The 142,600-nt window shown below is 39.9% G+C and overlaps 7 protein-coding genes and 1 long non-coding RNA gene across 9 annotated transcripts; 5 read left to right on the top strand and 3 right to left on the bottom strand.

Annotated features, from left to right (window-relative positions):
* The first annotated feature begins 1,757 nt into the window (after nucleotides 1-1,757).
* LOC116326105 (G-protein coupled receptor 4-like) lies at nucleotides 1,758-3,076 on the top strand. The gene has a single exon (XM_031747224.2). The coding sequence runs from the start codon at nucleotides 1,769-1,771 to the stop codon at nucleotides 2,708-2,710; it is 942 nt and encodes a 313-aa protein (XP_031603084.2). The 5' UTR covers nucleotides 1,758-1,768; the 3' UTR covers nucleotides 2,711-3,076.
* A 1,495-nt stretch (nucleotides 3,077-4,571) lies between these two features.
* On the top strand, nucleotides 4,572-5,519 carry LOC120434991 (psychosine receptor-like). Its single transcript, XM_039603672.1, has one exon. It carries the CDS (start codon nucleotides 4,572-4,574, stop codon nucleotides 5,517-5,519), a length of 948 nt encoding a protein of 315 aa, XP_039459606.1.
* A 13,846-nt stretch (nucleotides 5,520-19,365) lies between these two features.
* On the bottom strand, nucleotides 19,366-33,275 carry kcnk10b (potassium channel, subfamily K, member 10b). The gene is made up of 6 exons (XM_031747160.2): nucleotides 32,770-33,275; nucleotides 25,419-25,536; nucleotides 23,594-23,754; nucleotides 23,161-23,353; nucleotides 22,923-23,065; nucleotides 19,366-21,171 (listed from the first exon to the last, which is right to left on the bottom strand). Exons 1-6 carry the CDS (start codon nucleotides 33,136-33,138, stop codon nucleotides 20,524-20,526), a joined length of 1,632 nt encoding a protein of 543 aa, XP_031603020.2. The 5' UTR covers nucleotides 33,139-33,275; the 3' UTR covers nucleotides 19,366-20,523.
* An 8,816-nt stretch (nucleotides 33,276-42,091) lies between these two features.
* Nucleotides 42,092-47,915, top strand: spata7 (spermatogenesis associated 7). Its single transcript, XM_031747140.2, has 12 exons — nucleotides 42,092-42,319; nucleotides 43,095-43,157; nucleotides 43,246-43,335; nucleotides 44,697-44,744; nucleotides 44,998-45,095; nucleotides 45,249-45,703; nucleotides 45,816-45,861; nucleotides 46,084-46,202; nucleotides 46,299-46,349; nucleotides 46,446-46,523; nucleotides 46,705-46,762; nucleotides 46,864-47,915. The coding sequence occupies exons 1-12, from the start codon at nucleotides 42,304-42,306 to the stop codon at nucleotides 47,470-47,472; spliced, it is 1,731 nt and encodes a 576-aa protein (XP_031603000.1). The 5' UTR covers nucleotides 42,092-42,303; the 3' UTR covers nucleotides 47,473-47,915.
* Nucleotides 47,916-48,565: 650 nt separating this feature from the next.
* Nucleotides 48,566-66,115, top strand: ptpn21 (protein tyrosine phosphatase non-receptor type 21). Of its 2 annotated transcripts, XM_039603353.1 has the most exons (20): nucleotides 48,566-48,868; nucleotides 49,555-49,856; nucleotides 51,419-51,588; nucleotides 51,955-52,052; nucleotides 53,549-53,616; nucleotides 53,706-53,776; nucleotides 54,694-54,781; nucleotides 54,864-54,952; nucleotides 55,425-55,512; nucleotides 55,742-55,821; nucleotides 55,947-56,054; nucleotides 56,803-56,863; nucleotides 57,207-57,288; nucleotides 57,381-58,903; nucleotides 61,596-61,736; nucleotides 63,185-63,400; nucleotides 63,517-63,645; nucleotides 63,736-63,970; nucleotides 64,093-64,253; nucleotides 64,362-66,115. In XM_039603353.1, the coding sequence occupies exons 2-20, from the start codon at nucleotides 49,677-49,679 to the stop codon at nucleotides 64,488-64,490; spliced, it is 3,717 nt and encodes a 1,238-aa protein (XP_039459287.1). In that variant the 5' UTR covers nucleotides 48,566-48,868; nucleotides 49,555-49,676; the 3' UTR covers nucleotides 64,491-66,115. The 2 variants fall into 2 exon arrangements, with proteins under 2 accessions (XP_039459287.1, XP_031603006.1); XM_031747146.2 differs by lacking the exon at nucleotides 55,947-56,054 and having other exon boundaries at nucleotides 48,568-48,868.
* A 90-nt stretch (nucleotides 66,116-66,205) lies between these two features.
* On the bottom strand, nucleotides 66,206-69,513 carry fam98b (family with sequence similarity 98 member B). The gene is made up of 8 exons (XM_031747229.2): nucleotides 69,356-69,513; nucleotides 69,063-69,211; nucleotides 68,848-68,970; nucleotides 68,591-68,763; nucleotides 67,923-68,003; nucleotides 67,710-67,826; nucleotides 67,436-67,603; nucleotides 66,206-67,349 (listed from the first exon to the last, which is right to left on the bottom strand). The coding sequence occupies exons 1-8, from the start codon at nucleotides 69,391-69,393 to the stop codon at nucleotides 67,044-67,046; spliced, it is 1,155 nt and encodes a 384-aa protein (XP_031603089.2). The 5' UTR covers nucleotides 69,394-69,513; the 3' UTR covers nucleotides 66,206-67,043.
* Nucleotides 69,514-69,822: 309 nt separating this feature from the next.
* Nucleotides 69,823-72,767, top strand: LOC120434859. The gene is made up of 2 exons (XR_005609397.1): nucleotides 69,823-70,113; nucleotides 71,892-72,767. It is a non-coding gene; the product is annotated as an uncharacterized LOC120434859 (long non-coding RNA).
* Nucleotides 72,768-73,562: 795 nt separating this feature from the next.
* spred1 (sprouty related EVH1 domain containing 1) lies at nucleotides 73,563-113,612 on the bottom strand. Its single transcript, XM_031747225.2, has 6 exons — nucleotides 112,517-113,612; nucleotides 97,817-98,081; nucleotides 87,197-87,365; nucleotides 83,414-83,460; nucleotides 78,171-78,326; nucleotides 73,563-78,027 (listed from the first exon to the last, which is right to left on the bottom strand). Exons 1-6 carry the CDS (start codon nucleotides 112,546-112,548, stop codon nucleotides 77,341-77,343), a joined length of 1,356 nt encoding a protein of 451 aa, XP_031603085.1. The 5' UTR covers nucleotides 112,549-113,612; the 3' UTR covers nucleotides 73,563-77,340.
* Between the last annotated feature and the right edge of the window lie 28,988 nt (nucleotides 113,613-142,600).

Genomic DNA, 142,600 nt, shown 5'->3' with positions numbered 1-142,600 from the left:
AGAACAAAATACTTTGCTGCTGTACTTAAGTGAAATTTTCCAGTGTCTGTACTTTACTTTTACTCCCTACATTTTTAAACAAAAATCTGTTCTTTCTACTTTTTACATTTTCACAACAGGCTTGTTGTTTTTGGTTTAACAGATTTGAAGGGTGTTATTTTTTACATCACTGCGGGCCCTAAACAGTCACACATGAAAGCAGTCCTGTTCGCCTATTAATCAACAGGGTATGTGGCACAAAAAGAAAGAAAGAAAAAAGGAGCACTGCGTGCCATAGTCAAGGGTTAAAGTGGCCTGGTGTTTTTATTTATTTATTTATTATATTTATTTTTTGGGCACAGTACCAGAACGATTGCAAACTGTTTGCACGCAGGTTGTCGCACTGTGTATCTGCTAGCTCCAGCTGGTCCAGCTGCCATATTTCACAGGAAACTGTGGTGAATTCACAGTAAAGCGCAGTGTGTGAGTGGTGCAAAGTGGCTGTGGTTTCATGGTCAGAGTTAGGTTACATCAAGTGTAGCAGAGATGAATTTGAAGTTAAGCTGATGATGCTTAGATTCAATCAATGAATTCCACCTTCATATCAACTTTATACCATCTAGAAAAAAGACAGCATAAACAGTCAGTGTACTGTCAGTGTAGAGGATGGAAATAATACAGGACAACTCACGAAACATCTGCTGACATCTTGTTGAATTCACTTGTGTACGTCCACAAAGAGCAGCAGGTCAGCTGATCGCAGCCTGTACACTAAGAAAATTTACTGGAGCCCACAATAGAAATTATTGTGAGCTGTGAATCTTTTTTCCACATTGAGCAAATCTGATTTTAGGGCCTGCTGAATCCCACAAACCTCTTCCCTACTCATTTTCCTGTTTATAAGTAAAGTCACACTCTACAATATAGGCAACAGAAAATAGAATTTTTTTCATGTTCTACTTTACTGATTCAAGCTGAGCACCTTTATTAAAATTAAAATTTAGACTTAAATAAACTCAATATTCCTATTTACTTTTTCACTTTTAGAAGTTGAATTAATCAATCAGAATCAGCATACTTTATTAATCCCTATGGAAGTTATGTGGGTTACAGTTGCTCCAAACAGACTAGACTATTTAACAATACAATATGTTACAGATTTAAGAAATTTTAGAAATAGCACAATATATACAAATCACTCAATAATAAATATCAAGGATGGACAGAGGTGATTATAAATAAATATCGAGAATGTTAAGAGGAATATTACAGAGTAGAAAAGATCGTGTGCAAAAAGGATGTAACTGTTGCAGTGAGTTTTACAGGGAGATGGCGACGGGCAGGAATGATTTCATGTGTCGTTCAGTGGTGCTTTTTAGTACTTTAATTAGTGTGGCAGAACGCCATCACATGCAAATATATGTTCCTGGAAAGTTATACAAATGTGTATAGAATGGGGACACTCTAATAAAGTAAATGCTACATTTTGGCACATTCAGAACAGTCCTGCGGTTTAAAAAACACAAATATTTACTTGTGAAGAGTTTTTTTATTCTGTTGCATTTGTGGGATTTTATATTCACCTGTGCTCAGACACGGAATTAAGAAACTTGATGATCTCATTTTGCTCAGTACTGTAAAAACAGGACAGCTTCCGTAATGAAATCATCAAACACTGTTTTTATTTTGAGCACAACAACATTTCCCCATTATTTGCATTTTCAGATCTTATCTCCTTTCACTGTGAGCATGAGCTTCTCATTCGGGCTTTAGTCACCGCTGTGTCAGGATGGACTCTGCGATCATCAACAGCACAAACTCATGCACGGCCAACTCCTCGGTGCAGAGCTACATGTATCCAACGGCGTACTCTCTTTTTTTTATTGTGGGCTTTCCAGCTAACTCCCTGTCTCTGTATGTGGCCTGGATACTGATGAAGAAGGGGAACAACATGGCAGTCTATCTTGTCACCCTGTGCATTTCTGACCTACTCTACACAGTCACTCTGCCTATTTGGATAGTACAGGCCACAGGGCAACACATAGGTGACGGACTTTGCAACCTCATGGCTGTAATCATGTACAACAGCTTTTTTGTTGGTTCTGGTCTCCTTTGCTGCATCTGTGCTGATCGCTATCTGGCAGTGGTCTACCCACTCCACTTTAACCGGGTCAGGGAGGTGAGGACAGCAGTGCTTGTGAGTATAGCTGTCTGGGCTTTGGAGATTGCCATCCACATTGTCTTACTTCACCACATGGGGGCACTGCAAGCTTCAAGATACTTGTGTGATCAGCAGATACCCATGACACAAGAAGATGCCACTGTTGCCCTTACAAGGTTCGCCTTGAGTTTCCTGGTTCCTACCTTCATCATGACTTTTTGCTATCATAACATCATGCTCTCTCTCAAACGGAACACCTCCATCCAAGTGGAAGAGCGCAGGAAAGTGGAATGGCTGTTGTTGCTACTCCTTCTAACCTACATAGTGTCTTTTATGCCCTACCAGTTGGTCATGCTGCTCAGGGCTATACTGGAGCCTGGGACCTGCGTCTGGGCAACTAAGCTCAAAAGTGCATTCATGGTGACAGTTGCCACCACAACGCTAAACAGTACACTGGATCCTATAATATACTGTCTAATCAATGAGAGCGCAAAGACAGAGATTAAGAAAACTGCACAAATCGTGAGGGGGTTTTTTATGCGTAGAAAGCACAGTGATAGCTCTGTTTGAATGATTTCTTTCCCCTTCTTTTAACATAAAATGTAAATATAATGAAAATCTAATTATTATTTGCGGCTGTGCAACCTACATGTAACCTACACGTGAACTAAGTTTAGGCATATTAATTATTGTTTGTATTTCTTCTGTATCTTTGTCTTTAAGGTGATGTTTAATTTTAACTGTAATTTGTGTAATATGAAATATTTGGCTTTGGTGTTAATGGTTTCATTTTGATCCAGTGTTCAGTATTATTGTGTATCACTGCACTTGAATATTTGAGTGTATTTTTGCACAAAGAGAAGCACACTGTGGAATTAACCTCTTGTATTTATAACACTTGACAGCTATTCATGCTTCCATGAGATACTAATAAATAAAAGCACCTGTTCTTTTAGAGCGTGCAGTCATTGAAACAAAACCATAAAGCCATATCTGCGCTGTTCAAACAACTAGCTGAAAAGACATCTATCACTTTATGGGACGATTATTGGAATCACCTCTACCTGAGTTCATGTCTGTTGACACGCCGAACAGAGACACACACTTTCATATGGGCTTAAATTAAAATCACCTGGTCCTGTAGTTTGTTTTGTCATATCCTGTCGCCCAGTAAATGATACAGTTGTTAAGGATAAAATGCAGCAACTGCTGACCCTTCCTCTTCTTTCTAGCAGATCGATTAAGCGGTGCAGACGAAGAAACAGAACACGTCAGCCTTTCATCTGTTTTATTGGTTTTATTCTAAGAATTTATAGAAATTTGAGTGGAAATACAACTTGATACAGAGTAAGTAGAACTTTGTTAATATGACTTTATGGTTTAAAGGAATACTATAAAGTTTTAGCCTTATGATATATGTTCAGCATTGGACCTTAATTTTTTAACTAGCCCCTGTCAAATAATTCCATTGCAATAAAAATGTGACTGTAGGATTTTCTATTATGTTGCAACTTCAACGAAATATAACTGAGAATTTAGAGTACTTAGGAAAAGTTGTATTTGCAACTTTTCACATTTTTTCGTGGTAGACAATATCAGGAAATGTAACTGTGAGGAAAAGTGAAACACACTGCCAGTGTAGCAAGCTTGTTCATTTTCATAATTTGCTGAAATAGCACACAACCAAAGCCTAAACGAATCTTGTAACACTGACAGGAAATTGTTTTACAGTAAGGTACTTGGTGAAACGTGATAACAGGGAAACAGATACAGATGAGTTTGTTACAGGGGAATTGACATAGGAGCCTTTAAAAAAAACCTCTAAAGCAGCCAGGAACTGAGAACAAGACTAAACAGGAAAATATATATAGAACAATATAAACAAAAAAAACTGGTAACTAAGGAAAAAGTGGGGTGGGGGCAAATAAGGCAAACTAAGAGCGAACAGAAAATATTCAAATTTAACCAAACTAAAAACTCCATGAACTCAAAACACTTGGTAAACAACCCAATGCTGCAAAAGCGAGGCTATTGTAGCAATTTAATTGCACTTGCATAACGTTGACTCACACTCATACTGAATGTCAAATCAATCCGCACAACTGAAACATTCTGCCTCTTAATCTTAAACAACCAAAACAAAAGGGCTTACACTCAACAGCATCTTTCAACTATTCTTTCTAAGTAGTAAATTTTCCTCTTTTTTTTTAAAGTGCACACGTAGAGTTCTCCATTTCCACTTACCATTGATAATTTGTAGTGCCCAGTGGTGTCAGACTTGATAACTTTAAAAAGTCCTTTCATGAGTTGAGATGTAGTCACGTGGCAGGTTTGTGAACTTGGTAGAGACTCTTACAGGTTAATGTATTTACATCCATTCATGCTTCCTTATTTTTCTACAAGGTGTAAGCATATGAACACAACGTCTACAATGGAAAACTCAACCTTGACCAGTAATCATTCAGAATGTAACCTGGTCGACGACGCAGCCAGGAGAAGGCCATTTCTGTTGTTCTACATGGCTGTCGTCGCCATCGCCATCCCTTCCAACACCTTCTTCCTCTACGTGTCCTGGCAGCACATTAGAAGGAGGAACGAGCTCGGTGTGTATCTGTTCAGTCTGGCTCTGAGTGACCTAACCTTCACTGTTTGTTTTATTCTCTGGTTGGACTTCCTGTGGCGAGGAGTTTGGATCCATGGACGTTATGTTTGTGTGCTGTCCATATACATTCTCTTCACCAACTTCTACACCAGCGAAGCTCTCCTCTGCTGCATTGCGGTTGACCGCTACTTAGCAGTGGTTCACCCATTAAAGTGCAGATGGTGGAGGAAAGTTAGCAGTGCAGCAGCAGTCACTGTTATCATATGGTTGCTGGTGGTCTGTTTCAACACCTGCACCATCACCTGGGAGGACTCATACCATGAAAAGAAAAACTTTTCAGTGTGCTTTGACATTTTTAGTCCGCTGTCAGCGACTCTCCTCCGGGCTAATGTAATGCGCTTCTTTCTGGGGTTTATTATTCCAGTTCTCCTAGTGTTCTTTTCCACCTGGAGGATTTGCACAGCTGTAAAATCCAATCAGGCCACTGACAAGCAGGAACAAAAGCGCATTTTAAAGCTATTAACATTGGTTCTTCTTGGTCTTTTGTTCTGCTTCGGACCTATTCATGTCATGATGCTTCTTCGCATACTGGTTAATGACTGCAGGAACATTGCATGGCTCCTCTATCCCTACAAGATCAGCGTTGCCCTTTCAAGCCTTAACTGTCTTGCCGACCCACTGCTTTACTGCTTCATTACTAGCACAGGACAGGCACGTGTCAGTCGGATTGTTCTCTTTTTGCAGGAAAAGAAGAGAGAAATTCTGTCACCTATTTAACCATAGGGATTGTGGCATTCGAAGCTTTTTGTCAGTAAGATTATGCAAAAAAATACCAAGCAGAATTTCACTGAACTTTGTGGATTGGTGGAGCATGGCCAAAAAATAACAAGAAAGGCATTCAGAGAGCACATCTTTTGCAAAGTTCAGTGCAGTTTTGCAGTTTAAGAAGAAGTGATCGGGAGCTGCATTTCAACTTGCATTCTATGGTAATATTATACCATAATATTATATTTCATAAAACTGATGAAATGTTTGCTCTTTACTTTAATAAAGCTCAGTGACTACTCAGTGCAAGTGGTTACATTGTTTTGATTACACCCTCTGATTTTCATTAAAATCATAAAAATCCTTAGCAGTGAGTTGGACAATGCAGATTTTTTTCTTTGTTGCAAACGGGTCATAAGAGCACGCCGTGAGTGGACAACAGGACTGGAAAAGAGATATTTAAATGCCCGTGCTTATTTGCAACTGCTGATCTGATTTTGGGTCTTATCAGCGTGTTACTGGTCGGAGTGGTTTCACTTCAGCTTTTAAGTCACGTTGTATGTATTTTCTGTCAGACAACTGTCTGGGTCAGGTGCCATGTGGAGAGAGCATTTGCATTTAACAAACCAAAATAAATTTGCTCTTTCCATCACCACGCACACAACATTATGATCTAAAATGATTATTTTTCAAATAATTTACTTATCTCAATTGTCAGAGTAAATGATATTCATTTTTGCATTCTTAAACTTTAACTGAAAGCGCTGTAAATAAAAGAACTTTGTGAAATATTTGTCAGTGTTTGTTCTCATTTAGCATCCTAGTCTCTGGCAGATTTTACTGGTATCCATATGGGAGTTGAGTCATCTTAATGTGAGCATGAAAACTTAGAAAGAAAAAAGAGAAAGTGCAGTTCCCCCAACTAACCGCTTGAGCTCTTAACCAACAGTGAGTCAGTATCCATGGACTCCCATTTTAAAAGATAAGCTTTGCAGCATTGTGCTTCTTGGAGATTTTGCACTGTAGTTATCTCACAAATAATTTGGCATGATATGCAGTTCATTGTCCTGACAGCTCATCCAAGAAGTCTATGCTCATGTGTTGGTGAGTGAAATTCTCCTACTTCACTTGTGTGTTACTAATTAGCATTTGTCTGTTCCTGGTCTACAGATACAAGATGTACTATCTGCCATCTGACTTCAGAAAAACAAGGTTGTGATTGTGATAATCCACATTTCCACAAACAAATCTTTTAAAAACAGACGGTAAGTGTTGTTCAAAAAAAGAAAAGAAAATTATAAAAATTCAAAGGCGCTCGATGGGAAGCCTTTGCTTTTTTTCCACATGTATTTAAAGTGACACACTCCTCAGGTTGCTGTTACACAACAACAAAGGCTGGAAAGTGCATGTGCTCCACCTGAGTGTTCTTTTTGCCTCTTTTTTTCCATCCAGACTATCAGATAAGCATCGCCTATCACTGAATAGCCTTCACCTTCAGTTCCCCTTGACTCTGTAACAGACTGGCATCTTTATAAGTAAAGTAAACACATCAGACAAGAGAAGTACCTCTGGATCAATAGGTTAGTGAAGCCCTACCTCTGCCTGGATGTTGGCAGCCTTTCAGCAGTGGCACGTGTCAGACAGCCTGCTCTCTCAGGAATGATGGATGAATGAGGCTGTAAATTGCACTGGTGGTCTGACTGTACAAAAATGTAACAGGATGAAGCAGTGCAAACTGAGATATGGTGCTGCAATGAAGACCGCTGACAGCTTGGCTTAAATTGCTCCCATTATGTGAGGGTCCACCTTATTGGCATTTGGAAAGCTAGCATTGAGTCAGTGTGTCGGGAAGCATAACTACATTTTGACCAATCCTAGTGCTGGAAGCTGTGGCTTGCAGGTGTTCTGTGGGAGTACTCAGGGTAATATATACATGTACATGCACTCTATCCTATTCTATTCAGAAATAGTCCCTTTTTTCATGGTTACTCTTTTTCTTGGTACTTTATTAGACCATTAATTAGTAAAATCAGTTACCCCTAATTAGTCTGCCTCCCTCAGACACATTTTCTCCAAAGCTACAGAAATAAAATTGAACTAAAACGAATTTTTCACTTAAAAATGTGACCTCACTCTCAGTTTGATATGAGCCCCCCTGACGTGACCTCACAGACTCTTTTTTTTTGGTTTCTGTTTTGTGCTTTCTAACAAATAAATCTCTGTACTGCTTGATTGATGTCAGCGGACATTATAGACGGTGACAGGAAAAAGAAAGAACTCATTACAGAGAAAGAGCCTGTGGCCACCTGACAAACCCTAGAGTTGTGTATTTTTTTTAGATATTTCTTTTGGCCCTTTGGGCTTTGACAGCTCACACAGTGTCACTTAAACCCATCATATAGACTCACCAGACACTTTATTAGGTACCCCTGTTCAATTGTTTATTAATCTAATCATCATTAATCTAAACAGCCAATCACATGGCAGCATCTCAGTGCATTTAAGCATTTAGACACGGTCAAGACAACCTGCTGAAGTTCAAACTGAGCATCTGGACAGTAGATCACATATATGGCTTTGAATGTGGTAAGGTTGTTGGTGTCAGGTGGGCTGATGTGAGGAATTCAAACCTCCTTATCTACTCTGATGACCCTCCACAACCATCTCTCAGGTTCACAGAAAATCTGTAAAAATAGAAAAGAAGCCAAGAAGCCATTTTCACCTAGAAATCTCTGCTTACTGGATAGTAAGCGATTTTCTAGGTGAAAATGGCTTTTTGCTGTCAAAGAACAGTCAAACAGCTTCTACCTGACCTAAAAATAACACCAACTCAAGTAACCACTTGTTACAACCAAACTATACAGAGGAGCATCTTTGAATGCACAGCCTATGGACCCTTGAAGCAGATGGGCTGCAGCAGCAGAAGACCACACCGGGTACCTCTCCTGTCAGCTAAGAACAAGAAACTGAGGCTTTCCAAAACTGGACATCAGAAGAGAGGCCAAATGTTGCTGGCTCTGATGAGTCTTGATGTCTGCTACAATGTTCAAATGATACTATCAAAATCTGGTGTGAACTAGAAGAAGGCATACATTGATCCTACCTAGGATCAGCTGCTCAGGCTGGCGGTGTTGGTGCAATGTTGTCAGATTTTGGCCCTCTTAATACGAGCTGAGCACCAATTATACCCCACAGCCTACCTGAGTATTGTTGCTGACCATGCCTATTCCTTTATTACCACAGTGTGCCCATCATGGGTACACTCATGTCACAATGTTCAGTTTATCTCAAACTGGTTTCTTGAATTGTCTCCACAGATCTTTGGAGCAAAATCTGAGGAATGATTCCATTACCTTGTTGAATCTATGCCATGAAGACAGAAGCTCTGAAGCCAAAGAAGGGTCCACCCCAGTACTAACAAGGTGTACCTAATGAAGTAACCACAGAGTGTAGATATCTCTGTGATATACCTTTTTTCCTTGACTTTTATAAATGACATCATATTACACTTTACTTCATTATCTCAGGTGTCAAGCAAGTCGTTATGCAGGTTTCACATCTCCCTCCTGTGATATTTTATGTCAAGCTTGCTCTGCTCCTCTAGGCCCTGTCTGGCACTCCCTCCAACATTTTTTCTGTGTCATCCTTCCTGTCACTTTTAGCACTTTCACACTTGTCTCTTCCTCACAAGTATTTGTTCTGAAAGTAACCCCACAAAGCCCAGAGGCAAGATATAATCACATGTTCAAGTAGGGGAAAGAACCTATGAGTACTGTAGTGGAGCCCTGTTTATTTATTAGTTTAATGTATTTGATGAAATTCTGTCACAGGTGACAGGTTTCTTTCCTTGAAGGGAAACTTTGTTTGTACGCACTACTATTTGATATATGAGAAATATATGAATTACGTATCAAATAGTAGTTTTTGTTTGGTTGGGATTTTTGTCTTGTATGAAAGCGTGTTAGAGGAAACAACCAGCAATTCAAATGTTAGAAAATTTGCAAATTCCTTTAGCTGCTATTGGTTACTCATTGTGATAAATTTAGCACTTTAAATTTGAATGAATGCTTTTGGGATTAAATTCTACATATCATTTTCAAGTCAAAAACCATGGCATTGTTTTGGACCATGATAGCTGCTTTCTATCACTTAAAAATATATCAAAAGTTAGAAAAGTCTTGTCTAATAGTAACTATGAGAAATTGTTCAGTGTATTTATATTAAGCAGGTTACACCACTGTAAAGGTCTATTTGCAGGATTATCCAAAACTTCAAAAAGTTCAGCATACTGCAGCCAGAATCATTACACATACACGGTAATTTCCACATATACTCCAGTATTGAAGTCATTTGATAGGCTCCCAGTTCAATACAGAATCTGGTCCCCAAATACATCTCTGACTCTCTCAGTGTCTATAACCAATCAGGCCTCTCAGGTCATCAGGTGCAGATCTTTTAACTGTTCCCAAATTTAAATTGTGCTGAGGGTGTGTGTGAATGTTCAGTAGTGGTTTACTTCTTTTTAAAGTTTTATTTCGCTGTTTTCACTTCCATTAAGCCTACATATTTTTTTATGTTTTTATCTTCTGGGTTAATCATATTGAGTTCATGTAAAATGAAATTTGCTTGTCAATGCAACATTTAAATTAGGAGACAGAGTGCACTAACACCAACATGGACTTCAGGATCCCTCTAGCTGGCATTTCAGTAAAATTCAGCCAGTTATTGTCACCTAATATCATTTCTGTAATCTTTAAACATTTTTATTTCATAACGTGGAGAGCATTATTATAGCGTCAGTATCAACTGACTCCCGTTTTAAAATCTTTGTAGCATTGTGCTTTTTGGAGAGTTTGTACTGCAGTTATCTTACAAATAATTTGGCATGATGTGCAGTTCATTGTCCTGACAGCTCATCCAGGAAGTCTGTGCTCGCGGTGGGTGAAATTCTCCTACTTCACTTGCGTGTTACTAATTAGCATTTATCTGTGCCTGTGCATTGCACCTGGTCTACAGATAATGTAGCACAAGATGTAGTACACTGCCATCTGGCCCAGTGTGGTGTTAATATTCTCACACATCACTATCGGGAATTTTTCTTTTTGCTAGACCAAATGTCAGACCAGAAATAGAAGGCTAAATACACTGTACTGAAAGCTTTTCTGAAAAGTTATTATTACAATTTAAGCTGTCTTAGCTATAGTAATGTGACATCTATGTCATGCACCTTTTTTCCCAGTGCTTTTTGTATCTTCTCACTCATACTGTTGGGAAATTACTAAAAATGTCATAGATATTCCGACCATTCTGAATTATGAACATGAGGCAGGCCTGTCGCTGAATTTTAAGTTGGAGAAAAGCTGCAGTCTAGACTGCAGATTTGCTTTGTATATGACTAAAGAAACATAAATAGGGAAAGTGTTGACCTCCACTGATGCTTTCATCATTTTAAACATGTGCAAATGGAAAGGAAACTGGGCAGATTTCTCCATTATAATCCATCTTTTTGATCTGTTTACAACAGTGTGTGAATTTATTTCAGAACCTCTATCCTCCCATTGATTACCCTTGCTAAGATAAGGATGTGTGCCCACGCATGTTACTGGCCGCTTTGAATGGGATACGCATGCTCTCATGGACATTCATACATGCTCTGTTGCTGATGGATGACATCAGTCACAGTCTCCTTAAATGTCATTGTGCATGAGGGGAAACTGAAGCCATAAGAAATGCTTTTGGCATGAGGGAAGGTTTAAAAGCTTGGATGTTCATTAGTCCCACTCATTAATGTTTGCAGCATCAAAAACAAACACATTTGTGCGTGCAAATTCAATTTAACCTTCAATGAATTTAACCCTGACTGCGCCATCTAGTGGACATTATAGGGGGTGCAGAACAGGAAATGAGGTGTAGTAGTTTACAAAGCCACAAGCTTCACAAAGGTATTCAGGGGTTGATGAGACACTAGTTTGCTTTACTGCTTTAAACCCAGTCAATGTTTAACCATGATATTTACTCTTAACTCTTAATTATGCAGCATCATGACTGTTTGACTCTGAGCGATAAAAATGACAAATCACATATCTGTTCAATATCCATCAAAGTCAAACATCCCCACAACCTTATTCTTACTTACCTTTAGGACCAGTTACAAAAAGGAGGCCTTTGGGTGAAGCCAGATTTAAGAATCCACTCATCACGATGCCCCCACTGCTAGATTTAGGAGTATACTGTCAGTAGATGTACACTGTAAAATGTAATTCTAGATGTTTGTTATTTCAACATATTATTCTATATCAGTTTGACGATAGATGACTGAAGTTGTGTCTACAAACCAGCATTATATTAGTTTTTATCGGATAGTCCTCCAGTGTGTTTATTTTTTGCTTTAATTCTATTGTGCAGTTATTTGTTACCCTGAAATGCTTTATGCTTAACAACAGCTCACTATTTTAACTTATTTTTGAACTCTTGTGATCAGTATGACTCCATACTAAAAGAGCTGTAGTGATAAAATAATCTACATCAGAGACACTGATTTTTGGCATGGTATACTGCAGAAGGTTTTTTGTTTTTGTTTTTTTTGCATAATTTACCTTTTAATTAAACTGCATTCCCTGTATTGTAACAAAACTAATATTGTTTATATGTCAGAAAATTAGCAAACATGAATAAATGGCGAAAACAATATAATTATAACATATATTTTTATTTTACTTATTTTAGATCTGTGAAGCCAAACTTGATGCTGGGGATTTATTTTTGTCAGTGGAGTCAAATGGTAAGTTACAATTTGTGCATTTTGTCATACACCACAGATTATATTGTAACTTAATAGCTCTGTAGAACAAATGATATAAAGATTGTAGTGTCAGGGTACTTCTTAAGAAGTAATATGGCACTATTGATGATCACATGCAGGTGGCATAAACTAAATATTCAGATGTGTTACCAACAAATGATTCATTAACAAAAGCAATGGAGCAGACTGTTTAGGTTCTTGTGGTTGTAATAACATCCATAACTGCAGGTTTGTCATTAATTTATTTTCACAGGTCTAGATGATCACATCTGTCTTTGTCATTTAAATGAGGTGGACTTGCAAACTTTGCGCTCTTTTGGGTAAATTGCTGTCCACTACATATACACAGAATCTGCACAGTATTTCAGCTCTAAAAAGGGAGTATGTAATGGACTTGCTGGCTTTAATGTAAAAAGCCTGTTGTGTAACTTTAATGAGGCAGTTGGACTAAAACAGTATTGCTCATCAAGGTAAACATCTGAGGAATAAGAAAACTGTTACTTGTCCTTTTACTCAGTGTTCTTTTAATCGCACGTTTACTAAAGTTTTACATCACATAAGTCATTTTCACAATCATTCTACTTTAAAAGATTTCAAGACAGAGCTTATTGTTCTCTGAACTTCCTTGTTTGCTGAACGGCAGGTAAAGTGCATCTTTTTGTTTGCTTTTGTGTGTTTGTGTTTTCTCTAATGGGCCTCAGATGACCGTTTGCTTAAATTTGGGTCTCAAAGAATCTTTTTTTTATTCTGCCTGTACTCTCCACCCCTCTTCTTCTGTTGCTCAGGTTGAAGCAGAATTTGCCCGTCTTACATCTGTTGACCTGAAAGGGTTCCTTTTTGCTGTGCTTGACCATTATGGAGAGGTTCCTTGAGCTGTACAAAATCAAGAGCGGCATAGAAGGGCTAACTAGGCTCATAAAATGCTTCAATGATGATGTAAGTGTTCAACTGCGAAATCTAATCCTTTGTTTAAGTTTTAGGTTATCCAGTTCAACTGATGAACTCATTGAAAGAAAGCTGATAAGTAAAGTCAGTCATCATATTTCACAACCGGACATTTAGTGTGGTAACTTTTACAGAATCTGTGTATATTGGTGGTAGGTTGGATATCATATTCTACTTGAATGTCCTGATAAGCCTGATTCAAAATCTCCAATGATAATCATATATTGATGGAATTATGTAGCAAAATGCTGTGAATTTGGAGCTGTCTACATGCTTCATAAACACTGTTTAAAAAGTGTTTTGGTTTTCTTTTTGACTTCTTTGACCAGAGCCCTACACAAAGGAAGAGGACAGAGGACCTCATTTTCTAAAGGAAGATCCCTCACACACTTTCAAGACTGTGAAGGTTAGCATTGTTTCTTTTAGTAAATTTAATAATGACAGCACCACAGTGGATTTTAAATGAAACATGTGGCATCTATGAAACAATAGATGCCACATGATAACATGTGTACTTTTTCCTCACCAAATGTATTATTACAAGATCTTTGACACTGGATTTGGTCTGGGTTTCAGAGAAACTAACTGGCAAGCTAGCATTGATATTATTAGTGTCTTGTGTTTATTCATGTCTTCACCAGGGTCTTTGACATTTCGCTGCTGTACTGTTCACTTCAGCTTTACGTTTGATTTCTCACATTGTATATTGTAATGGCAGAGATATTAGGATATTTAAGGGGCTGCAGTGGCTGCTACAGCTGTAGGGGGCAATACTTTGGTGAAATGTCCTGGACCCTGGAAAAGAGACTGTGTAGACTGGGTAAGCAATTAAAGGTTACTGGCCGAGAGTCATTGGGCAGCTGGGTAAAGGTGGATGTTGATATTCAGTGCCAATTATGCAACCTGTTCAGCCATGTCTATATGCTCTTTTTTCATGCTGTTAATATAGGGGGACAAAATAAACTTTAATCAATAAACTGATTGAAGAAGCATTGTCTATGGAGCCATAATCTGATCCTGTAGTGTAGCTGCAGTTTTCACATTTCATGTATTCTCAGCCAGATTTGGTTTAGAGCACAGCCAATATTTAGCATAAGTAGATTTAAATTCACACACTGGTGATGGCAAGCTACATTGTAGCCACAGCCGCCCTGGGGCGCACTGACAGAGGCGAGGCTGCTGGACACTGGCACCACCAGGCCCTCTGACCACCACCAGTAGGCAACGTTTGAAGTGTCTTGCCCAAGGACACAACGACTGAAACTGTCGGAGCCGGGGCTCGAACCGGCAACCTTCCAATTATAAGACGAACTGTCAACTCTTGAGTTTCAGTCATCCACCCATGTGTGTGAATGACTGAATGTGTAAAGCACTTTGGAGTCCTTAGGGGACTAGTAAAGCACTATACAAATACAGGCCATTTACCATTTAAATTGAAAATTTTGTTTGAATTCTGCAATTGAAGACATGCTCAGTTATTTATGAACATGGTCTTTGTTTAAAGCACGAAATGGATTTGTAACATGGGGGTGCATATATCATTCTGAAAAAAACTTTAACAACTAATAAGTGTTACCCAAAGCCAATCACCATCATCCAAAGCATCAGTATGGCTCTTCTTTGGAAAGACATGAATTCTTAAGCACAAGGGATATTGTGTAATTGTAATTGTGTAATTTTATTATTATTTTTTTGTCTTTTATAGCCGACAGGTATTGAAGACACGTTTTCTAAGAGGATGAAAGTTGGCATTGCGATGGTGAAAGAAGAAGACATCATCGATGTGTTGGTTGTCCTTGAGGCGGCAGTAATCCTGTCTAATCTGAGGGATGTCTCAAGTGCCATTTCCATGCTGATGGGCCTTCTTTTGCCCTCAACATAGACTATCCAAAGGAACTTAAGGACATCTTTGAAGTCATTCAGAACATCCTAATGAACATTGGTGGAAGGCAGTGCATCTCACTAGTGCATGGTCTAAGAAACAGACTCTTGCAGAAAGCCATGCAGAACTGTAATTGTATGCTCACAGCATACAATTGCCTTAGTGTTAAGGACAGTTTTTATTTTACTGTTTGTTTTTTTTATTCTTGCAAGTTCTCATTCTCACTTTTGTATGTCACTAAATGACTACACTTTACATTCCAGATTAGACAATTACTCATTTGTTCATGGTTTAAGAAACTTATGTGAACAACAATATAATGGTGGACTCTGCAGATGCTTATCTCATGCAAGTCAGTAGTTTTTCCTTTGTTTTGCAATTGAGCAGACTCAAACTGATGTTTCTGAAATATCCATATTATCAAATGTTTCAGAAGCATGCACTCATTTTCAGAGATATTGGTTCTGTGGAATTTGTTGCAATTGTAAACGAAGACAAATACAAGAGTTTGATGTCTTAGTTGTTATAAACTGATCTTTACTGTCACTTATCAAAGGTTTTGTACTATTTTAATATTTCACATTTTATGCTAACAGGTGTGACTGAGCACAATGAAGTTTAAAAATTTGCAAATGTAAAGAATAACTTTTCTAAAATAGCAAGTGTTCCGTTGATACATTACATTAATGCAGACTTTATGTTGTTACTTCACAAGAATCACTACTGCTCCTAGAGTATTGGTCAGAATTTAATCTTCACCCAAACTGGGCTCAAGACCAAGTTCAAATTTATTGTTTCACAGGGAGCAGCCTTTGAGTTTTGATGGATCGTGAGCCTGATGAGCTACGTCACTGATTTTTCTGTTTCTCAGATGACTAAGATGGCACAATAAATGGCGAATGTTGGGTGCTCATTAGTAATTGTCTTGTCATGTTCTTAAAACAAGCTTTCTGTATGAAATGATCAGATAGACTTTAATGGAATCTGTGGGTTTTTATTGTTTTTCTGTAAACAACAGAAAATTAATTTAAAGGAATGTAGATATTTAAACCTGAGATCTAAGATAAACCTAACAGGTAGTTTTGCTGAAATGGATGTTAGAAAGCTAAAAAAACAAAACAAAACTTAAGATGTTTAATACACATTTTTCTTTACATCCAGTCAATCAACTCTGATAATTAAAATGAAACTGATATACAAGTTCAAGGAGCTCAGTTAATTAATAAACTTAAATCAACTTAGCTAACAGATTATGTTAGTTAAGCTAAAATAGATTCCTAAGTTAAAAGAACAACTAAAGTATTTGAATTAACTAAAAAACCCAAGTCAACTGAACTAGGACAAGAGTTTAAACAACAGATTATTTTAATTTAGCTGAAAGGGTTTTCCCAAGTAAAAATGACAATTAAAGGAGTTGAACTGACTAACAAATCTCAGTCAACTAAACTAAGACAAAAGTTTAGACAACATGTAATTTTTCATTAAGATAACAATTGGTTGTGTTATAAGAACAAACTCTATTTCTTGACTTAACTTAAAATTTTAAGGCAGCCCTGTACCTGATATTTTTAAGTTGAAACAACAAGTTAGATTTTACAGTGTAAGCATCACGCTAAGAACTTTTACTTATTTATTTAATTTGGGGGGAAACTGTTTATTTGTTTGTTTGTTTTTTATTTTAGTTTAAAGCACTTTAGTTTTAGTTTAGCTTTAGAAATAAAATTTACTTTAAGGAAGTGACCTGATCCCTCCAAGAGTCAATGTAAAATTACTGTAAAGTTATTATGTACCAACTCTTGACAGTTATTTCCACTGTGTTTTGGTAATTGGTGTTTTATTCATCCATTTTTCTATGTGTGACTCTGCACAGTGACCTTAGGTTGTACATGTATACCATGCTGCCGTACCCACGTCAGATCCTCATTATATTTAACTGAGACACAAAGTTAAGAATTTATTAAAGATGTTATAATATTTAAAAGTGAGACAATATGAGGATCTTTTTCTTTGTTTTCTTTTCTTTTTTTAGTTTTATGTTGAGTTTGATGTTGTTTCTCTCATGTTGTAAGTATGTGTGGGGTTAAAGTATGCTGCATATTATTTTCTAGCATTTTTGCTGTGTCAGATTTTACATAGCAAACTTTATATGTTTGGTTTGTGAGTCTTACTTTAGGGCATTTTCATTACCAGCTCAATCACACACAGATGCGTCCATCAAATGAGTTCACCGTCCTCTACAATATAGACGACTCTGATTAATTGTTTGAACACACGAGTAAGTAGACTAATGAATGACACAGGGCAATAATATTCAAGAGTGAGATTAAAATCTGCTGGTGATTCATCATGTGTAGGAAAGCCATTGAGATAAGGGGACAGAGAGACAATGAAAGACAAAAGAGAGAACAAGGAGTGCAGCAGGATGAGGTCACATCACTACCTGAAAGAAAGCTCCACAGATAACACCAATTGTTAAATGCAGATAATTTCTCTTTCTGTACTGACCTGTCTCCATAGCATTTCTTTCTTTCTTTCTTTCTTTCTTTCTTAGGGCTGTCAGCTATTTTAAAGCAGGGTGCATGTGCATGAAGACCATGGGCTTCAGTTTTCTGCAACACATTTCTGAAATAGTGTTGTATTAAACCACCCATCATAAAAACAATATATACAAACATTTTAGAAATATCTCAAACACTAGTTTAAAACTAAAAGTTGTATTTTATTTATTAAGGCAAATAAAACTGAAACTAAACTAAAGCACAAAGGACGAAAAACTACATTTTCTGTTCTGTAAATAACTGTAATTTGACATCTTAATTTGAAAATAATGTGCTGTGCTTTACTATTGTTTATGCTATTTGTTAAACAGTAAATTAGAAAATTCATGGATAACAATAATAATTATATTTAGCATTAAAAATATCATTTGAATGAAAGAACTTGTGCACACTGATGGATTGACAATTACAGAAACAGAAAAACATGGTTTGGTTAATTACTAGTGCTGTTAATTAGGGCAGCTTTGGCATAAACCCCACATTAGATGGTGGTTAAATAAATTTGTTAAGCTCTGTGCATAATAATAACTGCAAAAAGCTTCACAGAGGAAGATTCACTATCATTACATATATTATTTAAACAATTATAATAAAAAGTTTAAATGTTGAATGGAAATAAGAATATGGAACTTATATATGTGCAGATATTAGATTTTAGACAAGAACTGTCTAAAAAAGAAAAGAAAAAGAGTAAATCAGCAGTGCTGATGAGGCTGTTGGTGTTCACACACTGCCATTTTCAGTCTTTATTTCTTATTCCAGTAAGCTAAAAAAAAAAAAAAAAAAAAAAAAAAGTCCTGCTTTGGTGTAGTTATCACAACAGTGCTTCTATTTCTTTGTTTTTATTGGTGCAAAACCTTTAAAGCAAGCTTTATTAACTGTAGAGGAGAAGAAGAACGACTGAATTATATGTTTATATGGCTACCTTTAATCCAGAGCCTGACCGATCTAGGATCTTTAAGACCAATACTGATATTTGTTGATGTGAAAATCTGATATCATCTAAACATATTTACTTGCTTACATCCAGCTCTGCTCGGATCACATGGTTGTTGCCTTCCAAACATGTTGCTTTGTCATAAGGGAAGTTACAGAGTGCCCTCTGGTGGACATATTACGCAATGTCAACACTCACGACATGGTTGAAGGGTGTTTCTCTGATCTTTTATTTCCTTTTTTTGAAAGGAAATAAAAGATGCCATTATATATTGTATATAATACTGGCCCATTAATAAATTGGTCAGGTTCTACTTATCTTAGTCCAAATTTTGTCGATACTGCATTCATTTTCTGTGAGTACTTACAGAATGAATATACCTCTTATGTTTTGTTCATTTATTCTGTTTAAAAAAGGCACTCACTACATTTAATGTGACAAAAATAAACTGTACACAACAAACAGCCGCTCAGTGTGTCACAGGTTAGGGTCATGGAAAGGTTAATGCTATCAGATAAGCAGGCTACTGGAACAATCAATGTGTGTGTGTGTGTGTGTGTGTGTGTGTGTGTGTGTGTGTGTGTGTGTGTGTGTGTGTGTGTGTGTGTGTGTGTAATGTTCACCTCGAGGAATGCATGCAAAGTACAACAGTTGTACATTTAATCCTGTAAAATTTAAAGCTGTTTTTGAGTGTCAGTAAATGTTTGCAAAATACAAATCAAGTGAAAATGGACTAACATTTTAAGAAATGCCCCCGTCCGCATACAGCAGTGTCAAGATGCTTTGTGAGTTGTGTTGTTAAAAAAGCAATACAAAAAAGAAACATGTTCAGTATATTTTACAGTTCAATGAAAAATACAACTTGGGTGATTAAAAAAAAGAAGTAAACATAGATGTAAACATGCTTGGTGAATACAAATTAACAGCATCACATTCATCAGTTAAAATGCATCCAAACACTCTCAACGTGTTTGTGATCATTTGAATGTCATTAAAAAAATGCAATTGTGTTTTACATTACCGACAGTCTGTGTTTGTGTATGTTTGTCTGTGTTGATTCACAATTCAGAAAATGGTAACAATCATTACCGAGACACATTTTTTCTCTGTTGAGAGAAGAGTAGTAATGAAAGAAGTGTATTTCGCTCATTATGATAGCTGCAGATTCAAGCTTTCCAGTTAGTTTATGCCAGCAATGAATGGTTATGGTTGGTACCATGCACTTCAGATTGTTTTTTCAAGCTCTTAACATATTGTAGTTTTTCGCATCAGGCTACATTTTCAAAGCCAAACATAATGTAGCAACAGTTCTACATGTCATCTAGGTAAATACGGCCTGTTGATCCAGCAAAAACACAACCTACTCTCCTCTGTTCAATAAATATTAAAGTCACTTTGTAGCATGCTGCTGGGCTAAAAATAGACCCTAGAGTATGAGATGACAACCCATAGATCAATAATATTACTGAGATGAATGGCATGAATCTAGCTCTCAAGCGGTCCTGCCCACATTGTTAAAAAAATAAGATTCAGCATGAACAGATGGAAGAAGAGCCTTGAGGGCTAAAAAAAAACGACAGAGCTGTTCAATACTGCTCCTGTAGAAATTAAAGTTCTTAAGTAGCCTATTTTACAGCAACATCTCAATGAGGTATTTCTACTACACCCTCTTCTGCACCTTTAGTTTTATTCATTTTTGGCAACACATTTTCTTCCCATAGCTATGGCATGATGACTGACTTCTTGGGAGCAGTTCCAATCTAAGCATAGGAAACAGAAAGGCACATTTCTTGACATCTCAAAGGACTGTGCACTCTCCCAGTCTGAGTATCTTTCACTCTTCCTGTCTCAACACTCCTTGTATGTAGATGAAGTGTTTGTGCATTCAATACTTAATTATTCTCACTGTCTTTGGCCAGTGCCGGTGTGAACCCATTCAATTTTGAGCGCTCCATTGTGTACTGTGAGAGGTTTGTCAGACTGGTGTTTCCCTCTTTTCTTTCTTTGTTTTCCTCATCTGGCTCACCATCTTCTTCTTCCTCCGTTCTCTCCTCCCCGAGCATGGCGCTACCATTGTTTATGCTTAAACTTGCCCGCCGAACATCTTCAGGTATGTTCCTCCGCAAGTCACGGTTCTTGTTGCGCCTGGCCAGCTTGCTGAGGGATCCGAATCGTAGGTTGAAGAGATTTTCCTCTGAAGATGATGCGGTCTCTTGCGTTTGCTCGTTTCCCTGATGATCGTACGGCTCGCATGCCCCCTTCAGCCTCAGGTTGTTCAGTTTGCTGTCGATGCTCTCTTGGGAGGACGTCTTGAAGCGGCTAGCATCCAGACTGGCGAACATAGCCCGTTTCTCTGGTGACAACATGTCAAGGGAGTGAGCTCGCTGCTCTAGGCCAAGCTGACGGCGCTCCATGCTACGGATGGTGGCTGCCCGCTGGAGCTTGTCATGGATCTCAACACTCAGACGCCGTCGAGTTTCACGAAACTCTGCTCGGACATTTGCCTTCCATTCAGCAGCATGAGCTTTAAACTCCCCAACCTATGAAATGTGAATATGGAAACAAAGCAACAATTAAAGGATAATATACAGATTAGCAATAGTATCCCATATATAACATTCAATATAGCACCATATAACATCTACTACTGATACAAAGAAAACGTAATTTCATAATTACAAAAGTGATCACAAAACAAATGTGCTCCCTGCCACTTTCAACTGTATTTGCTATTCTAAAGAGCCCCTATTATGCTATTCTTTATTTTCTGTCATATATATATACACCACTGCACTGCTGGATACTTATATTTAATGTGGCAAAAGTTCAGGTGAAATATTGATGCCATTTTTGATCAATTACACGATCCCTGAATCAGGGATTCTCAAAGTTTTGAGGAGTGTTTCATTCATTTCAGAGAGCCAGCATACTGTTGAGAGAGAACACGTACCCATCAAAATAATTCTAAAGCCAATAATTTATTGATTAAACATTAAGCTGTCCGGGAGCTTCACTGCTGAGCGTGAACTCTTCCAATATATCACAAAAGGTTCTTTCCTTACTAACTTGGCAATAGCCTGTTTTCGGTTTAACACAAAAGTTTAGTAATGTAATAAATGTACGCTCTAGCAAAAGTGTTTAACCCTCATCAGGTCTGTGATGTAGTAGTCATTAATTACTAAGTTTGTGTGTTGCTTTTACTTAATATTTGAAACCTGTGTTGTGCTAAGTTATAGCTTTGTAGCCATTAGTAAGGAGGATCTTACATTTACCAATACCAGCCTTGATTTGGAAATATTAAAGAAAAGCTACTGTCTAAAAGACTGCACTCATGAATGTTAGACTGAATTGAACTATGCCCCATTTTCATTGCCTTGCTTTAAATGCATCATTTCCAATTATTCTTTTTACTCTTACACCCAGCTGGTATCAGGGTAATATTGATTTGCTTAAATGTTCATGAAAAGACGAGATGCTTTTAAAGAGAAAGGTCACTAGGGAAACATGCATATCCACTTGTTGGTTGCTGGAGGTTGCTGGAAGTTGATAGAGTGAAAACATTTGCAAACAGCCAAACGATGCTGCATGGCAAACCACTTTGTGATTGCTTTGGTGACAAGTAGTTTGCTGAGTCATTTGCAAATACTTGTAAACTACTCGCCAAGCAGTGGTGAAACTGAAAAGTGGAAGACATACTGAAAAGAGAAAGCATCTGCCTTCAAAGTCTTTCTGAAATGTCTCTCTGAAATGTGTTGTTTTATATCTTTTTAACATTGAAGGCAAATAGTCTCTGTTTCCAGTGTCCATCACACTTTTACAGTCTCGCTACAGCTCAGAGAGTAAATGGCGAGGGTTTGCAAAATTACAGATGTTGGTGGAAATCTGAAATCAACCAAAGAAATCACAAGGTGGTGCAGCCCCCTCTTTGTAACAGATTTTAATTAGCGACACTCAGCAACCTCCAGCAAACATTACCAACCGCTTGGGGAAATACATATTTTTCCATAGTGAAACACTGCTATGCCAGGGGGATGCCACCTGGTCTCTAAGCCTGTGCGACTGAGGCCTTTAAGAGATGGAAGCACAAGACAATACAAGAAAAATAAGAATGCTTTTAATTCTGAATACTGCAGCACTGTAGTGAGATCCAAAAAATAAAAAAATTGAGACACAAACCACAGACCATTTTTAACTCACTATAGATATTTTAATAATTATAACATATAAGATGCTGCCTCTGAACCTTCAGATCCAGAGTAGAGTTGTAAAATAATACATATAGAAGACTTACCTCCTCTTTGGTCTTTTTAGACAGCACTCGAAGCCAGTCTCCGATCATGCTGAGGACGGCTGCAAAGTACGCTAAACCTATGAGGATCCAGAACCACACCAGAGGCTTGTACCACTTCATGTACTCGATCTTGCGATTTCCACCTGAAGAGGAAGGCAAATGTCGTTATGGTCAGAAATTAAGCCCAAAACTTCAACAGAACAGCTTACTGTGTCCGAATTTTGCAGCGTAGCTCTACCTGCCACGTAGTCTCCTATTCCCACTGTAGTGAGCGTGATCACGACAAAGTAGATGGCATCCAGTGTGGTCCAGCCCTCAATGTGTTTGAAGATGACAGCAGGGATGGTGACAAAGACAATGCAGCCAGCCAGGATGAACAGGATAACGGATGTGACCCTTATCTTCGTCTGGCTAATCTGCTTGTGTTTTTGCTGAAAAGAACAGGAGTTTAGAACCAATATAAGCAATTAAAAAGATGATGTAAGAGTGACAGTGTGAGCCACAAAAAGCAATGAAACATGGCTCACAAACAAAAAAGAAGACACAATTACATATATGCCATTAGGGTTAGAATCAAAATGCAGCTAAATGTTAGAATGATATCTGCATATTTGATTTTTTTACACAGCCAGTAAAGAAGAAAACATCACAATGTGTTACATGTATCTCACCCTGAATATCTTTTCAACTTTCAAGACGCTTTTTACAAAGATGGTCCCCAGCTGGTCTCCGATCCCCGCCAACAAGAAGCCAAAGAGAGGGATGCCAAATATGGCATAAAGGATGCAAAAGATTTTCCCGCCTTCCGTGCTCGGAGCTATGTTTCCGTAACCTGTTGAACAATTGAAAGCAGAACGAGGAGGAGGAGGGGAGAAGAAATGAAGAAACGGGACAGGAAGGTCAAAAAACAAAGCAGGGCTGAGAAGAGTGAATGGTAAGACGAGAAGCAGAAGACAATCAAGACCTCCTTATGCAACATAATCAATTGAAGCCCTTATGTAATACCTTTCAGTTCCAGGAGCAGGGCTTAAGGTAAGTAAGGCAATAATTAGATTCCCCTTAAAGAAAATTGAATTAATAATGACATACTACGATACAGGGAGGTAAAAGGAAGGAGCTTGAGGAGCGTTAGTGAGGCAGGAGACACAAATCACTATCTCCTGTTTTAACCTGCTGAAATGCAGAATATTAGCATGATACCTATATTCTTTGTGTAGAATATGTTATCTTTACTGAGAGAAGTAATATGTTTACACATGTTGGACAACATACAGTACTGTGCAAAAGTATTAAGCCACCTCTCATTGCTTTGTACTTCTAATTGTGGATATTGGATCAGAAAATATTGGTATATTAGTGAAAAAAAGTATATTGGTAAAAAAAAAAAATGGAGTCAATTCATCAGAAAAAGAAAGCATGTAAGGATCTACTTCAAATTTCAATCTCTTTAAGAGAAACACATTAACAGTATATATATTGCTCATGTAATTTTAAAATGAGTGTCTTCAATTTTTCGAGCCACTGGACATAATAGATAAAAGGAAAAAGATGGTGTCCTTAAGGAGGCTTCAATATTTTCCTGTTTTTCTGTAAAGTTAAAGCCTCCCTGTTTTTGTTTCTGTAGAATGTCTAATTAATGTTGATCGTATCCTGCTATCTTTGAAGGTCTTCTCAAATATTTTCTTTTTCTCTTAAATAAAAATACATATAATTTGCTTTTTTTTTTAAATGGAGGGGAGTTCTATGTGGTGATATTTGTGTTGATCTTCTATTTGTGCACTAGATTAAATGAAGCAAGCTACCAGGTTAATTAAATTTCTAGACTACACCATTAAGGAGGTCAGGGACATGCTGATAGAGGGAATACAAACAGTAGCGCCTCAGCTTTGATTTTGTGATTGTATATCAAAAGGTTCCATCTGATCAAAGCCAGGTACCCAAAGTCTCTTTACTTTCATTTTAAAAAGAATTTCAGTGAGTCACAACTTACTGTTTCTCTTTAAAAAGCAAGAAAGGGCAAAATGAGACAATTTAGAGAAAAAACTCAACAGTGTCTTCATCATACACTGAATAATGAGTCAGGTCTCATGTACATCTTCAATAAAATGACATCAGACTGAATTCTAATGAATGAGACTCCCTCTCTCTCATATATACTTAAGAATGGCAAGGCTTAACATTGATGCCATTTAGTCGTCCTCACTACTACAAACCTTTCCTTCTCGTACATCCTCTTACATCTGTTCGCGCTGTATAAATGAAGACTGTGCTTTTGAGAGTAGCTTGTGCTTGTATTTTTTATGAGATTTGAGGTTCGCCTCGGTCTACATTATTCTTAGATTGTTAAAATTCATTCTCCTAATATAAAGTTAATGAAGGATGGTGAGTTCAAAATTTTGATGGTTCACAGGTACAATGAAAATTGCATGGACTGTCAGCAATACCAGGTTCATCGTGTTTTAGGGTAATAAAAATAGCATTATCTAATAGCTTTACCGATAGTTGTAATGACAGTCCCAGCGAAGAAGAAGGCACTGCCCAGGTCCCAGTGACTGGAATTGTACAACGTGTCTCCAGTAGGCCTCACTCCTCCACTCACAGAATCTATAGCATGCTGGAAAGTAGGGAAATATAGAAAAGATATGGATTAAAAGTATTTAAACTTGCTTAAAACTGAAAAGTGTACTTTAACATAATTAGTGAAAGTCATGCCAAGATGCTTAATAGCAGCTGGCTCCTGTTTTGCCGCTGAGCTTTTACAAACTAAGCGAATCAAGGTTATGACTGTATGCCAGCTCAGCTGATGACAACACAACAAACACATGGCTGCTTTGATTTCACTATGCACAGCCCCAATGGTGTGAACAGAGTGAGTAACAACGTCCTACTATTGTTTCTGTTACAAGTGCCTTTATGTATTGCAATTGATTGCGTAACACTCGTGAGGAAACTGAGATTAGATCCAGTGCAATGATCTCCAACATCAGCCCAGAAGGTCACCACCTGAATACAAAGAAAAAAGGCTCCGAACAATAGAGGAAGGGAATGCAAGTTAAATGAGGTCTGAATCATTCTATATCCATGGCACGAGCAGGGGCGCTACCAAGGGGGGTCCGGGGGGGCACTATTGGTAATAATTTTAACAAATGTGAGCACAAGAGAGAGGAAGACACCCTACAATGAGCTGAAACATTAACTTTAATTTATTTATTCCTGCATATATGATTTTTGTCATTCATATTGTGTCACTTTATAGGTCCCTCACAATTTCTAGTCATCACCCCTCGCCTCCGCTGCACTCCTGCACTGTTTTGCTTTTGGTGTGCCACCACATGATTTTTGGTGGTGCCCATATGGCCACCCCTATGAAGAAATTCTGGAGACGTCCCTGGCCTTGAGGCTGTAGATTGAGTTACAGTTAATTAAATCAGCTGATCACTGTTGTAGTTCAGTTCAGACTCATATTGTGTTGAGCTACTGTTTTCTGACTGTTCTGAACTGTAATTGGAAACTCAATAATTAAGCATTGCAATAAACATGTATAATTGCTCTTTTTTTAATCTCCTCTTGATCATCTTTGGCTTGTGAGTTTAAAAAAGACTTGTTTGTTTTTTAAAATGAGAGAAAGGCAGTGAAAATTAAGTAAAAGCTCTTGTGAGCCTTTCGAATTACTAATCGTGTGCACATCAAGTTGATCCGACCACAGGATGCGTTTAAACTGTTCAGTGTCTGGCTTTCTTTGAGGAGCTGTTTCTCCACACACCCAGTTTCCATGTTTTCACAGTTCACATGGACCAAATCCACACAGACTCTCACTTGCAGCCCAAACACTGCTGTTTCCCTGTTGTTCGTTAACGTCAGCCTTTTTTCTGCGTTCCATCGACTAGTTTGTCTAGTGCAGGGAAAACATTTACTGCTTCATTATTTTCATTGATTGCCTTCTGTGCTCCAGTATGCTGCCATGAAAAGTTAATTGACTATCATTTGATCTTTCTACTTTTTCTGTTTATGGGCATGCTGTGTTCTCTACACAAGCATTTATAGTTCTTTATCTTTAGGCTCAAACTTCTGCTGACATGAAAGTCGCACAGAGCAGCCCCCATTTTATACAGTGAGATGTGAGATAACCTTTCAGAGAGTGCAGAGCGGTATAATAAAATATGTATGAACCTGCCGTGACACGCATTTTACAGCAGAGACTAAACACATCACTGCACATGCCTATTCAGAATCTTACATGTGATTACCTTAGCTCCATCAGTGCCCTCTCTCCCTAATGAGACAGATTTTTGTATCTATAATTAGGCAGTTTCAGTTATGTTACTTCATAGCTGCTTTATGGGGGCAATATCAAAGTGGTAATTATATAATAAACCCCAAATAACCTAATTCTGGAGTCAAGGGAGAGCTATAAATAGCCGCACAATGTATCTGAATACTGTATGAGGAGATCTATTTTTGGCACTTGCCTGTTTCTCAGCCATGTTCATGCTTCATGAGAGAAAAATCCTCCTTTTGCACATGCACTTTGGAGCCATGAGGATGGTGACTTGTGTTGTGTTGCAGCACATTGATTAGCAAGACAAATGGTGTTTTCGTTTCACGCCTCGTGCTCCTTTCTATTTTGATTTCACCGAAGAATCACTACAGAGTGCTCAGGAGTGCTCGTGGCTAATGTGTTTTCTGTTTCTTCAGTGCAGGATCATTACAGAGCAAACACACTCACTGCAGATTTTTATCCTTTCGGTGTGCCTTTCTACCCCACAGCGGGGGACAGCGGTGATCCTGCCAGCACGGTGCCTTGCTCTATCCTTCACCCAACCTCTTTGTGATACATTGCCAAGCACTGTCCTCTGCAGCACTTTCAACATTACTAATATCTAAAGCTTTAACCTAACCCCTTTGAAGACTTAATGCTTGTTGCAATGAAGGACACTGAGGTCCATCCTATACAATCATGGTAAAAAGAAAGTGCACGGTCTCTTCCTAAGGTTACGTATCAGGGTGTAATAATAATATAAAATCATCTGGTCCTTACCAGGTCCTAAAATTATTTTAGTTCAAGCTCAGATGAATAGCATCACATGATATATAATAACCATATTTTTTTAACAACTAAGCCGAAATACAGAAACAATGGATTTAAACTAATTACACGTAGTGATTCAGCAGGTTACAGAACCTTTAGTACCGGTAACTTGATTAATCCTTTTCAGTAATCATTATCAGTCTCGCACATCATTGTGGAGTAATTTTGGGATACATATACTTTGAACATTACTTCAGTTCATTGAAATTTGCAGGTGTGCCTTTATGCATAGCCCTCTTAAGGTCCCACCACAGCACTTCAGTCCATTGCAACACCTTGACTCTTTCTCTTTTTAGCAGTTCTGTTGTAGTTTTGTTGCTGTGCTTGTGATCAAATCTTGTTGCATGACCCAGTTTTGGCCAATCTTGACAGATGGCCTCACATTTGACTGTAGAATTGATATATGCAGGTTTGACTCACTGACTATAAGGTGCCCAGATCCTGTGGCTGCAAAACAAGTCCAAATCATCACGCCTCCACTACCGTGCTTAACAGTTGGCATGAGGTGTCCTGATTTGCTGTGTTTCGTTTTTGCCAAATGGGGCATTGTGCATGTCTGTTCAAAGCACATTGTTCCAAAATCATGTTGTTATTTTTTCAGATGCAACTTTGTAAATGTAAGCCAGTTTTAACATTTCACCTGCTAACTTCGGGCCTGTTGACTCATTGTTTAAACTTGTGAATTTGCTGTGATTTCCACTCCTCAGAAACTTTGGAACTATCCTGAAAGTTTTCCACCTATGAATAATCTTTGTCACTGTGGAATGATGGATGTCAGATTGTTTGGAAATGCCCGTGATGGGCAGTAACAATTGGTCTCTAAGATCATTGCTGATGTCTTTAATCCTGAATGCACACACATCAGAATGCACCACATAAGCAAAATACCAAAACCTCTGCTTTTATAGATGTGCTCACACTTTTTCACAATTAATTAATTTAAATGCACTTTTTTAGATTATGTTAAATGAATAATAGCATTGTGCAAAATATCATGTGATTTTCATTACGTCCTCACAGAATGGTCGTATATGGCTGGTTTTTATGATTGACTTTTGATGTGGAACAAGTGATCAGATTCAAATGAAAATAGCAATATAATACTGAAAAAAAAATTTAAAAGTTTATTATTTATGCTTAAAAGCCCAGTGTTAAGCTGTGGAGGTATTTTCAAGGAAAAACTGGAATGGAAATGAGTAGAAATGAATCTTTTTTGCCTTTCTTTTTCAGTGCAGCCATCAAAAGAGCTTAGCCTTCACTAGTCAGTGGAGCATTTTGATTTCGCATTTGATCAAGTATGTTGACGTTTTCCGGAAAAGCACAATTTGTGCTATATAAGATCATGACGGAGATGGCAGCATGTCCTGACGTAGATTCTACTGCAGGTAGCTCGGTGAATACAAAAGTTTATTTTAAATAAGTGACTCATCAATAAATGAGACCTGACTGGTGTCAGTAACAGCGCGGCTTCACATCGTGCCATAGTGTGAGTCATCAAAACAGCAACAGGAAAGCCAATTAGGTCTGCTGTCTTCGTGGGCGCACAGTGGGTGCGTGGACAACACAAATACTGAAGAAGACATGAGGAGGTCAACAGACGTGCACGGGCACACACTCACACACATTAAATCAACACACGCTGTGCCCTAACAAGAGCTTGCGACGTGATATACTGTCTGCTTCCATCTCAGGCATGCACATGCTTCCCAAGGTTGCCATTTTTCTGTCAACTCCTCCACCAAACAGTTTGACAACAGTGAGTCACCGCTGCTGTGTCCCCGTAGAAAGGCTTCGGCTGAGTGACAGGCTTGACATAGCACACGCAGGCCGATAATGGAAACTGTTAGAGGACCGGGCAGACTTTTTGATGGAGTACTTGTGAAGCAGCATGTCCTCCAGGCTTTTGCTTGAGACACCAGGAAAAAAAAGTGTTATTTGTTCATATGAGCTTCACACATGGCTTACACTTAGTATTGGAATCCCATAACAACTCAGCAGATCAACATTATATCTACTGATTTACAGAAATGTACAATTTATGTTTTGATCACTTATGAAGCTAGATAGAATGGAGAGCAGAAGCAGTAAAAAGCTCATAATTATACATATAAGTGCACAAACTGAGCATGACTAATTTGCCACTGTTCTTAATTAACTATATCAGATCAATGACTTGACATGCCATTAAACATTTTCTTATCTATCTGAATTAGATGATTTGTGTAGAAGAATCTCATGTCTATGATTCCAGCACTTTTACTTTGAGCAGCAGGAGGTGTGTGTGCCTGCTGGCCTGTGTAATGAATAATTGATTCCCTCCGGACCCCAGGCACTCCATGCTAAAGGTTCTAATTTCCACACACTCCTCCTTAGGACATACTGTTATTGATTTTTGCAAGCTCTTGATAGAGCTTTGTGGCTCAAAGGTTGAGCAATGCTAGAGAAATAAAAGAAGAAGCTAGAAGCAGAAGAAGAAAAGAACAGAGGTGGGTGTGGAGAAGGAGAGAGGCAGTCCAGTATTCTATGGAGCAGTGTTGAAGATATTAATGGAGCCATCCTAGTGGAAAGTGGAAAACACCATTAGCATTGCCATTTGGTTGTTTCCAAGTCTTTAGTATTTTCAAGCTACATTCGAAAAACAGGAAAGCACAAGATTTCTAAAAGGCTGTTTTTTTTCTCTCTATTGCCAAGAAAAACTATTTTCAGTCTCTTTTGATTCCTGTTAATTGTGCGCTCGTGTTTGTATTTCAGCTCTTGTGTTACTCAGTTCTTTTGATTGGTCCAGAATGTTTCTTTCTTTTATTTCTAGAGGTTCTCTGCAAACTGATTGCTTTTTTCCATCGCTCCACTCCCTCACAAATCAAACTTCCCACTCACCCACTCGTACATCTCATATCATTTTCCACTCCCGTTTGCAGTTGTAAGTGTCAGCTGGGTGTAGTGACCTTAAATCTTGATCCATAATTTTGGATGTGATGCTAGAGAGCAATGTGAACCGCTGCCATAGTGTGTTATAAAGCGGCTGACACCATAAAAATGCATTGTAAAATGCGCCGTTAAGTTTCAATGAGATGGGAATGGTTCTGTTTTGTGGGTCTGCTTGATAGTGCACACAATTATAAAAAGTTTCACAAGCTGGCTTGGTAAAATGTGGAACACTCTAAAGACAGCGTCAGACCATATGCCGCAGGTTTAAGAGTTATCAGACGAGTTTTTTGGGCGAACAGCTGTGCCCAGTAAAACACCGGCACCCTGTTTCTAAACAGCAGATGCTGTATTGCTGTGAAAAAGCAGACACTGAAGGGATTTTGTGGAGACTGTTTGGAATATTAAGTTTCTGAAATCTCTCTTGGGTCTTTAAAGATTTTTAACAATTTTTGTATGTCATAATAGAACAACATCACACAGTATTGAAAGAAAACATTGAAAAAAACTTGCTTTTTGACATTTCTCACAGTAAATATAACAGTGCTGTCACAGCCATGAGCTTGTTTCCTTATTTAAAACATGTGGGCGTTGTTAAAGCTGCACTCTGGAATTTCATACCGCACTAATACATCTATTATTGAAGGTTTTTTAGCTATTCAAATACAAGTTAGTTATTTGTCAAATAAAATGGGAGAAAATGGGCCTTATTGCTATCATTACTCTGTCTTTACACAGCAAGAAAACTAGAGAGCTGCAATTAAATAAAAATTGTTTGTTGTGAATACAGCATAAAGGTCATTGTGAAGACATTTTTTGCCCTCTTTTCAATGATTATGCTGCCTTTTGTTATGTAATATCAGGCTGCATGTACTGGTCTATGTGTTCTAAAAGATCCGTGTTTATTAGGAACCTAAATGCATTTAGGTTTCTATTTTAAATTTTAAGTTCTCTAAAGTTTAGTGTAAATTCTCAAATGGGTGCCTTCAGCTCAGTGGGTGAATGGCTGCACTCCCCTCACTTGTGTAACTGAGATATGAAGTGTATTTAAATAGATTAGTAAGATGAAAATGGGATTTTGAACTTTTTCCTACATTAGTTTTTACATGAGTTTTCCTGCTGTTCTTATGTTGCTTTTTCTGAGCCAGAAGTGACCTTATTTATACGGGAGGGTTGATCGTTATCAGTTATCAGCCGTTACTCAGGAAACTGCCATTCAATGGGAAGGGCAGAACAAATGTCTTGGTCAGGCTGTAGCAAGCAGCAGACATATAATTTGATTAAAAGTGCCTCAAAAAGCCCTGAAAGCACAAATTTTTTTTAAATTGTATAAAATTAAGTGGCTCCACATTCCTTACTTCAGTGCAAAAATGGAGGGAAATTATCCACAGAGGTCAAAACTATTTTTGTTCCAGGCTATAAATGTGTTCTCTAATGCTGTAAAGTTGGGCATTTTACCATGGGAGTCGGTGAGGATTGACTTTTGGAGCCAACTTTAAGTGGCCATTAGAGTAACTGCAGTTTTTGGCACTTCCACATTCTTTTTATTTGACAGAAAGGAGCACTGTGCAGTCTTATTGTAGCTACTTCTTAATCACAAGATAGGCCCATCGGAAAGGATACCATGCTTTGTCATCCTTTTTGACTCTGCTCCCATCCAGGGGACCCTGCCTCCTGCCCTACGACAACTGGGAATAGCGCCAGCTCCCCATCCTTTTACCTCTACCTAAATGCTCGATACTATAATAAAGTGCACAGAGGATGCCAAAATGCAAGAAGGAAACAAGAAAATTACCAAACATCAGACAATCATGTCCACTTTCAAGTGCTTACCTTAATGATGGCGTCCAGTTCATTGGGAGTAACACACGGGTGCCTTTCGAGGAAAGAGGCCTTCTCCAGGGTGATGCTAGTTTTCAGGTTGCTCTCAAATGGCTGCTCCAGAGCCCTGAAGGCAAGACCTCCACAAACCAGGTAGAGAACAACCACAATGAACACCGCCAGCACCGTCTTCCACTTCATCACCGAGTGGAGCCCCGCCGTCGAGCCATCAGAGTTGGTGTCCATGCTAGCCACGACACTGGCAGAGCGAGATGAGATGGACAGACGTGGTAGTGGACAGTGACCGCTGGCTTTGGGGTCGTAGCCCATTGGGTTTTGCATGGTGGCAACACTTGCCTGGACCAGGGTTGACTTCACCATGCCAGGCTGGACCTTTTTGGGAGGGACCAAGTTGGTCTGGACTGCCACTAGCAAAGAAAGTAGGAGGGAAGAAAGGGCTGCTGTAACACATATGTTGTTTGTTTTTTTAATATAGATTACAAAGATGGAAACACCAGTGGTTTACTGCACGTTTGTCTCTCTGATGGTCATTTATGATGTGTTATAATAACTGGCTAAAGGCTCTTTTTATAAGAACCTTTTACAAAAATCAACAGGCATTTGGAAATTTCATTTGTTGATTTGTTCACAGATTCTTTTTCTTATTTTCACCTTTTCTCTCACCTTCAGGTTTTCTTATGGTTTATATTTCGAATTTTGTGTTGTGGAGACATTAACATAATTTCATTACAACTGTTTAAAACCTATGTGTCCTTTATGAAGCTTTGAAAACATTTTATACCTCCTACACCGGGCTAATAAAAGGCTTTTTGCAAAGTCAAACGCTATTAGAAAAAAAATCTAGTTATCCAGCCTACAGCTCTGCCAAACATAGCAAGACTCCTTTGTCATCTCAGCAGCTTGTTATCCTGAGAATTTCTTCATATAAAATGTATTTCAGATTTCACTTGTGAAATGGAGTCCACAATCACTGGGCCTCACATCTGCCTTACAGATCATAATTTGTACTCTCATTTTAACATCTGATTTCAACCCTGCTCTGTTACAACACTTGGATGGATGGATGGATGGATGGATGGATGGATGGATGGATGGATGGATGGATGGATGGATGGATGGATGGATGGATGGATGGATGGATGGATGGATGGATGGATGGATGGATGTAGAAGATGTTACAGTAAATAAAGTCTCATAGAGGTTTTGCCATTACAGTTTTCTGTAGTTTTTCCATTTGGGTCTTCAAAACAGGAAAAGCTCAATAAAAACATAAGACAAGTGGAAGTTAATCAAATCTTGACCATAACCCTGAGCCTAAATGGGTCGTATGATTCTGCTGGATGTTAGACGACTGGATACTGCAACAGTTTTGGGTTGGAACCTTCCTGGGGTCTTCCTGTGTTGAGTTTGTACATTTTTCCTGTGTCTGTGTGGGTTTTATCCGAGTACTCTGGTTTCCTCTGTTGATAATCTAAATTGGCTTTAGACATGACTGTGAATGCTTATCTATCTGTTTTAGCCAAATATCAACTGGGCCCCCACGTGACCCTATATGGATGTATGTTTAATAAGATGGATGGATGCAAGGATGCATGGATGGATGGAATGACAGCCTGAAGCTAACACAGATATATAAAAAGCATACCAATGAAAACCTTACAGTAATGTTGGCAGAGGTGAAAATTGAGTTACTCTCTTTGAATGGAAGCAGGATCCAATTTTTCTAATAGACTGTAAGTGAGGGATAAGTGCCACTTTCAGTTATTGTCTTCCAAAGAGGTTTCATAACAAATGCATGTGCGCTGTAGCAGGTCAACCATCAAACATCACCTATGGAGATAGCCAAATTTTTACTTCCTTAATGTATATAAAGCACTGCATGAGCTTTTTCAGAGCTCTAGACTTCACCCCTGCCTTGACGCCCCCACTACTCTAAAAAAGGAAAGCATGGAGTGCCTCTGAGCCATGGGTGGAGCTTGTTGTCTGTGATGTAACCTTTGAAGGTAGGGATGAGAAATGTATTTGTTTTGGTTAATGGGGTGATATTACTTTTAGGATATGCTAAGTACAATGCACACATGCTTAATCAAGTATTTATGACTTTAGAGGAGAGGAAATGTATTTCTTTAATATTTCCTGGAGACTTATTCCATCTTGCCTAAACCTCAACCTAACACATTAGGGACTTTTTGTTCCCGTAGTGTGACTGTTTAAACAGATTCAGGTCCCCACAGCATGACCATGCACACACACACACACACACACAGACATCGACCCATGAGTCAAAGAATGTCCAGGAAGTGGCTTGTTCCCTGATCCAAGAGCTATTCATCTTCCGAGTCAATTCTTATATAAAAGACTGAATCAATAACACCAATGTGATGTCAGCTTAAGGTGGAGAAAAACACTTTCGGTTTACAGTATCTGTCTTTAAAGGTGCTGACTGCAATAGAGCACAAATGTATTAGAAAAAAAAGACTGGGTGGTGAATCAGCTGGAAGACTCAGTATCGTATGCTATATTTGGTGCAATGTTTTTTTAGAGATGAAGTGGAACAGTTACTGGTTAGTGAATTTCAAACTAGGCCAAGTCCATGACTAATCTAACTAAGATTTTAATTGCATTTGATCTCATTGTGTGAGTGAGTGAAATTAAATAAATGAACTATGACTGAATGTCATATATTTACTTCATTTGGTGCATTTCAAAGTAAACTTTGTGCACTTCTGAGACAAAGCAGAGAATATGAAACTATAATCGATATTTTACAGCTACAGTTGAAACCAAAGGTGCAGTGAGCACTATAAGGTTTGCATTTCACCTTTCTGAGGCTCTGATCCATTAATGCAAAATCCTTTTTGAACCATGCAACAGGTTCGAATTGATTTTTGCAAATTAAATAAGGCTTGAGTGGAAAGTGGTGGTTTTTCTTTTTTATCTGATCTCAACCTCTCAGCCCTCACCCTTTGGATCCAAGTATGTCTGGCCAAAGCAGAGGAAATGTTCTCAGGTAGTGATGCCCCTCATGTCGACCACAGAGATGGACTAACAAAGCATGTGGATACAGATGAGGAGTTTGATGACATTATCTATCATATTTACATCTGAAGTACAGTTAAGTGTACAAAAAGAAGTCTAGTGGTATTAAACATAAAGGCTGAGGCTAGCTTTAGGCCCTGTGGAACTGGGCAGGTTGTAGGCGTTTAATTCGGCAGCTGAGCCTCAAATTTCAAACATTAAATCAATCCCAGTGCACACCAAACACTTCCGGCAGTGACTGATTTCAAAATAAAACCTTTGTTAAGGGAGGCGCAAACAGAATAATCAACACGATACCCATGCATGGTGTCTTAAAGCAGTATTCCTTTCCAGCAGTGACTGGAGACTTAGCACGACTCTTATATGTTTTTGAAAGGGTAAAGGGTACACGAGTCATGATATTATTAAAAAAATAAATAAATAAATAAATAAAAATAAAACATTTCTCTTCAAATAAAAATCGCATGTCTGAAATCCTTATAAATTCTATTCTTGAGTATAATGATGTCTTTTAGATGGCGACATTATTTTTAAGTAGACACATTTTACAGCCTAGTTCTCTTTTGAAACCTCTTCCGCTCTCACACTGGTTATTTCTGCCAGCCTGCCACTACCAGAGCTCCGCATCCAGCAGCGTTGCTTTATACGTCTGAGCGGACAGATAGTGCAGACTAGAAAAGCCGCGTTGTCGTATATGAATGGTAATTTTGCATCACAAAAGCAAATAAAGGGACCGCTCAATTAAATTAAAAGAAGCATAAATATGAATTTCTGTATGCTGAGTCTGTGAATAATGCAGCCTGATGAGATTGTGTATCAAGTATTTCCATTCAGATGTTAGGCTATTGACATTAAGAGTACTATTTAATTGCATATCTGAAGTTATTCCACAGTAAAACAGCAATATTTACCAACCTTGTTCTGGGTCCCAGTTAACTTGTTTTCTCGGGTTTTCTATTGGAAATTTCATCTCTAGGTTTGGCTCAGTGAAAACGCAGGTAAATTCAGTCAGCGTGGTCGCAAAAATACAGGAAAAAATAGACAAATCACAAGAAATTCATCCCCTTTATCTTCGACACATCATCTTTTCATCGAAGTGGGAGTGAACTGCACAGAGGAATAAACGCATCGCAAAACCGCATTGTCTATCTTCCTTTCTTGCACCCCCTCCTTTTTTTTCTTCTCCACCTCGCCTGGACGTGTGGTGTTCGCCTGACAGACTGACAGAGATACGTGTGGCACCTTTCACTGAGCAGTGGCACCACTCCGCGGTCCAAACCACTTCCAAACTCACACTAGAGCACGCACGCAAATGGTCCGGCCCAGAAACACAGCCGGAGTGTGGCCCAACCTAGCAACTTTACGCACGCGTTACACCGGCAGCGAGAACAACGAGGGAGGATGCTGTCCCCTCCCTTCAATTCAAATAAGCGCTCTATTCCACCTTCCTTCACTGTTAATGATGCATCGAGCTTTGCATCAGAGGCATTTTCTCTCATTGTGGAATCCGATTTTCAATACTCACTCTTATATTTTCCCCCAAAACCAGATGATCCTATTATCGTTACCGTAACCAGCGTCTGACCACATGGCGCAAAGATGATCACCAAATCAGAGGCAGAGTTAACCCATTACATCATTCACGCATGTGAGGAAAACTGTATTATTTATGAGCTTCAGTGGTACAGGCAGGTCACCACTTCCGTCAGACCCCCCCTAAATCATATACTATAAATCTGATGATTTGACGGGATGACAGTTTAAACAGGGGGAAAATGAACTCACTGTAAAATCTAATTAGTTCCCAGAACTCAAAAAAATTATGGAAACTCGTTGCCTCAAAAAAATTGAGTAAAGCTTAGCTAAAATGACTAAGTTAGGACAACTTATTTACTTTGAGTACTCTGTACAAGCTCATTTGTTCCCAGAACTCAAAAAAAATTGGATCAAGTTTACGTAAGATGACCAAGTTAGGGCAACTTACTCATTTTGAGTACACTGTACAGCCTTGTTAGTTCCCAGAACTCAAAAAATTATGGAAACTGTTGCCTCAAAAAAACTAAGTAAAGCTTACTTAAGATGACTGTTAGGACAACTAATGTATAAGTTGTCCTAACAGTCATCTTAAGTAAGCTTTACTTAGTTTTTTGAGGCAACAATTTCCATATTTTTACTACTTAATACTGCAGACTTGCAGTATTAACAATAACTTGATATTTCTGACTGTACAATACTAATTGTTTACCTACTGACAAACATGTTAAGTTCAACTAAATGAAAAAACAATTTGTGGTACCATGAATATTTTTAAAAAATAATTAACAACAATTTTGTAATGATGTTAAAATCAGCCCAACTTTTATTTTCAAACACAACAAAGTATAACAGCCAACATACTGGACACTGTTCTGCTGAACAACAAACAATTATATTGCCATCACTGTTATAATCTTACAATGAAACAAAGTCTCAGATTTAATTATTCTGAAAATAAGTTTAGGCCTACCACAAGTTTGTTTTGTACTTACATTACTTATATAATCAAAATAAAATATTTGTTGTTCTGTCACAAGTGCAGTCTCTAATTTAAACAACACATTTGTTTTCCATTCCAACACATGAGCTGGAATGTTGTATTATTTTAAGGATGCTTGTTTCCAGTCCAGGCATTACTGCCTGAATGACTGTCATGGATCGAGGTGATCCAAATGTAAGTGCAGAAGAAAGTCTTTAACTTCCCTTAAGTACAGTGGCAGTGGATGTGGGTTGGAGATGCAATGAGCTTGAACCTGCAGGCGACCATCTTCACTGACCACACCATCTGTGACGGAGGACTCATCTCTCCTGTTGTCCTGCAAGCAAACAATCATATTTTTGGAACATGAACTTAATTGCTTTCTTAAAACAATTTTTTCTGCATTTGGTATAAAACAGACTCCAATTTAGACAATCTCAGGCTCCCTCCCACCGGAGAGGTGACATTCAATGTCCCAAATTGTCAGTCTGGATAACCCTGACCACCACCCAACACACAATAATGTCATGAAAGCATCATTTTAAAAAGGGCTATGCAAACACAGCCTCCCCTCTGTCAGTGCGCCCCAGGGTGGCTGTGGCTACAACGTAGCTTGCCATCACCAGTGTGTGAATGTGTGTATGAATGGGTGAATGACTGGATATGTAAAGCGCTTTGGGGTCCTTAGGGACCAGAAAAGCGCTATATAAATCAGAGCCATTTACCAATAACTTTCATTCAATGATGTGCAAAATGATTTTGGGCACAAAACAGATTTTGCTGTTAGAAAACTTGCAGACTTCACTATATACAGTGTAGACCCTCTAAACTAAGTTTGGGGATGTGATCTTTCAAGAAATGCAGACCAAACTGTTGTTGTTTGTTTACTTACACAGCATGTCTTGTAGAATTAACTGTGGTCACCAGCAACAGCATAGTGCAGTCATATCTCAAGTCTAACAACAGAAGACAGGAAAAGATCAGTAAAGAAACAACTTCCCAAACCAAAGCACAAATAAAACAACAAGTAAAACAGGCTGATCTAAAGTATGATTAAAGTTCAGCCTGATTAATATAAATGTCACTGACAGTTGCTAATATATTGGAAAACCAAAATACTTACCACTGAGTTGATGTCTTTCTGTCCAACAGCAGGAGTGCTGGTCCCGAGCCTCAAAGACAGTAAGAAGCAAGCAGAGGGAGAAAAAACAGAACATTTTTCAGAAACTGATTTGATCCTTAATGGCTGTGCAACCATTGTAACATAGAGTTTGCTTATGTTGTTAAAGAAAGGCTAGATTTGACATTAATAGATGCCACAGATGTTCTAAAGCTGCCACAAAGCATGAAAAAAAAAAAAAAAAGACGTCTCCGAAAACGTCGGAGCATTTTTACCAAATATGTGATGTCTTGATAAATCGAGCAGATATTTGAAATTTACACAGCTACATTCTCGCCTGAAAATATCTTAAAAGTTTATTTTGTGACCCAGAAAAAGTAATAAGTTTTTCAGCGGCGCCTCCTCCGCCATTGCCGCGCTTACAAGTACGCACAGGCTCCGACAACCGTGGCCGACAAATGCGATCCTCCTTTTCCCCAGACTACCCTTTCTGGGTCACAAAATAACCTTTTAAGATATTTTCAGGCGACAATGTAGCTATGTAATGCTCAAATATCTACTTAATTTATCAAAATATCACATATTTGCAAAAGTGCTCCACGTTTTCGAGAGCTCTGTTATCCACCCCCACCCCTAACGGCTGCACCTCCCGAAGAATTTTGTCTGGGCTCTTATCTCACTTATTTATTTCAAACAATCAACAGAAAATTTCACCACATAGTTTTATGTAAGGTTTTTAAGGCTGTGGTGTTAATTTTTAAGTAAGACGAGCCCAGCGGCAGCAGCAACGCTTAGGCTAACACTAACTAGCTAGCAAGATTTTAAACCTAGTGCTAAACTAAGAGAAGCCACAAAATCAGTTTGAATAAGAGTAAACATTTACTCACCAAGTCAGTGTATCAGGTAAAGATCCACAGCAATGACAACAATAATATCTTGAGCTGACGCTTCTCCAGGTTTGCTCAACATATTCCATAAAAATGCACCGTGAACATGCAGACTGATCCCAGAGGGAGGAGGACGGTAGTCACGTGGCATTTTCAAAACACATCTTTCATCCTTCCGCACTGAGAAGCAAAACTTCCAGCTTACTTAGTTTTTCTAAGTTAAGACAACTCAAATAAATGGAGTTTATCAGCGTTTTTGCATAAAAAGTACTGGTAACTTATTTAAATTGAGTTCTAATAACAATTTGATAAAAATTGAGTTCAGCCTATTTAATATTTTTAATTAAACACAATATTACATTTTACAGTGCTGTCTCATTATCTATATGTTATGTAAAAGCGCCCTGCAAAACATGTACAAGATCAGAAATGGATCGCTTAATAAAAGAAGATGCGGTCTTATGTGAAAATCGAAATAGATCATCGTGTGGATACACTGCAAATAAACAAATATACATTGTTGTAAATTGACGTCTTTACAATCTTAAATGATCAAAGTCAGCTCTTTGAGCATCAGAAAAACATTGATAACTTTACAATAAAGTTATTGTCCAATGTAGTCATTGACCAGTTCTCCTTTGAACTTATAGTAAATTCAAGTGCCAGTAAAATATGTTCCCTGTCACACTATATTCTTTTGTTGGTAAATGACGCAAGGGGTTAAAAGTTAAATCAAACAATGCAAGGAAAATAAGAGAATTAACAATATGATGCTGACAGAATGTTCTCGTGGCCAACACGTACTCAGCTGAATCATAACTTATATTTGTGGTACTGTATTTTCCCACATTTTACTGTAAAACGAGGCCACTGAGGATTTGGCTTTTTATGATAACAGCACACCATGGTCAGATTTTGTTGCAGTAATGAAGAAGAATGGCTACCATTAATGTCATACTTATTTTGGTGCAACTGGAAAGGATCTAGTGACCCACATGGTGAATAAATTATAACGTTTCCTCTTAATAGCCACACGAACAACCAGAAAGCTGTTTTAGTCCATTGGAGGCAGTATTCTGTCTGCAAAGCCACAAAACACATTAACCTCACCCACCACAGTAGAAAAAAAGTTATACAAACACAACACTTTGAAATAAAAAGAACGAAAACCTTTCATTAAAGCAAAAATATGGCTGAAATCTGTCTAGCTCCTGCTTCTGCTTTTCTCACTGTCACACTGTTAAGACTACCACTTAAATGTTATTTTAATACCTGAGCCTTTTCAGCCAGGATTTAACAAAATGTTATTTATTATAGGGAAATACTTCAAACCGGGGGATCTGTGGAGAGAATGGGGATTTATTCTTGGAGCCCAAACATGGTCTTTCAAGGATGATTTCTCACTTGATGACCTTTGAGAGGGTCAAGTGGTCCTGATTTTAAGACTGTATATGTTTTCCTGGCCCCACTTGCTCCCCCTGTTAGCCTGTAACTCCACACCCAGAAATGAAAGTGCTGAAACACAAATATTCACAGGGGATCTTTGTCAGGTTCTCTATTATTATGTTGCGCATCTTTATCATATGTACTGTACTCTACAGACAGTTTAGATAATTATTTGGCATATTTGATTTAATCAAGTTTGGATTTAAAGGCGTTTTTCTTAGGTTGTCATTTCGATTCAATTTTCTCATTCAAGTATTGGGTGTGTGTGCGTGCTCCTGTTGTGCATCAACGTGATGACGACAGCAATCATAGCAACCAGCATGGCGACGGGGAAGCGTTGCTTCGCTCTTCATTTGCTAAATTTGCTAAACCTTTGATAGGTTATTACTTCTACGATACTTGATTGTATCACGTCAGCATGTTTACGGTTAAGTACAGTGAAGTTTCTGGATGGATCCGAGCTCTGCCATCTCTCCCTCAGAATATTTCCGAGGTTGGGATATGCTGAGTGTAGTATTATGGACTCAAGAATAGGTATGCTAATTAGCATTGGTTAGCCATGTAGCTGGATAATGAGTCGGGAGACGTTAGCATATTTAGCTTTTGCTTAAGCAGCTACCTAAAGATAAGCTCATGTCCACCGTGTTTACTGTTAATAATATGGCCTCAAGTCGGTCAGCACAGTGGTTACTAGTCACATTGTCTGTACCGAAAAACAGCTTGTAAAACGATGCTTCAGTAAAGCCAGCTTACGTTTAGTGACATTTTTAACCTGTTAAATCTTTATTCGTTTCTTCCTGTTTCTGGTTTTAAGAGATCCACTATATCAGCTTAGTACTGCCCTCTATAAAATTAAAACCACTATGTACTCTTATTGTTTGCTGGAGCTTCGTCTTATTTTATTTTCAGTGTTATTCAAACATTTACTTCAAATGATGTTAACACTTTTTGAGTATTTAATATTTGTATTTGTAAACAGTGTTATGAGCATTAAAACCTATAGCACAGAATTTACCCAGAAAGTCTTGGAACCCCTTAATAGTATATTGCCAGGTCCAAAAGAAAATACTCAGTACTGTAATATGTTATTAGTTAAATGATCAAATAATACTACCAAATGCATAGATTCCTGTTAAATAAATTAGCATTGCTTTTATTGTGTGTGGAGTGAGGAAAATCCTGCTGTTGTAAACTTGCTGTTTTAGTTGTCTAAAAATATTTAGTCTTGAGAAGCGCTGTGCACCACATACTTATAAAATGAAATGATCCAATGATTAAGTGTGAGTCATAACACTTTTTTACAATTTAGGAAGTGTGTCATCTGGACTGGGGTACAGCCCTGGTGTGAGAGGAAAGGCTTTGAAAAGTAGTCGTAAGTATTATTACATGCTCATGAGTACTGGTCATCTGTAAGAAGAGCTTAATTTAATAGTGTATCATATATTGTTTTGTGTTTTTAGCTTTCTGTCCACTCTCCTCCAGCAAGTTGACACAATCCATCATTAAAGACCACATGGTGTCTCATTACAAAAAGGTTTACTCAGCTAAAGGTGAGCTGCATGGCAGGTGTATTTTACAGTTGTGGTCAGAGGTTTACATAGATTCATCATCGGAATGAATGTCATGGTAATTTGGGGCTGTTAATGATTTATTTGAACTGTTTTTTTCAGGGTGCATTGATTTTACGGCATACATCTTTAATTACTTAAAAAAAACATTAATGGATGGATTTATTCTGGATTGTCTCAAAAAAGTCAAAAGTATGCATACACTCAGATACATACACTAACTTAAATTTCTTAATAAGTCGTGCTTAAGGTTCTTTTAATTTGACAAGGTCAAAGCCTATTAACGTCTCATTGGTGATCATGATTAACAACTGGTAGTTTTTCTTTGGAGCATAAGAAAGTTGGTTTGACAGCACTCGTTAGATTGATCGATATTCAGAACAATAGGAAAGTCCAAGGAACCCAGTGAAGATCTAAGAAGAAGAATAGGAGTTTACTCTAGATTTACACAAGTTGGAGCCATTTCTAAACAACTTCAGATTCCAAGATCATCAGTTCAAGGAATTATAAGGAAGGTTTTATGGTTAGATCAGACAAAGATTAAGCTATTTGGCAACAATGACAAGACTGAGGTTTGGAGGATTAAAGGTGCGGCTTTCAAACTTAAGAACACTGTACCATTTGTCAAACATAATGGTTGTAGCATTGTGCTTTTGAGCTGTTTTGCTGCCAGTGGTACTGGTATACTGCACAAAGAGGATGGAATAATAAAGAAGGAGGACTACCTCCAAATTCTTCAACTTCACCTCAAATCAACAACCTGATGATTGAAACTTGGACACAATTGGGTATTCAAATATGACAATGATCTAAAACACACACCAAAACTGATTTGGGAATGGATAAAGCAAAGCAAAGCCTCAGCCTCAGAAAATGTGTGAACTATGTATAAAAGCTGGTTCTGTACCAGGAAACCAACATGTGAATGACCTCAACCAGTTCTGCCAGTAAGAGTCAAATATCCACCAAGAATTGTACCCGAAGCTTTTTAGTGGCTACCTAAAGGATCTGGTCCAGGTGCAGCATGCTAAGGGATATTTAACCAAATACTGGTGTAGATTTATGTATATATTTGAGCCTGTATGTATACTTCTGACCCTGCGTGGATCAGAGAAAATCCTAAATAAATTCCAGCTTGTGCACAGATTCTTGTGTTTTACATTACATTACATGTCATCCTTACAGTCTAGACTAAAATTAAAATGTACAAAGAAATAATTAAAAGCTGAAATTACCCTGAAATTTATTCACATGATGAGTGTATGTAAACTTCGGACCAAAACTAAGTATTGTGTTTAATTCTGTTGTGTAATAATACTAATAGTTTCTATCTTATCCACCAGCTGCCATTGATACCTCAGTACCCAAAAGCTTGCTGTATAGTGTGAAGTGTAAGTATACATATATATGGTGGCCATATTTTCTTATGACTCATACAGCAGGAGATGTTGGGACAAAATAAATTTAGATTGTGTCATCAGTTTAGATAATATTGAGACAAATAATGCCATAATTAGCAGTGCATATAATAAATAAATAATGGATAAATAAAGTAAAGTATATGCTTTGCTGCTGGTGATAGTTGAGCAGTGCAGAGAATTGTATCTATTGTGCTACTTCAGTTGTTTTAATACCTCTTTACAGACAACGACCAAATCAAGCAGGATCGGTTGAGGAAAAATGGCCGTCCTCAGTCAGCACCTGCACAGAGGAATAGCAGAACCTCATACTCTTCATCACAGGTAAGAAATTCTGGCGTTGTCATTGATCACTGCTTCATGTAATGCTAACAAATTTTTATTAGCAGATTTCACGCAAATGCAAAGCCAACTTTATTTGCTTGAAATCTTTTTCAGTCTACACAACAACAGATTCACCCCATGTGTGTTTTTTAGAGCAGATTATCCGTGCAGTATGATGACAGCACCTACCTTTGCTCGAGGAGCTCCTTGGTCTCCAGCCCTAGGTTCAACACCGCCTTTAAAGTCAATGAGATGGTTTATCCATCGCTCAAAGTCAGCTCTCATCACATTCGCCCAGCATCAGAATTGAAGTATCGGAGCCCGGAGGCAGCTTTTCGAAGAAAGTCGTCAGCTTGTTCATTGGCAGTTTCTGGAGATCAGAGTTCCTACAAAACCTTCCAGGACCCTGTCCGGAAGACATACAGCGGAGACTTGCTACTGAAACATTCACAGCAGTTTACACAAGACAAACCTTTCACTCCCAAGACCTTAAAATCAGATAAGAGCTCATACCTCTCAAAATATCGCTACTACAGAGCACCACAGAGAAAACCTACTCAGGACAGCAGCAACTCAACATCGTTTCAGCAGGAGATGTGTGATGGAAGGTAACGGCTGAATGTCTTGATGAGACTGCAGATCTAAAGTTGTGTCTTGGGAGATTTTTTTTCAGCATGTGCTGCTTGTGTCTTCACGTGTCTTTTGGTTGTTTTCATACAGCGTAAAGAACAAGGACTGCATGCAGGATGTTGATGAGCCATCTCAGGTAATTTTGATTTGATTAATAATGCATACATATCACAATATCTCGGTAATACTTTCATTATCTTTTGTTCCCTTTAAAATATGCCTAAAGCAGAAGGCAAAACAGAAGCATTTACAGGCTAAAGAGTACAGAATCTATTTGATCACAAGAAAGCTTTGACAGAATTGAATTACACTTCCCATTTTCCAGCCTTCTTTTCTTTTTTCTCTTTTTTTTCTACAGGGATTTATTACAGAGCATGAGTGGTTTGAGGATGAGCTTAATGGCACATATTCATCATCAAGACAAAAGAGTCGAGCAGCCAAGGGCAGAGAGCGCAGTTTTTTCGACTCCTCGTTCAGGTGAGCTCATGCAGTAGAAAAGGACATTGTATTTTATTATTTATTTAATTACTTTCTTTCGTAAAATTCTTTAAGTGTTTAAATTTCATCTTCTAGGGTCTCACCAGAAAACAGGAAATCTCCCCATATGATGAGAGTGTCCACAGAGTAAGTTCACCGACCTTCTGATTAGTAGACAGATTTTAACAATCTAAAGTAATACATTATCTAATAAATGAATTATTGTGTTTTGTTGACGAATAGAGAAGAAGAATTAATGTACCTTAAATTCATTTCCGCTGTGACAGAAGATATCTTGTCCAGGGGACACATTTCTGACAGGTTGAAACATTTTAATATTTTTACATTTCTGTGCCATAGTTAGATGACAAATGTACAGACGTTTGCACAGCTTGTTAATAACTTTGTATGTGTCTGATAAAGGAGTTATTGGTTAAATAGTAGCTATGAGAGTCTTATTTTGAGTAATTACTGACATGTAAGTGTCTGTGTCCTCTGCAAGGGTCCTAGACCGTGTGTTAAATCGGCACATCGACATGAATCGTCATCAACTGGATGAGGTGAGCATGTAATTTTGTGCATAATACGAAAAATTTTAGGCAAGTCATGTTCATGGCTTTTTAAGGTGTTCTTATAAGCCCTGTGCTTTGCTCGTTTTTAGGGTAAAATGCGCCACCTGCTGGAAGTGTTGCGTAAAGACTTTGAAGAACCAACCAACATATCCAACTCCAATGCAGAGCTTGAAAAAAAGGAGAATTATCTGCTTGATAGCCTCCTACCATGTCTGGAATCAGTGGGAAAACATGTAAAGACCAAAGAAGACAATGACTTGTTCCCTTATGTGTCCCCGATTAAACACTGTGATTTCCCAGCTTATACTGATCCCTTATTGGCTTCTACGCCCTTACGCTCTCCTGCAAGAACTCCTTCTCAAACTGAAATAACTGAAAAAGATAAGAAGGGTGACCGTGAGGGAAAGTTTATTGACTGTTCTTTGGTTAGTGAGCATGTCACTGATAATACAACAGCCAGTGAAAAGGACTTCCATATAATAGGCACAACTGTTACAACCAGCACCCACAGTGAAACCCAGGATTATTCTGCTATAGCTAGCGATCAAGAGGAACCTGATGGACAGTCTAAAGAGCTTGAGGATCTAGGGAAAAGTTTGTCAGAGTCGTTGCATGTGTCCAGCAACACACACTGTGAAAGCGCTGCCAGTGAGCAACATTCAAATACAGGGGCTTCTGGCAGCGATGATGAATTTTAAGTTTTTATTGTACTGTGGGATTTTATGTCCGTCTACATTTTTACCGAGTGAAGTGTGTTCCGGAGAATGAAGCGATATTTCACATTTTTCAAAGTTGTCATATAAAAAGAAATAACACTGGTTATTTACGAGCCTCACTAAAGAGTGTTGTACTTCTGCTTTATTTTCGATGAATTTTTAACAACAAAAGCACAATGAAAATGTCAAAAAACATAAGTGTGAGCTTTAAAGTTCTCATTTAGGATGGGGATAAGCTTGATCACTGTAGTGGCTGAGCTGCAGTTTACCTCTGCAGTTAGTTTCAGTATACTGCCTGTTAGTTTTAAGTACAATGTAGCACAAGTTAACATTTTAAGATAAGGTGTGAAGTGTGTTCATCCTGAAAAGTCCACTGTTACCAGAAAGTGTCTTTACAACTGCAATAAAATTTGCTTTTTATTCACTGCTTGCTTCTGATTATTGAGACTGTCATTGAGGTTCTTAACTTGGGAAGTATTGCAACTGGGAAACTATGAAAAACAATCTATTATATGTATATAATAGATTTTATGTACACTTCACAGGTAATCTGCAATATTCTACTGTTTGGTTATACATGTCCACGTCCTCAGACACATTCATTTTCAATGCTAATGTGCAACATCCTCAAGTAAATTCTTTTTTTTTTTAAATATTTTAAATACATACCAGTGTTTACCGTGCTTAATAAATATAGTCAATAAAGATTTTATATTTATCTGTTATTCAGTTTTTGTGCAGTGTGTCAAGGAGTATAAACGTGATTTCGTTGTGCTTGAATCTTGAAACTATTTATTAAGCAATATCGTGTGTTTGCCATTACAGCTTTCGACTAAGCTATGGGTCGATGTAAAAAGTAAACAGACAGGTCCTCGCCAGCAGTGCCTGACAGCTGTCCCATTTCTGGCATTTTCACTGCTCGGCATTCCAGCTGTCTGATGTCATCGCTCTGAAAACCTGCATGTATCCTTCCGCTCCAGAGGAACTACAACAGATTTTAAACCGTTTGCTTATAAAAATACACTTAACCAGCTAGCTTGTATAAATGTTTAGTTGAGTTCGTGTTGATTTCAGTGTAGTCCAGGAATGAATTGAAGGCTGAACAAACAAACGCTAAAGCAATAGCGCCGCGGATGAAGACCGAAACACTTGTTGCTCTTCTAATCCCAGGAAGCGAAACACGCTTGGAACTTGGAGTGAACACTTGGACCAAAAGGCATGGGGGCTCTGTTAGTTTGGATCCAGAACAAACTACAGACAAACAAACTGCCTTTTAATCTAATAGTTATCCAGTAAGCAGCAATCCATTGACTTTGGTGGTGGAATCCCTAAGGACTGACCAATAGTTGGACTACCAAGTTGCATCTGGTGGCTAACGGTAACGTTGATGTTTTTTTCCCCCAAAATATTTACCGGGGGCGACGTCAGCTTCCCAAGGGTGTCGTCTATTTGCTGGAAGTTAGCGGGCTAGCGTAAACGCTAATTCCAAACCAGTTGTAGTGAATGTAATGGATTTTCTTAAAGTGACTTAAAAGCAGCTAGATAGTACCAAATGTACCAAATATGTGGACCAAGCGTTTTTAATTGTAGCAGTAAAGAAAGTAGAGTTGTAACTATCAATAATTTGAAATATAATTGATGCATGGTTTATGATTTTGAAGTGCCTGCTGCTTATAGAATCGGTCGCACTTGTCGGTGTTTGGATCAGACTATTCGCCGGAAAGTGATTACTGTAGCCATAGGCGTAGTAAAATGACCATTATAGTTAGCAGTAAGTGCACAGGTCAGAGGGGACATCCGTAGGATTTGCCCTTTCTGCTGTGCCCAGATTGTTAAAGAACTCAAGAGGTGCAGGAATTGTAACGTTACTGAGACCCCATTGCTGTCAAAATGAAGCATTAAGGGGATTACTGATTACTTTACGGTAATCCCCGTGTTAGTCTAGTCTTAAGGGTAAGTATCGTAACATATTCTTTAGTGATGAGTAAGGCCACGCTCTTAAAACTAGTTTTGGTTGTGGTTTTTGGATGCTCATCTGATTGATTTTTCCGTCTGACTTTTCAGACCTGTGTGCTGATGATGAACCCCCTGACTTGTTACATTATCACAACTTTGTGGACATCAAGGAGAATACTTCCTCTGGCCTGAGTGCAGACCCCCTCTCCACTGTTTAAGACGCCTGAAACATGCCCTTGCCGTTTGGCTTAAAACTCAAAAGGACTCGAAGGTATACTGTTTCAAGCAAGAGCTGTCTTGTCACACGGATTCAGCTTCTCAATGGAGAGTTTGTTGAGTTTACACTCTCAGTGGAGAGCACTGGACAGGAATGTTTGGAGGCTGTAGCCCAGAGACTCGAGTTAAGAGAGGTATGTAGGTGTTTTTCACGCAATACAAGTGCTGATTGTTCTCTCTTATATGGACTCTTTAAGACCTGCCATCTCAGCAAGAAAGTATTTTTGTGACCATTGTCTGCTGGTCACATTCTTACTTGAAACTAGTAAGCAGAACAACAGAAACTATGATAACTAGTTTGTCATTGTTTACTCATATAATGTCATTTCCCATAATATTTCCCAAGATGTAATGACTCAATCATTTCCCAGTTAAATACTTTACATAAACATATATGTAACTGACATTGAGAAACATGTAATTTAAAAAAAATTAAAAGCAGAAGTGTCATCTCTTGTAGATCTTGGACAGTATGCTTATGAAAATTACTTCTAAGCATGCATAAGATAATGTACTGAGGTTCATGTCCAAGTCTGGCATTTATTTATCATGTTTGGTTAGTGATGCTAATGCAAGGCCTCCACCTTCATTTACTTTCTGTCACATTGTTTGCTTTTTTGATGTTAGTAGAGTTACTAGAGAAATCATGTGGTGAACTACTCAGTCTGTTAAACTACCACAAGCACAATTCACTGTTACATTTGAACCATAGATATATCCGGGTTAGTAGGTCCTGTGTTTTGAATATAATTTTTTAGTATTGCTATAAAAACAAATTTTTGTGATGTTTACACAGTGCTTACTCATAGACAGCAGCTATTGTCCAGTGTAAAATGTCAGTAAACAAATTTCTGGTTGTGTTTTTAGCTGCTCTCTTACCAGTGTTCATTGGGGATATTCGGATAGTCTGAAGGCAGCACAATCTAGAGAAGTCATATATTTTAGATTTATTTTAGATGATACATAACAGCTACATAAAAACAAGCAGACAAATCATATTAATGTTCCTATTTTTTGAGAAAATTAAATTTCACTGATGACGTTAAATTAAAACAGAAAAACCTCATGTCTCTAGTCTTATTTCAATATAGATACGTTTTTAAGCTCCTCTGTTTTCATATCGGTATTTATATAATTTGGGCTTTCTAGTTAATCTAAGTCTGGCCTAAGTGGGATGGTATAAGCGTTTCATTATTTTGTAAATTTATCTTTCTGTGCCTATAACAAAAATGTCAATCTTTCCATTGAGTAGTTTTCATAAATGATTTTTAGCCAGTCTTCGAATTGTGATACATCAAGTTGTGCTCACATTTTACTGGATTTATTTCCCCTTCATATAGTAGTACTGGCATTAAGCATTTGCCTTCATCAGTTGTTCTATGCTGTGGCCCACATATACACTGTGAAGGTGTCAAATGGAAATGTGTTCATAAATATGGTTTCTAAACATTTGTGGATGTCACGCCAACATGGCTAGAATTTCAGACATTGCAACTTTTGATTTTAAGGTCTGTGTTATATTTATAAACAGGAGAAGACGTGCAGATTTACATTGGCACTGAGCTCTTAAGCAGTAGCCCATTGGTCTAGTCTTTAATATGTAGTATAAGTCTAAATGTGCCTGCCTGGATTACCGTTTGCCCTAGCGTGGTTAATGTTTAATCTGTCCTCTTGCTTTTTTGTTTTTGCTCGTTAGATAACATACTTTAGCCTGTGGTACTTCAACAAGCAGAACCAGCAGAGATGGATTGACTTGGAGAAGCCACTGAAGAAGCAGCTGGACAAGTATGGGGTGGAGCCCACCGTTTACTTTGGAGTCGTGTTTTACATACCCAGTGTCACCCAACTGCAACAGGAGATCACAAGGTGATCAGTGACAGGAAGTGTCTTTACAAAGCCACTGCCCTTTTTTCTCTTTTACTGTTTGTCGCTCAAGACTACTGGCAAGAAAAACCTTAGAGATTTTTAGACAAAATTTAGTGCTGCCACATCAAGTATTAAAAAGTTGTACTGACTATCAGCTACAGTAGTTAAAACACTCTTACTTGATTGTACAGTTTTTTGTTTTATTTTTTTTGGCCATAAAAAATCAAGTGTTAATTTATCTGGTGCTGTATGCTAGATGTTTTGTAATTAATGATGTTATATCTGAAACATGAAGATAGTTCTAGTTTTGCTTGATCTGTGGCTTGCCAGTCTTCTGCTCCTAACAGTTACTTCCTCTCTCTACAGATATCAGTATTACCTGCAACTGAAGAAAGATGTTTTAGAGGGCAGGATATCGTGCTTGCTAGAACAAGCTATACGTTTGGCCAGCCTGGCAGTGCAAGGTATTGTGGATGTATTATACTAGCCTGATGGCAGAATGTGTAGGTTGGTAAGCCCTGTGTTCCTTCTTGCCCTCACAGATGGCACAACGTGTTCAGTGTGGTGTCACATCTTCTGGTGCAAGCTGCTCTGTGTTGTTTCAGTTGTGCACATTGCAGTTTTGTTTTTTTTTGACCTGGTGCAGTGCTGCTGATACTGCAGCCAGGAAGAAGACATGAGTATATGTTCATGTCAGTTTTCACTACCAGTTTAATGATGGATGTGTCATTACAGAAGCATAGAAGTTACGGCATCAGCACTGGTACAGGACTGCTCCTCCTGTACCAGTGCTGATGCAGAGATTTTGTCTGAATGGTGACACCTATTGTTCAGGAGAATACTGCAGTGAGTACTTGCGCCTTCAGCTTTGGTATAAATGGTCCGCCAAAAGCTGTGGCGACGTTATGTTTGTAAGAAACACGATGAGTGCTGTGAATATAAAGGGGTCCCAAGTCTCAGGCAAAGAGATTGCAGGAGTTGTACTGGAAATGGGTTTTCATCAATTATTTCTGAATAGAAGTCTACTTTTCCTCCTAAAGCATAGCTAAAAAAAAATTGTAACCAAGTTGCATACAAATTGTTGCGATTAATGGTACTTTTTTTTTTTTTTATCTCAACACCTTGTTTTAGAGGTCTGCTCCTTACAGTAGTTTGTCAGAAACCTCTGTTCAGCTGTTTAACGGATAGATTATAAGAAAATTTTTACATTTTTACAATTTTTGAAGAAGCACTGAAGAAGAACTCTACATCCTAAACAGATCTATGAAACTGATCAACAGTGCGTGAATTTGAACACTCTTTGCTTGAGTTGCAGCTCCTGTAACGTTCGCTCAGCTGGAAGAATCTCAGACAGTGCTGGCAAAGTTATATCAGGCGCTGCAGCTTACTTGCCTGGGTGTTACAGCATAGCTTTGCTGGTGAGATCACTTACTGCTGCAGCCATATTCAAATGCCTGACTAACATTCAATATTTAGAAAAGCACACTGAACCTTCTTGCAGTTGCCCTTCATATTTAGTCTGTGCTTTGTTTGCAATGAAAACTTGTGCAGTGTGCCGCAAGTAAAGATGTATTGCTCCTGTTTTGTGTAATGTGCAGCAGAGTTGGGAATGGAGGACAGTTGTAGCCTTTAAGCACAGCTGATGTCTGGGGGAAAAAAAAAAAAGAGAAAAGCTGTTAATGTTGCCAGAAGGAAGCCTGAGGCTGTAACAGTTTAGGACCTCTACGTTGTCAGACGCTGGCGGGCTAACAAACGAACATCTCCCCTCCTAAATTTAGTCCATCATGTCATCATACACTACAGCTTTCCAGAAGGCATTACACCGTTCTGCAAGTCCTGAATGTCTATTTTGAATTGTACTGCAAGCAGAAATAGACATAGGATTTATTCAGAGAGCCTTGGAGTCTGCTTTGCTACAAATGTCTGTACTTTATGCTCTATTGTTTCTTCTTGCCCACAGCTGACTTTGGAGACTTTAATCGATATGATTCCCAGGAATTCCTTCAGAAGTTTGCACTGTTCCCCATTGTAAGCATTCTCCACGTGTTCTCCATGAAATTCAGAGGTTCTTTTGTGTGGATTGTATCAGACATGTTTCTCTCGCTCTGTCTTTGCAGGACTGGATTCAGGATGAGCGAGTGCTGGAAGAGGCCACTCAGAAAGTGGCTCTTCTTTATCAGTCCTTCAGGTAAGCCAAATTTCAAAGCATCAGTCCACCTGGTCACACAAATGGCTAGCAGAGGAAACACACTGGCTCTGATTTTGTTTGTTCGGAGATTGTGGCTTTTGGTTCTTGGTCATCTCTATTCAGAGTGGAATATATAATGTAAACATTTAAGGCAAATAACACATTTGGTTGATTTTTGTAACAACAGTAAACACAGTTAATTTAACAAACTGTCATTCATCAGATCTTAATGACTCTTTTTACCTCATGAGATTAAAAAACATAAGTAAACAAATTGTTAATAAAGCTGTGTCACTTCTACTTGTAATGTCATCAACTTTTTAGGTTCTAAATAACTCCTAGGAAACATGAGGTGATGAAAGTTTTGTTTCACACAAAATTGTTTCACACTCGAAGCCTTTCTGTTGATCCTTGACCATTTTACAAACTGAGGTTCCCTAAACATCTGACTGAGGATGCATGGCATTTATCTGAGATACAAACCTGAGATGAGAATTCTTGGGTGCCAAAACTGTTGTTAGGAGAAAAAGACCTTTTAGTGGTGGTACAGAGGTGAGAGGTTGGGCACTGTCACCACACGGCAAGAAGATCCTGAGTTTGAATCCACTGGGTGGCATGTTTGCATGTTCTTCCTATACCTCCGGGTACAATGGCTTCCTCCCACAGTCCAAAGATGTACAGGTTAGATTAACTTAAGCGTGAATGGTCATCAGTCTCTGTGTGTGTCCAGAGTGTGCCTGGCCTCATGCTTCATGACAGCCAGGTTTGGCTCCAACCCCACCACGACACAGAGTTGGATAAGCAGAAGCAAATGGATATAAAGCCTGTGTCAACTAATACACATCTCTTCTGATTAATATGTTTATATGAGTCACAGTACTGTTATCATTTTCTTGATATTTTTTCAATCTTTTCAGAGGTTTGCCAGCTCCAGAGGCAGAGATGTTGTACATGCAGGAGGTTGAAAAAATGGAGGGCTATGGCCAAGAAACCTTTCAAGCCAAGGTAGGTCTGTGAGGGTCAGCCACCACTGGATCCTTGAACAAGTATGACACTGGCTTACAAAATTCTCCTTTGATCATAACAGGACAATACAGGTGCAGATGTTACCCTGGGATCCTGCCTTGACGGCATCTTTGTCAAGCACAAAAGCGAGCGTCCGCTTGTTTTATACAGGTGAGCCAAGTAGAATGATTGCAATTATACCAAAAGAACTGAAATCTGATTTACTTCTAAGAATGGGGGGGAAAAAAGGTCTGACACCCACATAACTCAATCTGGAAGACCGAGTTTTGTGGCACAGCTTACTTAGAAGCTATTCTTGGTTAAGGTTGTCTCCTTAATGTTCTCCAGCCTTGAATATGCCTCAGGAGGAAGTGAGTGAAGTAGACTGTGATAGCTGATAAGGATGTTTGGGAATGTTATCTGTCAGTTTTGTGAGTACATGAACATTAAAGTATTTAGCTATGTACCAGTATTAGTTCTAGATGGCTTTTGTTTGACTCCCACGTATGCATGTTTTTAAAGCAACCATGTCTGTAAAAACGCCCTGAGGTTTTGTGACCACCGTGACATCATGTGTTGTTTTTTTTCTTTCTTCCCCCCTCCTTTCTTCCTCTGTGCCGCTGTGCTTTAATTGGCTGTGTAGGTGGCATGATATTAACAACATGAGTCACAACAGGTCTTTCTTTGCCCTGGAGCTAGCCAACAGAGAAGAGAGTGTTCAGTATCAGACTGTGAGTAACTGCAGTGTCTTTTCCATCCCCAGTGCTATCTGTTATTGGATTTTGATAATTTGGAGATGGCCTTCATCATTAACCTTAGCATAGTGTGTGTGTGTGTGTGTATGGCCATGAAATCACATTGGCATTCCCAGGATTGCCTTTATTTGTCCATAACTAAGCAAATACTAGTCCGTACCACTTGTTCAGCCATCTAATTTTTGTTTTTCTTTCTCATGTGTAGGAAGACATGGAAACCTCCAAATATGTGTGCCGGATGTGTCTGGCCAGGCTCAAGTTTTATAAGATTAACATGAGTAGCCTGTGAGTGTTTTTTCTCTCCACCTGTCTACCCCAAGCTCCTGTCTCTTTGTTCATCGTTGTCTCATGCATGGGTGTCCTCTTTGGTGTAGTCTCATGTCTGTACTCCTTTCCTCCTCTCTCTTCAGAGAGGAGTGTGACCCCCTGCCTTCTGAGGGCTCCCAGAAGTCCCTTCTCTTTCTATCCTTTCCTCGTTTTCCAATGCTCTCTCGTCCCTCTCTGCCTTCTAATAAGGGGTGAGGAACACAGTCAGCCAACGCCTACAGTATGCCTGCCAGACAAGTGCCATTATTCATTCCTTTCAGCTGCTTACCCAACAGTGCCACCACAAATACGCTTCCTGCATATTTGAAATGGGCCTTGGGTTTTGAACCACAAAGTGATTCTTAATCCAAGTGAAATACATTTTTAGACTTGAGTTACTACTTAAAGCCAGTACACAGGGACGCACATTTTATTGACTTTTAGATGAATTTCAGCATCTGTGAACCTAAAGTGAATCTAAAAGTAATGTAACTGAACTGCGTTGGGTTGAATTAAGGGACTGTTAAGAGTGTCAGAACTCTGTATGTGTTGAGTAATGAGTCAGATACTTTCATGAGACGAAGAGCTTAGTCACGTTCTTTCACTTCTGCGTTGCATATTTTCAAGTCTAAAACAAGGTTAGACTGTATTTTATTTGGGCCGTGCGTTGTGTTGTTAAGAGAAAGTCTAACTTTTGCTAAACTATCTTTAACAATTGGTAAATGAAAAGTGAATGTAAAATCAAAACATGACTCATCAAGCATGTACACTGGTGTGCTGGAGAAGAATAGCACTACATGTTTTATGGACTTAACCTGGTCTGCACCTTTCCAGGTGTGCCAAATCAGTGTCCAAGAACAACATCAAGTATTGCAAAAGACTTTTTTGTAACAGCAGTAGTGGGTAAGTTCATCTTTGCTGACTCACGTTTTGTTTTGTTTTGTTTTTTTCATTTGCCAGCCAACCTCAGCCCACAGTTGTCAACCCAGTCAGACGGAGATCCTCTACTAGGGTATCTCTGGTAATCCCCACACTCACTTAAAACACACAGATTTTAAAAGTTGCATCTTTGCTTTATTAAAAAAAGCAAACAAAGAAACTTTATTTAATTGGGGGAAAAAGAAAAATGCATACAGCTTACAACATAATGGTCTTGTAAAATAGTAGTTTATTTTGAAACTCTTCCTTAAGAAAAATAATTCTGCATTTGTTTTTAATTGAAAAGTTGGTATTGTAATGCAGTAGTATAATGAATATTCATTGTTTAGAAGCAGTGTTTAATTCTTTGCTCCTGGGCAGCGTTTGGCTCATATTAGCACTGAATTAATCCCTCTTTCTTTCTTCTTTTTTTTTTTGATTTCCAGCCAAAGCCACAGACCTACATGATGCCCCCTCCACAAATGCACTACAATGGCCACTTCACAGAGCCTTACACGTCATCACAGGGTAAGCTCTTCTTCTTGTCTTTTTTGTTTTAGTTAAGTCTAAATGCTTAAACTGTTCTTTAATTATAATGGGATTTTCTCACTTGCTCATAGACAACCTGTACATGAACAGTCAGAACGGTTTCTACTACCACTCTCAGACCAGCCTGGACTGCTCTCCTCTAGAATACAGTAGTGGAGGACGTTTACGTAATGGCAGCGTGTACAGTGCCCACAGTACTAGCTCCCTAACCAATCCCCAGCACTACCTTCAGCCTTCACCCATGTCCTCCAACCCCTCTATTACAAGCGACATAACCAGACCAGACTACGTCCCCTCTCACCGGCACAGCGCTCTCATCCCACCTTCCTACCGTGCCACTCCCGATTATGAGACAGTGATGCGTCAGAAGAACCGAGGTGCAGGGGGAGGAATGGTTTTGTCTCAAGAGCACAGGCAGAGCCACTCTATGAGGAACCTAAATATTGGAAATTCCTATGCCTACAGTAGACCAGACCCTCTAGTTTACAGCCAGCCAGAAATCAGGGGGGAGCATGGTGGGGCAGCTCAGCACCACCACTATCCCTTGCATTTGGGCTCCAGCTTCCACGGCCCTTCTCCATACCCCTACCCTACAGAGAGGCGGTCTGTGGTGGGGGCGGTAAGTGTCCCAGAGCTCACAAATGTCCAGTTACAACAGGCACAAGAGTATCCCGCCCCCAACATCATGAAGACACATGTGTACCGATCGCCTCCACCTTACCCATACGCTCATCCTAGACCAGCTAACAGCACACCTGATCTGTCACGTCACCTGTACGTCAGCAGCAGCAATCCAGACCTGATTATAACAAGGCGTGTGCACCACTCAGTCCAGACCTTTCAGGAGGACAGCCTGCCCGTTGCACACTCTTTGCAAGAGGTCTCAGAGCCTCTTTACAGTGGACCTCCACAAAGGCAGCAGTACCATGCTCAGAAACGTAACTCCATTGAGATTGCTGGGTTGGCGCAGAGTTTCGAGGGGATGAGGGTCAAAGAGCGCACAGCGTCTTCTTCAGCAGCTGAAACGGCCACACCTCCTCCAGTGCTGCATGGCGGGCGCTCTCAGGGATCCCAGCTGAATGTGTTTTTGGAACGAAAAAATCCAGAAGACATTGAAGACATTAAGGAAGATGTGCAGTACGGACATAAAAAGTCCCTTTCAGACGCCACCATGCTAGTTCACAGTAGCGGAGAAGAAGAGGACTTTGAGGATGACAGTGGACGTCACACGCCACTTTCTCAGGACGCATTTGTTCCCGAGCAGCCGCCACAGCAGCATCACAGCCTGACATCTCTCTCTTCACTGACACCTCAGCAGCAGCAGACTCCGACAGAGCCTCCTCCTGCATATCCCATAGGCTCATCTCTTGACCCCTCTATAACCAGCACCTTGACCTATAAGGTTCATACCCTGATCCATGAACGTGAGCCACTGTATCTAGTATCAGAGTTACAGCAGCCCAGGATTATGCCTTCGGTTTCAGAGGGAGACTTGAGTGGCCAGGAGAAGCCGAGGCCTAAGAAAGACTTCAAGAAGAGGCCTGTGTCTGATGTTCCTCCTGGGAAGAAAGCAGTAGAAGGTTTACCTCCCGCGGTGAGTCTTGTTTCCAAATTTCCTTCGTTGTTTAGAGTATTTTAATAATATGCTGTTTCTTTTTTGATATTTTCCTTTTAACTGGGAGTTCGCCCAACCAGTTCACATGTGTTTTGTGGACTTGGAGACTGCATCCTTTGTAGTATCCTGTGGGGATGCGTCACGAGTATGGACTGACTGCCCTGTTACTACAAGCCATTTGAACACTCTATAACTGTTGCAGCAGCTTGGAGCCAGCAAATAAGTCAGACTCGTTCTCAATGCATGTAGGACTCCGTCAGGGCTGCCCTGGTCACAGATTCTGTTTATAATTTTCATACAGAACTTCTAGGTGTAGCCAGGTGGCAGAAAGCTTCCACTTTGGTGGCCTCAGGATTTCACCTCTGCATTTGGCAGCTGATATGGTCCTATTGACTTCATCAGGTGGCGGCCTCCAGGTCACAATGGAGCCAAGCATAAAGTGGCAGGAATGAGAATCAGTCTGGAGAAATTACATCTCTCAGCTGGCCTGGGAACGTCTCGCTACTCCCTCACATTAGCTGGTGGAGGTGGCTGGTGACCTACATTAACTATAATACGTCAATGTATTTCATTACAGTAGTAGCATAGTACGGTAGTGCTTTAATTAAAAAAGGTGGAAAAGCACTCTTCCTGGGCTTTAGTTTTCATGAGTCAAAATAGATCATAAAGATGGGGCCCATGTGTCGCACAAGCCCCAAGAATTTTTTATTTCAAACTGCATATTTCTTTTTTTGGTCTTTGTTCCAGACCAATTTTCTTCTGACTCCACCTTGCTCCAAATGAGCTGTTTTGGTGCCTATAGCTTTAAAAGTATTGAAGCTGAGGCCACATACCTTTCAGCTAAAGGTGCGGCCAATGGGAGGAGTACAGTCCATGTATATGACCTGACTGACAGAATGTTTAATTCGCGTCTTTTCTAACTTTTGGGGGTTTTTTTTGGTTTTTGGGGTTTTTTTAAAAAGAGCCCTGATTACAGAGCCAAAATAGTTTTTTGGAACTAACCCAAATGTTGATTTTTGTCAGCAAACAAGAGACTTTAAAAAAATCAGGATTTTTGTTTTTTTAATGCAGAGAAACGGCTTGGGAAATAGCTTGTAAGTGGTGGCTGGTTAAAAATTAAACAGAACCCAGTTAATGGGCTGTGTTTGTGTCCCCATTTTATATTCTTCCCATAGTTTTATTGGGAACTCAACTGCGTTAAAACACAGCAAATAGGAGCACAGAGCAGGAGAGAAACAAACATCTAAAGGGCCGAGGGGAAAACAAGCCAGCTGAGTTTGGCTTGTTCTGAAGCACGAAAGGCGACATGAAAACCAGTGACCCACACCCAGTCCTTGTTTATTGGATTCAGATCGGTCTTAAAGTTTCCGCAATTTCTGATTATCCCTCAGCGTTATAATTACGACATAGCTCTGGCCTGTGGGAGTACAATCGGAGCTAATGTAATGTTAGCCACAAGTATTTCACTGTTGTTGTGGTGACATTAGCCTCAAAAAATCAAAGTCATCCACTGGGTCTTCAGTGCCTCAGATAGCAGAATCGCATAAAGATACTTGTGTTCGCTTTTACAACAAAGAACAGAGCATTTGCTCATAGCTCAGACATTTTAGAGCTGGCAGAAGCATCTTTTGCGAGACGATAATAATGGCAGGCTGCAAGGCTGCCTCCTGAGGTTGGAAGGTGTGTCTGGATGGGCATAATTGTATAGCTGTGACACACAGCCTTATATAAGCCCTGATGGCATGTTTACAGGCAAAGTTCCTGAATATGGGCTTTGTGCATTTCTGTGTATCAAGTGTTTTGATACTTGCATGGTATTTAAATAGCTCCTAGACCCACTTTATGATCAACAAAGACATGGAAATGTCATTTTCTACAATGTGCAATTATTTTAGGTTCGTTTGTTATTTGTTTTATACGTTTAATTTTGTTGTGTATTGCTTTATTTTTTACAACATTGTCATAATTTCACAGTGATGTACAAATTACTAATGACAAAACAATTTTTTACGTGGCACTACCTGGTTTGTCTGAGACGAGGGTTGTTGTCTTTTTGTTTTGTTTTTTCCCTGTCTTGGTGTTTCTATAATTATTACCCACACATAAAACTGGTTTTACTGTATACGTAATGACTTGATTACTGTCGCTAAGCACACTATTTATGGTGAATACATTCGAAAGCAAAGTGGTTTGGAGTCGTGCAGTAGCAGCAGACTGTAATGTAAGACTGTAATGACAGTGAAGACGCAGTCACCTGTGCTGATTAACAATAATCACCAATAAGGAAAGAACATACAAGGTTTTCTTTCTTGAATCGTCAGTGTGATTGCCAGGTAGTACAAGCCTAAGTCTGTTTCTATCTTGGCCGGTTGCTGCACTGTAAATGTCAGAAAACAAAAACTGCTTTCTCTGTAACCTGATGCCTGTGCCTCACATCAACATCACATGAGTGCACATCCTGAAAGAATTAGAAGAAGTTTCAGTGGCCAGCATGTAATGACGCAAACGTATTTGAAAAGAATGCTGTCGGTCTACCTTGGTAAACCAGATAGGTGACATTCCTCTAGAAACGCCCAGCGAGGCTGCGCTGCCCCCGCCTCTTGTCTGTCTGTTCTCTGGGGTTCACTGTCATTCTTACTTCTTCTCTGTCACCACTTTAACGTCTTTCTAGGGCATGAAAAAAGGAGCCAAGTCAGAGGTGAAGAAGATGGGCCCTCTGAAAGTGGCCCACCTCAATGGCCTGTCCATATCCAGGCAGCCAGTCCACAGCGAGATTAAGGATGAGCCTGAACGAGCCTCGAATGATGAAAGGGTATGGCAGCTAAAAAGAATGTTTGAATTTGTGAGTGATTTGCTGTTTGAATGGGATGTGTTTAAGCTTTTTGTACTTTGTTTAGACCCTTGAAGGACTTTTGATGTTCTTGTTCAGAGCTTTGAAACAACTGAACTTGTAAGGATTGCTAATCTTTATGGTTGTTGTGCTAATAGTGAAAGTAAATGCTCAACAGTTTGGCCAGCTAATCAAGCTCTCACTGTTAATGAGATGCCATTGTTGTTAGCTTATACAGCCTGAATGCCCAAAAGGTTGGGATGCTAAGTGTGCAATATTTTTGGCTCATGTGCAATTATTTTGGTCCCAGTCTGTTTCAATGTTTCCTACACATACACCATGTATATAGTTCCACTCACATATGTATACATATGCACTGCTTTTTATTCTATTCTATTTATTTATTTTTATTTTTTCAGCCTTATTGTATATTGGTTTCTCTTATTATTATTTTAGCACCTTTGTGGTCCAGCTACCCAATTTCGCTGTGCAAGAAACTGCACAATGACAATAAAAAGCTCTAAGCTCTAAATAAATGCAGAATGATTTGCATATCCCATAAACCCATATTTTATTTACAATGGAACATAGAAAACATCAAATAAGAAAAAGAAAATGTTTTGAATTTGATGGCAGCAATGTGAGTCAAAAAGGCAGGGACAGGGTCATTTTACTACTGTGTAGCATCTCCTCTTCTTTAAAAACAGTCTGTTGAACAGAGGAGACCAGCTGCTAGACTTTTGGCGATGAATGTTGTCTTTTATCTTCTAGCTGCTGAACAGGTCTTCTCTATCATATTTTTCATTGGTGCCGTGATGTCAGATGTTTTTAGCTGGTGAAATATCCGGACTACAGGCAGGCTAGATCAGCTCCTTCTACCACGAAGCCAGGCTACTGTAAAAGATGCAGTATGCATATGCCTTTCAGCATTTTTGCTGCCTTTCTAGAAATTCAAGATGCCAGTTCCATAGGCACTAATGCAGCTACGTGTCATTAGAGATGCAGACTTTTGAACTGAGTGCTAATAACAAGCGTGATGGCCTCTTTCCTCTTTAGTCTGGAGGACGTGATGTCCAAAACAGACTTTGCATTTTCAATTAGTCTGTGAAAATGAGCTTTGTCCCAGAACAGACGGTGGTGGTTGTGGATTATGATTACACATCACTTCTTCTTTGAATTTGTGGGAGACAAGGTGAACTGTGGTCAGGCACTGATTTCTGGATGTGGTCCTGAGCCCATGCAGCATCACCCGAGTGTAACCACAGATTAGACATCCAGTATTGATTTTACGCAGTCATTGTTGTGACCTGTTTGTTAAAATAATGCATTTTCTCAGTTTAAACATTTGATATATTTTCACTTCCATGCAAAATATCTTCTTTGACAGCATTGTCCATGACAGTGACATGTTTTCCGTTTGCATTTGTCAGTGCAAAGTGTTGGAGCAGCACATGGAGAAGGGTGAAGTGCTGAAGGAGTACGAGAGCATCCCAAAACGTCCAAGAGGGGAGTGCACGATCGCCCAGCTGCCAGAAAGCGGAGACAGAAACCGCTTCCAAGACGTCCTGCCTTATGACGAGACCCGAGTGGAGCTGGTTCCCACTAAAGAGAACAACACAGGCTACATCAATGCATCACACATTAGAGTGAGTTGTTTTGGGAATGTATGTACATACATATGCAAACCAGATAACTAGATCGCCAAATACTCCCTCAGATTTCAAATGACTGAGAATGCTCCTTATGTCTTATGTCTCATTAGATGACAGTAGGTGGGCAGGAGTGGAATTACATTGCCTCACAGGGTCCCATGTCGCACACATGTCAGGATTTCTGGCAGATGGTGTGGGAACAGGGTGTCTCCATCATTGCCATGGTCACTGCCGAAGAGGTATGTTGATTTAATTTTAAACCCCTTCAAATTTTTTTCCCTCCCTGTCTCTATGTGCACTGACATATGCGCATCATCTCCTTCGCTTAGGAGAGCGGTCGAGAAAAGAGCTTTAGATACTGGCCCCGACTTGGCTCACGGCACAACACAGTGACGTACGGGCGCTTCAAGATCACCACGCGGTTCCGCACAGAGTCCGGCTGCTACGCCACCACTGGGCTAAAGATCAAACACCTCCTGACGCAGCAAGAGAGGACTGTCTGGCACCTGCAGTATACAGACTGGCCTGACCACGGCTGTCCTGAGGACTTCAAAGGCTTCCTCAGTGAGTGGATCAGTATCAGTTTATAATCAGATCTTTACCTTTTTGAGCCTAATAACCTCTGCTACATTCAGGTTTCCAGAAATGTAGTTAAATATAAAGTTTGTGTTCTCATCTTTCTCCAGCCTACTTGGAGGAGATCCAGTCTGTGAGAAGACACACAAATAGCATCAGTGACCCAAAGAACTCCAACCAGCCTGTGCTGGTGCACTGCAGCGCAGGAGTGGGTCGGACTGGAGTCGTCATCCTGTCTGAGATCATGATAGCGTGTCTAGAGCACAATGAGGTAATTTTCTTACCCTACTGAAGGGTTTGGGTTTTTTTATGTGATTTTTTTCTTTTGGTTTGTGTGTATTATCTTTGTATTATCAAAAATTAATGTTTTGTCTTTCAGCCACTGGATGTTCCCAAGCACCTGTTGGAGCTTCGCAATCAGAGGATGCTGATGGTTCAGACCTTGTCCCAGTACACCTTCGTGTACAGGGTCCTCATCCAGTACCTCCGCAACTCCCGGCTGATCTGACCACGGGCATCAGCACAGATGATTGCAGTGGATTTTGCTCCACAGTTGTGCCAAACTGCAGTGCAGTGATGCAGATGTTTGAATCTGTTCTGAAAGGTGGCTGCTTACATTCTGTTCTGGCCGTGTATTAGAGGTGCCGATTGTTGAGATGTGCACGACGCTGTGCCACATGAAGGGGCACAAAGACTTGTGACCTGTCTCTAAACAGTATTATATATTATTTCTTACATATATTGGCTACTTTATAAACCCCAGCACTTTCAGAGTACCATGCTGTACATAAAGAACCAATATTAAGCTGCATTAAAAATTCTTTTAGATATCTATCAAAAATCATTGGTTGATTTTTAACTTGCCTAAGAACACTTTTATTGTCAGTATGTTTTGAATTGCTGTTGCTTTATTAATTCCGATAATGAAGGATTTTTTTTTAAGTTTGGAAAAGCTTGGAAAATGTTTTTGATATGAAATCCATGGATTTAAACTTTAGTGACCTCTGCTGGTGCAGACAGAAGGATGCCAATTCATTCAATAAACACGGATATGGCTGTGTGATTTAGTGTAGTCATCTGTATTATTAATAGTACTTTTTTTTAAAGACGCCATACCCGCCCAGCATTTGTTTACTGAACCAATACACCTGCTGAAAAAAAAAAGAAAACACACACTGGACTGATCAAAGTAGAAAGTTGCTGCATGGGTTTAAAAAGCTAAAATAAATGCTGGGTTTAGAGTAAAACTGGAAAAATCTATTTTTTTAAATACATTCATACATCTGTTTTTAACTTAAACTGAAGATGAAGTGTTACGTTTCTGTGCTGTAATGCTGGCCGTCTTCTGTAGCTTGGTAAAATATGAAGGAGTAGTGATGCCTTCAGAAACACGAGGGTTGCAAACATGAATAAATTCAGCTCATCCCTGATATGACAGCAGCTTCTTTGTTTCCATGAAGGGCATAAAACTACAAAAAATGAGGAGGTGGTGCAACAGTGTTACCATAAGAGTGCATGCAGTGTGTTGAGTTTTGCATCACCTCTGCTGGCCATGGTGCTCGGTTTGAAGTGCAAACTTGTGTGGATGGTATATCTCTAGTTTCAATATTCTGGCTGCCACACTTGTCCCGACTCCAATGAGAAATGTCACTCCGTAGATACACTTCCTGCTTCCACAAATGGCTGCCAGACTGTTAATGAACACTTGTGCAGTCATATTAAACCGGAGTTGGGTTTAGCTGCTCTGCTGCATCTGAGTTGAATCCAGATCCATTTTTTTTTCCTGTGCAGAACAAAATTGATCTGGATGCCAAAGTGATACTAGTTTTACTGACCTGATGTTTTGGGGATTTTTTGCAATAAGTGGAGGGGCATAATTTCCTTCTGATTGTTTGGTTTTGGCAGAAAGACGGAGTCTTAGTTTGGAGACTGAAAATATGGTGTAAGCGTTTTGTCCATGTACAGATTGTTCATAATGTACACAATGTAAAAGTCTGCTTTGATGAATATTGGTTGTTGTACAAACTGTGTCTATTGAACTGAACTTGGTATGCCATTGGACAAAAAAAAAAAAAGTGAAGAAATTATTTTCAGCCAAGAATAAAAGCTTGGAAATAAACTTTGTCACCCACAGCTTCAGTTTGTGAGTCCAGGCCGCCACCTTGTGGTAGGAATTTGCTATGCCACTTCTGCTGTTTTTTAATAATTTCAATACAACATGACTGTAGAATTGAAAGAGGTTTATTAATTAAAAACAACAACAAAAGGCTTCCCACCATTATATAAATAACAATTACAGGATTCTGGAAGTGGAAAACAGTCTCCTGTGCTTAAAGGATCAATCAATGGAAGTACGGTGTAGTTGTCCTCATTGTACTCGGGTTATTCAGATAGCGGTGGTTTCAGTCATCAGAGTCCATGCATCATAGGGAGCTATCCTTAATTTATAAAGGTCACATTTAAAATGCAGTCACCGTTTTAAAAATCCTTCAATCTATCTGCCTCTTAATATTCCAGATGTTACAGAGGCAAGAAATTACACTTGGTTCTGAAGCATGGAAATGGTCTATGTGCTGACCAATGTTAAAGATACAGGCTGTGTCCAACTACTGCAACACTAAATACTAACTTAACACCTGAACGCTGCAGAATGTGTTTTTGTAGTATATAAAAGGATCTCAGCTGGATTTACCATTTAAAGTCACTTTGCCAGTGTTTACACACCTGCTGGGAATTAGAATGTAGTCTTCATTTGGAACGTCGTTGCAATATTATGGCCACAGCGTTTGTGTTTGCCACCTTTGTATGAGTGAAAACTCATGTACTGAGTGCTACTTTCACTTTAAAAACACTGATGAGAATAGTGAAGGGGAAAAAAGATGATAGATGGCACAGATTAAAGCTTAACGTTTTTCCACCCAATACTGACAATCAACCATCAGATTTTTAAAAAGTTCTCTCATCCATAAAAAACAAATAAACAGTTGAGGTCATGTGAAAAACTACGTCTAGTATCGCAACAAAACAACAACAAAACCCAGCAAAAGACAATGAGTGGAAGCTAATACTGGTACCGTCCTCGCTTCCCTCCATGCCCACTGTGTCCTCCGTAATCTCCGTGTCTGCTGTGTCCTCCTTGATTCCACCCACCTCCTCTCCAACCACCTCCACCTCCTCCTCTTCCTCCCCCACCACCTCTTCCTCCTTGTCCCCAGGCTCCTCCACCTCGTCCTCCACCACCACCGCCACGTCCTCCCCAGCCACCACCTCCGCCATCTTGTCTTTTCTTCCAGGGGGGCATCTCAGGAGGCGGGGCTTCGATCTCTGAGGGACGTCCTCCTCGATCGGGTACTCTTCCCATCAAGATCTGCGAAGACAGGTTAAACAGAACATCTATGAAGAAAACGTCCAAATCGGCCTGATTATTCCGGCCGTGGGAAACGTTTGCTGCACCTTGTTGACGGCACAAGCGGTCTTCTCCCTGCTCGAGCCACTGCTGGTCTTCACCACATTGCAGAGATCTTCTCTGGCAGCCAGCAGCGCCGCTATGTCCACAGAGGACTGAGGCCTCAGAGAGTGTCTCCTAGGCTGGTAGGCTCCTGCCATGCTGTCCACCTTCACCTAAAACACAACACAACTATCTGAATGCTTTTCGCTATTCACCAAATAACCAAAAAACATTCTTCAAGCAAGCAGATGTCAGTTTGAAGTGTGACTGTAAACGTACCTTGGCTCTGTCTGACCACCCAAATGACTGAATCGTGACGTCGAGCCGTTTGATCAACATCCTGCGGCGACATTCGTACTCCGACGATAGAGTTGCATTGATGCTTTGTAATTTTTCCTGCAAGCATTAAAAAAAAAAGCCCTGTAACAACAATACGACCAGATACATACACAGTACAGCGTAGCTATGACATTCAGCCGATCATATACATACCCACTGTTCACTACTGAGTGATTTCTTCAGCACTGGGTTTCCAACAGAGGCACCAGGAAGGGTTTTAAGCAAGTTTTCAACCTGTTAAACAAAAAAACGATCAAAGAGAGACAGTGACGTAAAAATACAGTGATTAATGTATCACACAATTTCCTCCTAACTTGCTATCTCAAGTATTGACAGCTAATGTAGGAAGAAAATGAAGGAAATGTGTCGATGTCTGTCTGTGCCACCTAATAATAATGAGCAGAGAGTGCTACACATTTAAATTACACGGGCCAGAGGGTTTTTTTAATGTGTTAATTTGATTATTTTAGAATGGGTGGGACAGTAGTTGCCTCACAGCGAGAAGGTCCTTGGTTCGACCACACCATCTCCCCAAGGCCTTTCTGTGTGGATTTTGCATGTTCTCACTGTGTCTGAGTGGGTTCTTATCTAAGGCTTCCTCCTTTTTCTGAAGAATACTTTTTTTTAAAAAGATTGCATCATGCCTTGTGTTAAAGTAGGAGGAGCAGATCTTCGTTCATTTTCTTTTTTGTTTGATTGCTTTGCAATTACCGTAAAAGAATTGCGCACACTGCTACTGCTACACATACATTTTGATCAGTAAATCGAGCGTTATTCTTGCTCATCCTAAATGAAATCACGTGCAGTTCAAACAGCCTCACCTTATTTTGAAGTTGAGAGAAAACTCCTGCAGCCTCCTGTCCCTTTGGCACGGGTAGTTTCAGAGTTTCACAGATTGCTGTGAGCTCCTGGTTCACTGGACTCTGGTCTTGTTTATCAGAGACTTGCCTGTTTCTCACAATCTGGGCTGCCTGAAGCTCTGAGCTTAAAAACACTGAAAAACAGACACAAAAATTTAATCTTCCTGCTTACTTACAGTTTACAGCCCACAGAGTGGATTACACAGAATGATACATACAGACAAACTTGAGATGGTCTTTTGTTTTCTGCCCAGTGCCCTTGAGAATCCCTGAAACTTCACAGGGGCAGTGCAGCTCCCTCAGCAGACCACTCATCTCCAGCTGGAGGCTGTCCATATCGTCTTGGAGGAGAAGAGCAACCAAAACAGATGTGAGCGCAAAGATTAGACACTGATTTTTAGATCAGATTAAGGTGAGAATGGATGCTGCTCACCTGGGCCTGAGGTGATACTCTCCTCCAGGTCACACAGCGGCTTTAACCTGGCTGACAGCCACTTGCAGAGGTCCACATATTCAGGCGACTGCAGGCCTCCTTCTGCGGCTCTGAGCAGCGCCTTCTCCTCAAGCAGAGGGCCGTCATAGCTACGGACCAGCACACAGCACCAAAAGTCAAACACAGCCAGGAGTTAGACGGGGGTCTTGGCTCAACCGGCTGCTTTATTTTGATTGAAAACACGCCGCAGGACGTGGAAGCTAAACAGTTATGCTAGCAGTGACTTCGCTTACCCAAGCTGCTCTAACGAGTCCAAAATGTCACACTCCATCGCTGAAGCCGCGAGCTGTTTCACGCGCGTGTATCTACTTAAAACATAACAGCACAGGGGGCTTTAGCGTCCATTCATTTCTTTATCGTGGATATCCTCCTCCACTGTGGTCCGACCACGAAAAAGACCCGGAATGAAACGGGCGAATTTCGGAACTACTTTCCGCAAATTTGGTTCCGCCTAGTGAAAGTCCAGTTTTAGCAAAACTGTAAGTAAACCGTGTCTGTTTCCAAAATTAGAGGTATATAATGTTAAAGTTAAAACAATAAACTTTGTGCATTGATGTCGGAAAATAGATGACAAATACAAATGCTAATATCTCATCAGCCAATTATATGGTAGCAGCTCATTTAGACCTATGACCAAATTTAGCATCAGAATGGAAGAGAATGGTCCGAAAAAGATTATAGCTATAGATAAATGGCTCCAATCTTAACCTGGGGGTTGTCGTTTGTTTTTTTTGTTCTTTTTTTCCACAAAAATTGGTTCTTTTATGTGCATGTAACCTTCAATTTGAGCTCGAATCTGTACTTTTGTATGTAAAGCTCTATGTCCAGACCAGGATGCAGGGGAAATGGACGAGACTGGTTCCCCACCATCCAGTTCTTCCTGGTGTCATTCTCTCTGTATTTGGGATACACGCGCGTCTCTGACTACAAAGACCACCCGGGCGACGTCCTGGTGGGACTGCTGCAGGGCCCTCTCATCGCTGTGCTCACAGTGAGTGCATTTCTGCGTCACTTTTACTGATGTTTATTATTAAAGCTGAGGATATTTAAACAATTATATGAGGGGAAAACTGAAATCCTCTATTTTAAAGTGTAGATAAACACATTTTTCCACTTTTTAATCATTACTTCTGAAACCAAAGGCTGGCTGAGAAGCCTCTTCCTAAAATAAAATGGTGTAGATTGACAAGCATAAAGACCTAATGAAGGATTTTGGTGAGTTTTGCCAGCTTTCAGGTTGGCAAAGGAGTAGTGGGACCCACTGGAAACTTTAGACCAGGGGTGCCCAATCCCAGTCCTCAAGAGCTACTGTCCTGCAGCTTTTAGATGCATCCCTACTCCAACACAGCCGAATCAAATGGTTTGATTACCTCTTCTGTATGCCACCAAGTTTGGCAAAGGCCTGATAACAAGCCATTCATTTGATTCAGGTGTGTCTGACCAAGGATGCATCTAAAAGCTGTAGGACGGTAGCTCTCGAGGACTGGGATTGGGCACCCCTGCCTTAGACTGAGTATTGATCAGTCCAGTGCAGGGGTGGGCAACTCCAGGCCTCGAGTACTGGTATCCTGCAGGTTTTAGATATCACCCTGGGTCAACACACCTGAATCAAATGATTAGTTCATTACCAGGCCTCTGGAGAACTTCAAGATATGTTGAGGAGGTAATTTAGCCATTTAAATCAGCTGTGTTGGATCAAGGAGGACACATCTAAAACCTGCAGGACACTGGCACTCAAGGCCTGGAGTTGCCTACCCCGGTGCTAGCCTGTAAATATAGACCAAAATTGAGGCAGTTCTGAAGGTAAAAGGGGTCTAACCAGCAGTATAAAGGTGGAACTAATAAAGCGTCTGTTAAGGTTATGATAATATGAGGCAGACAACTGATTGTATCTCCATCAGCTGTTATATAACTTTTGTAAAAATTTACATTTTGTCAGAATTAGAATTGGTACACATGTGTTGTGAATTTGGTTCATGCAGGGATACAATGGACCAAATAATTCACGTGACCAACAATATTGAAACAATCCTGTTTGTATGGCATAGCAAGTTTTGCCCAAGGTCTAAATATCAATACTGAATACCACCACAGAATTAGGGAAAGTGTAATGACTGGAGTGAAACCAGACTCCAGACCTATCAGACTTCTCAGGCTGGCTATCTTCCACTCCTGAAAGCATCTACTAATGGGGCCATCAGTATCAGAACTGAACTGTCAGCCGACTAGTATGATGAAAGTGATGGCAGCTGGATGCACCAAAGGAAGCAGCCAACATGGTGGAGGCAGTGTGATGCTCTAGGGAATGTTCTGCTGGGAAACTTTATGTCCTGGCTTCCATGTGGGTGTGACCCCCTACCTAATGTTCTAGACCACTAACAACCACTTATGACAACTGCTTTTCCTGATAGTGGAAGCCTTATTCTGCAGGATAATGAGTCCGTAATTCTATCGCTATAACTGTTAATTATACTACTGCCCATCTAAGTGAGAATACACTTTTTACATCTTAGCAAGTTCTAAAGATTAAAATAAATAAATAAATACATACATTTTTAAAACATTAATCAGGAATCTTTTTGAGGAACGTCATTAAAGACAAGATGTTAAAAGGCCCTCCATATTTTCCACAGAAACAATTCTGCCTTCATGGCTTCTGAGAACCAGCTCACATTTCTATTGCATACAATTACCGGCAAACATTGCTGTGAATTTTGTAGGAATTTAGAACATTGGATCTCTCAGTTGTTGATAAAGCCTTTTCTGCAGCGTCCTTTGCAACCACTGACATCGACTCAAAGTAGAGCAGCTACTCCTCTGCATCAACAAGAGCCAGTTAACGTGGTTCAGACATCTGATTAGGATGCCTCCTGGGCATGTCCCACTGGGAGGAGATCCAGGACATGCTTGAGAGATTACATCTTTCAACTGGTTAGGAACGCCTCAGTATCCTCCTGAAAGACTGGGGAAGGTGTCTGCAGAGAGTGAGGTCTGGACATTTCTGCTTTGACTGCTGACCCATCAACCCTGCCCCAGATAAGTGACAGAAGACGGATGAATCGATGGCTAGATGGGTTTGGGGCTTGAACTAGTTCTACATTTTGTGGTCCCACCTCACAACGTATAGAACCTAAAGGATCTGTTGCTGAAGTCTTGGTTCTCAATCTTCAGAGGTCTCCACCCATTTAATGTTGCGGTTCACTGAATGTATGTCTTCTTTAATTTTGTCTTCTCTATACAACATTGATTTCTTGATCACAGCCAACGTATACAATCAAGCGCAGGCAAAAGATTAAAACTCACCATTTTATTATGATAATGTTATTTGATATGTCAAATTACAAGTGTATGATGTAACATAAAAACAGTTACAAACATATGTATGCATATTTACATTATATTTATGAAAAGTAACAAGCTACATCTGTATAAAGAAAATACAACTATGACATGAGTTATTGGTACTATAAATTTTACAACAGATACTTGGTATTCTCGAACCATGATAATACCTAGACGTGTAGAAACCAATAAAACCAGAACAAGAGATGTTAAGATGGAAACTAGGATGGACGTGAGGCACTTTTTTGAGGTTGTCAGGATGTGAAAGCAGATGGCACTAAAAGGAAACCCAAAAAAAAAGAAAAGAAAAAAAAAAGGATGCACAGGAAAAAGAAATGTGCACAAATAGAGAAAGTGAAAGAACGAAAAGTAAGAAAACAGGCAGTGTTTTACAGAATAGTTAAGAATAGTACCATTTATACTGCAAGTTTCAAAACACAAATGTCTTCCACTATTTAGAACTAATCACGTAAATGTTACATCGAGCGCTGTAAGATGAAAAAAAGCTTACATATAGTATCATCAGTGCATCAAAGCATCGGAGAATTGAAACATAACCACTCAACTGCTGTAAAAAGTAACCGTTTTTAAAACAATACACTGAAGAGAAACAGGTTTATATAGCTTTTTTTTCATCTTTCTTAATCTACACAATGTCAAGAATGTACACTTGTATGCATTCCCAAAGATATGCACAGTTTCCAAGATTGAAAGAGGATAAAAGACTAGCAGCAAAGTGGTTAAAACTGAAGTCTTTATATAATGCAGGTCAAAAAAATATATATATATTAAAGCGGACAGACACATGTTGCATATATAATACAGTACATGACAGGAAGTTGCACTGTGCTGGTTAATGCAGAATGAGAAGTGTTATTTCAGCATTCTCTACACTTTGTATAAATGCACGTCCTACATTTTGCTTCTCAGCCAGCAAGTTTTAATCAGGTTCATCAAACCTTGGTTCAGCTTGCAATAATGCAGGGTAATCAGATTACAATGGGAGAAAAAGACAACCAACCAAACATTTGGTTACACACACACCAACGCACACGCGAGGCACACGCACACCGCCAACCTACCTGGAATCTAGCACGCACACACATACAAACACACATCCGTGGGCACATATAGTAACACTCTCGCACCCACACACATGCACAAGTGTCCACTTCATCACACAGAGCAATCAAACATTTCAAAACTGACCGTTGTCGTTATATGCTGTTGGAGAATTAGGGTTTAACAGTCGTTCATAGCTGATTTTCTCTGTCAACACAATAAAATTAGTGATTGTATCTAGCAGCTTTATACGTATATATATATATATATATATATATCAAACTTTAAAAATAAGTGGACTGCCACTACTGTACCGTGTTAGCACTATCCTTCCTTCTACCGTACAAAACTAGAGAGAAACTCTATTAGAAGCTCAATAGTCATTTCCATCACAAACGCCCTCTACTTTTCAATGTGAAATAATACTAAAAGGTGACCTATGTACAAATGCTGTCATTTCAAGCTACGGTATATGCTGACAGCAACGATAAATACAACTCTATCTTTAAAATTTTAAAGACAAAAAAAAAGAAGAAACGAAAAAAAAACTGGGATTATTATCAGTACTTAAATATAGTGTTACATATTTACAGGCGTTTGGAGTTTGGTACCAGGGGTTTGTCGTCTACCTAAATATAGCGTTTAAAATGTCCCGTCTAGTCACTGACTCAGTCCGCCAAGAGGTCAATGCGTTTCCCCACATTCGAAGGTTTGCATAGAAAGTAAAGGGAGCATTGGTTAGGGAGGAATCTGGAAGATAAATTGTTCTCTTGTACTCCAAAGTGAGGTGTGGTTTCTCTCTCTCTTTTTTTTTCCTTTTTTAAACTCGGGAGTGACAGGAGGTGGGAAAACATGCATATCTGATAGTAACAGCATTTGGATGTTGTACCAAATTTGCTATTAAAAAAACTGAGGTGGATTACACTTTGCAGTTAGGGAGCATTTGGGTTATTGCAGCCAGATGTCCAAACTAAGCTGTTCTTGTAGCAACTTTTACTCTACTTGAAGCGTTAAGTTCAATTTTGAATTTTCTGTTGGGGTAAGATTGTTTCCCAAAGGGTTTTAAATTTGGACATTTGGGTGAGGAGTGCAGGATACTGTCTTTCTTGCCAAGAGTTAGACCAGAAGATTATCATCATTCACATCTGTTTACTAAATATGAAGCTTCATTCATGTAGCTAAGACTGGAAACAGAGGCAAACATCATCCATCTGCTGAGGTTACCAATTTACAGGTCATAGCATGTTTGTGCAGTGCACTATAGATGTCAACATGCTGCCCTTGTCAACCGATATTGGCCTACCAGGAAATCCAAGTGGACGATATTTCTGGTCACTAATTTTGGCTATAGCCCTGTCCACGTGTAAAGCGATTTTCGCTTGCCACCTCTCGCTTTGCAGCTGACAGCTGCTAGCAGACTTTTCAGACACTGGTTGCATAGGAAACCTTATTTCCTGCCCTATCGTTTGTCAGACAGCAGTATCCTTTGCCATCCCATTGGTAGTTGCTTCAAATTGTTGCCTCTAGCCATTTCGCGCCGCTAACCGTTATTCCATCTGTCATCACTACAAGACTCCAAATTTCACTGACATTCCATAATCTCTGGTCTCCACGTCACTGCTAGTCATTTTTTTCCTTGTGTGTGTATTTTTAAAAAAAAAACAAACAAACAACGTGATGAAGAAGCTTTTTAACAGTCTTATTTAGGATGAAGATTTCTTTATTTCCCTGGACAAAGACGGGAATAAATAACAATAAAAACAAATTAAAATGCTGGCGTTGGCCAATTTATTTTTAAACATCCGTGCATCCATATTTCTTTAATTCCTTTTTTTAATGCTCTTTTTGATTACCTTTTTTTTTTTTTTTTTTTTTAAAGGGAAAAAGGGATTAATGCGATTTAGAGATATCGGTTAGCTGCTTCCATCTGCTTTCAGTCTTCATATTAACAGAACGAGCGTCACTCTTCTCAATCTAACTTGGCAAGAAAGCCGATGAGTGCATTTCATTTCTTTGTTTACTCTGAAGCCAGCGCTTCCAAAAGCAGGATGGTGGTCAGTACTGTTATGAGTCAAAGCCTGAATCACGTAGTCACCAGTGACGTTACGTAACATAAAACCACCTGTGCGTATGCAGACCTATGCACACACACGCATACGAAACATCTCAGGGTTTAATAGCTGAGATGCTCAGCGTTCCCAAAACAATGCATTCATTCCTTCACTCGTTCGTTCATTCATTCGTGGAAGGAGTGGACTAACTTTCAAGGAACAATGTAATACCACATTTGCACAACATTTGAAGGGGAAAAACAGAAAGATTCAGAGGGCAAACAAGGGAATTTGAAGAGGGTGCTGCAACCAAAGCTTGGAGAGCAGTGCTTTAAAAAAAGGGTTGTTGTTTTGGTTTTTTGTCTCTTATTTTTAACCCACTAAAAAAAACAGGATGTTAACTTAGTTAAATTTTTGAACAGACTAATTCCAAAATCTGGAGTTTTATCAGTCAAAGAATAGTCTAATTTAAGTGCCATGTCATTTTAACCAAGGAGCACTGTAACCCCTTACCTCACCAAAACAAAACTTGCTGGTTGAGCAACATTTTAACACTTGATTAAGAACTAATTGTAAAAATGAGCAGGAAAATAAGAAAAAAAAAAATAACAACAAACAAAAAAACCCCACCAATTTCACTACAGCAGTAAATAACTGGACTATAACTGAGATTCACTGAAGTAAATGAAACTGTTGTGTGTTGGTTCCAATTATATGGTTCAAGAGGTTCTAAAATGCAATTTTCTCATGAGGAAATAAAAATCTTTGGGGGGGGAGGGGGTGTTTAATGTAATGAAGTTGTTACCATTTTTTCCCTTCTAATCGTAGAATCGATCCCTTTATTTTGGAATGCAATCAAACGATCTAAATCACCTCAGGAAGGAGAGTTAGTCATTTTAACGTCTTTTAAATGAACTGCGCAAGCTGTGCCAAGGTGGACCTTCAAAAACAATCTGTTACTCTGCTTTAAAACAAAAAAAAAGTGATGGAAAGGAAAGAAGGAAATCAAATGGCCAGACATCCACCACAGCAACTACTCTCAAGCATTAAAATTACAATAGAACACGGTGGTTAATATACCACAAGAATTTCAGAGGATTACCTTTACTCGGGGGAATATCATTTTATAGTGCACTTTTCTCTGTCTAATAATTACATTGTCAGCGAATGCTTAAGCCATGAAGGAAAGGCCACTGTTACCTAACTGCAAATTCACAAACAAGCAAAAACATATCCCTTTTAGCATACCCAAACAGCAAGTACGTTTTTTCCTCAGCGCAGAATAGTTTTGATTTCTTTTTCTTTTTTTTGTCGTGAAGTCGTCGCTCTCTGTACAAAAGACAATTTTCCTTCATGAAGTTACACATAACTTGTACTAGAAGTCTGATATTTGTGGCCTGGCTTATGAGTGTGAATGTGAGAGAGGTGTGTGTGTTTGTGTGTGCAGATGTGTGTAGTAACATCTCCAAGTCTATTAATCGTGACTTCTCCTCCTCCTCTTCTTCTCCTCAGCTTAAGCTCCTGAGCTTAGCTTGATGCTCAGAGCCCCCCTACCCCCCACAAAGCATATGGTTTTGTCCTCCGGTGCTGCTTGTCGGCGACAAACACAAACTGAAATCTCCAAAAGCCCTCAAAGTGGGGATCAACAACATATCACCCCGTCTGAGAGGGGAATGAAAAAAGGATGCCAGCTTATAATTTTCCGCTTTTATCCACTTCCTTTGTTTGCTAGCTTTGATGGCGTCCCAGTGTCCTGTGTCGGGTCACCCCGCGGCCTTGTGCTTGCCCCCACAGCAGCGGCAGGCCTCGCCACAGTGGTGGCACGCGCGCAGAGGCAGGTAGCAGCACATGCAGGGTGCGATAAACGAGAGCGCCACCAGGGCCAGCCAGCGCAGACAGAACTGCTCGTCAGAAGTGTCACATGAACAGGGGTCTGAGAAGTCACCCTCTGAGTCAGACATGCAGTGATACAGCATGCTCTCAGCGCATAGCATACAGCTGACTTTGTAGATGCACTGCTTAATTGGGTCGGGGGCATCCTGGCACTGCCCCCGCCAGTTGTCTTCGTGGTTGAACATCTCCCGACAGTAGATGCACCGTGAACGCTCGCCGTCCTCTCGCCGCCGTCTGCTCTTTTTGGACTTCATGAGGGGCGACGGCTGAGTCTTGATGGCCGTGTCCTTGCCCAGCCCAAGCCCTATACCTGTTCCTATACCCATTCCGGGGCCTGAGTGGGAGTCTCCACCGGGGCCATCGGGGAAGAGGTACTCACACTTCTTACTGTCCAGTTTGTGAAAAGCAGTGGGAAAGTCCAGGTCCTCACGGTCAGGTTCAGGTTTCCACATGACAGGGTGACGGTAGTCCTCGTAGCCACGGATGAGCACGTCTTTGCGTGGGTTGATGCGGACGATCTCTTCTTCATCCATGCGAAAACTGACACGGCGAGTCGACTTAAAGAGTCAAATCAAAAGAGGAATAACAAGTCAGATTGCTAGAAAGACTAGAAATCAACACTTTGTGGAAAATACTACATAAAAAGTACCTTAATTTAAAGAATTATATATTGATATAAGCCAGTAAGGCAAAGGCAGACCTGTGGAGGCAGGTAGCGCCTGTTGCTGGAGGGGAACTCGTCAAAGGGCTGGGCGCGAACGTAGCAGCCCCTGAATGGCTCGGTGGAGACGACATTGTTCAGAGGAGAGAAGGGCTCTTTCATCGGGGTACAGATGGAAGGAGGCTCATCACACACCTACAGGCATACAGAATCAGGTAAGTATGCGAAACAGGATGAAACTTATAACAGGTTCAAATTTCTTCCTTAGTAACACATCAAAAAGAAAATCTAGTGAATTAACACTCTGATGATGCAATAACAACTTTTGTAATTATTTTTAGTTGCTTTGCTTACCAAAAATTCTGCGAATTATCACAAATTTTTTGTTAACCAAAGAAAAAAGAAAAAAAAAGCCATTCTCACTTTCCACGATACTGTTTCACTGTTAAAAGCTCTAATGGTCAATCAGTTCAGTTTTCATGATTACAACAGCTTTGACTCAGTGTGTGTAGGCTGTCTTTTTTTGTGTGTGTGTGTGTGCGTGTGTGTGTGTGTGTGTTCCACTTTAACCACCAGGGGGCATCCTGCACCCACGCTTGTCCAAATGACTGAGCTGTGTAGATGACTCAAGGCCCTTCTGTTAAGAACTCAGAGTTCCCATCAGCCTTGCATGTGTTCCCACAAACATTTTAACTGATGCAAACATCTCCAAACACTGGCCTAAAAAGGCTCTTGACAATGCCAAAAAAAAAAGAGAAAAGAAATGTTGGAAACCATGTGCTGCAAGGTGTAAGCGAACAATTATTTCCTTCCACCAACAATTACAAGAAGAAAGCTCACTGTTGACATCAATCGGCCTATAAATAACATCTTGTGAATGACACAGAGGACATCAAATGCAGGCAAATATTTTTACACATCTATAGAAATTATATTTAAAAAAGGAGCCTCCAACAGCAATAGCCTCATACTTTAAGTACTCATGGCAACAAAAATCAAAAGCAGCAGTGATTTTCATGATTCATGCATGCAGAGGTGATGAGAGTTGGGGGAGGATAGTTATTATGTTAAGAGCCTTGTGATATTTTGTGGAGCTTGATTTCAGTGCAACTATGTTCACAACTTCCAGCTTATTCAAACGTTCACGCAAGATACGGGAAAATAAGCAGAACTGTGCACCGGTCGCCCTCGAAACGTGGCTAAACTTCACATTCATGGACGCGCCTGCCTATTTCTAAACGCTCCTGTGATGTCTCAAAGTGACCCCCACTAAACTGAAGGTTCTTTCTCTCTGCGTGTCCTGACCGAAAATACACAAACACAGATGGACGCATGCCGAGGCGTCTCGAGTTCGATCCGACCGTATTCGAGCCTCGTACGCACTGGCTAGCTGACCCTCTTTTTCCCACACACATCCCGACCTCATCAAGGCAGGGTTAGTCCTCCTCTCTTCTCCTTCTCCCACCTTCTCTCCCTCTCTTTTTTCTGTGTGTGGAGGTGGTGCTGGCTGTAGTTAGTCAGTGCCGTGTGTAAAGTAGCCCACGCCAGTGCTTTAACGCACAGCGGAAATCTGGTTTGCTCCCAGCTGCTGCTACAGTAATTACTGTCCTGTGGTTGCTAAGAGATGCTTCCTTTGACTCCCCCCTTCTCCTCCACTAGCCCCCTACCCCACCCCACAGACTGCTAACACATGGTGTGTGTGCGTGTGTGTGACTTTGTTCCTTCTCTGCCTCCAAACATACCAAGTGGTGCAACACACATCGACAGCGTCTGCAGGGGAATGTGAGGAACAGGAGACATTGGAGGCAGAGGGAAGAGAAAGAACAGAGCAGGAAAAAATGAGATTGTGTTGTATTTGTGTGCTAGAGCAAGAGCAAGCGAGAGAGAGAGGGGGGAGAGGGAGCGAGAGGCCAAAGAGTCTGCCGAGGGAATGTCATAAACCAGCTCCAGCTGGAGAAATGCAGCAGAGAACTTAAAAAGCCAGATGACAGCTGTATGTGTATGTGAGAGAAAGAGAGAAAGGAGCGAGGGGCGGCTGAGGGGGGGGCAAATGGGAAACAGACTTGGGCTTCCTTTTAAAGTGCTTGCCCAAGCCCCCACCATTCAAAGGCATGCGTGGGGGCCAATCTGGAGCTGATCTGACCCTAGAGATGTGGCTGTTTGAGGGAGGAGACGAGAGAAGGGGGAGGAATGCAGAGAGGGCGTTGTAGGTGGTGCGGAGCCACGGGCAACCTGGCTCCACACCAACATCAGGGATCCATGCACTTCCGCCCTCAAAGGCACAGGGGTTCAGGACAGGGAAGGCTGGCCCACATACTAAAAGCTTACGACACACACTTCAACAAAGCAAAGGAACGTATTGTGTGCGTGCCTGGATATTTGACTGCAAACATGAATACATGCTTTACTTCTCTATGAGCTTGTTTCTCACAGGCTAGAAAGAAGCCTGATGGGTGCTCATCTCTGGGTCCTGCCAGCTTAAAATTAAAAATTTAAAAAAGCCCACTCCTAATGTGTCCTAAAGGAGTGGTTGGCTGTTTTGGGAAGTGAGTCTTTATTTGTAAGAGTGAGGTGAGATGTGTGTAACCAACTTCTGGCCTGCTGAGTTACATCAATCTACAAATACATTTTGTAGATTTTTGTCAAATTCACAGCAAAAGAGAATAAAAGGCATATTTCATAAAATGTCAAATGGCTACTTTAAACTACTCTTCTTCACAGCTCGGAGATGTCTCATAGAAAACGACATCATCGGTCAGAGTGAGACTGAAACTCCACTGGCCAACAAAACCCATGTGTACAAAACAGATAAGAGAAAACTTCCTGCCAGTTCTAAATTAGATGCGGATGTTTTCCTGTGGTATTCGAGAAAAGAAAAAAAAAAAAAGAACAAAAAACCCTCACATACATATTTTACTTAGTACTAGCGGAAGGACTGTAGCGGTACAGCATAATTCCTGGCAATGGGTCATCACAGCTGAGTAGGGTGTTGTGCAACCACTTTTCTCTATGGGTGAAATATGTTGCATGTTCGGTGTGTGTGTGTGTGTGTGTGTGTGTGTGTGTGTGTGTGTGTGTGTGTGTGTGTGTGTGTGTGTGTGTGAGAGGAAGAATGTGGTAAGCTTGTGAAGGGCATACATGTGGGTGCTCAGCCTCAGTGGGCAGGATGTGGGTGGAGAAGACCATCTTCAGCACACGAACACTGACGATGCACGCGTGTGTGCGCAGACATACACAACACACACAAATCCTTGTAACAATGCAAGGCTAGGATGAATTCCAGCAAATTTTGATACCCATCAATTTTTAGAGCCATCTAATCAAGGAACAAAAACAAGGCTTCATGGTGACCTCTGGTATCTGTTTTTGGCACAAGGTCACAGCAAATCCACAGAGAGCTGCTGCTGCTTCTAAGGAGACCTACCACTAATAAAAACTACACGTGTGGTCAACCAGGGGTGGGACAACATTTTGAAATCTTGATGCATCATCACACCGCTTCCTCTTGTGATACAATTATTAGCATTCTGGTGCCAAATATTAGCAGAAAGTGCACACACTCCAAATACAGCAACTAATCTAATTTAGTAGCATGATTATTTCATGACTCCGTGTGAAGTGAATGAAATTACTATCCGTTTCCCACCTCTAGTGGTCATAACAATTTCTTTCTTTCTTTTATGGTTTTTTTTTTTTTTTGCATTTTGCCTTTTACACACCCACACATGGCAGATGGAGGGAGCCACAGAAAGGTTGGGAGGGGGTGACACGCAGCAAAGCTTCTGTACTTCTTTTTTTTTTTGAAAGTCATCATTTATCTGCACAGACATTGACGTGACTTCGTGATGGAGCTTGGAGCCACACAGCTTGGCTAACACCTTGCTGTGTGGTGGTATTTGCTGCTTCTCTGGCCGCAGCCTCTGGTTCACTTCTCTTTTTCTGAAGCCCAGGTCTCTGACCGCAACATTCGGATGCCAAATCACCATGGTGACACCCTCGGTGGCTCGCTGAACACCCCCCTTCTACCCCTCTCTGGCTGCACCCCTTACCCCCCCGCTGCCTAGCAACAGCGGTGCCATTGGATTTCCTGTATGTTCGGGCTGATTCCTTAAAGAGGAACTTTGCCACAAGAACTGGAACACCACTTTCTCCTCCGTCACTGCTCTTCTAGTCTGCATCATGCAGATGGGCAAGTACAGAGCAGATCAGAGGTAAGGATAAGCCTCTGGGAGGTTCATGGCTAAAAATTTCATTCACATGAGGTCCAGCATGAAGTCAAAAAGAGACCACAAACGTGGTTCTGCCTATTCCATATACAGTGTGCAGAGTGGAAGAAATGATCAGAGGTGAATCAACACACCTCAGTGTTGCACAACAGTTAATCATTATTATGTCTAGGGTTTCTTTACAGCACTGGTGCATTGGATTGCTTAACAGTGTCAGAGGCTTCTATATTGTCACTAAATGTGTCCTACAAGAGCTGCCCTTCCTACTAATGTGCCTTTATCAACTTTGCAATCAGAAGCAGAACAGGTGGGTGGCTGGCTTTCCTGTAAAAGGCCGGATATCTAAAACAAATTACCAAGGGTGTGTTGCCTTGAACTATACACCTGCTGCCTTTCTCTGCTAAAGAGAACGTGACATTCTTAAACACACATGGTGATAGTCAAACGCTTGTCAGGGCAAGGGCACTGAGTGTTGTTGTTGGTGCACTATATGGTGCATGCAACTATTGTGTACAGGTTTAGTTGGTCCCAAATTTATTTAGCTAAAGTCATAGAGTCCTATCTTCACGCAAAGGAAGAATAAAGAGTCTTATGAGATGCGACCCTGACGTCAGCATCATGGAGAGATTAGCTTAAACAGGCTACACGCGAGTTCACAACTACCTACTGAGCACCTTAAAGTACCTTGTTTCTTCAGCTAAGACAACATCAACATCCTAAAGCTTTATTTGACTAGTTAAGATGAATTCTCAAGGCAATAATATATCATCTTCAATCCTGACAAGACTGACAGCTGCAGAGTTAGAGTACACCACATTTGCTGGCCAACACCCAGCTTCACCTCAGGGTCTGGCTGACACTGGTTAAACATCTGTAAATCTCTAAGAACAACTGTGAGACAACAAAGGCAGGTGTCAGCACCTGGCTGGGACAGATCAGACCTCAACCAAACATGTGGATCATGTCATTTCAGAGTCAGTGACAAAGCAGAGAGAACTTCATTCTTTTCAGTCATCGCAACACAGGTTTTCTTTACTAAACCTTAATGTCACTCACCGGTAGTCCATCCTCTGGATTATCGCCCTCCCCAAACGGTCGACAACCTGAAAGAGAGAAAGGTACGAGAACTCAACAACAGCTCAAACAAAAACAGGCAAAGTATACAACACAAAACTCTCATAGCTAAATTTGATTGACAAAAGCAAAGGAAGACTTTCTTTTTTACCACTAGAGGGCAAAAATTCAAAGAACCCAGGCGTCAACGTGCATCAGTCTGAATCTTTCAGCAACTTCCTTCTACCAACAAAATATTTCTATTTGTTTGTTTGTTTGTTTCTCAAACTGTTCCCCTAAGCACGGTTTAAAGTTACCACGCTGACTCTTGTCGGGCCAGAATAGTTCAAGACTTCTGCTTTCCTCTGCCTGTGGCCTAATGGGGAAATGAAAGCTGCTTTGTGTTAGTGGGGCTCACAGAAGTTAATGAAATATGCATGCAGAGAATAATGTAACCCCGACCTCGGCTAAAAAGCCACGTGCCATTTTCGCACCCCAAACACCTCAGTTACCGAGATGGAGGAAAGAGCTAACGTTTTTCATCGCTGCAATCTTAAGAAAGACACTTACACTACTTATATTTTCATAGTGTTTTGCTGAACACTATTCTCACAAACATCACTTTTTAAAAGATACCATTTTAAAGGTGCTTATGTCAACAATGTGAAATCACTTGTTTAATGTATGCAGTCTGAAGATTGTTTTTAAAGCTAGGTGAAGGTGTAATTGCATAAAGTCTGCCAATTTCCCTGCACACTGACACTGTATAGTCCAGTGAAGTCTTGAGGTCTGTCAGATGATAACAAGCAGAATGCAACACCAACGTTTTGTGACATATGATAAAAAACTTTGCTTGGAATAAACCTACATTTTTAGTATGTGTAATATATGGCTGCTAATGTAACCAAATCCAAGAAAAAAAACAAAAATAAAGCATTACACAACTAAAAGATGCCACCAGTTAACCACTCATTCATGCAGATGTGTGGCTTTACAGACATTTACTCTTTCAGAACAATAATTGAAGTAAATCTGAGTTAATATGTGCATAAAGTTGCATAAAGAACTGTTAAATCACATTTAAAGTTAATAAATTGACAATATTCACCAGGTAATATCAACAGAAGTATAAAATCAAAAACTGAGTTCAGAACGATGAGTTATACCTATGAACTTCCAAGCACATGGTTAGAATTAACATAAAATGCAGCAATTTACTAAAAAATATCAGTGCACAGGTACAGCCAATCAAATTATTGTGGTTTCAGTCAGCTTAAATTAACATTAAAAACAACTGATGAAAGCACCAGCTTCTAGATGAGGAAAAAACGTTTGGCAATGCTGTAGAAAGGAAGGATAAAACTATCTGAATGGGGGGGGGGGGAATATATTTGTACCCAAGGGCATCAAGAGGTTCTTTTTAAACTTTGGTTCACTTAATTAGGATTACTGAGGCTTTATTTAAAGCACTGAGGCATCAATCTTCCTGTCTGCATTCAGAGAGAGAATGCAGAAAAACACAGTAATGCGATCTCTGTCACAGAGAGGACAGAAGAATTCACTGAGCTTGTGTTAGACACAGTCTGTCCATCAGTCTGTCTGTCTGTCGCTGAGTCACATGGAGAAAGGTGTGTGTGTGTGTGTGTGTGTGTGTGTGCGCGCGTGCGTGCGTATGCATTTCTCCACTACTGAGAGAAAGAGGCCTCCTGCAGCACAACTCTGGCAGCGCTGGGCCACAAAGCTGCCTGAGCCATGTGCCCGACGTTGCCATGGCAACAGAGGACTGCAAGACTGATACACACGTGTGCATGCACGCACATACGCGTGCGCAGACACACACACACACACACACACACACACACACAGGCAAAAACATATATTCCCTTCCTGCCTCTTCTCTCCCCCACACACATTCACGCAGCAGTCCAGCAGCAGAACGATGCAACTGGAATACAGAAGAACTGAGGAGAGGCATTACACAACACTGGCAGAATACAGAAGATGCCAGGAGAGAGAGGAGAACGGAGGGAGGAGAGGACAGCAGGGGCGGGAGGGGGAGAGAGAGAGAAATGCAAGGGAATGAAACCCCACCGTCACCTGCTGTAGCTGACATTCACAGGAAGAAGCCGAAGCATTTATTAGCACACTAAAACTGTACAGTCTCTGAATGAGAATCTGCACAATCACCCGGGCCTTGCTACACGAGATGTTCATGCCTCTTTGCAAACCATCTGATTATGTGAACAGCACTGAAATGGCCTCAAATCATGAATATCAGATATATTACTGATATTTTGTTGCCAAACTGTGACAAAAGACCATAACAGCTTCCCAGCTCACAGTAACACCTTCAAATGCCAACGCCCCTTTCCAAACAAAACCCCTCAGCTTTCCACACATCATTTTAGCATAACAAAATAGCAGATATTATTTAAGAAACTGGGAGCAAATTTTGGTTTGTTTAAAAGAGACACTAATCATCCTAGAAGATGACCCTGTGGTAATGAAGAGTCAAGTTTAAAGTACGCTGTTATTGCCAGTTCGTTATCTTCATGTGAAATTTACAGGAAAAGCAGCTTGCAAAGCAAGTTCTACATGACTACCTTTTACCTAGATGGTGTGGACTTGTGCCCAGGAAGTTCAAATCTCAGATAAACGGCTGTGGGCAAGAAGCAACTGATGCTCAGTGGCGATAAACCTTTACGATGTGTTCCGCTGTACCTCCTCTATGCTCCCCAGGATTCTTGGGTCTAGAGAGTAAAGGATATTACAGCTCCTCAGCCAGCCAGCCAGTCAGCCAGCCGGCTGGTCGACCAGCATCTTGTATAACACGGGGCTGGATAGCAGATTGCTGAGTTGGCAATTCTCCTACTAATTGGATGACTTTGCAACCTCTGGCACTGTGCGGAAAAATAATGCTTATCAGGACCTAAACCTGCCCACTCAGTTCCACACATAAAGTAAATACCTAGCTTAGCTTTAAAATATATTAATGCCACATTCAGTCCAAATACAAAATTTTGTTAGACTAGTCTAGCCAGTCCTCAAACTATCTTGCCAAGACAGAGAAGGACAAAAGCCCAGTCTGGTCAAGTTTCTTCTGAGTGAAGCTCAGCCCATATCTCAGGTTGCGATCCATTCTATGAGTTTCTCGTCTTTCCCACCAACCGTCTCCTGTCCGCTATCACCCACTGTCTGAGCAAAGCATTGCAGTGCCAGTCTCTACAGGAAGTGGCAAGCTTATCTGGGCAGCTGGGCTTGATAAGATAACACAGGAGGGTTCAACCTTGGGTGAGAGAGCAGGTAGCATTGGCGGAGGAGTCATCAAAGGTAATCAACGGCACACATCTCTTCTAGAACAGATGCTAGGTCAGCCTTTACAAGCCAAGATAAACAAGCAGGAATACAGGCTGTGAATGCACACCAGTAGAATACACACCACATTCATGTGCATACATCCATCTACATCCAACTTTTACATGTACTGAATGGCTGCCAAGACACACAGTGCAAACTCTAGGTGGGAATTCTAAACAAATTTGATGTTTTGTCGATAGGGCAAGAGTTTGAAAGGTGGTGAGGGTAGTAGAGGAAAAAAAATCTGTGGGCTGCCTTGATTTCTTGATATGGAAACAATAGCCAATGCTGGCTGATGGACTGTTAAGTTAAGGTGCATTCTGCTGGCTTTCTATGGGCTTTGTTATCTGGTTTGACCTGTTCTAAACTAGCAAAAAAGAAAACAACCACATACACACACACACGTGCAGACACAAAGACAAAACACACCTTGGTTAATGTCCTCAATGGCCCTCCGTATTCCCCGGTCAAAAGCACGAGCATCAGCAGGGCTCTGAAAGGTCAGTCCGAACTTCTTGTCGTTGATCCTCCAGTGGTGGAAGATGGGGTTGACCTTGTTGTATACTAGGTCTTTCTGCAGCACACACTCCAGTACCACCTGACAAGAAACAAACAGAAGAGTTTGAAAGTGAATCAAGGCATGTTGGTGAGATCTTTTAATATACCTGGATTCAGAATTTGACCTGTGTGATTTAATCCAACGCCATACGCTGAATATAACAACAGAAATATAACAAAAAGACAGAATTTGAGGCGAGAGATTTCTGGAATTTGAACTACACACATGGGCAATTCCAGAGCTTCTAAAATCAAAAATATAAAAAAAAGGAAAATCCCCCCCAAACCCAATACTCAACATACTTCTTAGATAATTTGTAAAACACATTCTAAATAGTGGGGTTTTCATTACAAATAAAGTTAAACTTGAAGAGCAGTGGTGGCAGGAGAGTTGGAGTGTGTGGAGGTGTTTTGGAGCCAGGGAGCCCAAGTGTATGGCAGAGAGAGGCTGCGTTTCCAAAGCCTATTATTAATCAGGGCTACTGGGCCGCCTCCCGGCCTTCCTCTAGGCAGATTAAATGAAATGAGAGACGGCCATTACAGTCTTTGAGGTTTTTACTGACGCGCACGAGAGGTGGCTTAATGGGGTGTGAATGTGTGACTGTGCGCACGGCGATCTGCGTGAGAGCATGCGTGAGCGCAGGAGCTGGTGCGATGAAAAGCTCAACGACCCAAGTGCTACGCTGTGCATCTTTGCGGTCCAAATGTCTTGTCGGAGGATAACGGTCACAAACAAAGTACTCGATTGCTGAAAGCAGATGGCACAGTTCCCCGTGGATCTGGACAACAGTCAACATGCACACTTCAAGAGGCTAATACGTGGCAGCTGTACAAGAGGTTGATGACATGTGTGTCAGAGGGGGAGTGCTCAGGTCTGAATTTCATTCTGTCTGTGTGAGTCGCTTTGCAAGTGTGCTGCACATTATTCAAGCATCTTCTCTCCATATCATTGTTTCATACATGTCTCTAACAAGAAAAGGAAGTAGCGAGGGTTAAGCCTGCGTGACTACCCTAGAGCTACTGAATGAGTGCACAGAAGAAGGGAAGGATGGATGTGAGAGGCTGCTGGGGTGGCAAGGACAGGGGAAGGGAGGAGGGGTCCGCTATGCCTCTGGGGGTGATTGTGGAGGCGAGACTGAATGGAGCCGGAGCAGGTAAGGTGAGCGCACAGCAAGGCCGACTGAGGAGGAAGTATCACAGTTGCATGGAAGGTTGATACTTAACACCGCATTCCATATTGTGCTTAGAGAAAAGAGGGGAGGAGGAGCCTTGCTGACAGAAAAAGAGACAGAAAGGGAACAGAGGCAAGTGATGTTAATGGAGGAGAGTGTCAGAGAGAGAGACAGAGAGCAGTCAAGACAGTGTGTAAGAGAAGAAAAGAGGAACAGATGGAGACTATGCTCACATGAATGCAAGAAATCAGGCTTCTTTCAGAATCATGATTCCAACCTTGCTATTATCTTAAGACAAAAATTGTAAAGAATAAATGCCATTTAAGTTAAACAGGGTGCAATGATTCGTAGTGAAATAACCCCCCACCCCCTCACCCCCTCCAAGACCTAAAGCTATAAATGTTACTGGCAAGTCAAAACAAACAAACAAACAAACAAACAGGGTTAACAATAAAAAAAAAAACAACAACAACAACGAAAAAAAAATCAGTCAAATAGGGCACTGCCTCCAAGGCAATGCTATTTAGAGTAAGCCTGGAATGCACAGCTGTACCAATCTGCAGGGAGTTGCAAACTATGAATGACAGGAAGCAAGGTGGAGTGAAAGAGCTTAACTGGAGATTTGTCATAATCCGAGAGCCAGCATGGTAAGTAATCATCAACCAATTAGAGCTGTAGTTTTAAGAGAGTCACCGAATAGCAGCGAGAATGAGAAAGAGAGACGGAGGGGAGGTGGGGGGGGACCAAGGAGGAGAGTGATTGGTAGCTATATGGAGAGCCAGCTGAGTCATCACCAGTACACTCTGTGCCGCATCACTGCGCTTATAGACAGATCCCCTCCACCTCTCCTCTTCCGTCTCCCATCTATCTGGCTCCACCTCCATTTCCTGCTCTTTGACTACATTCGGCTTCCCGCATTCCTCTCAATCCTCTCAAAATAGCTGCATTTATGATTCATTTTCCTCATAGGTTTCTATCAGGGATCGGTGATGTCACTGCCTTTTTTTCCCCCGTTGTGTTTATTTCTGGTCGGATTAAAACACCGAAATTGTATCCTTGAAAAATAAAAAAATGTCAAAATAAAAATACATCTAAAACCTGGCAGACAACTGTCCCATTTCGTACGTTAGACATAACCCAAACCAAGGAGCCTTGGTGATATTCATCACTAAGGCTAAACATCACCCATACAACATAATTATACTCTTTCATTTACCCCTAAAATCAAAAGACTGACACTACAGTTCAATCTATATCCATCCATCCATCCATCCATACATACATACATACATCCATCCATACATATATATCTATAGATAGATACATATATCTCTATATATATCTATAGATAGATACATATATCTCTATATATATCTATAGATAGATACATATATCTCTATATATATCTATAGATAGATACATATATCTCTATATATATCTATAGATAGATACATATATCTCTATATATATCTATAGATAGATACATATATCTCTATATATATCTATAGATAGATATAGATATATCTCTATAGATAGATATATCTATATCTATCTATAGATATATATAGATATAGATATATATATATATCTATATCTATCTATAGATATATATAGATATAGATATATATATATATATATATATATATATATATATATATATATAGATATAGATATATCCACTACGCTGGATAGCGTAGTGGTTAAACTTCACGCCTTTGGAGCAGAAGATCGCAAGTTCGATTCCTGCCTGGGGCGTCTGTATCCAGTAAGGGTCCTAAGGCTAGACCCCTATGCTAAAGTGAGCCTACCGCAGACATGAGCGAGACAGATAAATATGAAGGCATGCCGGCTCGGACGTCGCCCGGATCAACAAGGTCCGCGTCAGGTGTTGAGGAACCAGGGCACCCTGACGACAAGTGGGCTACTGGAACAAGAAGGCATCGGTGGGCAAGAGACGAAAACAGGGCGTTGTTGGAATGCTACTACGCAAGTAACCCTGGCGGAAGGGGTTACATGAATAGGATGAGGGACCTATGGATTCTTCGATACCCAACATCCACAATGACGGCGAAACAACTAGTAGCTCAGTGTTCCAACATTCGAAAGAAGGGACTGCTCTCACAGCTAGAGATTGACGAGGTACAACATAAATGCTACGGCAAGGAGGAGTCAGGGCGCCAGGTCAGGGGAGATATCATCACCCCACCCGAGATTGGGTACATAGCCCCAAGTGCGATAGGAGAAGGATCGTTGAGTGCGAGAGGAACTGACCTGAAAGATAGGATCATGGCCAAGCTTGAAACCTGGACCCCCCCCTGCCGGTTACCAAGATTACGTGAAGTACCCTCAGAAGGTCTGCTAGATGATGTTAATGCAGCACTACGGATGATACCTACAACCACGATTACCGACACTAACAAGCTGATCTACACTACGGCAGCAGTGATCAGTGAGATGCTTGGCTACAAGTTGAACAGCCACAAGGGCAGTACCTCCATGGAGAAGGAGGCTAGAGGGCAAGATCAAAGTAGCACGAAGGGAGGTTAGCCAACTAACGGAGTTGCAGAAAGGCGCGACAAAGAAGGTACATAAGAAATACAGCAAGCTGTCCATACCTGAGGCCTTGGAAACTGCCAAGCAAAGACTCACAGCCTTGGCCAGCCGCTTGAGGAGGTACACCAGAGAGATAGAAGGCAGGAGAATAAACCAGCTGTTCTCCGCAGAACCAGCAAAGGTGTACTCTCAGTGGCAAGGGAACAATAACAGAACAGCACCACCAAGGCTGGAGACGGAGCAATACTGGAAGAGCATATGGGAGAAGGACGCAACCCATAACGCTAGTGGATCTGAGGGCAGACCATAGCGACCTCCCTGAACAGGGTCCAGTAACCATCACAGTGGCAGACATCCAAGAAAGGGTCTCCAGTATGAAGAGTTGGACAGCACCAGGGCCCGACATGGTTCACGCCTACTGGCTGAAGAAGCTGACTGCACTCCACGAGCGTCTGGCAGCACAAATGAACCAGCTGCTAGTTAACGAGAGACACCGGAATGGCTAACCGAAGGTCGGACGGTCCTGATCCCCAAGGACCCCAAGAAGGACCGGTCCCATCCAACTACCGACCAATAACCTGCCTCAGCACTACATGGAAGCTCCTGTCAGGCATCATATCGGCTAAGATGAACAGGCACATGGGTCAATACATGAGCGGGGCACAGAAAGGGATTGGCAAGAATACCAGAGGCGCAAAACACCAGCTACTGGTAGACAGAACAGTCAGCCGAGACTGCAAGACCAGACTGACCAACCTGTGCACAGCCTGGATTGATTACAAGAAGGCCTATGACTCAATGCCCCACAGCTGGATACTGGAATGCCTAGAATTGTACAAGATCAACAGGACCCTAAGAGCCTTCATCAGGAACTCAATGGGAATGTGGCACACAACACTAGAGGCCAACTCCAAGCCCATAGCACAAGTCACCATCAAGTGCGGGATCTACCAAGGAGATGCTCTGTCCCCACTGCTGTTCTGCATAGGCCTGAACCCCTCAGTGAGATCATTAACAAGACTGGCTACGGATACCGACTACGGAACGGAGCGGTTGTCAGCCACCTCCTGTACATGGATGACATCAAGCTGTATGCCAAGAGTGAACGAGACATCGATTCACTGATACACACTACCAGGTTATACAGCAATGACATTGGAATGTCATTCGGGCTGGAGAAGTGTAGTCGGATGGTAACAAAGAGAGGGAAGGTAGTCAGAACTGAGGGGATTGAACTACCAGAAGGCAACATTGCAGACATAGAGGACAGTTACAAGTACCTGGGGATCCCACAGGCGAATGGGAACGATGAAGAGGCCGCTAGGAAAGCTGCAACCACCAAGTACCTGCAGAGGGTCAGGCAAGTCCTGAGGAGTCAGCTGAACGGTAAGAACAAGATCCGGGCCATCAACACCTCGCCTGCCCGTGATCAGGTACCCTGCTGGGGTAATAGGCTGGCCAAAGGAGGAGATAGAAGCCACTGACATCAAGACAAGAAAGCTCCTTACCATGCATGGAGGGTTTCACCCCAAGTCCAGCACCCTGAGGTTGTACGCTAAGCGGAAGGAAGGGGCCGGGACTGGTGAGTGTCAGCACCACAGTCCAGGATGAGACAAGAAACATCCACGAATACATCACGAAGATGGCCCCAACTGACAGCGTGCTCAGTGAATACCTCAGGCAGCAGAAACCCAAGAAAGAGGAGGAAGGCGAGGAACCATCATGGAAGGACAGGCCCCTGCACGGTATGTACCACCGGCAGATAGAGGAGGTGGCTGATATCCAGAAATCCTACCAGTGGCTGGACAAAGCTGGACTGAAAGACAGCACAGAGGCACTAATCATGGCAGCACAAGAACAAGCTCTGAGTACAAGATCCATAGAGGCTGGGGTCTATCACACCAGGCAAGACCCCAGGTGCAGGCTGTGTAAAGATGCCCCAGAGACAATCCAGCACATATCAGCAGGGTGCAAAATGCTAGCAGGCAAGGCATACATGGAGCGCCATAACCAAGTGGCCGGCATAGTGTACAGGAACATCTGTGCCGAGTATAACCTGGAAGTCCCGAGGTCAAAATGGGAGATGCCCCCAAGGGTGGTGGAGAATGACCGAGCTAAGATCCTGTGGGACTTCCAGATGCAGACGGACAAAATGGTGGTGGCTAACCAACCGGACATAGTGGTGGTAGACAAACAGAAGAAGACGGCTGTAGTGATCGATGTAGCAGTTCAATGACAGCAATATCAGGAAGAAGGAACACGAGAAGCTGGAGAAATACCAAGGGCTCAGAGAAGAGCTCGAGAGGATGTGGAGGGTGAAGGTGACGGTGGTCCCGTGGTAATCGGAGCACTAGGTGCGGTGACTCCCAAGCTAGGCGAGTGGCTCCAGCAGATCCCGGGAACAACATCGGAGATCTCTGTCCAGAAGAGCGCAGTCCTGGGAACAGCTAAGATACTGCAAGAGGACCCTCAAGCTCCCAGGCCTCTGGTAGAGGACCCGAGCTTGAAGGATAAACCACCATGCAGGGCGCGCTGGGTGTTTTTTTTTATATATATATATATATATATCTATATATCTATATCTATCTATCTATCTATCTATCTATCTATCTATCTATCTATCTATCTATATATATATATATATATATATATATATATATATATATATATATATATATATATATATATATATATATACACACACACACACACACACACACACACACACACACACACACACACATATATATGCAACAAATAGAAATATGACAGTTCATATTCTTATGTCTTTTTTTTCCCCCCACTGTTTTCTTCTTGGACGCTGCTTCTTCTCCTAATGCCCTCACACTGCCGGTGGCAAAGTGGTTGATGCCAACACCCTGGCACTGGGTGGTATCCTGACAGACCTACATATGTCTGGGTGTTTGTTGTGGTGGCTGGGGATTCTGGTGGTGATAGGGGTGTTTTACCACATCCCAGAACAGTTGTCGGGGTCTATGAACCATGTCTATACCCTGTCTGAGCAACGCCGTTCCCGTCACACCCTTTTTCTGTGCCACACACATGCTGGGTTACCAACGCACAAAACACAGGGACTGTAAATACAAAACATATATAAAATGTGTTCAGTCAAAAGAAAAAGAAAAAAAAGGAAAAAAAGGACATTTAGGCACTGTGCTGTAAGAAGGCTCTAATAACCATCTGCCAGAAAGCACCAGATTCTGTGCATCATGGTGGCCGCCTTTTGTCATCTGGCATTTGACAGACAAACAAATAGATTTACACTCCCGATTACCACAGACCAAGGATTATCCCAGTGCATCTACTGGATCTGTTTTACATCTACAGCACAGAATGAGTCTCATGAGCTTTACAGCAACTACTCCAAAAGCCAAACAGATTAAAGCCACAACACAGCACTTGATCTTTAGGGCCTCATTGTTACTTTCATTATGAAGAAGCCGACAATACATGTAGAATGCAGGTCTAGTGATTTCCTGTGAACATGCCATGCACAGTGCCAATAAACAGGTGTGCAGGATAAAGGACAATGTATAATGCCAATCATTAGAAATTAGCAAAGCAGAAGCTTCAGAAGACTTAAACTCATAGTCTTAATTGCAATTTAGGTTTTTCTTGTATAAATAAAATAAATAACGTTAATAGCAAGCTGATTACTGATATACTGTTGTATTGTGCAGCTACAGAAACATTTGCAATCATACTGAATTACAGCGAGACTTTACATTAGAGCTACAACTATTAGTGGTTTGGTGGTTTCAATTAGAAGAGGACATACTAGAGAGGACATATTGTGATCACTCCCAGCTTAACAGCACTTGTTTTTGTTTTTTAATTCTTGGACTATATATATATATATATATATATATATATATATATATATATATATATATATATATATATATATATATATAAAATATATATATAAAACAGCTCCTCATGATCTGCAGTTCAAAAATAATTCCTATCTATTTTACACTGAGCTTTGGTGCAGATCCTTCACTCAGCTCAATTCAAAACAAACAGAACTTGGTTCTTGTGTACGTGGTGCAGAGTTTCTAACATTGAATTCTACCAAAGACACAATTTCTCGTTCTTAATTGGAAACTGTAACTCCTCGAATCCATGCATTTGTGCTTGAGTATGAATCCGATCCAGAACATGAAAGTGGACAGCAAGAACATCTGCAGTAACAATATCACCACATGACTTTGAGTTCGGCAAATACTACCCTCATAATCCACTTCATAACAATGGATTTATTCTTTCAATCACAAAAAATAGTTTCTATACATGTCCCTGTTTATATGTGTGTGTGAGGGGAAACGTGCCAAAATCCCAGTTGCAACAGAAAATTTCTGCAGTCAGGAATCATGAGTGAAATGTTACATTTTTGTTTTTAAACTGTGTGAGTGAGTAGTATCTCTCTGCAGCGTCTCTTATATTGTTTATAGAATTATTAAGAGCAGTGTAGCTACATGATAACTATGGCCATTATCATCACTGAAGCTGTAGATGCAGGCTGGTCTGAATAATTATACATTTCTGTGATATGATGTCACATGCAGCTTCCAATTCTATTTCCTTTATGGAAAAGCTTCATGTTTTAGTATTAGCACAGACAAAGAGCCAGCTTATAATTGGGTGTTAGCACAAAGCATTTCTTCTGCTAACCTCTAAAGTGAATACTAACAAAACAAACAAAATTAATAAAAACAAAACAAAAAACTTTCATATTCAGGCAACAGGAGCAGGAGAGTGGGGCTGATGCATTTACAGCTAGATTGGTGCACTTGAGATGACAAAATCCTCTCTTTTTGATGTCCTCCAGATCTGAGAGTTAAAAAAGCCTAAATCCTGAGCTTTTCACCCACAGCAAGGCTATGATTATTATGGGGACAGCAGATACTAGAACTTCAAACTTCATACCAATACCCAGGAAAATACTTTATACCATGAGGGCAAAAATCCTGTTACCCTGTTAATCAGACTCTGCATATTATAACATTACAAACGGGCAGAACTAATGTTTGCCTGCGCCAACATTATGGTTATAGTTTTATTATTAGCTCTAGCTGCTAGCCACAACTTTAATGATAACGTAATAGACGTGGCTATCCGATAAATGCACCTTATTTCCACAGCGTGTGCTTTCTGACGCAACCCTCCCATTTATCCGAGCCTGGGAGCGGCACTGAGAGTATACTAGTTTATGCCCAGTGAGGCAGGGTGTGTGGCTATCGGGTAATAGCTAATAGTTAAGCAACTAACAGTAACGTGTGCACCAGCCAGGTTAACATTTATGATAACTGTTCAGTTACTTCATGATGTTGAAACCGGAGCTTTACTGACCTCTCAATAGTGTTGGCTGAATGTTCATGTGTTCAGTAACTAGTGAGGGGAGGTGTTGTGTGAAGTTGTGTCAGTTGCAGGAGACAAAAACAGCACTGTTGGTATCAATACTGTTGCAAATGAGTAGCTAATTCCACTGTATCAGTTAAGATCTGAGAAGGATTTTTGTTTGACAACCCTATTAGAAAACGAGCATTTCTGGCTACAAAGGAAAATATAAAAGTAATTGTGAGGAGAAGCTAGAATGCAAATGGATATTTAAAAAAATCTTTTTGATAAATATTTCATTTCAGATATATGCAAAACTGTCAAAAATTATTCTACTTTTATTTTTACTACATTAACTAAGGAGTGTGTTGTGCATAAAAGTATTAGTGTCTTCATTTTAAACACCGTCTTTACATCACAGTCAGGAAGTAGGAAATTCTAATTAGGGGGGGGCGGCAAATAGTTGAGTACTGATGGAAAACCAGAGTGAATGTGTATTTCCACCTATTCCATCCTTCTCTTCCAGGCCCTTTGTGAATTTGCTACATCTCTCACATTCTATTCTCTTTTATAATTTCCTGTTCTTCCTGATAAATCATCACAGAAACACGCTGTTTTCAAAGCAGTGGAGGGTCCCGTCTTTAACAATTAAAAATAAAATAAAATAAATAAATAATAACAACAAAGGTCGATCAAATGGATCAATATGGCAAGGCCGTGATGATCCACTTGGTAAGGTAAATCCATTGGCTAGCTTTGTTGGCCTTCAGACAACAATTTTGATGGCTAAATAACCAAACGGGACAGGCGCAAAAAAATAATTAAATAAAATTTAAAAAAAAAAAAAAAAAAAAAAAAAAAAAATAATAATAATAATAATAATAATAATAATTTCCTGTTTTTCCTGATGATTCATCACAGAAACACGCAGTTTTCAAAGCAGTGGAGGGTCCCATCTGTAACAACTAAAAATAAAATAAAATAAATAATAAAAACAAAGGTCGATCAAATGGACCAATACGGCAAGGCCGTGATGATCCACTTGGTAAAGTGAATCTGTTGCGTATCTTTGTTGGCCTTCACACAACAATTTTGATGGCTAAAAAACCAAACGGGACAGGTGCAAATAAAATAAATAAATAATCATTTCCTGTTCTTCCTGATGATTCATCACAGAAACACGCAGTTTGCTCCTATTTTCAGATACCTGTGCCATGGAGGAAAGCCTAACAACCACTTCCTGTGTGACTACATGTATGAATGACAAAGCAGTGAAGGGGGAGTTCAGAACAGCAGGGTTTGCAGTGATCTCATTCAGATGAAGAAAAAAAAAAAGAACAACTTTGGACGTCTGGCCATGTAGCATAAAACGCTGATCGCATTTATGAACTGGAGGTTCTCTTACCAATTTGTCTTTGAGCCTTTCGCCTTTGATGTGGAACTCCACAGCGGTGGGACTAGGGCTTGGACTGGGACTAGGACTAGGGCTACAGGGGCTGAGGTTGCTGCTGCTTCCTCCACTGCCTCCACTGTGGGTGCTGTTGGTGTCCTCCGCCCGGGTGACCTTATAGACGGTGACACAGCTAAGTCCTCCACCCCCTAGGGGAAGCCACCCACCACTGGAGTCATCCCGAGTCATGACCACTGCTCTCACACGCGCATAACTGTCACTGTGGAGAAAGAAAGGAGGAAGAGAAAGAAGAAGGAAAACCCAGTGGTGTTAGTGAACATAATCTAGAGTCATTAACATATTTTCAGTTGTCTCCTGGGTTCTTTTCTTTGCTTAAATCACCTTTGTTACAAAAGCAGAACTACAGAACTACACAGCCTCAGCCTTGACCAGAAATACAGTTTAAGTGCAGCACAAACAAGATGTAGAGCAAAGAGAACATACACAAATGATAATGTGAAAAAAATGATAATTTAAACTAGGGATGGGGAAATTAGGAAATTCTGTGCCAGTGCCTGTCTTTTGCTTTATTTGCCATTTACTTACTCAAAAAAACTGAACATAAGAAACCGGAGATTAAACTTTGCATTAAAGATACGCTTTTGATTTTAGTACCCAGCAAAACAACAGACTATGTCTGAAGCTTCCAGTGTGTGTGTTTAACCCGAGGCAGAGGGTGACTGACCATGTGGCCAAGTTAAGTCTGGCCACAGCTGATTCCCAACCTTTCTCTTGAAACAGGTGGTTTTAAACTAGACAGCACATGACCTGGTTTCCAAACAACATCATCCGCTTTCCTTTAAATCACAGTGTACTATGACTATTATGAGATAGCCATTTAAGATAATTAACACTGTATGTAACAAAAGGCAAACACACCAATAAAAAGTTTTGGTTTTTTTAATGAAGCAGAAATAAAAGATGGTGTAGATCATTTACTGTATTATAAAAGTTTCAGAGAATTTATAGAGAATTAACATGAAGCAGATGGTTAAAAAGTACCTAAAAAAAATCATCTTCTTTGAAATATCAATAAGTCACAAACTCTAAATTACCAAGAAATTCAAATCAGAAATAAAACTCACAAGAACAAATCGCTATATTGTGCCAGTGCATCCATAATAAAGTAATAAGAGATTATTATCCCGATTACACAACATAACTTTAAATCTGCTCGCCTCTCATTCCATTTCTTTTTCTGTCCCCTCACTTGGAGTCAGATGTTCCGTGATTAGATAACGCAGCACTGGGCCACCGGAAATGACAAAGGTCAGGGGGTGTTGAGGGCAGCGTTTTGCACAAACTGCTGGTAACATATTAAAGACTTGGAAAGATCAGAGCGCAGCCAGAAATAGTCAAAGAACTGAAGTATATGACTCCCGGATGTCTCCCTGTGACACATTGCTCTCTGGCCAACGTCCGGGTTAACCAATAAAGATGACATCAGAGTCTGAAACATTTGCAAAGAATGTCTTTTCAATCAGCAGCCAAATCTCAAGCACTGACTGAGGCAGAGAAATGTCACTATGAAGAACGTGTAATATGAAAACAGTTAACATTTAGCTCTTGTTCTAAAAGAGGAATAGCATCATCCTGGCTTCCCTCTTGGCTAACTCAATGAGGCTAACCTTTGGTCTCATTCCTTCCCCACCCTTGGCAAATCTCAGTCTTCAGGATATTGGTTAGTAATTAATCTAAGAGCCAGTGAGCATTAAATCTGAAGCCATCTTTTTCTCCATGTGAAAGCTTTGACCTGCCTCCATGTAATAATTGACCAAGGTTTCCTCAAAAGAGTGATGAGCATGTCAAATAAGAGAAACTCAAAACAAGAGACAAATCGAGAAAGTGATTTGCCAGTGGGGTAGTGGCTTTAAAGAAATAAATGCTATATGAAGAGCATACATTCAAGAGGTGATCAAAAGCATTCCAAATACATGTGTGCTCTAAATCTGCTGGTTGTGTAGAAAAGTGCCTGTCTGCCATCAGAACTAAAAAAAGAAAACCAAAGAAAGAAATGGAAATTTCTGACTAGCAGAAAAACAATAGAATTAGCTTCTAAATATTAGTTGTCTTCCTTTTATACTTTTATGGTTATACAACAGCTCATAGTGCATGAGGGGATGAGACATCTGCAATCAATAATTGTTGGTCGTCATCATCAGTGTGAGTCGAGCTGGTTCTTCTACTACTGCTTCAAATCTAACAATTTGTCATACTTCTCTGTTTGGACAAACATGTCACAGTCAAAGTCAATCAGAGGAAAAATGGGGTTCACTTTGCAGAATACTGGTGGGTAAAAACAAAAATGACAAAATAAATAAAATAATAACTTGGTGCGCACATGTTAGACTCCAAACAGATGGTGTAGACCACAAGCAGCAGAACAGGCTTTAAACCTAAACAGGCTCAAAGCACTTTTTTTTAAGTTAAACTGCTATTGTGGTACAAACATTTACTAGCCAGTGTGGTCAATGGCATCCTGATATTCACTTGCCAAAAGGAAAATGTACCAGCATCTGGCAGGTGTTAACTTCCAGCCGTGTTAACGTTATAATCTATCAAATGCCCTTTATATCCTTAGATTTTCAAATTTAGACCTTTCAATTACTACTCAAACAAACACTCTCTCCATCAAACTGATAAAGTTACATTAAATTCTTCTGTGATATTAATTTAAGCACACCTGTGTAATGCACCAGTCTGTCTATATCTGACATCAATTTTATTTTATTTTATTTATATAGCACTAAATCACAACAGCAGTCACCTCAAGGCGCTTTTTATTGTAAAGTAAAGGCTCTACAATAATACAGAGAAAACCCCAACAATCAAAACGAACCCCCTATGAGCAAGCACTTGGTGACAGTGGAACGAGAAAACTCCCTTTTAACAGGAAGAACCCTTCGGTAGAACCAGGTTCAGACAGGAGCAGCCATCTGCTATGACCAGTTGGGATTGAGGGAAGATTAAATGAAGAGTGGTGTATAAACACACAGTGAGTGAAAAATGGTGAGTATGAAGAAGCACCGCCTAGGTCTGCTGCAGAAAAACTAAGGGAGGATTCAGGATCACCTGATCTTGCCTTAACTATATGCTTTATTAAAATGAAAACTTTAAAGCCCAATCTTAAAATTAGACAACTATGTGTCTGTCTCTCGAATCCAAACTGGGAGCTGCTTCCACAGAAAAAAAAAAAAAAAAAGACCTGAAAGGCTCACAATCTCCCGTTCTACTTTGAAATACCCTAGGAACCATAAGCTAGCCAGCTATCAGTGAGCAAAGTGCTCTATTGGGGGAGATATGGTATTATGAGGTCTTTAAGATAACATGGGGCCTGATAATTCAAGATCAAGGTGCAAAGCTTGATGTCAGGAAGATTTTTAGGTTTTACTGAAGTTTCCAAAAATATTTGTAAATATTATTTTGTCAAGTTTTGTGAATATCACTTTGTGATTTTTCCCCCCTCTCACCTGATGATTCAACCAAGCCAAAAAAGTCTATTTAGATACATTTGAATAAAATATGCATACACACACACACACACACACACACACACACACACACACACACACACACACACACACACACACACACACACACACACACATAAACAGAACTGACTGTGTGTGTAACGCCCACCCCAAGCTTATTAGACAGTAACTGGCCGTGGGAGGATGGAGGGTGACAAAACGCAAACACAACTAACTTCCTCTTTGCAATCTGCTACAAACACCCTTTTCTGGCTTAACCTTAGTTTAACAGCAGTGTCACTAAATTTGTGCATGAGAACCCATGCTACACCACACACACAATGTACTTCTGACAAGCTTAGCAGCTAGTAAGAAGAATATGCTGCTGCTGTTATACCTCTCTACGGCCCCAATAAAGGATATGGGTGATGGGTGCAGAAGGGACTGTCAGTCAGGAAGGGGTCCCTGGGGTGAACAGAAGGCAGGCGGTGGTGTCGCTCAGCCATGACCAGGGCACAATGACCAGGGCCTGACCCTTCAGACCTACCATCACACACATGCCAGCAACCATGACACTCACAGGGAGGGGGGCAAGGCTCAGAAAGGAAGTTAACTGAACTGCATACGTGCATTTTTGCATCTGGTCTAAAAACACCCAGGTCAACCAAGAGAGACTCCTGAACAAGAAGTATTGTTATTACTGCACTTGATTAACATTTACAATCAAATAGACACACCTACATCCTGGAGACCGAGGGAAAAAAAAAAAAAAAAAAAAAAAAAAAAAAAAGGAAAACAAAGCAAAACTCAGCCAACAAGTTTTAGATCAGTTTTTCACAACAGTTTCTATTCATTCTTCTTTCAACCCCTCTCATTCTTAAGAGGAACACTAGCCCAAAAACAAATGTCACTGCAACTTGCTGCAACACATAATGCGTATATGCAGGCGCACACACGTACAAAGTTCAGAGTAGGATGGCGGAGACAAAAGCTGGCCTCCACGCCCCTTGCTGGGAGCACACAGTCGACTGGACACACAATTGAGAGCGGAAGCAGATCAGCTGGCCTGGGCCTGCAGGGGAGGGGGCAAAAGAAAAGAGCCCCCAAATCTAAATTATTCCAAGTTGTTCTGCTGGATGACTGACTTCATTTCCGACCAAAGCAGGAGAGGAAAAAAAGGAGGGGTGAGAGTGTAACAGTGGACTGCTGGTGGGGGTGATGAGCATGATTGCTGGAGACCAAGGTGACAGTAAACAGCCCACAACCAACACATAAAGAGGAAGCCATAATTGAGTATCTCACTGTATCAAACCACATTTGCGAAAAGAACACACAGAAGGTCTAAAATTATAACTTGGCTTCCACTTGAAGCAAACTGTAGTTTCAGTACTGTAACAACACTGCACACACATGCATATGGGTACTGTGTGTGTAGTCTGACAATAGATGGGCAATACAATAAAAAACAAAACCAACAACAAAAACCCCAAAACAAAAAGAACTTGAATGATAATACAGTTATGTAATTGTATCATGTTTTGCATTATTTTTAGTGGCAGCTTTTTCCATGTTTATAACCATAATAAGCATGAAACAGCAACTTAAGTTATCTTGCATGTTGCTACAATGCAGTCAATGAATGTGTTCCTGTCACTCACAGAACCTAGTAGATAGAGAGATGCAACACTAGGAACTCTCTTCTTTGAAACTATCCAAGGGTTGTCCAAAAAGCATGCTAAATGAATCACAAAAAAAATAAATAAAACTGGAAAAAATAAGGAGATCTTTCGAGTGAGTGCAGACAGGAATGTGGATAGGGCTGCACAGACTCAGAGATCTAAATACTATAGCACAGACTTAGCTAATGGGGGAAAAAAGGGTTATGTAAACAGTCTTTTTCCACATCTTATCCAAAAACACATCAATCTGCTAGGGATGTGCATGACTAGTTGACTAGACAATGAAATGTTGCTGCTCCTGCTAGCTAGTAACCACAATACTAGTGGTGCAAAACTACTTCTTTATATTTATTAACGTACAATAGCAACTAACTGTGTGAAAAGTTACAGTGCACGCGCTACTATTTGAGAGAAGACAACCGCACACCTCCTTCTACTTGACAGGAAGGCATAAACAAGCAAGGTGGAAAATAAGACAGAAGATAAACACGTAAACCAACAGAGTTCTACAGATGTAGAAAATGACAACTGTGTCCGAGTAAGACAACAAGATTAAGCGAGAACCACATTCAGCACAGGCATGTGGACATTAGCTTGTGAGGAAGAGGGCTACTTGTGTTAACCCTGTTAATGATCACAATATGATAACCACTTCTGTCCGTGTGACAAACGCTGCAATGGCATTTAAAAAACGATTTGATTGCTGAAGAATGAGATTAACAGTTTTAAAAAATGCAAAAAATATTTTGATTTTGCTTCATTTTGACTGTTTTCTTACTTTTAGACTAGTCGGCTCTTTGAACAACTAAAAATGAATCAGTCAGGAGCAGAGGAGCTGATATACAGTCCAGCTTTATTTTTTAGTGCATGAATATGTAAATGTGAGTGTATTTTGTCATTACATAAAGGAATAACCAAAGCTGTTATCACACATTTACATACATCTCTGAACTTTTCTAGACAAGATCTGGCTGAGTTGTATGTGACAATGCATAAGACCAAATCAGGCAGATTGGGCGTCCTACTCTCTATTAGAGAATAGACCAAGTACTGTAACTGTCTGGACCACACCAAGTAAGTGTCTCTCTTGGTTTCCTACTTGCTGAAAGAGAACCACCTATTATGTACTACTGTGTGTGAGAAGTAGAATATGAATAATTGTACTTTTTATTCATCTGGTATGTCTCTCAACTGAAACTATGTCACTCCTGATAAATGGCTATTTACATACTTTACAGATTGTGTACAAAAATGCAGATAACACTTGCACACTGAGAAGAGAAGAGAAGAGAAGAGAAGAGAAGAGAAGAGAAGAGAAGAGAAGAGAAGAGAACTGTGGAGCACGTGCAGTGCAGGCAGTCAGGCAGGCCTGAGCCTCGAGGCCGGCTGCTCCAGTGTGTGGTGGAGAAGGGGGATCCTGGGACAGCCATTTCCTAAGTGGACAAAGTGGCCGTTTGTCTGCTCCTCTGGCCCAACACTCGCTGGACTCCAAGCTTGCCATCATGCTTTGCTCCTGTCTCAGCTTTGGGCTTCCCACCCCAAAGGGGAGTGGTGGAGAAGAGAGCAGGAGGATTGGGGATATTTTGGGGGATGTAATGAAAGAAAGACAGGAGGGGGGAGAAGAAGGGAAGGAGAATGAAGACGAGAGCAAGAGACGAGGGGAGAGAGAGAAAGGATGTGGCCTGAGCCCTGGGTGCTCTCCAAGTTGCCCTCCCTTTCCACTCTGTCTCCCCCTCCAGTCCAGCCCCTCCCTGGCCTGCCTCACTCTACACAATGGCCGCTTCTCTGCTGAAATTTCACGTTATTGGATCCCGGGCCTGGAGTTTTGTCCTCCCACAATGTCCAGGCAGCGGAGCATGCTGCAGGGGAGACACACTCTGCAAGCTAAAAGCTGGAAAACCATTCCTCCTTTCATTAGCATCAGAAAAGGGGAGAAAAGCCCCCTCGGCACCACCTCTTTTATCCCCCCCCCCCCCCCACCATCTCTCCCCCATATCAAAACTGGAGGAAGGCTGTCAAGCACAGTCAAGCTCCACTAGACCACTTTGGCTTGTAGGACTTTTTATATTATTGGGTGGGAAGTCATTAAAATATCATTGGGAAAATAAACACAAGCTACTTATGCCAATCCGATTCCATAGCTTATCCGCTGAGAAGAAAGTGATCGCTAGGAAAGTGGGTGGGACGTGGAAGATTTAGCAAAAAGGAACTCTGGGCGTTTGAGTCGCTTGCTTTACTTCAGCAGCTGTTATCACAGGAAAAATGTGATGTTTTGACATTTCCTTAAGTACATGACCTAAAGTATACCAAGTGTAGAAGTATTAAGAAGGGGGAACTATTTTACCTCTATTTAACAAGTTAAGGCGAGTCTTCAGAGTGTATATTGCAGGTTTCTACTAAAAATACCTCACAAATCATTCATTCTGCAATGCCAGTATAACCCATTTAATACCATACAGAAGATCATTTCAGTGCCTATATCTTTGAAACCAGGTGGCCTACTGCCACAGCAAGAGTGTGAATGAGAAAGAAGAGCAGCCAATGGAAGTAACACAACACACTCAGGTGAAGGCAGAGCAGTCGACACAAAAACGGACAAGATATTTTCTTCCTTTCAAACGTCTCTAAGTGTAATCATGTAATTATAACAGGAATTTGCAATGTCAGTTATAAAACTGAAGCAGTGTGTATTGTGATTCTGTCTGTCAGACAACAACATGGTTATAAAAATAATAATTAGAGCCGTGCCAAGAAGCAACTGGAATGGCTTGAAGGGCTATGTTTCTGTTGTCATGCCATTGTCGTTCTGCTGTCTGACAACGGGAATACAAAAATATTAACATGGTAACAACTTTATTAAAATTCAGCTTTACTAAAACAAAGTAAATGTGAGGGCTGAGAATATATGAGAGGTACACAGATGGAACAGAAACCTAGCATAGTTAAGCCACACCTAGTCCTTGTTTAGTCACTGCAAATGGGGTCTTCCTCAATTTATGCTCTTTAGCATTTCAAAGCAGTTCTGGACAGTATTTGGCCATACATTCAAAATGAGTGAGTGGCATTAGCTTTATTACCTTTGTAATGTGCCAATTTAAGGTTCTTCCATTGCCCAAAAAGAAAAAACATAGAAGTACACTGGGTATATACATACATGAAGTATTTATGTATAAATAAACATGAAGACTTTTACGTGCTGTAACAACAGGGCACTTGGTCTGCTTTGCTCGCAAATGAGATATTTCAGAGTTGGGAGTTAGCAAAAGCGACTCTAGCAAGGATATAACAATGGCCGACTGCAGATCGACATTCAGAATTTATTAGGGTAGGTCTGTGCTACTCAGACGAATCTGTTCACCAGGCAGGGGTTGCTCTTATCTCCTTTTGATGTCAGAGGGGGAAATCTGAGTGGCTTTTTTTTTTTTTTTTTTTTTTTTTTTTTAGAGTTTTTCAGATACATGCAGAAAAGGAAAAAATGTTTCATGGATCTCTGGGCTCACTGAAGACACAAAAATCTGTTGAAAGTTGATGAAAATCTAAATTTTACACATCTCCTTCACCGTTACATGAATGAGAGGCTCGTACATGCAATAAAACAAAAAAAGTATGTTATTCTAAGACCGAAAAGACAAACTAATGGCACACATTCTTTCACTGCGATCATGCCTCATTGAAGAAATAAATAACATGCAATCTGGGAACCAGCCATCGATTCCAACAGTGCATCTAATCTGAATGGTGCAAACTAGCTAGCCAATTAGCCATGGTTCAAATCTCCCAAATAACCAGAGGCAAACTCAAGGGCACAGACTTACCCCAAAACAAACACCAACATGGCCAAACATGGATGCAGTGCAAATTATGACATAAGGTCAGAGCAAAACACTTTTAAAGAGACTCTCTTGTTACCCATTAACAGAAGTAACAATAGGACAATGCCTAAAGAAACACTAGCATGACAAGCCTGCGTACATTAACTGCAGTGAAAACCAATACGCTTGCTATAGAAAGAGAAGTGAAAGAGAAATTTGCCCTATCTCCTCTCAACACCTCAGGCTGCTGGTGAGTCATCTCGCTCACAAGAACATTCAGCTTAGCTACCAACTGACTCAGGGAAAAAAAAAAAAAAAAAAAAAGAACAGGCTTACTGTGCTGCTGCACCACACAGTGAATCTCGTCTTCAAAATGTCTCACCGTTCTTTCATACAAAAAAAGTACCTAATGCATACGACAAATTAACCGGTCATTGTCATGTCTGTTGTTATCTGTCACATACAGCAGTTAGTGGCTCGGATTACCCTGTAGTCTAAATCAAAGATAGACCAAACCAGTGCACGAATGTCAGATCTACTCACTCAGATGGCATTTCTAACACTGATTTTCAAACCAACCCCTCCATTACTGGATTGGGCCCGCAACCCCAACAGCAATGTTGTAGGTGCCGCTGCACTGTGGCACTATAAATCAAAAGATTCCCATATGTGTATCAAATGCCAAAAAAACTATTCTCAAACATCAATCAAAGCCACATATTGAGATGATCTTAATTTGAACCACAAGCATTTGGAAAATTAAAACCTCGTGCCTGCCATTACAACAAAAAGAGGAAAAAGAGGAACCACAAATTTCGACTGCTGCAGCGTCTCTGGGCTGCTTTGATGTAAGAGTAGTCCCCAAAGACCAACCATCTACTCGTCATAGCTACTTTGAAACTAATGGGGAAACAGGAAGCTAAGGGGACAAGGCAGCCATCTAGCTGTGGGAGAAACTATTGATATATCTCAGGAGGAACTTGGGAAGGTCAAACCACCAAACCAAGATGATGGCCCATGAACGTTAAAAGAAACTGCAATGACAAGTTGTATATCATCACAGCACGCCCAGTTGTTAGGAGTACTATAACATTATCAGCATTATGAATCGTGAATTTTTCAAGCAGCTCTTAGATGAACCTCTTCCTCTCAATAAAAGTCTGTTCCAAATTCTAAATATAGTCCCTAGACAGCAAAAAATGTGATCAAAACTTTCCTGAGCAGATAAAAATACATATTCTTCCAGGCCTCTAATTTTAATCCCATTTAAAAATGTGAATCATTAAGCAATTTATTTGATAACATGTTATGTGCTCATAAATCCCTCATCTAGGATCTGGCTCGATCTTTCCCAGAAACCCATATACACGCCAAATGTTTCCAGAGAAATACCGTAAACACTGCAGTGTGTCTACACAGACGCACACACAGAAACCCCTTCCTGTTTTCAAAGCGTTTGCAAACTCAATCAAAGACACAAGGTTTAGGATTTACATCTGTGCCCTTTTATGTCTGTGGCCTCACAGGAAAGAACCATCTTAGCCCAGCTGCAGCAGAGAGCTCACTACAAGGCTCAGCCTTCATGCTCCCGCATGCAGCATAACTGAAAACAATATCCACAATTCAGACACTTAGTGCTAAAAGCACTTCTTAGAGGCATTAGGATATGGTCTGTGAACATCAGAGGACCGTCCTGACAAAGAAATAAAGATAATCGCCGCTATGTGGATGCTGTGATGGAGACACACACACACACACACACACACACACACACACACACACACACACACACACACACACACACACACACACACACACACACACACACACTTCTGGTGGCTTAACAGTATATATATCTACACATAGCATACATTCACATCAGGTCTTTCTCTTAAAAACCTGTAAATTGGTTTGAAATATCCTCCAAATACACTGCTGACATTTATGGCAGTTTATGTGTGCTCCTAAAATACTTCAAGAGGAAATGAAAAACTTAAAGAGGGAAGTGGCTTGGGTTTAAAATACACAGAATCCAGGACCAAATCTGGCCATGGGAATGGAACAGCCCAACACTATACAAGGCCTGTTTGTATGTTAACATGTCTCAGTTACAGCCAAAGCCCACTGATTGCACAAAGGTTCATTGAGACAATGCAGCAGCTTCTAATAAATAGGCAGACGTTCGGACATTGATACTCTCTACACAAGTTTTAGGATTACAAAACATTTTATTAGGTGAACACTGAGTCAAAGTCTGTAGAAAGACATTGTAAACTTCCCAATATATCCTAACATATAAGACATATATGTACTTCCTAAATCTGCCATGCATCTAATGAAATATAAGAATGCAACCATCAACCAGTCAAGTACAATACTTTTATAAGTGCTCTTACATATCTATATATACACATATTTGTCAAATAACACCATTTCATTAGCCTCTTAACTACTGCAGCCACAACCATCACTTCCTCAAAAGAATACAGAAGCAAAACCAAAGACGTGGTTAGCTCAGCAGACTTTGTTAAAGGTAAGGTGTGTCTGCAAGCTTAGACAAAGGTTTTGGAGGAGTAGGTGGTGGAGGTCAGAACTAACAACTGGCAGTAACCCCAAATAATACTATCTATAAAAAGGTCCAGGAAATTGTTTAGCTTAACATGAGGGCCACAGGATATAGGCAATTACCCAGGCCATAAAGCACCAACCCTAACAGCTGAAGTAGCTGTCTCCCTTTGTCGTTTCAGGACATGATGGGGGTTGTTTGGGAGGAATGTGTTTGGAAGGCTCCGCAACAGGAATGGGAGTGCAAACCAGCCCACAGGTGATAAGATCACAACAATGGCAGATAAAACGCTGAGCTGTCAAATCAATCACACAGATAGGAAGAGGACACAGGGAGAGGAATCACTAAAAGATCACACTGACAACCGACAATACCACAGCACTACAGGAATCTAAAACAATGAGCCTATACCCTAGACATGTTCGGTGAGGTACTGAGGTAACCGACCTTCACTGATAAAAAGGATGAAGGAATTTTTTTTTAAAGGAAAAAAAAAAGAAACAGACTATATACATGGACCAGCTAAAATATACTAGCAACATTAGCATGTGTTTATTAAAAACTGGAGAAGGATAAAGAAAAGCGGTAATTTGAAAAACAAGAGATATAAGCACAGTACACCTCAAAAAGCAGCCGCCTTGGTAGAGATGAATATTTTAGATAAACGTGACATTCACAAAGAGACTGCTTGCACATACTGTGCTTGCATAAATCTCCCACGTCTCCCAGGAAGACCACAGTCCTCGTCTACAGAATTCACATTAGCCTTACATCACAGCACACATCCCAGACGAGACGCAAACCAAAATCTCACAAGGCTTTAAGTGCGTTCTTGTCATTTCAGCCATGTGAACATTGTTGCACCAAGGCCAAGTAACATGTTCTCAGCAAAGGGCGTGCTGTGTGTAAACCAGTTCGGCTTACCACCTATCATTTAGACTAAACCACCTCAGGGCTATCTGTTCACAAACCATGTGGATACTTTCACGTTAAACGTTTAAAAATCGATGCTGTGTGAGCAAAATGTAAAAAAAAAAAAAAAAAAAAAAAAAAAAAATTAATAATAAAATTAAATAAATAATACATCCTTAGTTACATTTGTGAATAATCCTACACTTGTTCTACATATGAGAAAAAAGGCAGTTTGATTAAGGATTCAGAGGCTCAAAGACCAACGTTTAATTTATCAGTGGAAAGTGGCTCAATTTCACAATGTAATATGGTGAAGACTACTATGAGGGGGGGGGGGGGAATGATTATCCTTGACTCTTAAAAAAATGTGGCACACCAAATCTTTTTTTTTTTTTAATTTAGTCAATAGATGTGTCATGAAAAATATTTCATTAAACAGACGCTTTTCAGCAAAAATAAATGGCTCAGGCAGCGCTCAGTATTCCGTTCACTCCATTACTATGAATCATACAAGAGGAAAGGTGGTGAAATCTTAGCAACAATGTTTGGATCACTTCGCCATTTTAGCTGCTGCCATCATGCTGTGTGGAACTGAGGATTTTTATTTTTTAGCCTGTGGCAGTAGTTCTCAAAAATTGGGGATCTGGGGCGTGGATGAGTTCCCGAGATTATTGAAGGGAGTCGCATCAAATTTAGGAGATGAGGAGGTTTCACCAATTCACACAATTCAAGCTGAATCAAGGTTTATAGCAAATATAGTCTGGGATGAATTCATATGTGAGCTCCTGTGCTTTGACATGAGGAAAAATAAATAAATCCATGACATATGTTACATAAAAACAAAACAGTGTAGTTCAAGGACAAAACCTCCATGCATTAAATCAATCAGCCTCACAAAGGCCAGAAAGATTGAATGGGGGAAAACAAAACAACAACAACAAAAAACATGGGTGTGTTTCAGACATTAAACAGTGACACTGTAAATGGCTGAAAAGGGCATATGACTTCCTCTGTGACAAATGAATTGTGAAAGAAAAATCACGTCGACATGGTTAAGAAAAAACATGTAAAATAAACGACTGGAAAAACGAGCACAGGCGCCTATATGCGACGTATTGTACCGCGAATGCAGAATATGTGATCACTGTGTGACCGTCGGTGCAATGCGAAACAGTGTACAGTGCTGTGAATGGGCAGGCAGGTACTTTATGAATGGAGGGGATCATGTGACCGCAGCACCTCCCGAAGCAGATATTTCTCACTGACTGTCAACAAGCGCACACAAGGGATCAGCCCATTAAAACAATACCAAAATGCGACCTGAAATGGGCGCGACGTGTGCAAAAACACAGCATGCACAGATTATAATCGATGTCCGTAGGTTGTGAGGCTCTGGGCGTGAATGCGATGCCGTTTTTTAAGCGTTTTTATGAATGGAGGATTGTGATATGTAAATGAGCATGATTGAGAAAAAAAATGGCATCTTCGGCTTTTCAATGCCGATATTGCCGCATTAACCGCGAAGAGCCTTCATTAAAGAAAGGCTAGACTTAAAGACAAACACAATCCGCAATATTTTAATCGATGATTATGTTCCGAAATCATGGCGGACAGCAGTTAGACACAGATCGGGGCTGTCAATGCAGAGGACTCTGATCGTGATGTACTGAGCAAGCACTCACATAAAATTATATTTAGATTACTGTCATCTATGCGTCTGCTCCGAACGATCCTTCGTGAATTAATACATTTCCCGAACATATAATAATACACCAAGCAAGCAAAATAAGCAAAGATTAGTACACCTCAAATGTTGTGGCTTTAATGTGAATTCTCACAGCATATACTGGTTAGCAGTATCATAAGCCTACAAAAAAGTAGCAACGAGATTAATATTTTACTACGGATCGATGCCACCGTTTCCCCGGCACGGTTCTGTTTAATCTCACAAGGCAATCCTTTCTATTAGCTTGATAAACAAACAAACAGGGGGGGAAAGTACAACGTGTTTCTTATTGTTGATATTAGTAAAACAAGACGATGAAATGGCAACGTTGCTCGGTTAGAAATGTCACCGGGAACTAACGTAGCTGGATGCTCGGTGTGTTAATATCTACATATATAAGCACATATTGAAGATTAGCTGTGTGTTTGGATGTAAATGATAAAATAATAATAATAATATTAAAATAATGTGTGTGTAAAACAGAACTCACTCGTTGTTTGGATTTGTTGAATCTTCACTCATTTTTTTCCTCACGGGGATCCAAATCCTAGCAATAGCATCGACGACGCAGTGACGGCGGGATAAAATACCACATATATCACCATTTTCCTTCACATACAGAAATAACCCCTATTTCGGATAGTAAATAAACGGCGTACAAGGGGCATGCCTAACTCAGCGTCCCTATGAAAAGCAAGTGAAGCTAGCTGGACGTTAGCTTTTGCTGGCTGGGCTCTAACATTAAATCGCGAGGAGGAATGACAATCGTTGATTCATTTTATCCTCCCTGGAAGTAAAATCCGACCACAACAAATGGGCCATCTGGACCATCCTCTTCAACTGACACAAATCCCCGGCTTGCAAAAATGTGCATAGATCCTCAAAAAATGTAGAAACCGTTGTAGGTTGTATCGTTTGGCAGGTTATTTATGGCTGGCTGTCGAGCATCCATTCGCCAACTTCAGGTCCAGGACAACACTTGAAAAAGCGCTGTGCAGCGTTGCTCCGTCAACGTGTCCGAGTAATTTTCAGTAAAGGCATCCAATGCCCCCCAAAATGGTCCGACTGTTTTCAGTATTAGCACCGACAGTTAAAGTAAAAACACATAGACTTGAAATTTCCTTGAGAACTTGATGGACATCTGCTTTAATCGAACTCCATTTTCAACTCGGGGGGGAATGAAACATCGGAAAAATGGGCGGATATGTCGACCCTCGCTTGAAAAAAGGATCCTTCCGCGACGTAGTAAAAACATAACACTTGTGATAGAAAAAATACCAACCCAGCACACACTTTGCTCTGTATGCTTAAAGAGTAGCGTATATTATACTAAACCGCGTTCCCCCGTAAGCGTATGCAATAAGTTAGTAAGATTTCTTTCTAAAGTTGACCTAAAGTAGTCCCCCCACTTCCCAAAAGAAGTTTCCCTTCAATCACGCATTGAAACAAGAGGGAAGCGTCTGTGTGATAGCACGCAAAGTAGGCTAGAAAATAATTTAGAGGAAGGACCTGAGCTGACACGGAGACTTGGTCATTAACAATTTCTGGTATATTCTTTTTTCAGTTGTATTATCGTGATCTACCTCCCCTCCGAACCGCTTTTAAAATCCTAATGCAAAATAGTGGGGAAGTGCTGCAAATGTACACAACCGAGAGTGCTGCAGCACGTGGAATTATATCAGACCCTCTTCACGATTTATGTGTTTCAAATCAAGATGGTATTTCTATCGCTGAGCGTAGGCCAGGGTTATTTATTATTCAGTGATAGCAGAGTGAAAAGTGAAAGACTGTAAAGCGGCAATTCAGAAAATGAGGATTTTTTTTTCTCTGGAATGTAGAAACAAAAATCTGAGTAGGGCATGGTGTGGGATTTTTGAGAACTGTAATTGGCCGTAAATGTAAATAAAATACAGGCATTAGGATTACACTATAAGCTACAAAAAGGGGTGATCACTAGAGAGTAGGGGACTAAAACAACTGCATGTGGCTCAAAGTCGTGCTGCTAAAACTGCCTTACCTAGCTTCTAAAACTGTACCAGGCAGCTAAAGCTCCCTCCAGAATAAAACAGTCTAAGAAGTTGCCAGAAAAATCCATGTGTGCTTCTATGAATCTTAGTTGCAAATGTGTTAAAAGCCTTTCAGAGCAAATCGGCAGCCTGGTTGCATAAGACTTAAATGCTATTGGATTTCTGTGCTGTGTGGAAAAGGCAAGAGATCAGGCTAAATGATTCTGCCTGGTTGTCATAGTGACAACATGTTGTGTGAGAAGTTTCTTTGTATTTCTCTGGCTTTCATACAGCTTGTGCTACAGTATTATGCTGAGGGCCATATGAAACGTCCCTCTGTGTCACTGTACATACACTACCAGTCAAAAGTTTGGACGCACCTTCTCATTTAATGGTTTTTCTTTATTTTCATGACTATTTACTTTGTAGATTCTCACTGAAGACATCCAGACTATGAATGAACGCGTATGGAATTATGTAGTAAACCAAAAAAATTGAAATAACTCAAATTTTTTTTTAGATTTTAGATTAGTCAAAATAGCCACCCTTTGCTTTGATTACTGCTTTGGACAATCTTGGCATTCTTTTGATGAGCTACATGAGGTCATCACCTGAAATGGTTTTCCAACAGTCTTGAAGGAGTTCCCAGAGATGCTGAGTATTTGTTGGCCCTTTTGCGTTCACTCTGCGGTCCATCCCACTGCAGGATGCTGTGGTAGCCGTGCTGGTTCAGTATGCCTTCATTTTGAATAAATCCCGATCACACCTCCTCCTCCATGCTTCACGGTGGGAACCATGCATGTAGAGATCATCCGTTCACCTTTTCTGCGTCACACAAAGGCACGGCAGGTAGAACCAAAGATCTCAAATTTGGACTTATCAGCCCAAAGCACAGATTTCCACTGGTCTAATGTCCATTCCTTGTGTTTCTTGGCCCAAACAAATCTCTTCTGCTCATTGCTTTTCCTTAGTAGTGGTTTTTTAGCAGCTATTTGACCATTAAGGCCTGATTCGCGCAGTCTCCTCTGAACAGTTGATGTAAAGATGTGTCTGCTACTGGAACTCCGTGTGGCATTTATCTGGGCTCTAATCAGAGGTACTGTTAATTGGCAATTTCTGAGGCTGGTGACTCGAATGAATTTATCCTCAGCAGCAGTGGTGACACTCGGGCTTCCTTTCCTGGGGCGGTCCTCATGTGAGCCAGTTTTGTCATAGCAATGGTATTTGCGACTGCACTTGGGGGACAAATTTAAAGTTTTTGCAATTTTCCGGACTATCGTTTCTCTTCACTTAGCTGATTGGTTTAAAAGGCCTAAAAGTCATTGGACTAGCTGACAAAAATTTAAATATCCATCCATTCATCTACTTTCTTCTGCTTATCCAATTTGGGAGCGTGTAGTATTTGACAAGGCTAACACCAGAGAGACAGTTAAGTATTCATGTTCACATGAATAGTTAACTATGTCTAATTTAGACTTACCCGTTAATCTAATCCATGTATCTCATTGAACTGTGGGAAGAAGTAAAGAGAACCTAGGATACAAGGATTGTTTTTAATACTTGAATTGAAATCCTGTAGAATTAGACTGTAGAACCCACGGACATCACATCCTGTGTTTCTTCCCTTGAGATGTTCTGCCAGGCTTTTAATGCAGCCACCTTCAGTTTTGTCTTCAGTAACTAAAATTATGCCCTATTGGGCTGAGATCAGGTGACTGACTTGGCCACTAAGGAATATCCCATTTCTTTGCCTGGAAAGACTGCTTTTGCGGCATGTTTTGGGTCATTATCTATTTATACCATGAAATACTGCCTGATCAGAGTATACCTCTATACACTTCAGAGTTCTTCCTTCTACTTCTGTCAGCAGTCATATCGTCAATAAACACTACTAATCAGATTCAGTGAGCAGCCATACATGTCCATGGTATAACATTGCCTCCGCCATGTTTGGTAGTGACAAACTTCATGAGCTATTTCATTTTTTCACCATCATTCTGGCAGAAGTTAATCTTGGTTGCATCAGAGCTGGGCAGTCTTGTTTAAACGTTTTCTATCAAAGTCTAATTTGGTTGTGCTGTTCTTGAGTGTAACCAACAAGTGGTTTGCACTTTGTTATAAACCTACTTACATCCACGAAGACTCCTTTTGATTTTAGACTATGTGGCACATTCTTGAGGTTGCTTAACTTTTGTAGATGTTTTGAAGAGGTTTCTCTTAACCTAGAAATGAATTCTGTGATCTTCCAGGTCTATTGGCCAATGTATTCTTTTACATATTGTTCCAATTATCAATCTGATTACTCCCAACGTTTTTGCTATCTCTCCAGTTGGTTTATTTTGTCGTTTTTACACCTTGTGTTGGCCTCATTCACTTGCATGGGCATGTCTTTGAACCTCATATAAAATGTCATGTGAAAAGCTATGAAATTCTAGTTCAAAATTCGGAATCAACTCTTTTATCTGCCTAATTTGTGGAATAGGCTTCTCTTTGTCACGAAACTGCTTGTCAGTCAATTGTCCAGTGAGCCTCTGAAAATGAAGGATTTTATGCATAAAAATGACCATGAATCCAAAACAGACTGCCTGAGAGCAAAAGCTCTCTTGGGATTGTTTTCTCAAAAAAATAATGATTTCAAGCTGACATGAATGTTTATACAAGCAGTCTGTATTATAAACGGGGTAATCAGGTTAGGATACTGCATCTTTGTTTTATTTAACATGGCCTCTTCACTTATTTCTGATTAAGTTACCATGATCAGGTCCAAACGAAGTGTCCCTTGATTCAAAAAGAGCAGAAAAGAACAATGAACATGATTTATTTTTCCTACTAGCATGCCTTTATCCTTTAGAGTATTTAGAGTTCAGGAAGTCAGCCTTCTTTCTCATCTCACAAATGTGGATGACCCTAGTCCATTTCCTGTGTTTTTCACACTGAACATACCACACAAAGTAGCATATTTAAACCAGCCAACAGGAAGTTTAGCTGATAGAAGCATCCCTCCTTGACTTTATTCACTAAATGCAATCAAACTCATCACAATATTCTTCAAGGGAGATATAACATTCCTGCATTGCCAACAAGGAACCACAGAATGGATGATATTTTTAGCCCGATACAATCCTCATTCATCAGATCTAAGCTGATGAGTGAAATGATTTAAAATACCGCAGTCTGATGTGACTGGCGTTAAGTCATGTTCCTTTATTTTTCAGTGACTCTGCAGCATGAATCTTTATTTACTTGAAGCGTCTGATGTATCTTGTAATGTGAAAAGAATGTGATAATTCGATGTAAGCAAAAATTATAAAATTACCAGACAAACTTGTTTCCATTGCGTATTTATTGTTTTCGTGTTTCGCACAAAAAATCCGAATCTAAACTTCAGTAGATAAACAAACTTGCTCATGAAATGAAAGAGATTTTCTCTCCTTAAATCCTTTATTTAAAATACAGCATCAGAAAGCATTTGGACAGCAAAATGTGATCAACTGCACCTAGGATCACATGGGAACCTGTGATTCTGTACCATCCATCCGGTTCACAGTGAGCCCATCTGACACTGGGCGAGTGATTGGACATTTCCTGGACAAGTTGTTAATCCTTCACAGGGCAAAAGTAGATAGACACATAGACATTCATGCTCACATTTGCACCTATATAGCTAATTTTGGAATGGCCACTTAACCTAATCCTGAAAACACTACAAAAAAGGGCTCCAGCAATACTAAGCACTGCACCACTGGGCATGGGAGATTCATCTATAGCAGGCATTTCCAACTCCAGGCCTAAGGGCCGGTGTCCTGCAGGTTTTAGGTGTGTCCTTGATCGAACACAGCTGATTTAAATGGCTAAATGACCTCCTCAACATGTCTTGAAGTTCTCCAGAGGCCCGGTAATGAACTAATCATTTGATTCAGGTGTGTTGATCCAGGGTGATATTTAAAACCTGCAGGACATCGGGCCTTGAGGCCTGGAGTTGGAAACCACTGATCTATAGTTTCTGGCCTGGCCAAGGCAGAGAATCAGATGTGTATCCCTAAACATTTTGCTCTGATCATCTTAGAAGCACAGCAGCTTCTGGAAATGGAGAACTATAACTGTGTAGCCATTCAGTCTGCAGTAAACTCAGGGCAACGAATGACCCATGTAGGCTGATGGTTTGGTGAATGAGTAATCTATTATTCATCCCTTTGTTTGTTATACTGATGTGTATATATATATAAATATATGTATGTATATATGTATTGTAACTGTAACTTTAATTGTAACTAATTGACAACACTAAACCTTTAACCTCATTTAGCCACATTTGTTATTGTGTAGTTTCCAGAAATGATCATCTCCAGCTTGTCTGTGAGGCACACTCGATAACTACAGTGGACTCTCAGTCATGTAGGCCAAGAGGTGTGGCTTACACAAGAGGTGTTGATTTTTTAAGGCCTGGCAGCTGAACACAACAATGCATACCTATGATTAGTGTGGGCCTGGCCTCGGAAGTCTACAACTTTTAGGCAAGCTAATTGCAGGGTGGTGAGTAGAAAAGGTGTAGTGGCTAAGAGGGGAAGGAAGTGTGAAGGCCTTCAGGCGTGTTTGATGTGCTTTGAACCATCTCTCTCTTTCTTTCACTCTTTCTGACTGTTTATGAGCATACGGTATGTAAGATACCAAAGATACAAACATTTATTATCTTGCCTAATCGCCCTCAAAATTCCAGTTTTGAAATCTCTGACTACATTCAAGCAGCATGAGGGGATTTTCAAGAATGTCTCCAAACAAATCCATCTCTCTTTTGAGAGAGATTTATGTGGATAAGTAGATGAGTAAAGTGTGTAAAGCTTAAAGAGCTGGTCTTGTGACCACGCACAAGGATGTTCATATGAAAGGTCAGTATGGATTCAAAGCCCTTGAGAGAAATACATCTCTAGAGTTATCAAAGTTCTGTAAATCACCAGAATTTGAACTATGTGGAGACCAACAAAACTTTCTTTCTGAAAGGCATGGGCACACTGTGTGCTTTATAGAAAGAGTGTTATAATAAGTCCCATGTATGCCTAAAAAAAAATCATTAATAAATAGTAACTGTGTTACTTCAAATAGTTTGTTTCGCTTTCTTAAATGTCTGTTTACATGTTATGCATTAAATGTTTTGCAGCTAGGACAGTTTTTCCATTCCATTTTAGACTGACTATTACATTTAAAACTACATCAGCACTCAAAACCTGGTGCACCAGTTGGTAATGTCTCAGCTACAAAAATGGGAAACTAAATTAGTTTCAACCACAGTTAGCTTTTTCAGTGTTTGAGACTCTGTCACTTCCTATTGTTTGCATGTTGTGTGTGGGCTTGACTGAAACTTGATCTTGCTGGGGAAGCTGTGTTTAGGGTGAGGTGGACAGGCCTTTGTTACTGCCTGAGGGGTGTTTATTTGGGCGGCTTCAGTTGGCTTCCCTGTAATCATCACCCAGCCCCACAGGATAGAAGGGATTAATGAATATGTTGGAGGGGAAGTTACAGATGACTATTTATCATTCTCATGGGGATGAGAAGGAACGGCATGAGAGACAGTAGAAGAAGAAGTTGCAGAAGGTGCATTTGGGCACGCGCACATATGTGGGCGTTTGTGCAAATACGATTAAAGACATAGGAAGGAAGGAAGGGTAAAAAGAGAAATCCTCTCTATTGTATCTTATTGGTACTTCACTTTACAGTGGTAATAGTTTAACATTTTTACAAATGCAATCGTGTGAAAAAGTTTACACAGGACTCTGTGAATTCCTGTGAAAATTAAGTACACCCCATGATTCAGGAACTTGTATAACCACCTTTACCAGCAATAACTTGAAGTGATCATTATCTATATGACTTTATTAGTCTCTCACATATTTGTGGAAGAATTTTCTTTGCAGTTTTGCTACAGTTCATTGAGCTTTGCAGGCATTTGTTTTGGCACAGCCCTCTTATGGTATGACTTTGACTGGACCATTGCAACACCTCAAGTCTTGGGTGAACTTGGGATGTTGTTAAGAGAAAACAGCACTTTCAAACAAGCCATATTTATTCAGTCTTTTTAAAATTGTACTGTCATAAACTTTAACATTTAACACTGACTGCTGCCTGTAGAGTGTGTAATTTAGATCTTCAGATTTTTGCCATTCTACTGAGCTTTGCTGGGCTTATCCTTGGGGGGAACTTGCTGGGACATCCACACCTGGGAAGAGGGTTAGAGTTAGGCATTGTTTTAACACACACATAAATGTTCCATTTCAAAACATCTGCTTTTATAGAACAGCCACACTTGCTGGTGATCAATTAATCAAGTGAATTTGATTAGCAGCAATATGAAACTGCTACTTACCCCCTTGATTCCTATGTAAGCAATAAGGTGATAATGAAAATTTTCACAGGGCTGCATTGAGTCCAGTAAAAACTGTCTTTTTTAAATGGCTATGCTTAACTGTACATATAGTTAACATACAAGATTGCTATTGTTGTGCCAGTGAGTACTGCAGAGTGTGAGTTTTTCTACTTTAAAGCTTGTAAAAATCACCTTGTCTTTATTTTCTTAGAAGAGATAATGATACAATAAATAGTTTTAAAGTGTTTTTGTGGATATTTTGTTTGACTCCATTTGCATATAGGGGATTTTCACATACTTCACTGAAGAGGCATGTGAAACCCTGCCTAGATCTTTTGCCCCTCATATAAAATGTTCCAGATCTGCCACAGGCCAAAAAACAAACAAAAAACGCTTCCTCCACATTGTACCTGGATGTGCTGTACTGTTACCTGCTTGCATAGATGTAAGGTGGTAAAATGAAATAATCATATGGTGCATCTGGGTCTAAATATCACTGCACCTAAAGGATCAAATATTCAAAAGGGAAAGACAGATTTCATCGCTAATTATTCTGCAGACCACCCCCTTTTTATTTTATACAGACATTGCCCATCAAAGATGATTATGTAAGTAATGTCACAGACCTTAAAAATGCACATTGTAAACATTGTGTGTGTGCATGTGTGTGTCTGTCTCATGAGGGTGGGTGAGTAAAAAAGTAACGATTAGTTTTCACTCTAATGTTTCCATACCACATCAAATCAGAAGAAATCGATGCCTGGAAAAACTCTGAGCCAGACATGACTCCTTATATTACTCTTCAGAAGTCTTCAGACATCTCGTCTTTTCCTAAAACATCCCTTCACTCAAAATATCTACGTGCACTCTCTCTTTTTCACACACACACTCACACATGGATGCACACGCACACACACACATTTTGCTATGAAACTCTTGTAACAATAACTCCCCCCTGCCTCCCTCCCCTCCTCAGCTTTGTAGCCCCCATCCCTCTATTCCTCTCCCCTGTGGCCGCCTCCTCTTAATCCTCAAGCTCATCTGGGAACCACCAGCACCCCTCTATAAAGAAATGTATTGTGCCCAGATTATTTGATTGTTTTCAGATGTTGGACCATTCCTACACAAAAGAGGAAGAACAGGGTTTGTCCAAAGCCGTCGGCTACTAGGCCCACGGATGGACACACCAGGAGGAGGGGGAAAAAAGGGATCGGCGTGGGGCTCGGGGAGCGGACACACGAGTCAGGAAGTGACCCCTGCAATGCAAGATTACAAACAATGTGCTCTCTCAACTTCTGCAGTCCCTGCTGTGGAACATACCACTTCTGCGACAGCCAAGGGGGTGGCGCTTGAAGGAAGAAGGAAGGAAGGATCGTTTCAGCCTACTCTTTCTCCTTAATGCTGCATCCATTCAGCGAGTTTGCTAGAGGGAGTAGGCGGGTCGGGGGTAGTCGGGCCAGGAAGGCACTTCACTGATGAAAAGTCAGCACATGGAAATGGATGAGAAGTGGGCTTGCGGGTGGAAGGGTGGGTGGGGTGGTGGTGGTGGTGGTGGTGGGGGATTGGCTTGGAACCAGCAGACATGAACTGGGATGTAAAGGGGAAGAAAGGGAGGGAGGTGAAGGATGAAAGGCAGGGAATGAGAAAAAGGATAAGGGTAGTGATGGGGAATGTGAGAATCTGGAAAGTAAGCGTAACACTGAGGGAAGAATCACAAAGACTAATGGTCTGATTCAGGGCTTGTCGAGCACTGGAGTTCTCTGCCTGTCAAACAGCATGAAGCCAACAACCTTTTTCTTTGTCTGAGGGCGAAACATTGTATAAAGGAAGCAGCCCGTTGAAACTGAATAGAGCTTTTGTCCTGAGGTTGTTGTGCCTTTGCATTTGAACAAGCCTCTAGATGATTAAAATAATCCTCATCATAAGGCTCCATTTCCTCACATTAGTCTATTTATCACTTCATCCTGTTTCTTAACAAGTAACTGGATTTAACTCTTTAACTTGCTGCACATCCTTGACAGTAGATGATTCTTGTCACATCCCCCCAATCTGTGCTGGGTTTGTCCAATTAAAGACAAACTGACATTTTCTGTTTGATTTCTCTCAAGTATAGAGAGGACAGAAACGAAGCAAATCTCTGATAAATAAAGAAAATACCCGGATGGACGAGCACACACACACACACAGTCACACATGCACACACACACTCCACCCCCGTCTACACTGTCATGAGTGACTCACAGCGCATCGCAGCACCGTATGAACTTCAAAAAGAGGCTGGCTGTACATTCACAGTGTATTCAGACCTCTGCTCTTTAAATAGCTCAGCCTCCTCCAAACAGAAATATACATGCATTAAAAATGATTGACTCACACGAGAATTAAAGAAGCAGAGATCATGTCGTCACATTGTGTAGCGCACGGCAGCAGCGCTGCACAGACAATGCTGGTTTGTCTTGGTCAAAGCCAACATTTATTCGTGTAGGCAAGGCAGCACATGTCTGTTCTAAACACTGTTATTCTTCTTCTTATTATCATATGCAGACAAAGTTGCATGACATTTGCGCTGTCACAGCTTTTATTTAATATAATTTTTTTTCATTAAATGTTAAGCTTTGTTATCACCTGTAAGCACTTACATCCACACATGCCTACGCATGCTGCGTTTGTGACTGAGCGTAATTGTGTGTTTTTAAGCCAGGTAGTGTTTGTCTAAAGGTGAGTGTGTGTGTTCTGGAATGCACCTGCCCTGATAGGCAGGCGGTGGAATGCTGAATACTGTCTCTCGCCCAGGGAGGCAGGGCTGGAATGTAGCCTAGGCCCTAATTCTTCTCTTCACTGCACAGGAGAGTTGCATGTTCACATGCTCACACACACACACGGATACACGTCCAATCCTTGGTCCTGGTTTTGCTCACGGCGAAGGTTGCGCGTGCACCTATGTGCCCGAGAGCGTGTGTTGTGGCTGGGTGAGGGCTGTAAATGCGCTTTCCCGCGAATGTGTGCATGTGTGCGCGTTTCACTTCAACAAACTTTCTTTGGCGTGCAACCTGAGAGCAATTAATTTTTCCTTTTGAGCGGGAGCTGTGTAATTTTCATTGCTTCACGCATTGTTATTAAGTCGTTCCATGGGGCTGCAAATTCCAACCAACAAAGCAAGCTTGCTGCTCCTTTTAAAACTTGCCAGATCCACTGCCCGTTTACTTCAACCCCCTCATATTCTTATACACTCCACTGAAGTTCAAGTACTTAACACTACCACAGTCAGTGTCATCTCATTTTATTACAGAGCAAAGAAATCTAGATGAAAAATCCAACCTGAATGCTGATTTTGCTGCAGAAACAATCAATTGCATTATATAATACATCCACTCATGTATAATACAGCAAATAGTGTAGCTCTCTAACAACTGTGCATGATTTACACAACTCCACATTAAAATGAAAGTAAAGAGATCTAAACTTTCAGTTTGGTCCAAACAGGAGTAACTTCATATACAGTGCACCTACATTGTTGTACTCTATATGAAATCCTACCCATTTACTTCCTGGCCCTCAACCATGCCTACAGGCAGATCCAACTTCATAGCACTCACATCAAAGAGTTAATTAAAGAGGTAGGAAGTATGGGGGAAGCTGGGTGTTATGGTTTATATGTCTTTCACACCCCAGCACACATGCAAACTGGAAAACTAGGTCTCTTTATTTATCTTGATTGATTAGTGTTTCCTTCAGTGGTATGGGTCCTTACAGGGCCCTGACTGTCACGTTGAAGTTCAGTCCTGCAAGTAGTCAAAATGTTTCAAAGGTGTTTGGAGTTGGCGTTTAGATGGGTACAACGTTTTCCCCAGTACTGTTATCAAAAACCTCAGAGGCTTTGTTTCCAGTAAGGTTGGCTGCTGGGGAGAGGCTATACCACAAAACCAATCACATGCTTTCAGTCAAAAGTCCCTTGACATGATTTCAGAAAAAGGAAAACAACAGTCATCTACTCAAAATTCACATTTAAAAAAAAAAAAAAAAAAAAAAAGAGGAAATCTTACAAAAAAAGAAAAGAAAAAAAAAGATGGTCCACATAGTGCTGTCATTCAGAGCCAATTTACTGCATGGTAGTCTTGAGACTCGCACGGCCAATTGATTTTTGCGTTGCTTTTTTATTTCTTCAAATGGGACAAATAAACAGGAAATGTGTGAGGGGGGGGAGGACATTGATGAGGGCAAATGGAGGAAAATGGGAAACGAAGGGGTGAAAGTGGTGGGGATAATTCTAGTATTAGAGAGTGTTGCACGGATTTTGACCATAGCCTGAAACCAAAATCAGAGTGTTTCCATTCAAAATGAAAGTTACTTTATGTGGGCCGGCAGTAACAATAGCCCGTGTGACCGGGCCCTGGGGTCACACGGACATAGCTCCTGCCATGTCTGCTTGTGTATTACGATTACTATGTTTACCTGTATACAACATAGATTCTTATTTTATGATAAATTCTGGCTTTTTGTACTGTGTTTATATCTTTATGCAGTTGATCCTAAGCTCCTTTGCTTGTATGCACTTGTGATGGATTGTTTCTACATGTGAGTAGATGTGGATGTGTGTCCATGTAGGTGTGTGAATAAACAGGCAGCAACCTTGTTGCTAGGTGAGATTTAAACCGCTTCGCAGTGCTTTCTTTTGGCCTTTGCTGCCACCAAGTGGCTGCGCATAAAATTGCAAGTGTTGTTTGTCATGCGCTACAAAAAGTCCAAGTTTGTGAACCAGGCTGTTTAATTTCACTTCTTTTCTTAGAGAACTTTATTTTCTCCTATCAGTTTACACTACAGTGGCATCGTTTTTTTATCTACACATAAAGGACAGGTCCTCATCCGAGCAGCGTAGAAAGACTAAGAAACAAACCCAGAGTGCTTAACAGTCTTAACAACCTTTTAGCAGTGGCACCCCCTTGTGGTTGAGACTAAGAAGATATTTTGTTCATTTTATCCATCATTTACAATGATTGGGATATTTTCCCATATCCCATACTAATTTTTTATCGGATTTTAAAAATTGAATTACATTATCCAATTACAAAAAACAAAATGCCTTTTATAAAATATAAAGCTACTTTTAAAAAATAAAATGCACAGGTCGGCCTGTATATTTTATTTGGCTGTTTTTGTGTTTCGTTTTTTACAGCACAACAACAGCACAGGACATGGACTGACACAGACAGAAGTGGGGTAGACTCTGTGGTATTAGGATGCAAATGAAACAAATGAGATCAGAATGAACAAGGTTTAACACCATCAATAATGTCATCTATGGTAAGGGGAAAAAAATCATCATGACATATATAGATTTAGCAGATTTTTACAACGGGTGCTTTCCCTGATGCGACCCCAAAGGGATTTGTGTCTAACCAAACACCTTTTGATGTAATATACTGGACATAAATAGGAAATCTGGATACCTGTGTATATAACATGTTAAAGCTATTTTAGATTGAAATTGAAATACCAACTTGCTGCGTTTTTGCAGTATTAAAATGCCCAAGAGCACATACTCTCCATAGTTCTTATTTGAAAGGAGGCTGAACTCACAAACAGCCAAACTGAACAACTGGGGATGACATTCACAGCTATGACCAGTAAACAAGAACCCACTGTAAATAAGATCCAGGGTTAACTTGTGGAGATACAGTTGTGGTCAGAAGTTTGAATGCACTCATCACAGGCCTGAATATTAGTTCCTTTGAACAGTTATTTTTACAGGGTGGGATGATTTTACAGCAGGCATCTTTAATAGCTATAAAAACAAGAATCGCTTGCGCAGCTTTGAATTGATTTTTAATTTTCTCTGATCCGCACCCAGTCAGAAGTATACATACAGGCTCAAATATTTACATACACTCACTTAAATCCTCTAACTTCTTGTTAGTAATTATGATTGACTACAACTCTGAGTTTCTCTTTGCCAGCATAAAAAAGGATTTTGTAGTTACACTATGACAGAAAATCTTTGGGTATAAAAGCCTCATATTACGCTTTAGGAAAATTTGATAGGCATTTTATAGTGTTGTCTGACAGATTATACACCAGTGGATAAAAAAAATATGGTAGCTTATGTAGCATATGAATGTAGTTTCAACTTATTGAAAACATGGATAAATATGTGATCACATGATTAAAATTAAATGAATATTATTCAAATCATATATTTTGAATGTGAAAACAAAAATAAACACCTCAAAAGTGTAATTTACAGTGAATACCATGTGAAAGCAACTACAAATGGCCTGAAATGTTTCATTACATTTTAATTACGTTTTTCTAATGAGAAAACAGCAATAATAACACTGGAGCCTTCATGATACAGCTACAGTGACAGATACCTAGCAGAATACCAGTCATCAACTATAACAAACATTAAATTTTGTTTTAGTTTTCTTTAACATTGTCTAAACACACCTCTTTACCAGTAATGTTAAACTATTTATCTAAACATTATGCAGTTTTTTTTTGGATTCTACCAAGGTGGCCACCCTGCACATTTCTCTTGATTGTCTGATAACCTCGAATGACATTATTTAATGACATATGTCAGTTTTTAGAGCATAGAATAAAGACGACAGTGATCCAAGTTCAGCTTCACAGTGATACAAGCACAGGAAGCTATTCAATCTGAAAGTAGGTGGAGTGAAGGTGAAGTGAAAAATGTACCTTTAAAAAAATAAACTTTGCCAATATCTTGAGATTACGCAGATAGTAAAACACACAACAAAACATTATCAGTCATGGATTGGCCTCAACAGAGCCCCAGCATCCATAGAAAAGCCTTCAGCTTTGTCCTCAAGAATTATTCCTGAAGAGTGCTTGAAGAAATTACAAGAAAGTTCAGGCTGTGATGAAGAATAAAGCTGGTCATACCAAACATTGACTGTCAAGCTTGCTAGAATTATACTAACTTCTGGCCTTGCCCTATAAACTGTATTTACATCTATATTTGCACATGTTTTGATAAATCACTGCACCTATTTCCCATTTTCTTAACAAAACATAAGGAAATGAGTGGTTGCTCAAGGTACTTGCGCATATAACATGCCAACTGTGAAAAGAAAAATTACAATAAAGTATTGGAAGTTTTCTCCTTTCTGTCTCTCTTTCTCATTCTTTCTTTCTGTGAGGTTACTTAACCACTTATCCAGTCCAGGATCACAGTGTGAGTGGGGTTGGTGATGGTGGTGGCTGGAGCCCATCTGAGCTGTCGCGGGGAAAGAGGCGGTGTACACCTTGGGAAAATTGCCAGACTATCACAGGTCCAAGGCTGATTCTACTTAGAATCACCAGTTAACCTAACAAACATATCTTTAAACTGTGGGAGAAAATCCAGACACGCACAGGTAGAACATCCAAATCTAGAACCGTACTACTGTAGGGCGACAGTGCTAACCACTGCAACAGCCTATAGCCTATTATTATATTAATAAGGTTCTCTTCCACCCCTGCCCTCTACAGTTCACAGAGAAAAGCTTTTCCGTCTCTGCCAGACAAGACACATAGAGGGTGGATGGTGTCACATTAATTAAGTGCAACAGTGAGCACTGTAGCCTAGCTCACAACAATGATGACAGCTGCTGGTCTAGTGGGCTAAACAACTTTTCCATCATAAACCAGTGCAGACGTGTTAAAGCTAATTTTCAAACTGACATGAAACAAGTGTTTGATTTTTGATGGTTTAGCTCCTTAAATTTACAGGAAAGTTAACTTTTTGAAAACGAATTCAACATTGGTTTTATTTTTTTGCCACAAACAGTTTTTCAGTCACTAGATTAACGGTGGCTGTGGGCCCGGCAAAGAGCTCCTACCCTAGAGAAGCAACACATGTAGACAAGTAGGAAAGATTGTTAGAGAGAAACACGGTAAGATGACTTTATCAGAGACAAACAGATGTTTATGGATGGAGAGAAAACTTCGTATGAATTACTGTAAATATACTAAGCCCACACCCTACCACGTAAAACGCACATCTGTCTCCTCAAGGCGTGTCACTCGTGCTTTGATCACCGAGATGCGCTCATCCTGTCGCCGTGAAGGGATGAGTGTCACTGTCATTTAACACACCACCTTGGAAAGAAACAGTAGTGTGTAGCTCAGATATTTATATGTGAACCACACATTCACACGCAGGAAATATGATTCCACCATCAACGCTGTCAGGTTGTGGCATCTTCTTGGCAGAATATTTATCAGTTGCATTAATATCTGGCACCAAAATTATGCTAAAGAATTTCCAAACTTCTCCTTTACTGTATCTATTTGTTCGAAGTGTACTTTGAAAGCTTGATGATTGAAACCTCTGTGAACCTCTTTGAACTTGCTAACCATGATGTTGAAGGGGGTGTGAAGCATGCCAGCTGTGGAATAACCAATCAGTGGCATTCAGTGAAAACATGCAGAGAAATGCAACCTGGTGAGCTATTTATAGAGGAGATGCAGACACGACTGTTGACTGTGAGACTGCCTTGATGTTTGAGTCATCACAAATCAGCATCATTCTGTTTAGTTCTTTGGTTTCCCTTTGGTGTTTGCTTAAGCTAGAGGTTACAGAGGTTGGCACTGCACAATGCTTTAAGTCGTTTTATTTTCTCTACCTGGCTGACTGTAGGTGCCAAAAATAGAAATATTGTTTTTAGATTTTAGTAAAGAAAAATTTGAAAAACAAAGAACGCTGAGCTTCTTTATCTTTGCTGACTAATAATTCATTTCTTGTTCTGATGCTTTTGCTTGCTTCATTATCTTTTCTCTTTTAGAAAAACATTTTCAATACTATTCAATACGTTGCTCTCACACTGCAAGTAGTGAGATGGTAGGGGAATAGGCTAGTTACCATTTTTATTAAAGTCTGTCAGTTGAAGTGATTTTTTAAATTCTAAATAAACTGGAAACTCAAAATTATGGATTAAAGAATCCTTTTTGTTGCTGGTGTGGGATTAAAATTTATGTATGTTATGGACAAAAGGATTCATGGAGTCAAGCCATGAAGCTCCTGGCGTACTATTTTGTTCTGATGTTAATGCAAGATGAAGTTTGGAACTCTCCATTTAGCAGAATTGAGTCAGCATAGTGTTGGTGACTTTTAGGGATTTTTGTGCAATATGTGTGTGTTGGCATATTACACAGAAACCCTGCTCTGTAATGTCATGTAGTGGGCTACTTTGAGGATGAGTTGTTGTGATTCCCAATATGGGTATACATTTTTATGTGATTATAAACTTATCTCACAGTACCAAGTACCATGCATTTATATTCCCTAGGGTGGATAACAATGACAAGCCCAAACATGTCTGAGAGCGAGAGCACCCTCCAATGATGATTTAATAAGTAAAGACAGAGCTGCTTCAACCGTAAGGAAGTAGTTTGGCTCCAAGAGGTCTAAACTTCATTACATGTTATGTTATACCTTTTCTTAATATTTCCAGGAAGAAGACTAACTTTCTGCTTGAATTTGACTTCTGCAGTATCACTGTATATAATGCTGTGTCACTACTATTCCTCTATAATGCTGCTGCTTGCACGTTTTGGCAAAAGATCCACACTTCAAATTAAGCAGATTGTCATCAGTAACTGTAACTCAAACTGAACATGCCCTTCACTTTATTTGCACTAATAGATGCTTTTTCCTGCGAGCTGATAAAATGTTCAGTATCTTTTTCTATATCTTCATAAATACCATTACTGCATATTTCTATGAAATATTGTGATATAATTTTGAAACTATATTGCTCACTTCTAAATGCTTCCATTTTAAAATAATAGCACTTAGAGTTGATTTGTGGGACATCTAGGAAGAGAGAAATTTCATGAACTGACTTGTTCCATCAGTGAGCTCTTTAGAACAACCCATTGTTTTACAGATGTTTGTAAAGGCAGACTGCATGGCAATGAGTGTAATTTTATATACTTGCGGTAATGGGACTGAAAACATCTGAATTCAACAATTAAGAGGTGTGGTCCAATACTTTTGTCCATGTACATTATGTTGATACCAGAGTTAGAAAGAAAATATAGAGGCACTGCTAAAGTTAATTAGGTCAATATCAGTATTTATCCTGAGATTTCAGATGCTGTGGACACTTTTAATTCAGTTTTGTGGTCCTCGTCTCATAGAAGTAAAACATATAATCTTTAGGTGTTTCAGAAAGCTTGTTCAAGTGGAAAGCAGCACTTTGCGCATTCATTTAATTTCCCATCACAAATGTGGATGAGTATTTTCCATCGTAGGACCAGTGCTCCAGTGTGTATACACACAGGGGAAACTCCAGCCGTGACCTTGAACAGTGGGCTGTTTTTTTTCTTCTCAGGACTTCCAGCTTGAAGTATTAAGAAGAACTTTCAAGGAAATTTTAATAGTCAAGGATCCAGTTCATGCTCTTAAACTATAAAAAACAATGGCAACTCTGAATTCTGGAGAGGATATATCTGTTTTTTCAAAGGATTCCTTGTTTGTATAACTTTGTTACAGTCATTTGTTATATTTAACTCAACCTTTTACAGAGTTAGTCTAATAGTCATAGAGATGACTATAGGTTTATATATATATATATATATATATGCATATATTTAAAATTCTTACATTCCACAATTCTTAGCTGGGGGTTAGCTATTTTTGCTAAAAAAAATAATAGGTTGCTAGTTTTAGTTATTGCCATAGCTTGCTGACAAGTTAATCTTTATTTTAGTGAAATTTGCCTAATTTAATGGATTAGCAAAAGTAAATTCTTTGTGCATACCTTCTTCATAAATGGTTGCATTCAAAAATCAAAGATTAGCAAATAAATTATACCCTATACTAGGTTACAAACAGCACAAAAAGAGCATGCCCATTGTTGCAAATGTGAAATGTAGTCTCTCACAAAATAATTAGACCATTTTGCATTTCATGATGGCTTCTTTCAGATCCCCCACAGGGTGCACATCGGCAGATGAATCCATGTATTCGACTTTTATGCTAGATTCCTTTCCTGACACAACCCTCCCAGGGATTTGTGTCTATTTTTTGAGTAAGGGATATTTCACGTGTTAGCCAAATCTGTTAACCAATGCAAAAATAAATAATATAAAATATTTGCAAACCCCATATGGACTGCTCAGCTGGCTGCAGCTGCTCATCTTAGCTAGCTAGCTATTATCAAGCATATTTTTGGTTTTACAGTTTTTGAAATATGTTGTCAATGGGTTTTGGATCCATGTCAGTTTAGCAATAAGAATCACGGTGACTTAAAAAAGCTCCAGCTATGAATTTTTAAGAGAAGGAAGCAGCAGGGAGAATTTCATGGTTTGATCCAGGAGTTAAGGAGGGTCACATCTGCTTTCCTACATATTTCAAGATGTCAGTGGGACAGTTTGACCTGTTGTTGGCAGAGTTGGCACCACATCTGAGGAAGCAGAGAAATACTTTTAGAGCCCACTGATCCAGAGTAGCATCTAGCTATGTGTCTGAGGTAAAACATTTTTTCTATTTACTATTTCCTATCCTTGTGTATTCAGTGTGTTTTGAGCTACAAGTCCACTGTTGCCAAATGCAGTGGTCTGAATGGTCACATCTGTTCATTTGAATGCGAAAAATTGAGCATGATTCGGTAAAAATAAAAGCTCCAAAGTCATCCTGTGAAGTTTTCATGTTTGGGGAGATTTTATTTTTCACTGTATGATAGCTTTCACTGTGGATGTATCTGATAAGCTGACTTGGCCATTAAGTGTTGCTGGCTAGTCAGCACCAAGAAATATTTGTAGCTATTTTCATTTTATTAATGTAGAGCTGTGAGCCATCTCCCTCTATCTCAGTGCCTGGACATTTTAAATTAGCAAGGTAAACATGGAAACTATGCCTGTATAGTATTATTGAATATGCTCTGACTCTAAAATTTTCCGAATGTGCTCTGTTGTTGTTTTCAACTATCATTATACTAATTGGAGAAATGCTGATATCTTTAAAAGTTCATGTAGTTCAGATGATCAATTCCTTCGTTAAAACATTAGTCACATAAAAATATGTTTTACCTTAAAGTATAACAAATAAAAATAGTTATACTAGACAACAGTGTTTCATGGCATCTGTTTATATGTTTCTTTTTACTTTATAAGGTTTTGATGAATTAAATGTAACATCTTTGAGGATACTTAGTAGAAACTGTTCTGATTTCTATTGAGTTCTGGTGGAAAATGTGGTTGCCAACAAAATATGCAAATACGGTTGGGTGGCAGTAGTTTGGCTTCACAGTTAATACAGCTTTTGAATAGACAAGTATTTGTTTATCAAAAGAGAGATTTGGATTCATTTAACTGTTTTGTTTACCCCTGGGGCATAGAGACTTGCTGACATAGACTACTAGATAGGCGATTTAGCACTGAGCTATTTTTTTGTTCTTTTTTTAAAGCTTTTAAAATGTGTTTGGTAAGTTTTTTCAATATTTTCTGCATTTGTTTAAAACTTTAATATGCGAGCCTTTTCCTGTGTCTATAATTAAGGCTTTCATATTAAAGTTTAAATATTAAACACACATAATCAATGGCCACTTGATTAGCTATGTAAGCAAATATCTAATCAACTATACAAATGGCAACAGCTCAATACATTTAGGCATTCAGACATAGTCAAGACGAAGTTCAAACTAAGCATCGGAATAGGGAAGAAAGGTGATTTAAATGAATTTGAATGTGGCATGGCTGTTGGTGCCAGACGTCTGTTTAGAGATAAATAAACTAACATAGACATACTTAAGTACACCTGTTCAACTGCTTGCTAATGCAAATATCTAATTTGCCAACCATATGGCAACAACACAGTGCATTTAGGCATGTTGAAATGATCAAGACAACCTGTTCAAAGTTCAAACTTCAGCATCAGAATGGGTAAGAAATGTGTATGGGTAATGATTAACATGTGGTATGGCTAATCTATGTTATGGTTGATCTGAGTATTTCCCAAGCTGCTGATCTACTCGTATTTTCATGCATAACACTCTCTAGGGTTTACAGAGAAGGATCTTAAAAAGAGAAAATGGCATCAGTAACCCAAATAACCTATAGTTTCAGCTGAAGTATGCAAAAGAGCTCCTCTGAATCCACAACATGTCAAACCTTGAAGCAGATGGGGTACAGCAGCAGAAGCCAACAACAGGTGCCACTCTTTTCAGCTAAGAACAGAAATGTGAAGCTACAGTTTGCATGGGCTCACAATAGAAGATTGGAAAAACATCGTCTGATCTAATCACTGTTGATTTCTGCTGAGACAGTCAAATGGTAGGGTCAGAATTTGGTGTAAAACACATGAAAGCATCAATGATTCTTGCCTTGTTCAGGCTGCTAGTCATCTAATGGTGTGGGTGATATTTTCTTAGCACACTATGGACCCCTTCATACCAAATGAGCATTGTTAAAACAGCCTATTTGAATACTGTTGTCCAACAGGTAGCTAGTCCAGCTTGGTTCTAGCCGGGTGTGACTGTTGAAGTGACTGGTGAGACTACATTTAGGATCTTTGTGTTGATAAGCTGGAGCTTTTACGGTACTCAGTCAGCGCTGGGAGTTTTGCCAGTGTGCTTGTCTTGAATGGTAGATTGAATAGTTGGCCCTGTGGCTTTTGATTATTGAAGACAATTAAAAAAAAACTTATAATAAAGAAATAAAAAAACATAAAAACAATAAATAAATAAACAGTATAACAAAAACTGAAAACTCCAAAACTGATTTAGAATGACTTTTAATATTATAAATAAAAAAATGGTAAGAATAAGAATATAGTGTAGCATTATTCAGATCAAAGACCTAGAACATGCATGTGATTTATAAATTATAATAATAATTATAATAAAAGCACAAAACAAAACTATGACAAATATTATACATTTTTATAATATTATTATATAATATTTGTCCACCCCAAAAGGACTACTGTGCTCCAAATTGTGGACCCCATGCCAAGTCTTTAAATGCCCCCATATAAATTGAAAAGTGGAAGCCATAAACAAGCAAGGCAAGTCTCAGCACTCTGTGGAGTTCTACAGAGGTCTCACATAGGGCACATAACACTACAGCGTTTCTCTTTGTGGATGCATAAATGTTTTTATTCACTGATCTCTCCCCAAAACTTACTTTCTATCGCAAACCTGTGTTTTATTATATAACTTACTTTGAATGCACTATATCAGCTTGATGAGACTGTAGATTTGCATGGTAGCAGATACTAATCTCCATATATTCATTGTTAATTAAGGATATTTATATATGCAAAGCACTTAACTATTATAAAATTATTTTTTTAACAAAAGCAGCATTTTTGTTCTTGTAGCCATTATAGCTATTCATAGTGATAACAAATGTATTGTTTATTAATATATGTTTAGATTACACAATTCTCAAAAGTCTTAAATTTTGTTCCAGCAGGCATTTTAATGACATCAACTGCAGGAGAGAGACGGCTGACGATGATAATGCACACCATGGATTCTCAGCAGTTAAAAAGATTAGGTACATATCTTTGTTTTTCTTTCTACCAACAACAGATTGGAACCATATTTTGTTGTGCACTCTATAGTAAAATTGATATTTCCAGTTTAGAACTGAAACAGCACTGCAAAATGTATAGTGAGTGAGTCGATTTTCCAAAAACACCCAGAATTTTCCTGACACCAGCTTCTTTATAACCTGCTTTCTGGAATAAACCACAGAAACAATAGGCATCAACAATGAATTTTACTGCTAGATGGCACAAATCTGGCTTGATCAATCTATAATGACCAAAATATCCACAAATGGTTCTAAAAAGTCAGTTCACAAAAAGCTTACATATTTAATAGACTTGTCTAATTGTACACAAGTCTGTTAAAGTGATAAAAAAAAATGCAGCAGTGATACAAAGTGTCCACTAGAGAGCACCATTTAAATTGAATTGAACTGCACCCTTGTTGGGTTTTTATTCTCACAGTCATAGTTGTAGAAACATAACATATTTTTGTACCGTGCATTCATGTATTATTATGCCTTGATTCAAATAAAAAGTTTGGTAATATGAAGTTGATATGATTTGTGCAACAGTTCTTTAAAAAGTGACGGTATACAAGTAACAACTTCAAAATCACATCTTGTTCTTTTTCATCCATTCACTGCTGCCTATGCAGAATAAAGGACAGTCATAAAAGTACTCAATATTGAGCAGTAAATTCAGATTTCAAATGCTTACATCATTTTGCAACATCACTGAGAGATTAAGTAAGTACTTTTGTATAAATAACGCAGAACAGTGTATCACGGCATAGAGTGCATTATATAGCAGATACATTTACACAGAATCCGGGAACTCATAAACTGGGAGACAGTAAATGTAAAACACTAAACAGCACTACAGACAACTGATGTGTGACCTGGGATGTGGGGTACTGTGCATCAAATCCAGCATTTTTAAAAGTCACGCTATAAGCAAGAGGAGCTGCTGTACCACACGGATATATACTGAGAATGCTGTCTCCTAAATATCCCCCACAGCAGTTTCCCTCAGAGCTTCAGTGGTTATCAGGCCCACCTACGCTGAAGTAAAGAAAACCAAACAATACCTAAAGTAAGTTAAGTCCAGTTCAACATGCCAGGTCGTCCAGTGGAAATTATGTTAAAATAATATGTGTACAATGTTGATAACAATGCAATTTGTTATCGACTTCCTTTATTTATTCCTTTATTTGGCAGAAAATATGAATCAGTTCAGTTAAATACTGTCCATGATGATGTTTAAAACAAATTATACACAACATGATGGGAAGGTGGAAAACCCTTCAAAAATACATGTATGTGTATGGGAAGATTACTTGTTTTAATTGTATTATATTTAAAAAAAATATGTATTTTATTAGAATTATGGTTGTAAAATCTTTTATATCCTTTTGCTTTTACTATTCGTCTCTGTGGCGACCTTTGAATTAGCTTCACTGTGATAAACATACTATATAAATAAGATATGAGTCACTAACTGACAAACTGTATTAATTTAATCTGAATATGTGGACATGTGTGCAACCCAAATTGGTGACAGCACAAAGTCACAAGCATGCCTTTTATGCATATGCTAGCTGCTCTTTTTGTGCTCTTTATTCTCAACTATTTCTTCCCTTCATAAGGTCACAATTGTGTGTTTATATTTGAAGTACATGTAAAAGAGCATCCATGTTCTGTATTCATTCCCACATATTCATATCTTGTTATGAAAGGTTTATTTTTATTCTGTTTTAGTTGTCAAGCACATATGTTATATAGGCCACAGTAATATAAACTATATTCCAAGCATCCTACATTGTGACTCCTGTAAGTGTGCCACAGCATCTACACTAGGGCAAAACCCCTGAGCCCCCAAAGAGCAGAGCTTTGTGTGATTCAGGCTGCGGTTGCTCTTCTTGCTCTCTGAACTCTGGTGCTTCACCTTCAACTACAGTCTAACCGGAGTGGGAGGGAGGAGGGGGAGGAAGGAATAAGGAAAATGGGGGCGGAGATAATGGGGGCGGCGGTTATGCCACATTAAAAGTGGAAGTTCATTCTCTGATAAACACATAGCTACACATCCCACTGGACCCACTGTCTGAGATGGCAGCCAGTACTAAATGTGAGGTTGTCTGAGCTACAGCACTACAAGGAGAGAAACCGCATGGAATTCATGTTTTGTCCCTAGGTTGTTCGTTTGAGAACGTTAGAGGATTTTAATGTGCCTCTCTGTACCTCACAGTTTCCATTCAGGGGGCTCTCCAGACGCACTGCAGCTCTTCACAGACGACATGCATAATCATGGCAGAAGGGAGGGGATGAAACAAAGGAGAGATGTGTAAAGCATCATATACATACGGCTCTTTATATTGTACCCCTTTTAGGTATTCTTATGGGTGTTTTGGTTTTAGGTTTGATTTTTAGTGTTGTTACACACAAAGGAAACAGCCGCAGCTCAGTACTTCAAAGGGGCCCTTGCAATCCCACATAGACAGACCGCATTTCAGTGGAGCATGCTGTGCTGTGCTTTGCTGCACTGTGCTACAGACAGACAAGCGCTGTTACGGAGAAGAGGAGACCATGGCTTCTCATTAAAAGCACTACTGTTTCCTCCGCAGATTACATTGCTATGGGAAAACTACACAGGGAAGACACCCTTGCCACATCTACAGCTGAAAGATGCAATGTTACATGATTGGAACTGTCAAATAAAGCATACAGTTGGTGGAGTCTCAAAACAAGTGTTCAAAAAAATGACAAAACATTTTTAATGGAAGTGATTGACAGGTTGTTTACAAAGAAATGTGAGTTTTCTTGATGTTTAGAGATGTCTGGCTTTTGTATCAGGGCTGCCTACTTCAGCCTTGTTGTTGTTGTGCTTTACAACTGGTCAAGGCTTATGAACAAATCCTGCTGCTTAAAAGGTCAGAAAAGTGTTGTATACAGTAGTTATTACACATGTTCAGAATTAGCATGAGAAGACTGCATAATAACAAAAAAAGAAAAGAAAAAAGGAAAACATGAATTGAATGAGTTTAATTTTACAACATTTTGTGGTAAATGTTTGTTACCACATTTGTATTTAAAATAGTACTTACTAGAGGTAATATTGTAGTGAATGTGAAGCTCTTAAAATCAGATCGTTTTTCTTGTTTTAGGTCCTAGGCACGGGCAATCTGCCAATTTAATATAGTGGAAATTCTTAATTTCTGGAATGATCTGCTTTTTGTAGGACATGCACAGAATGCTTATTAATTAGAAATTAAATAACAGCACTGGCCAAACCTTCCTACTTGACTTAGATTAAGTAAAAGGGAGACTTGTTAATAATAGAAATTAGTACAATGCACTGAAACAAGCACTGTTAGAATTAATCAGAACCAGTGCAGCCTCGACGTAGACACGAGTTAAAGGATACAAAATAAAGACATAATGTCTGTATAATAAGATTTTGGCCCATTATATGACCAAGACCAGCTTCAGTGCATCTCCATGTCCATGCAAAAATCCAAAGTGATAGAATCCCCAAAAATCAGCAACAGGTCATAAAAACACAAGAGAAGTGTGGAAACTTTTTTCCACCACCGAAAAACTTTTTTTTTTGCCATACATTGGTCAAAAGTTTAAGTTTAAAATTTGAGATCCCAATTAACCCGATTTCAGTGGCATCAAAAAGCTTCTATAGCGAGGACAACAGATATACACACAGACACACACAGACACAGAGGGTTGCTAGGGGAAGTGGAAACAGCTGGGGAACGAGACACAGGTGAACTGAATCTAGGGAAGACACAGGAGAGAGCTGTTAAATAAATAAAACAGGAAGTAATTAACAGAAACCAGATACATACATACAAGCAGAAATACCCTGGGACTATGGCAGTACAAGTGTCTGGAACTCACAATGTGCTAATGTTTGGCTTATATTTACACTGTTACTTGCTAATGGCCTCTTGGTAAATATATGAACCTGGTTCATAAATTTGTGTGACAGAATTTGTCCTCATTCAAGGATGGTGTAATGGAGGAATACAAGTCAAAACCTCCCATAGGTGCACAATAATGTTCTGGTGAAATTTTCATACTCATCAAACCATTTGGTGGCCCCTTGTGACCTAAAGATGGGAGAGGATTGCTTTCTTGGAGTTAGCGGTGGCAGTTTGACCTAAATTTATATCGCTTTATTTGATTTATTTCTTTTTAGATTGCTGACATTATTATATTAACTCCATTACTCTGTTGCTAAGGTAAGAGAACCTACATTATGAAAGAATTAGCAAAAATCACACTTGCATTTATCGGCTCCAAATAGGGATGAAAATGAGACGCTGGTCTGGCCTAACTGTGTTTTGGGAGCAGTACACAGCTCTGTGATGTAGGTTAATGACTAAATAGGGATGTGATTCAGTCTTACAGTTAGCAGCAAAAAACATGCTGCTGTCTTGAGCTGCGAGTCAATTATAGTGCTGAGCAACCTGGATCAGAGAAAAAGAGAGCAATTTTCACATGATTATTCAAACTTCTTTTTATTCTCTAAAATAAGGATATTCCATTTGTGATTAGACCTACCAAGCTGGACCTCTCAGTACTTTTACTTGTAACAACATATTTATAAATTGCGGTTTTTGTGCATTTGCTGTTTAGTTCAGACACCCTACTTGTTTAAGGCTGGGTGTGTAACACTCTGAAGCCAGAGCAAGTTTACAGTTAGCTTACATTTATTCATCAAGGCAAAACATTACGGAAAAGGACTTAATTCCCTAAAATGAAATGAGCAGAGTGTCTGAAGTAATTTCACACAAGCCGAATGAAACACTGTGTAGATGGGACGTGTGATTAAAGTAGTCAGTGCACAACCTGTAGGTGTGATATAGAGGGAAGTAGATCTCCCCGGTTTGTGTATTTTTCATTTATGTTGATGCTGAAAGTCAATGTTGTCACAGAAAGTGACTGTGGGAAAGGGTGACGAAACAAATCAACAAAAACCGTTTGGAGAACTAACTTTGGTGATTTGCAGTGATCTCTACCTCTAAGCATAGCAAAGTGAGATTCCAGCACTGTAGAGGTAAATGGGTCCAGTTTTCTTTTACTTGAAATTGTCACCTGTAACAACTCTAACACAGCAGTATGAATTAATGAAAGGGGATCTGTCTCTGGTGCTTTTTCTTTCAGCTGAATCCCTTTATTGATTCAAAAGTCAGAGACAATTAAAGTTTTCTGTGCCATATTTGAGGTAATTATAAAGTTGTTTCTATCATTTATACTTTGATAACAAATGTTTAATACATTTTTTGTTGTTGTTCTTGCTAAAGGTATCACTAGGTATCATTGTTGCAGTATGTGGGGTTAATTAGGACCACACATTAGAAAGGAGTAATCTGCTAACATTCGGTAAAGTTGTCAGAGTTATTATGTTTCTCCTTTAATGCTGCCACTTGAGAGGAGTCGAGTTCCTCTTCTGGGTGTTTTAAATTGAGAAACTACTACCGCTAACTCCTGAGTCAAGAACTTAAACTCTGTTTGGTGCTGTGTGATAGAGCTCTGTAACAGTCAGTGCTGATTATAAAGCTGCTCCTATAGTCTGGAAACATAAGCATCAAACTAGGTGAGATGTGAAACACAGATTTAGAACTTTCAGGACAAAAAAATAGAGCAAAAGTAGTAAACACAGATGAGTAAGTTAATCCAGGGAAGCTTTGGGTTCTGGTAGCTATATGCACAGACAGTAATATAATCACGAGCTCAGCTAAATTTGTAGAGGCAATTCAGATTGTGGAGTGTGTGATTCTTCCTCAGAAGATGGTGAAGCTGCCCACTGAACAAAGAGTTTCATGCCACAGTTTTCTTGCTGCTGAGTAACAAATCTGAGATTGTACTTATGATGAAGTAGCCTGCATATAAATAAAGCCATTTTATCTGACATATGCTACATTAAACATTTTTTTGTACCACTCTAGGGAAGATATCACACTGAGGATGGCAAGAGTGTATAATATAGCAAGGGGTTCTTTTGAAAGTGCAGACATACATTAGTGGAGTCAGGGGGGGTGCGCTTTCATTTCCTGGTTTTAATGGAGAGAGTCTCTAGGTCCACACATGGGTCAAAATGAGAGTTCATTTCTTGTTTTTTTTTTTTTTTTTTTTATGCAGCTTTGGAGCCCAGGTCCCAGAAAGTATGGACTAAAATGCTTATTTTTTACAAAGTAAATTCTTAGTTGAGTTGGCAATTATTGGTTGGTACTAATGATTAAAGATGAAAACAGTGATTCAAATACCTATTGTGTCACAGTACTTGTTCCTGTCACTGTAAATGTCTAAATTCTTGGATCAATTTCGGCGTTTTTTCCATTGATCCATTGTCATATGATGTGGCTTAACATATTTTAAAAAACCTTTCTCTACGACTTAATAATTAACTTTGGTTAAGCGTGGGCTGTCAGTATGTAATCAGGTTACTAATCGTGGTTTTTCTCTCTGCTTTCACAAGTGAGCGAGGAAGGGTTTGGCTTAACCTCGTCAAAACCTGGCAGTCGAGGAACGCTGTGTTTAGCTCTTCAGGTGGGCATTTCTATATCCTAATACCATTTACATTATGATTGTGGTTTAACTGATTGACTGTAAAGGTGTTTGCATCTGTTTTTTCCACACTTAAGTTAAATCAAACTATAACATAGAGTGGCACAAGTTTCTCTCTCCTCTCGTCTGCTCTCTCTGCAGCCATGTTTGCATGTGTTTGTTTCGCCGTGAGCTTGGGAAGTGGATTGGAGCAGAGGAGGGACGGACGAAAGGAAAATTACTTGAATGATGACACCTCCTTGTGTTACTGTAAGTAAATGGTTCTTAACAGTCTACTGGAGAAATCTCATGACAGTTACATTATCCAGAGCAACTTTATAGCCTGGGTGGCAGTCAAGTTCACAGGGGCATAAACTCACTGGTCACAATTAAGGCAGCTCACACTTATAAAAACACACAGTTCTGAGAGTCCTAATACTTTTTCACTGGTCAGTCATTCATAGTTTCAATGCAATTTCTCAGATTATCTGAAAGACAGTGCAATTTGTTAGTGTACACTGTCAAAGAATCACAGAAGTGGAACAACTGTAAACACAGTAATTGACCATGCCGTCACATAGCTGCTTTACCAAGTGTGTCCTCTGGATGGCAGTGTCAGGCTGCGCTAATAACTGTCAGCCCCAGCTCTCTCATTAGTGGGGTCTAGCAGGCCCCCTCCGACATGTCTCATAAATGTCAACACCAATACAGCGGGGGACAGTGGGCCTGAATGTAACAAACACAGACGCATGAAAGTCCACTCTGTCTGTCAAATCAATCACCGCGGCGAGCCACAAGCTACATGTTCACACCTCACAAGGAAACTACCTGCAAGTTGGCATTTGGTTGGTTTAAAGGGACAAAGAATAAATCCTTCCAGATTGTTAGGGATTATTTTTGATCTTGAAGGTAACATGGAATGTGTAATAAGCAGTACAGCGCCTTTGTCATTTGTCTTATGAAAAAACTATTCATATGTACGGTATACGCTTTTGTCATGTCTTTTGAAGTTATTCTCACCTTGCTGTGGTCAGTAAGTCTCCATTCTCCTTCACTATACTCGCCAGTCCACCATCCCATCTCTTTCCTTCTCCTCTTTCTATTCTCTTCCATTCTCTTCCCCTTTCTTCCCCATTATCAAGCCTCTTCTCAC

Source organism: Oreochromis aureus, linkage group 19 (assembly GCF_013358895.1).
Source record: "Oreochromis aureus strain Israel breed Guangdong linkage group 19, ZZ_aureus, whole genome shotgun sequence".
NCBI lineage: Eukaryota > Metazoa > Chordata > Actinopteri > Cichliformes > Cichlidae > Oreochromis > Oreochromis aureus.
The sequence above is the reverse complement of the archived record's forward strand: the minus strand, read 5'-3'. Positions and strand labels throughout refer to the sequence as shown.

Bases quoted from the DNA above. Each gene is read 5' to 3' on its own strand.
- LOC116326105 (XM_031747224.2), top strand. From the start codon at position 1,769: ATGGACTCTGCGATCATCAACAGCACAAACTCATGCACGGCCAACTCC.
- LOC120434991 (XM_039603672.1), top strand. From the start codon at position 4,572: ATGGAAAACTCAACCTTGACCAGTAATCATTCAGAATGTAACCTGGTC.
- kcnk10b (XM_031747160.2), bottom strand. From the start codon at position 33,138: ATGGTGAAGTCAACCCTGGTCCAGGCAAGTGTTGCCACCATGCAAAAC. The intron at 23,066-23,160 runs GTAGAGCTACGC...CTTCCTCTTCAG, and splicing joins AATAGGAGACTACGTGGCAG to GTGGAAATCGCAAGATCGAG. The intron at 21,172-22,922 runs GTAAGTCTTCTA...CACATTTCATAG, and splicing joins CTAAAAAGACCAAAGAGGAG to GTTGGGGAGTTTAAAGCTCA.
- spata7 (XM_031747140.2), top strand. The intron at 46,203-46,298 runs GTGAGCTCATGC...TTCATCTTCTAG, and splicing joins TTTTTCGACTCCTCGTTCAG to GGTCTCACCAGAAAACAGGA. The intron at 46,763-46,863 runs GTGAGCATGTAA...GCTCGTTTTTAG, and splicing joins ATCGTCATCAACTGGATGAG to GGTAAAATGCGCCACCTGCT.
- ptpn21 (XM_039603353.1), top strand. From the start codon at position 49,677: ATGCCCTTGCCGTTTGGCTTAAAACTCAAAAGGACTCGAAGGTATACT. The intron at 54,953-55,424 runs GTGAGCCAAGTA...TTGGCTGTGTAG, and splicing joins CGTCCGCTTGTTTTATACAG to GTGGCATGATATTAACAACA. The intron at 63,971-64,092 runs GTGAGTGGATCA...ATCTTTCTCCAG, and splicing joins GGACTTCAAAGGCTTCCTCA to CCTACTTGGAGGAGATCCAG.
- fam98b (XM_031747229.2), bottom strand. From the start codon at position 69,393: ATGGAGTGTGACATTTTGGACTCGTTAGAGCAGCTTGG. The intron at 68,971-69,062 runs GTGAGCAGCATC...TTCTCCTCCAAG, and splicing joins GAGTATCACCTCAGGCCCAG to ACGATATGGACAGCCTCCAG. The intron at 67,827-67,922 runs GTATGTATATGA...TAATGCTTGCAG, and splicing joins CACTCAGTAGTGAACAGTGG to GAAAAATTACAAAGCATCAA.
- spred1 (XM_031747225.2), bottom strand. From the start codon at position 112,548: ATGAGTGAAGATTCAACAAATCCAAACAACGA. The intron at 87,366-97,816 runs GTAAGAGAACCT...GTTTCTTGTCAG, and splicing joins AAAGGCTCAAAGACAAATTG to GTGGTACTGGAGTGTGTGCT. The intron at 78,327-83,413 runs GTGAGTGACATT...GTATGCCTGTAG, and splicing joins ATCCAGAGGATGGACTACCG to GTGTGTGATGAGCCTCCTTC.